We start from the raw sequence: 144,179 nt of genomic DNA, 5'->3' as shown, positions 1-144,179 counted from the left end.
GCAGCAGTTAAATTAGTCTGTCAGCTGGAGTGTGTCCAAACCATTGAAGTCATACATGTGTCATGCTAAATCTTTCCATGTAGGAGCTACAGGAATTTAAAAGCCATGGAACCCCAGGAAAAGCTAGGCATGATTTTTTTTTTCCTTTCATTATCTTATAATGGAAATAGCGACCTCACTGCAAGGTACTTCTTTGGGATTAATGACCCAGTGTGGTTAATGGGTATGTGCCATCAAGCTTTCCAGTAGGTTATTAATCCCTAGGGAATATCCTGCATGTTTGTCATTGTTTCTTAAAGATATTAGTTAACAGTGTTTTTCACACTTGGCAAACCAAAATATTTGACAAAACAGAATGGTCTTTAATGAAAATATTTTAAGACTTTAGATCTCATGGCGTAGTTCAGTATTTCTGTCATTTTTACAATTTTAAATCCTTAAGTATAAAGGAGAAGTTCCATTTATGTAATACTGACTGCCCACAATTCATTATACAGACATCTTGTTAGACCCTTCTTAGGTTAATTTTCTCATTGATGAAAATAAATTTACATAGAACTGTGAATTTAAAGTGGATCTTCTGAAAGGATAGCTAGCAGTAATAAATATTCAGTGTATGTGCTTGATTTAGATGAATAGAGAAATAATTCTATTATATCAAAGGATGTATTTTACTTTGCACGTATGGTTTTGGTAGCCTTGCCCTGTATCAATGTGAGCTGCAAATAACTCTTTAAGTTATTTCCTCTGTGTATGGCAGATTCACCAGGCACCTTGTTACTACCATAACTAATCAGGGTATAAACCAAAATACCATTGTCACAAAAATTTCAGATTTGTTTCTTCTATTTGTCAATATAGCAACTGTAGCATAAATGAAGTGAATTCAGATGTAGTTTACTTTGCTTGAAATTGAAATGAGAATAAAGTAGGGAAATATTTTGAAATCAACAGAACACCAAGGGGAAAAGATGATGTGATCAGTAATGCATGAAGGCAAGTGATCACAAGTGTTGAATTCAATTACATTTTAGCACTTGCACAAAAAAAAAAAAAAAAAAAAAAGAACCTATCAGATTTTCCTATCAGATCGTTTGTTTGTTTGTTTTTAATAGGGAATACTTTCAACTTAAATCATGGGTTATCAGCATAGCCAATATAGCAGAATCACAATAAAACCTTCCTTCAGCAGTGAGAATGAATTCTAGACAGTGTTTTAGCTTCAGTACTGCAGGCTTGAGTCTTATTTTTCTTTTAATTATTTGTAGCACAGCTGTCAAATAAAATATTAACTAGAAAATTTGTTCTGTCAGAAAGGGATATCTGAGTGCAAATGAAAAAGTTTGATATTACTGTATAGAGAGAACAACTCATGTTAAAGGAAACAAGAAAGTTTGAGGAACTCTTATGAAATTAGTAAATTTTTTTTTTAGCAATATAAAATACCAAAATCTTATTTATTGTTTTGATGAAATTCATTGAATCTTAGGCTGTGAAGTAACAAAATAAAAATTACCAGGCAGAAATAACCCTGTAAAATGTTGTTTTCTAGAACAGAACCTATAAAATTAGAAATAATTGAGAAGGAGATATATAACTGTATATAACTCAGTGATGTTTATAGCATAAACTTGCTTTCTAGAAGTATAAATTACTCCAGGTAATGTCAATAAAACTGAAAAATATATCATGAAAAATATATCACATAGTTATTTGATCCCTGAGTTACCCACCCTTGCACTACAAGGTGGATATGCACAGTAAGAGTGCAGCCAGGGGTTTGCCCTGTCCACTCAGAAATGGCTCATGTGGTAGCACTTCATCTCACAATTTCCCTTTGAAGGTTAGAGATGGCTTATAAGTTTTTCAGTGTTTGATTTTGAATCTGATGTACAGGTTTCCTTTAAATTGCAAAATTGCATCTTGTTATTTTAATTTTTTCTTCATGTACTAAAGGAAAAGCTAGGCATGATTTTTTTTTTCCACTTGCACAAATTTTTTTGGTGTTTTTTTTTTTTTTTTTTTTTTTTGTGTTTTTTTTTTGTGGTTTTTTTTTTTAGAAATTCAAATACACATCTTGGTATTTTCTGGTTTTCTTCTTTAATGAAATTACCTTTCTGATCTTATTATAAATTGGGCTGCAAACTATTTCTGTTCTTTCCTCAGAATCACTCCCTTAAGTCTTTTGTTCCCATTAATTGTTATTTAGTGGCTGGATACAAATACAGTGCTTTTGTACTGGTTAAGAAGAGACTGTGAAGTGTTCCCTGTTACCCATATTAAGGGACCAATAATTTTTAATTCATGCAACAAAATATTTTATAAAAATGTTCTTAAGTCCCAACACTGATCTGTGTTACTTATTATTTTTTAAATGCTTTTCAGAACATTTAATTTAATATTATTTGTTTATATTCAGAAATGCAGTAGTCTGTATTTGCTGTTTCTTTTTTTGGCCTGTCATGTCAGTTGTTCCAAAGCCATGATTTTTTCCCTTCTGTTCCTCCTTGTTCTTTAGTCAGCCCAAAGAACAAATAGTCATTTGGGCTGAGAAAGCCAGGGTCACACATTGGAGGATCATGCTTCACAAAAGTGTGTTTGGGTGCAGGATTTGTCCTGGCCCCAGCTACCTGAAGGGACTGAGTACATGCATGAGAAAAGTGTGTGTGTGTTCTTTATCCTGCCTCTTCAAAATCTGTAATTGCTGGGCTTCAGCAAATCCAGTTAGACTTTTAAATAAAGTATAATATTGAGGGACTGAAAGTATTTTTTGTATGGATTGTATGGACTACTGCACTTTTAATTAAGTTCCCGCCAAATAAAAAAAAATAAAATAAAATAGTACTCCCCACTACAGTTCTATTTTGAATTTTTTTTTATTTTTTGGATAAAGAAAATAGTTCTGAAATACTTTCTTTGTCTTAGAATAAGAGGGTAGTTTTTAAAGAATCAATTTGCTGTGTTCCAGGTAAAATGATGCAAGTAGTGTTTGGCCACTGGGATGTTGTGACCTGTCTGGCTCGTTCAGAGTCGTACATTGGAGGGAATTGTTACATCCTCTCAGGATCCCGGGACGCAACCTTGCTGCTCTGGTACTGGAATGGCAAAACCAGCATCATCGGTGATAACCCAAGAGGTAAGAAAAAACCAAAACCACCTGGTTTATAAGGAGGTTGTCTCAAAATGCCTTGAGCAAACGCTTTAGAGAGCAGAATTTTAGGTAGGGTGCTATGTGTCCAATCCTCACAATCACATACAAGGCATCTTCTCTGACCCTGTTTAAATATTAGTAAAAACTGCTCTGAAGAGGGCAAAATAAACATCTGGAAAGCGAGAAGTAGTATTAGATCTGTCATATATTGCAGTTATAGCTGGCACACAGTTTTATATAATCAAAACAATACCTGACATCTTCCAAATTAATCAGTTTGGTAAAGCTGTGTGTTCCATATTCAGTCTGTTACTCATCTGGAGTTATTTGAATTTGAAACACAGAGGTGAATTGACTGAAAATTGCATGATGTGAGTGACTTTGAAGAAGCACAACTAATTAATATCAGAACGAATATCTGGATTTAACTTGCAAATTATTTGATGTTGATTGTGAAAGCTATTCAAAAGTTGAAGAAAATGCACTTCATTTCACACAGTTGCAGAATCTTGAGGCAGAGGATGTGTGAGAACTATCCCTATTATCTTTCCAAGCAGCCCTGTTCAAGAGATGGGAGTTTGTCTGAGAAGTGGCTAGCAGAGTTTCATGAGCATCTTTAAATAAATATGGCTTTGCTTGAGGGAAAAAAAAATCTCTGTGAATACTTTATACATATTTTGCAGTCTATCAATTTAAAGAAAATGCAAACTCTGTGTTATTTTTGCAGACCTTAAACATTGGAAAGTCCAAAGAGTTTGTAGATTCCTAAGTGTGCCTTGAGAAGTTGTGCTTGTCCCACACTTGCCAGGCTTGCCTGCTGTGTGAACGAGACCTTGAGGCTATAGGCTCCTTGATTACCCTAACAAATCATTTGCTGAGGTTCTGTACCTAGTATTTGACTCAAATATGTACATTTTGTTGCACTCCATTGACTGTCTTCTCTAATGCAGATTTCTAAGGTATTTATTAGAATTTTGCAGTTTTCAGAGGCAATGCCAGGCAATTCTAGCTGCTCTTTAAAATCACACAGTAGCTACCTGGTGAATCTCTGTGCTTGTAGTTCTACTAGACTTGGACTTCTAGGGAATTGCAATGGCTCCTGAGTTTACCAACTGCCTTTATGTAAGGTGTTTTGGTGATACAGCATGCCTGGAAACCTCTGTTATCAATCGGAATCTCGTGGCACTATACATAGTCCTAGACATGGGTATAGACAGTTCCTGCTTCAAAGAGATGGTAATCTGGGGTGTTTAATTTTTCCCAGAAATAGCTGTTTGTAGGCTTCTCTGTTCAGTCAAAAATTTTTTTGAAAAGACAAATGAAAGGAGCTGTTTCTGCTTAGTTCTGTTTTTGTCAGAAATGGAAAGCACCAGCAGATTTTTTTGGGTTCTGAGCACTGTTACTGCAGCTGTAACTTCCATCCATTTGCAGGATGTTGATATTTTACTGGTCTAATGTCTTTCCATATTTGAAGGTAATGATTCTTTTATTTCAAAATATAGTTTATTCACACTTTTAATGAGCACTATTCACTGGAATTTTACATACTCTCAAAGTTGATATTTCTTCTCTGTTTTTTCTCTATTTAATTATCTCTAATGTCCATCTTAAGATGACTTCACAGTAATGTGCATTTAATGGTACTTTACCAAATCATGGTACCAGAGTAATTTCAAGAAAAAGTGATTTAAACCAGGGAGTGTTTCTTTCCTCCTCTCATAGTACCTATTGCCTCAGATGTACATCAGCCAGCAGGCTGGTATGATCCATCTACTCTAAATAATATCCCCTTAGGCACCCATTATTCCACCAGTTGCATTTTATTTAGATTTACTTGTCTGATTTCTTTACTTTCAGAGAACTGAGCTCTGGATCTCTGGCTCTGTATATGCATGTTTTAGAATGATACTTAAGTTGAAAAGCCAGGGAGGCTGTGGCACACATGATAAATAAGTGGCTTGGTATTCTTTATCAAGAACAATTCTTGAGCTAACTTGACTGTATTGAAAAAAATTTCTGGTTTTGGTTTAACAGAAGAAAAATGTTACTGAAATACTAATTATTTACATAATTTAGCTTTTAACTTTGAGGCTGACTTTTTAAAGAAATTATAGCTATTGGAGTCTCGCTATCTTATCTGGTTTCTCCCCAATACCCCTCAAATACACTGATCAATGTAAACCAAATCTGACAAATGGAGGTCTCAGAGATATGAAATTTCTATACATGTGACACGTCTTCTGGAAACTATTTTATTCTTCACAAAACAGCTTGATTACATTTAGGTTAAATCAGTTTTTTCCTTCTCAAATTAAAACCTGAAATGCAAAAAAAAAATTCATTATGCTCTTTGATCAAATGTAGAGTTTTCCTCTTTCTAAATTAATTGGTTTTGAAAACGTAAACGCATGGCACTACTTCACTTTGGAGCACGGGCCTTTTTCTGATGCAAAAATGTTTCTGGGGACAATTTCTGACCAAGCCTTGTAATAATTCAGAGCAGAGCTGAGGACCTGAAGTAGTTTCATCCTTTAGAATAGCCTTGAGCCGTTTTGCTTTCACATTAATTAGCATAATGTACTGTGGAGGTGTAAAGTCACTTTGCATAGTGCAAGGGGGTTTTCCTTTCCTCTCCTTGGCTTGTGTCTGGCTTGGGGGAGGTAGGAGGGAGAGGATATGGCTCTCCCCTCGGTACTCCTTGGAGCCCATGTGTGATCTGTGGCACACAAAGTTGGCTTCTGCATATTTAGAGGCTCCAATGCACCACTTGAGGATGTGACATTATGCACCAGGACTTGTGTGGTAGAATGTGTGTAGATTCCTGGGAGAGGGCTGTGGGAAGATGCTGTGTTTTGTCCTTGCCCAGCCTAAGGAGGTGGAGGTGGAGGGGAGGCAAGAAGTGGGGGGTGGGAGAAGGGATTGTGTGATGGCTGGAGAAAAGAGATGAGAGAATTCATTTACATACAAATGGTGAGCATCACTTTCAGATCCCACTTTCTCTTTGAAGCTCAAGTGGCAACTCCTGATGTTTGAACATTTCCTAGGTTGGGGGATCAAATTTTCCTTTGTAATCACAGAACCATAGGAAACAGGGTGGGCAGGAGCTTTGGTCACCTGATCTATTCTCTTTTCCAAATGAGGGCTTAACGATGCCAAAACCAATCTCCACTGATGTTTCTCCAACCTTTCCTTAAAAACTACAGCAAATGCATTTTTGGGCCTTCGAAGCTCCATCCTTAGCAGTCTTTTCCTAGTATTCAGCCTAGTATCCAGTTCTTTTTGCAGCATTTGCATTCTATCATCTTTTATCTATTTTTCCTTTGTGTAGGGAACAGATTATTTCCGTCTTGCAGCTACTTCCAGCTATTTGGATTGCCATGACCTGCAATTCTTTGCCTCCAACTTAAATAGCTCAATTCTTTGTTTTTTGCCACAAGTCATGTTTTTCCAGACCTCTAATTTTTTTGTGTGTTCCTCTCCTCAGTTGACTGTCTTCCTCAAAGTAGACCCAGGAATGCAGCTGAAGTCTTTCCAGTAATAAGTAGAAAACAACCTGTTTTACAGACCAGTATTTTCACATCCCCAGGGAATATCTCTTTCTTTCAAAGCACCATGACACTGTCAATTCTTTTACGGGCATGAGCTAGTATGAATTTCAGTGTTTTCTGAAGAATCTATTCACTTGTATCTCCTTCTCTGTGTAGTTTAGCTGTGCAATCTCATCTTTAAACTTTCTGAAGTGTATTCTTTTTTAGACTGTTTCTCCAATTTGTCAAACTTACTTTGAATTCTCATCCTGTCCTCCAGCAGCCTTGCAGCAACTCATATCTGCAAATATACTTTGCAGTCTTATTCTATTAAATTGGTCATTAAAGGAAATGTTAGCTAGTACACAGTTCAGGAATGCCCATCAATACATTTACCGTTTTGACAATGAATAGCTCTCAGAATATAGCTTTCCAATATATAATAGTATCTTCTGAATGTGTGCTTCCCTGTTTTCTTTAAGAAATTGCTCATATGCAACAGCACTGGAGTTCTTACTAAAGTAAAAATATGTGGTCTCTCAGAACACGTCCTGTTACTTTGCCATTGCAAGAAAAAAATAGCTTTGACATGATTTTTTCAGAACAAATCCAAGTCAGCTGTTACTCATCTCCTTGTTTTCTTGTAGGAAATTGTCTGTGTATATATAAAAATGTAAATGTCCTGCCAGTATTTTTCTGTTTGTCGGGGTTAAGCATACTACTCTCTAATTTTTCTTTTTCCTGCTTCTTAAACAACACAAAACGTTTTTTAGTCTTGCAGACCCCCACGCAACATCCGTGAAACAATTGTTGTAGCTCTGGGATTATTCGTTGTCACAGTATCCTCAGCTCACTATTATCAGGTCAATTGAGTACTAAACATTTACCTCTTTCAGGTATTCTCTAGTTGAGACTACAGTTTTCACTGCTGGTTTTACTTGTGTACGCTGTCTAACTGCAACTGACCGTTTCTTGAAGTACTTTGTGCAGCATCATCTACTGGTATTGCTTGCTCTTAATAACAAAACAGCTTATTGAGGAAACTTGGCATATTTTCGTGGTTTTAGAAGGTTATTTCTGATGTCCTTGTTAGTTACATCTCATCTATGTGTGGCTCTCCGGGATTTGTCTCTTTGCTCGTACCTTGTTGCTTACACTGTTTCAGAAATACCTCATTTATTTTGATCTTTCTGCCTGACTTTCCTGTGTCAAAGTCACTGGAGAGCTCTGAGTTGTGGCAGCTGGGATGTTGTCTGTCTTATCCCTGTACTGCATTCACTAGTATTTTATTTCCTTTGTTTTCTGGAGGCTTAACTGCCCATGAGATCTTATAGAAGGATATTCTGTATCTATTGAAACCTGTTTTCACAAAATACTTCAGGAATTATCTTGTCCTTGATCTCTCCCTTATAAAGTGTATTGAACATTCTCATATCTTTGCCACTTCCATGCAAATTCCTTTCAGCAAGGTGTTTCTTTATTTGTTTTGCTGTATTGGTTATATTAATATATAGGAGGTCATCTCTAGCTGTTATATATTAAAAATTGTCACCAAATCTCTTTCTATACACACACTTGTGGTATTCCTTTACCAACACATGATTTTGTAGTTGGAATATCCTATTTTCTCCAGTTTTCTTAAATAATCCCTCACCTACATGGACCAGGTAGAGGACAGTCATGAATGTTAGTGGGTGTAAATCTGAAAGTGTTCAAGGTTTTGGGTTTTTCACTGTAGCTATTTTGTTTGCGTGTACTTTCTTGAAGGGGAGGTTTATGGTGGTAAATTTGTCTTAGTATTGTTTATGCTTCTGAAATGGTTTGTGATTAAAAAATGGTAGGCATTTCTGTAGTCCAGTTGAAGATAAAGTGTTTTTCTGCTATTCTTGGTTTATTAATGGAATATGAAAATATGGTTCTGTTGCTTTCAAATATCTACAAATGTGTCCACAATTAGGTTTTAATTTTCATATTTTGAAAAAACTAAAATATTTTTAATTAGAAATTTTATTTGTTAAGGAAATTAAGGCTTGACTGATAAAAATCTTCAGTGCTATGAAATGTACAGTCCATGTGTAACTGTATCACTACTGCTAATACTAATGGACTCTTTTCTGAGTTATTGCATTGATCTTCCACACATATGTGAATAAAACAAATTATATTACCTCTTTTATGTTAGCCCGTAAAACTAGAAAATGTTACTCTCTGTATCACATTTGCATCACGAGGACTATGGGGTGCTTTCATTGCATAGCTTTATATTTTTTAGAGGGTACTATATTTTAGAGGGTGGGAAATAAATGGGTTTTGTGGTGTAGCTGTGTAGGACTCATGTGAATGTAAGCGCTTGATTTCATATTTAAAAATACAATTACTGTATTTAACTAAGATTTAATTGGGAAGAATCACTGAACAGTTTTGCTATTGAAAATGTGTAGAATGTCTCTCTCAGATGCAAATTTTTAAAATGCATAATCTTTTCAATTTATAAAATTCAATATCTCCCAAAGGATTCAAAATCAATCACATTTCTTGCTGAAAAACAGACTTGTTCCTATCCAAGCTACTTTTAAAAGAAACTGTGTTTTTTATTAGTTTTTATTTAGCTGGAATTCCTAAATAAATATTTGAATACCTGCAAGACTTTTATCAATTTACATTATTTTTATTATTAAATATATGTATATGTATGATGTGTGTATTATAAAATAATTATAAATCATTATTAACATTAAAGCTATGATCTTGAGACTAGAGAAATCATTATTTTTAATTGTATTGGTAATTATAGTAAAAGAAAAAACATCTGTATTTCACCAACTGCTGCAGACATTTTTCAGTTGGAAATTTAAAACTTTTTGTGAGTGCTTCATCATTAAGTGGACAATGCAAGCAATTTAAACTTTGAAATGATACCTGAGGAGCATCTTTGTGTTGGTTGATTGAAGAATAATGTTGTGGGTTATAATTTCTTTGTACTCAGACACACTAATTCGGTAAAGTTGCATTCTGTGAGGATTTGCGTAGATGCTTCTCTCTGCACACAGTTATCAGTCACACTGATTTCAAGCAGGTCATGTGTCTGCTGTTAACTCAGTAGCCAAAAAACTGATTTTTGCCTTCTTCCCTCATCCTCATCTTGAATTAACCTATGTCTTGGTTGCCAGGTCTGCATGACCTGGACTTCTATTTTCAAAATTCGTTTCAAAACCAATAGTAGTAGAGAAGATGAGGGTCCACATTTCCAAAGAATTTTTATAGTATAAATATTTATTTAGAATTCTAATCATTATTTTTAAAAAATTGAAAGTAATTTCCTTAACAGCAGCTTCTCTTTAAAAACTGAATTGGGAAGTAGTTGTAAAAAGCTTACGTGCTAGTGTTCCCTTTTTCATTTATCGTGCTAAGTGGCAGGAGTATCAAAATGTCCATAAATCACTAATCAGGCTAGTTAGTAATGGAAATTCTCCTATTACTGTTACTTTCTGTCTACCAGAATGGCTAAAAATTTTCAGAGCCTCAATATACTAAAATATGTTTGAAATTGCTGCAGCTATAAATGCGATAGTTTACTGAAGTCAGCCTGGTAGGAAAAGAGTGTTGCTCCAGCACTGAGTTTTAGGACAGTCTGCACATGCTCCTTTAGGTACTCAATAGCACTTTTATTTTTTTACCCCTGCACACATTTTATACATTATTGTGTGAGCCCTTCTTAAAAAAATAGCCAGTAAATAATTCAGTATTAGTGTAACATTGTTTTACTACGGATGTAACAAATATTCTTTGTTTCTCGAAAATGGCAGGGGAGGACAATGTTCCATGTAAAGCTAGAGTCCTTCAGCACCATCTGCTGGCATCCAGTTGAAGCTGATCTCAGGAATGGCTCCTAAGCACTATATAGTAAAAAATTAAAACTACGTATTCACATTTTGGAGGAAAAAAATTCATTTGTAGTATAATTTTTATCTTTTTTGTTGAAATTATGGGAGAAAATACAATGTGAATTTAAATTCAACATATGAACCAAAACAGAAATAGCTCAGGAGTGTTTTGTTAAGTAGGACCGTAAAAAGAAATTGATTACTTTTTTCTTTTTATTTTAAAGGGCTTTAACAAGCGCAGTGTTACATTTTTTTATGTGTGTTACAAATACAATTCAGTATAGAGTATATCATAGAGAAGATACACAAAGCTTGGAAAAAGTATCCGTAACATGTTTTTGAAAGGTGTAGCAACCAATAAATATTCTTTACCTAACATTTATTGCATTAGTCAATGTTAGCCTTGAAAGCCTCATGAAAGCTTAGTGGACAGAACCCCTGATGCTGTAAATGGTCCCACAGTTCCCTGTAGCTTCACAGGTAACAAGGACTTAGGCAATCTGCATGAATCTAGAACAGAGCCTTAAATTCTGCAGCCACAAAAGGTCACTGTCCTTTCTTCTTTCACCTGTAACACATTGATACCTCAAAGAGTTTGAGGCCTCATTGAACGTCATTGTATGGAGGCCTCCAGGTACTCTGTAAATCACGTAGAAATGATGGTTCTACCTTCCACACAATTAAACTGGAAAAAAGATGAAGAACAGGTGGATGAATTCTGGTATATCTGGAAATCTGCAATGATGGCATGCAGGACAGATAATTTTGTATTTATATAATGCCACGAGTTGTGTCACAGATACCTATGGGGACAAGTTCTTCATTGAAAAGAGCTTGCAACAGCATTCACAGATAGTTTGGAAAGCAGCTAAGCAGCCATAGTGGCTTGGTAGCGATAAGCATGTAAGTCTGTGTGCCATAAATATTTGTTTTGGCTAAAAGTATGTCCTACTTAAGTGTAGCATTTCTATCGTCCTTGTTTTCAGCTAGCTAAAAGACTGTGTTTCAGGACTTGTCAATCAGTAATTCAAAGAAGCATTGTAGAGCAAGTTTTGAGGCAACCAAGGATGTATGTATGTTGAGACTGGAAACACAGAAGGAGTTTGGATGCTGCTCTTTTGGCAGTACCCAGCTTCAGGTGTTACTAAAATGGGATGCATGGAATTTCCAGCAGGATAAAGATATTTAGTACTGTTTGATGCAACACAGACCTTTGAATTCCAGGAAAAACAATGCTCTATTTATGACTTGTAACTAATAGCTGATGTGGTAAAAGGGAATTACATTCAGATGGTAAATGAATACAACCTTAATGTGCACCATATACAGAGTTGTGGGATGATGTGCTAATGCATCACATTTATTTACCTTGGTTGGTTGCTGAGAAAAAACACCATTCAGTTTCAAGTCTATACCATGTAAGACAGAACAGAGTAGTGCAGAAGATATAATAATTTATAGTCTAGAATAAGATCACAGCATAAATGTTATAAAAATTATTTGATCAATACATAAATTCTGACTTTGGTGAGTAATTATTTTTAAGTGTTTCTGGATCAAAATTCTAGTAGTAGCACTAGCACCGTGGAAGTATTGGAGTTATTCCCTGTCTCATTGCAAAAGTATCTGGTTTAAAGAGTTGTAAAAAGACCTCTAACTTATGTATTCTCTGAACTTGGTGTATGCCACCAGCACTCCCAGTTACATTGGTAAGTAAAGGTGGTAAGCATCTCTGTAGTACAATATACTACTGGTGGTAGTATTAGTTTGAAATGACCTTTATAAAAGTAATGAAATAGCTCAAGCACAGACTTTAGAATAAATTACATTGATGTATTTTAATAAGTGGAAATATAAAGATCATAAAAATGTGCCAAACTAAGTGGAATTATCATGAAACCTCTCATCTCAGATTATATTTTGCCCAGGTTATGAAATACTGTATAGATTTAAACTAGATGTAGTTATCTTAGTTTATCTTACAACAATTTCTCAGTAGCTGCTATTTCTGACTGAAATAATTGCTTGTTTATTATTTTTTTCCTTTTCTGTTTAGGTTTCTTGTCTTTTTTTCTTGAACTCTCTAGGTAATGGTACTATAAACCAAAAGAGAGAAGTATGAAGAAAATCGATTATTTTTTTAGTATAAACAGAAAAAACCCCTTCATAAACGTGTTTTAGAACATTATCAGACAAAAATGACAGTATTCTAAAACTTCAAAGCTGCCATTTAAGTAACAGTTTATGAAGTCAGGATGGTGCAAATATTAAAATATCAGTATTCTCTGACCCCGAATATTCACCTGCAGATACTTTCCAGGGGCTTCAAAAATGCCTGGGTTCAGTGGGAGGAGTCCTGCTGAATGACTTCCAGGACTTGCAGCAGATGAATCCCCACTTACAGAGAACCTGTTTCAGAAAGTTTTGTGTTGAACATGTAGGTGTAGGAATTAAGAGGCTAGGGATTATTGACTTTTGAACTCTGAATAACAGTTTATGAAGGCCTATTAGATCTTCTTCCTTATTCTGTTTGTTTTAAAAACATAGTTTTTATGACACAGCATGTATGAAAAATCTCTCATTAATACTGACTGAATGCTGGTCACTTGTTGCACTGAGTGACACTGAGCTAAGTATAGTAAACCCTCCTGGATTATATTTACTGAAAGGAATCCTACAAGATAAATCTAATGTACTTTTTCCTTACTGAACAAACTATAGCATATCCTGTGCTTTGCATATTTAGACTTTGCTTCAGGATAGAATGATACATTGTTCAAAGATGTTCCTTTTTCAAAAAATACAGGGTTGAAGTGTTTTTTTACAAAACCAAAACTTGCATCTTGGCATAAGGTTGTACTTTTTGTGGTAAAATAAGTCTGAACAGATGGGAAGTAGTTTGAAGGAATTAAGAGGAAATGCGGATGGAGTGTCACGTGAAGAACCAGACAACAATGAAGTTCCTATATAATATGAAAATATTATATTGTTATATAAATATTCTTATTTACAAAGAAAAAAATATTCAAACTGAAACTTTAGGAATACTTCAACGATTTTGTGTGGTATCACTTGAGTAAGATCTCTCATCCATCAGGTAATTTTCCATGCCAGTGAAATGGGGTTCTAATCATTTGGCCGATTATGTGATCTATAAATAATATTAATGCACAGACTTCATATAATATTTGACAGTTATCACTTTCATGCAATTAAAGTCTGAAACCTGCCATATAATCAGCATAGGACCTTAGCACTAAATTAGTTTTCTTGATTTACCTACATTTTGCTTAGAGCGTTTTTGTCTAGATGTCCTATATTCTGTACACACATCTATACTTCCCATGTTTATTTCAAAACTTTTATTGTTTTCCTTATTTTTTAATCATAAAAAGCAACTTCCAAATTGGGAAAATTTAAAAATTAATTTTAGAATGCCTTTCTTACATGTATAGTTTGGTTTGGTTGATGTATCATTCTAAGGCGGCACTCAATCACTTTTGCAAAAAATAGGTAAAAAGACAGATTAACTGATGCTTCATTTGATTTGGATTTTGTATTGACATAAAATTGCATAATTAGTTTGCCATTTAAAAGTGCCCCACAGCCTCTGCAATCAGAGAATAATTTAGAAATGGCTGTTTAGATCTCTGTGACATAATAATTAACTGTCTTCTCAGTATAAAACATAAAAAGGAGCACAGTCAAATATTTATATTTTAATGTGTTGCATAATATTATCTCACCCATAAATAGTAGGAAAGGTATCTCATATTTAATTGTGAAGTAAGTTTTTTAGCTAATCTCTCATTTGGTTTCTTTTAGGAAGATATTTTTCTTCAAATGAGTTCCTGTGTTTGGCTCAGCTTTTACAGCTTAGTGCTGAAAATAAAGAAAGCGAATGGAATTTGCTGATGGATTTAAAATGTCATGATCCTGCTTTGTATTGTAACATCACCAAAGCTGAAAAAAATAGCAGAGAGAGACCCAGTAATACAAACCAATTTCTTGTTCTCTCCAGTAAGCCTTTTCTTCTTCTGGATGTCATTAAAATGGAAGAAAGTTTTGACTTTTCTGTAATCCCACTGTTCCTTTTTAAACATAGTCTCCAAAAGCCTAACATTTTTTCACTGATATATCACCACAGGCTGACATGATATCGCATGCTCTTCTTTTATCTTCTGAAGCCTGAATTTTATGATTTAAAATGTACTTTAGTCACTTAAGTAAGAGTGATATTTTATGTTATTTTCTATGGGAAAACAGCTTTGCAGAAATTATTTATTGGAATGTAGGTGAGTTCTTTTGAAATAATTTGAATGGTTGCTGCAAAGGTAAAATATTCTGTCCATTCCTAGATAGTAACTTTATGTGTGCCTCCTGTGACTTAAATAAATCATTGATGGCATTTGTAGCAATGTGAATGTGGCATTAAGAATGTCACAGAATTCAGCTCCAAGCAACGATCCAGTGGTGGGATAGTCTTAGGATATCACTATATCCTGCACTGAAAAAAGCACATCTGTAAAACTATTGTGTCCTGGTTATAAGTGCTGGGATTTGAACTATCTTTAATTTCATTTGACTTGGTCATCTTCCTTAAGGATCTCCATAAAGATTCTCTGTGTGTTCTTTTCAGCCCTTACTTAGGGTTTGCATCAGTGGTCGTAAACCTGCTTAGCGGACAAAGGCTCTCTTCCCTTTGAAGTCACTTCCCTAGCTTTTGAAAGGGGTCTGTGAGTCTGTTCTAAAACAATTTAGAAAAGTTTGAAGTGGTGCCCCTTAAACCAGCAACAAAATAAAATTTTCTCTTTGCATTATTGAAAACCATGACAATCTTTTGAATCAATAACAGTTTAAAAGCTTTTAAAGAAATCTGTTCTGCTCTATGACCAGCTTTTAAGTTGACCCCATTATTTGGGAAATCAGGCTTGGAAACCCCTAAATACTTGACATTCTTATCAAAGGAGTCAGCCTGACTTTTCACATGGCTCTTCTTTTACAGTATCTATTCAAATCCTACGTTCTTTAAAGATACTACTTAGTTTTCTTCCCTTTTTTGTTCATTCGGGTTGGGTGGTTTGGTTTTTTTTTTGGGGTTTTTTTTTTTTTTTGGTGGGGGTTTTTTTGTTTGTTTGTTTTGCTTTAGTGTTTTTTTATTTCAAATATAACTTAGGAAACAGTTGATACAATCTATGAAACACTGATCCTTCCCCTTGTACATTTATACTCTGTTACGTTTGAAGTCAAGTCCAAATTATGAATAGACTGTAAGTGTTACTTGGGCAATTTTGTTTTCTGTGAACTCTGATAAATATATATGCTAAGTTTCTACTTCTTGATTTAAGAGTCTTATCTCCTACATTTAACGGATGTAGTTGCTGACAACCTTATGCAGATAAAGCCCATAATAATGTAGTTGCTGTAAGCAATAAGTTTACTCTCATGATTTTGTGTATCTGCAAGTCCTAATAATTCATTCAGGCATTGCTTCTCATAAGTGCTTCTAACTCCAACATCTTACATTCATTACCTCCTGTAATTTTCTGATTTCAAAAGTTTCATTAATGTGGAGTGTATAATTAGATTAATTCCTTGCTGACCTATGCGAGTATGTGTTAATTCGATTTCTGAAAGCAGAAGAAAGCAATAAAACCAGAGTTCTAAAATTTTGCTAATATAGGCAGCTTATTTAAAAGAAAACAAACTAACAAGACCTTTAAAATGCACAAAGCTGCCGCATTTTAGGGCTTGGTAGTGACAGGGAGAAAGAATTAGGTCAGTGACATTAAATTGTTACTGGATAGTATGACTGTTACAGTTGCTGTTACATTTTTCCCCTAAAACTGCAGGTCTGTGGCTTGGCTATATAGAGCTTATTTATGAATCGTCTGAGGTGCCCAGCCCATGTTTAGTGGGGCAAGGTTCAATAGAGCAGCTTGCTCTGAAAGTTTGTGAGCAAAATTCACGGGATCAGCCACCTGAGAAGTATCTAGAGGTCATTAAATCCACCCTTATGCTTCTAATTTGTTGGGAGTTTTTTTCCTTTGCTCCTGAGCTGTCTGCCATACTTCCTGGGCTTGAGTCTGTTTTTTCAAACATTATATGGAACAAAAGTGACAGATTCTAATGACTGTTTCTTAAGAGATTAGAACGATTCAGCAAGTTGCTCTAAAGCATGTTCACCTTTAAAGTGCTGGCAGCGTACATGCCTGGGTGTGTACATGTATGAACACACATATATAGTGTCTGTGGCTATATCTAAGAAGAAATAGATTTATTTACTTCTCAAGATTTTGTATTGTTGGTACAAATTGTGGTACTAACTGCAGAATAAATCAAATTTTGGAAGGTCAAAATTTTTAATTTGAGACTTTGTCAGAGATTATGACCTTTACTTAAAAGCCACTGGAATGTGGCAGCTGCACAGATGTTTTGGGAGGTGGTATAAATGGTTTGAGTAAAAATATTTATGCAAGCCCACATCTTACACCTCTTTTGCAGAGAAGTCTCTCATGGAGGGTCTGAGAATCTATCCCTTTAAATACAGCTCCATGATCACTAATAATGCTCAGTACCAGTACTGCTGGTGCTGCTCTACATGGACAGATTAATGACATTATGCTGGGTTTATCTTTTTAAATTTACAACCCCAAATGTAATTTGATTGATGCTAACTTAGTAACTAATGGAGTCAGTTGGTCCCACTATTACTCTGTGTCTTTGTAAAGCCATCTCTTTTTCAAGTGAAAAAAGAGCTCGATTTTACCACTGCTTTACTGCTTTTTTGGTGTCTCACATATCATCATTCATTGTGAAGTAAAATTATTCCCTGCTGCTTAAAAACTCATCTAAACCTTTTGAAAACTACATAATAGCATTGCCCAAGAAATATCCTTTGGAGTTTAAATGCTTTGTAGAATGCTATGAATGAGCTAACACTCTTGAAGAGGGCAGTGAATAACCTATGAGCAAAGATATAAAACTATTTAAAGAGTTTTATAGCATTTGCTTACCCTTTCTCAGCCTTGACCTGGAGATTAATATTTTTTCCTTTAAATGTGCCAGTTGTACAATTCTACTTTTTTACTGTATCTATGTATGTTTGATTATAAAGAGAAATACAATTCTTTTTTTTACTGTATCTATATATGTTTGAGTATAAAGAGAAGTTGAAAAAAAAAAAAACCAGTTCCTGTGGCAGGGAAATGTCTAGTAGGAACATTAATGTTGGGTTTGAGTGGGACTTCTTTGCAATTCCATCAGAAACTCATACTGACTGTGGTCGAACTCCACATCTTGCAGAGAACTAGACTTCAAGCTGAGATTTCAGCACTGTTAATAAGTTAAAATAAAATCAGTCACTGGAAATTTTCCTTCATCTTTGGGCACTTTAGGTGTCTTCTCTTGATATCTACTCTAGTGATACTTGCATTTACTAATGCCTGTTGTAGGAAAGGGTAGTAATTGACTTAAATCTCTCCATCCACTAAATATAAATTAGAGGGGTAGAGAGAGGGAGGGGAAGCCAACTTTGGTTGGTTTTACTGCACACCTGACTTTCAGTAAATATGCAGGCAGGGTGCTGCTGCTGTACTACACAGGTAGGAGTACAACACTTCTGTATGCAAACAGGAGCATTGAAGTGATTTGTAAGCAATGTGTACTCAAAGAGCAAGGAAACAGAAGGTGCTTCAGTGATGGAAAGCGGTGATTTTGGGAATAGATTGTAACCAAGATTGCTTTTTTTGTTTTTTCACTGAAGGTGATTTTGCAACTCCTCGAGCTGTTCTGACAGGACATGACTATGAGATCACCTGTGCTGCCATTTGTGCTGAGCTCGGCCTGGTAATAAGTGGTTCAAAAGGTAAGGTAGCTCTTGTAGTTTATTTCTGTTTGTGAAGCTATAATCCTAATGCCAAGAGGAATATAGTCTCAGGTAGTAAAATTTATAAACTTTATGGTGGTTTTATTACTAACCTTTTTTTTAGTTGCTGTGGAATTAGAAACCTCTATTTCAATATGTTGAAATTGAGGATTATTCAGACATTTATAAGAAGAGGCAACCACATCAGTTTCCCTCCTGATTGCTATTTCTGTTTGTTTATCCGGTGTGTAATTGCATATAACATAGTTGGATACAGCCTTTGAGGGCCAGGATGGTGAAGAGTGGCTGTAATGGATAACTTCTCAAAAAGGGGAAGCAAAAATTAGTTTTGAGAGAAAGACAAAGTACCAGACTGTTTGTTTGATGAAGGGTGTGTATAAACTACTGGTAATTCTGTTCAGGCTCTTTCAGCTTGGCTGCAGAGCCTCTCATATGCTTCGTTTGTATTCTCAAAGACCTGCTTTTAGCAGCCAAATTATGAAGAGTGATGTTGATTCTGTAGATATTCTATATAATTTTCTTATTTGCTTAATTGTCCACAATTATTTTTAAACTGTAAATTTCTTGGAATTAGTATCTTTCTACTTTAGTGTTTCTAAAATAGCTACTCAGAGACACTTCTTAGAATTGGATGTACTCATGGTATGTACCTGTGTGCATTTCTGCATTATGCACGTGAACTTGCGTGGCTTATGTGCAAAGCAGGTATTTGTCAAAACATGTTAAAAAAGCAAATATTTAGTGGGCTGTGTATGGCTTCCAATCTTAATATGAAAACATACACTTGTAGAATACCTACATATGTAAATTCATTATTCTTGCTCTGTGTGTCTGTGTTTTGATAATCTCATTTCAAGTTTCAGTATGTTTAATTATTCACAATTAAATAATCTTAAAATTAACTCTCAAAGTAAAATTAACTACTACCTGCTTTAAAAGAAAATCCACAGAAGGCAATCTAGGAATTTATACCTTAATGCAAAGCTTTCAAGGGATAAACTGTTTATCTTAGTGTCTGGCACCCTTGAAGTCATACGCAATTCACCTAAACATGGTAACAATCATTATAAAGTAATAAAATAGTGATTATTTAAGTAGAAGTCATGACTCACTATTTGAAAAATTATGTCTATAATTGAGCATATAAATCAATAACCTGAGATCCTATTCTGTCTCACTAGAAGGACCATGTCTCATACATTCTATGAATGGAGATCTACTGAGGACGTTAGAAGGTCCCGAAAGATTACAAGGTCCCGAAAGTTGCCTGAGACCAAAACTTATTCAAGCTTCCAGAGAAGGCCATTGTGTCATATATTATGAAAATGGCCTCTTCTGTGTGTTCAGTGTGAATGGGAGACTGCAGGCCACTATGGAAACAGATGACAAGATAAGGGTGAGTGTCCTCAAGTGTGTGCTAACTGCATGGAGAAAAGCTGTCAATGCTGGGGTTGTGTGGAGACTCTTTCTATAGCCAGACCATGAATATGTGGTACCAGACCATAGCATAGCAGCATTCTGAAAACATTTAAGGGGACCATGTACTCTTAATAACATTAGAAAGTGTTTATTATAGTTTTAACTGTAAAATAACTCTGTTCATAAAGTAAGGAATACTGTGTTTAGGAATACTGTCATTTCCTTGAGCTGGAGAACACAAATATTACTAACTGCTGACCAGGAGAGGCTGTGCTGCATCTTTACTTTTCAGTCTGAAGGCAGGAGGTCAGTGGTCATGCTATTTTGGATGCTTTCTTTTGGCATCTCTGACTGCATTCCTGCATCCTGGTTCAGCTAGCATGTGTTGTGCTGAACTCCAGGAAGTTTATAGGGATATATCTATACTTCAACTCTTTTAGCCTTTTGGCATTTGTGAAGCAGGCAGCAGAGTTCCACATCTTTAGCTGCAAGAGAGCTGGAGCAAGTCCATAACTATGCAGTAGGCATTTTAAGCCTATGGCTTTATAAAAATTATTTTATAATGCAAAATTAAGGTCTCTTGACAGTTCCTGTGTAATAGTATCTATGAAACAGAGCAGAAGCTGCCAGCTGTACTGAAGTACCACACCTCCAAGCTGATTTTTGTAATCTGATGGAAGATCCCAGGAACTCAGCTGCTGGGATTTCCAATGTTCTCTTGAGTTGAAAACTCTCAAAAGTTTTTTCCTTTATTTGGATTACACATGTCAGGAAGAAAATCCCTCTCTGCCATCATGTTTGTTTTACAGAATTATTGGCATTCTTTCAGCTGTTGTGAAAAGTTGTGAGGACTTCTTTCCATGCTAAAGATAGAAGAATGTGTCAATGTATTTTAAAGAATTTTGATATTCCTTATTTGCACTTTATAGCTTGTGTGGAACTGCTTCATTAGCACTGAAGTTTCTGGTACAGTTCAGTATATTCCACTTAAAACCTTCTAAAACTCCTATTGTGTACTATGCTCTGCTAATCCAGTATCCCTATGTCATCCATTCAGAATTTCAGCTATGCTTGTGGTGGAATATGCAGAAATAACTTTCTGTGTAGGTCTCTTTTCCATAGTGAGAGTGCAGTGGATTAGGGGGCATATAACTTTTGTTTTTTGTGGCAGCCACAGGTGCAGGTTTGAGGCTGTGGAAGTGAAGTAAGAATGTATATATTTCTGTCCCCAGACATTTTTTCCAAATTAATGTAGATTTTTGCATCAATTCCCTGAAATTGTACCTTCAGCCGTCCTTGTACAAATACTTCTGAGATTTTCAGCCTACCCTTCATCCCAGAGTTCTTTCTGTAAAGCAAGACCATATCACAGTGTTTTCTCTTTTTACATTAATAATGTTGATAATCTGTCACTTTCAGTTGTGATTATGTTGTCAGCTAGGCCAGCAAATCTGTAAAATATCTAGAAATCCCTTGCTGGCTAAAACAATTTCTGTAGTGTTTCAGTCAGTACCCACAGCTTTAGGAATGTTGCTGAAGGCAATTGGAGTTCTGCTCTCTGTGGGCCAGAATTATGTTTGTAGAGGGGTTTGGGGTTTATTTTGTTTTGTTTTGTTTTCTTTCTGTCCCAGTGGTCCGAGCTGAGCTTTACACTTAAACAACCTACAGCGTCTCTGCCAGTGCTTCTGCACTACATCATCGCTGAAGGAGAGTGGCAACTGCATGATTAAAGTGGGGCATTTAAAATGAATAGCACCTACCCATGGGCTGTGCTGACAAACTCTCCTCATTGGCTTTTGCTTGGGGAGGATAGAAAAGGGAAGGAAAAAGGTCATAAGTGTGGAATTTGTAATAGAACAGCTTCGGTTTTCCTGTGTCATTATGGGCCAGTATTTCAGGATGTTATTGGTAAAACTAGCAGTTTTCAATATGACGCTGGGATCAGCATTCTCATTTTCTTGTATTCTTGTGCTAGAAAACTGCCATAAAAAAATTCAGAACCTCTGGGGAAATTCTGGGTCTAATCAATGCCTTCCACCTGTTTTTGTTTTAAATACTGTATTGGTCAGTGAAGCTTAGGCATATCGCAGTACATCTACCGTGTAGTGTTTAGATATCTTAATGAATACCTTTAACTCTAAATAGTCTGCTTGTTCTGGGAGGTAAAGTTATTTTATCCTAAACAAAGACTGTATGCTGTTTCACCCAGAGGAACCAATTTATTTTCCTTTCCTGAGTCTGTTTTGAAATGTGGAAGTACCCACAAGACTCCTGCTGCTGTAAGCCAGGGCTGTCACAGTGTCAGCTCTGCCTTTTTACAAAGCACTGCCTTTCAAAAACCTGAAACGTTAAAAGGGATTTGTGCAAACTTTTGAGACTTTCCAGGGAAATACAAGTCAAAAATGCAGCTTTTAGAATATTGCTGAAATTGTGCACTTTGGGGATTATTTGAGAGTCTGAAGCTCATGTTGTGAGAAAGATTAGTTGCAGGGTTGTTTCAGTTTCATACCTAGCAGAATTGCAGATAAACTACGCTGGGGAAAAGCAGAACAGTAAAATTGATTCATGTCACCCTCTATACCAGCTGGAGTACTTGGGAGTAAAAGTATCCTTTCGTTTGTTAAATCTTGCAGGGCGTATCATGAAACAGAAATGGTGACAGGGTCACCTTTTTCTTCCATTCATTCCTTTATCCCTTCATTCATTCCTTCATCCCTTCATATATTTTTAGGCAAGTGGCTGAGAAATTTATTTATAAACAATAAAAATTAAATAAATCAACATCTTGTCTTCATGACAAGCAAATGACTTAGTAAAATTGCATAGGTATTAGTAAGGGTTCAAAGCCTGTACTTTATTTAATCAAAAGATCACAAAATCTACTGCATGTTGCAGGTAGTGGAAGAGTTAAAGATTAATGGCTTTAATTTGCCTTTTAATATAGCATTTCTTCAGTAAAAGCCTCAAGTATAAAATTCAAGTGAACCATGACCATAAGGTTAATGGATTTTCATCAGCTGAATTTTATAAGTATAGCAAATAATTATTTGTCACGGTCTTCACTGCAATTTGGAAATACCCTTAGGAGGCTGCTATTGTTATAAAGAAGAAAACTACCCCATATTGATTTTTGCTTCTAATGAATAATCTCTTTAATACTTTTGTGGTTAGTTAGATCTTGTGGTCATCCACTCGGTGCATGCTAGTTCTAGATCATTTTCAGTCTTACCAGTTTGTTTTCTGCCCCTTTCTCACTCTACTCTTCTAAGACAGTCTCTAAATTACAGTTTTCAAGATCCTTGTGCCTGTGCTTTCAAGGTGTGCTTAGCACATTTCTGATAGCAACAATCACAGAAGCAATTCATAGTTGGAACATTTATTTTTTGGGAGGAGAGGAAGAAGCTTCAATTCAGAATACTCAATTCTAATCTTCATTAGTATTCCATTTTCCATACTTTGCTGTGGTTGGAAAAACCCTACAAGTTTTGCTTTATTATGTCTAAATTTACATGTATGGCTTGTCATCTTAGTTTAAAACATGGCTGGAATAGGTTTATCTTTTTTTTTTTGCTCAGTGTTACATTTTGTTTAGAGTATATGTTTGTGTTTCAATTACACTCCTTTTAAAGTTATTGTATGAAATAAAATTCCAGCAATGTGATCCATTCTGACTCCTTGGGAGTTGTTGCAGTAAACACTCAAAATTTATAACATAATATAGAAGCTCTATCTTAATCTAAGTGTCGCACATCGTATAATTCTTACAGGATGTATTTGGCATCACAGTAATAGAGTGCAGCAATACAAAAAATACAGATATGCACTATGTCTGACTTCAGTTAGTGCTGCTCACAAAGCAGTATCTTACACACACTGTATATTTTGGTTTCTAGGCTTGTCAGTAGTCTGTATAAACACTTCAGTGTTGCATGTACGTAACGTTTTTGTGTTTTAGTTTCTCTGATTTTTCTGTGGTGCGTGTGCTGTAAATTCTCTATGTTAAGAAAAGCCCCAAACTTGTTTTCCCTGAGGTATGTAAAAAGTTTTGCATATTTACAAACCTGTATAAACAGAGACTGCAAGTGCCAAAATAATTACAGATTTCAGTAGAGAGATGTTTGCAAAATCCTGTCTTCAGTTCTTTCTACTGTTTCCTGAATCTAAATTTCTGAGCTGGAGTTTTGCTTGTAGACTATCATCTTGAGGCAATGTCCTTGCTTTGACAATGTTTTAGTCAAAAAGAATCAATTTATTTGAGAGTGTGTTTATGGAATTTAAAAGCCACTGCTCTGAACGTCCTCCATTCTTACACCTTTCTATTGAGAAGGTGGGCCAGCTGAAATTTATCACAAATTAATCCTGATGTGAAGGGTGTGTATTGCATTGAAAGACTGCCCAAATTTAGCTGATTCACAAACCTTAGGTTAAATACATTTGTAGATAATGCTTAGTATCTGTATTCTGTACTGAATATCTGTAGGCCATGGATGCAGTTTTTCCCTGCAACCAGTCATCCCTCACAAAGAAGTGCACAAAAGTTCCATGGCAAGAAATGTGATGGTTGTGACCCTGGGCAAGGAAAGGGAAGACCTGATAAGGAAGCAGAGGAGAAAGAGCAGAACAGAGGACAGGCTGTTTCTGTGCTGAGTATTCTTGACAAATCTAAAAGCAGAGAGCAGAGAAGGAAAAACAGAGGCAAGCTGGGGAGCAAAAGTCAGAAAGAGAGTGGAGAAGAGGCAACTGAAAGCAGGAAGAAAGCACAGGAAAAGGCTTGGGCTTACTTGGAATTATTAATTATGGTCCAATATGTAGTTTCAAGGGTCTTGATATTGCTGGTGGCTCATGCTGATGTCATTCCACATGACAGAATCCATTCAACTTTCTGGTTTTGTTTCTTTGGAAAATTCTGCAGACCTTTAAGTGTTCCTGGAGAGATGGAGGGTGAGGCTATAAAATCAGGGCCTGGTATCTTCTACTGCTTACATTTCTGCACAACAACAGGGCAGGAGCCTCCTTTCAGATGAAGTTTTTAGCCTCCTCAGGGTTTATGTAGTTGTAATTACTGAGACCCATATTGAAAAAATGCTGACATTTTTTCAGTCATGGAGTCTTCCAAGGATTGGTGTTGGGCATCAGCTTCATTCAATGCTTTTTGAGGTGGGGAATGCTGAAAGTTTACAGAGTGATGAAGGCAATGCCTGAGATGAATGGAGAGCTCTTATGCAGTAATACTCAACAAGACTGTGGTGTATTCAATGAAACTGATAGGATCACCTCAAAACATGGAATAAACCTGTGGTAAACTTCTGCCAATTTCTTGCCCCCCTCAGAAGGCATCAGCATGCTCAAAAAAAATTAAGAAAATTCATAGGCCGCATTTCTATAAATAGATACTAAAGGGAACAGGAACGTTCTGATCTTCCTAATCCAGTGATTTTGGGTGCTGTAGTGCACAGGGGGAGAGAGCTGTGTGCTGACCAGGCTGGCAGCATCTCCTGCTGCCATTGTTGGAGATAGACCTCTGGGCTGGATGGATCATGGTCTCTCTCATGCCATAAATTAGCACTTGCTCTAATAAAAATTCAAGTTCAGTTCCCTTAAGACCCATTTTGGCTTATTTACACTCGGAAAATCTTTCATTTAAGAATGATTTCTCCTGAATCCTTTCCATTTAGTATCTGGTAATATCATCTGGTATAGTCTTCAGGTAAAGAAGGAAAATTTATTCTTCTGGGTATTCAGTATGTATCTCGATTTTTTTCCCAAAAGCACACAAGAAATATTAAAATAGATTGAAGATTCCTGTTTGAAGAAGTCTTGACTCTGAAAACCAATAATATCCCATCTTTCTTCATGATCTGGTTCCCAAATAAATATTTCAAATACAGATTTGCCATCAGTCCCCATGATGCATACAAAACAGGGTGTATGCTATTGAAGTTTTCACAGGCAGTTTCAGGATGGATGATAAAAGGAAACATAGTCCCTGGTAAGAGAGGTGGATCATTATTTTATTAATCAAGTGCAGGAATCTAAAAGTGCTGGTCTAAATTAATTTTAGTGATTCGTATAACAATTCAGTTCTTGTCAACATTCAGCTTCTGCTAGGCTGGTATTAAAGACCCTTGGGGGAATGTCAGGTGCTATATTTTAATGCCAGTGCTGCTGCATCTTGTAAATCTAGCTAATTAGAAGAGTAAATTTCTTTAGCTGACCTCATATTGGATCTTTGGAACATGGAATAAATCACAGGTGAGGTGAGACTTAACTATCACGTCTAATGTGTTGAAGATTTGTGCATAAGAGCATTAATTCTCTTGCTGGGTAAAATAACATAACAATAATGTTGCTTCCCAAAAGCTTGTGTTGATATCAGAGTCTCCCTGGACATCCAGCTATCAATGTGAAACCTTTTATTGCTAGGAAAAGTGGGGAAGTAAGAGTCACACGCACGTTTATCTGACAAATCTCCCTGTGCTTTGCCCCAGGCCATTCAGCTGAGTCGGGATGGACAATATCTGCTCACAGGTGGAGACAACGGCGTTGTCATGGTCTGGCAGGTGTGGGACCTCAAACGGCTCTTTGCTTACCCAGGGTGCGATGCTGGAATCCGATCCATGGCCCTGTCCTATGACCAAAGGTGAGACAAGTCTGGTCTGGACAAGAGGATTGGGGAATACATATTTACAGTTAAAGTGCATTTTTGTTGTTCTGATTGTGATTTTCTGTGGATCACAGATCCTGGTGATTATCTTGAGAATTCTGTGCTAGCAAAAGTTTTTTTTGTAACCTGTTATATTTAGGGCAGATAATCTTTTTCAGGATTTCAGCTCTTTGGGGAATCTGCCAAGATCTAAGAAATCTTTCTTTGGCAGATTTTCAAGATAGGCTGAATTCTTGGTTTGCTCCAATGTACAGTGTGGGTCACATGGAGGGGGAAGGTTACATGTGTGCTTTCATCTCTCTTCTTTCACTTACAAGACAAATCACATTCCTAATTCCAGACTTTTGTGTTAAAAATAGAACAGTTGGAATAGGTGCACAAGAAGATTCCCTCCACACATCCATGTATTTGCCAAAGCAAGTGTCATTCTCAGTTCTAGAAAAGATATTTTATCCACATACAGCATAACCCTTTTGGAACAATCCTCTTGCTGAAGGTTACCAGTTAAAATTTTTATTGCAGTTTCACATTGCACTTTCCAATGCAGCTGTACTTGACAATACTTCAGTGCTTTTATCACAAAAATATTGTTTGTTTATAAGATGGATGTTTCCCATTTCATCTGTACACCTTTAGCTTTCAGGCTAGGATTTTATTTGCTGTAGTTTATTTACTAAATGGTGTTTCTGTGTACTTTTCAAACAGATTTGTCTCCTAAATCCCTTATGGATGTCCACATATGTGGTAAAGCATGTTGCTGAGGCTCTTAGCCTTCCACTTACTGAAATCCATACTGAATGTTTTTAAAATTTTTATGTGTTTCTAAAACTTACACAAAATGAACTTGAAAAAATCCAAACCAGTAAAACCTGTGAACTTCAATGAAACACTGAACAGCTTCTTGATAAGCGTAATTAGAGAATATTAGCATTTTGGATGAAGAGGTTTTCCATTAAAAAAAAGCCCTTGCTGTTAAATGTATTTCAAAAACTGTTGAATTTTAGACCTTGGAAATTTGGCATTTAGAGAATATTTAATTAATGACATATTAATGAACTGAAATTTAATATGGACACAGAGAAATTTATCCATGGCCTCAAGTTAAGAACCTATGCACTATGGATTGGAAGAAGAAGAAGAGATTTACTCAGAGTATTTACGGAGTAATTACTGATTAATTACAGGTAATTACTCAGAGTTATTTAAAGACATTTTAATGTAACAGAAAAACAGTCAAAATTGTGCTGTTGACATGAAATAGGTGATCCTATCAAAATGCAATGTTTTGATGATCTCATACTTAATCTTCTTTTTGAAGAAAAGATTTGCAGTCTTTTACTCTGAATTTTTTAATTCTAAGGCTTTATTCCCCCAAATGCCAGGACTTTATACATCCTTATAGTTCTGATTTTTGTAATGCTTTAATGAGACTGTAGAGAAAATGATCCAGAGACTGATTGTGTACTGTGTCAGGGTCATGGCTTTTCAAACACATCTAAATGAACTCCATTAGCAGGCCAAGGGTAAGGAATTCAGAAAGAAAGAGTGTCTCAGTGGGAAAGCCCAGGGATTGCTTTCAGGAGCTTCCAAAACAATCAAAGCCTTCAGTTTTAGTATTTCCAACTGAAGCCTTGTGCCCACACCCAATTCCTTCATGTAGATGTGCTTAACTGGGGGAGTAGAAACTGAAATGAAACTTCCCTTTGCTGCTACACCAGGGCTTCATACCCCCTCCAATACACCCCCAAAATCAGCCAAGGAGTAATCCTGAGGAATCCCAAGTGGCCTTGCAGGACAGGAATGCTGGTGAGCAGTTGTGTTGCCCGGCTCCCGGGTGTAGCTGTAGGCTGACCCCACAAACTGTTGCACGGTGCTTTGTGTGTTTTCTGACCAGTCAATCTGCTTCCCTCAGGTGCATAATGACTGGAATGGCGTCCGGGAGCATTGTGGTTTTTTACAATGATTTCAATCGCTGGCACCACGAGTACCAAACCAGGTACTGACCTTCCCAGAGGCCTGGACAAGCACTGACAGGAGCAGCTGTGGCCAGGAGGGAGCTGCACACAGCACTGCCTCCCTCGGGGTCGAGCCACCACACGGCTCCTTATAGATACTTCTATTACATCTGAATGTAACTGAAATTTGCTGGAAGAAGCAACCTATTTTTTCAAGTTAATTGCTATTTTTGTAGACCTCGCTTGACTTTTTTGGGGGAAGGGCAAAGAAGCAGAAAACCAGCTGCTGGGTTCTGTAGTTAAAAGAAATCTATATTTTTAGTCACAATGAGAAGTCTATTTTGATCCCTGTATGTAAACGAAACCTAAAGTAAACATGGTTAAAACTCACATTCTAGCTATGTTATGAAGAAACAAATGTTCCATCTGAAGCTTTATCTATAACCTTGAGGAAAATATGATTTTAACATAACAGAAATTAATTATGGTATTGGGGGAATTTCAATCTGTGCTATTTGTACCACACTTTGTCTCATACTTTTCCAAATGATTGTACTACATCAGCACTGAAGTTTCTGGAAATCAAGGGGTAATATTTAAATTATGATTAATGTAATTTTAAACTTTGCAAATCATTTCCATCAATGTTACTCTTCAAGCATGTTTCTAGGCTTAGACAATTAGTTCTTTTTTAGTTGTATGTTTAGTGCAGTTATGAGAGAAATTGGGAACAGAGTTTGTGTTACATCAAGTGTGAATCCTTTTTAGTTTCTACCTGGCATCTCCTTCAAAGCACACCAAAATGTGGATTGTTCCTCCAAATCAGAAAGGCCCGTTTTGAAGGCTTCAAACCAGAAGCCCGCAGAGGTAGGTGTTTCTTAGCAGGGGCAAGTTCCAAAGCACATTTCTGCTGGTTGACTGTGAAAGCAGGGAGGCAGCAGGGGTTTGCTGGTGCACAGTCCCTATACAGCAGCAGAAGCACAAGATTTGCAGGCCACTTTTTCTTTCTTTTTCGTCAGAATGTGCCCCTGCAATACTGTAGCACATCATATTCCTTTTCTGCCTATAGCGACAATGTCTTTTGTATTTTGCTACCACCAAATCCAGTCAGATCCTGCCTAGTCATTTTAAATTACCTCTTTCTTTTAGGAAATGAAAAATAATTTATACTAAGGAACAATAAGTTATTTTGGTGTTGCACAAATCTACTTTTCTACAAGATTGCTGTGCAGAACTCTGTGAAAATATTTGTGAAAAGAACTGTTACTGTTTTGTAAGTCTGTATTGCATAAAAATCTCCTTTGTATGTTGTGATCTCTGAGTTGAAATTTACATTCCATATCTGTATTGATACATACATTTCTCTAGCTGCCTACTAGAGCAGTTCCTGGTTTTTCTAAGCATTTAACTATTCTATCTTTCAGTAAAGATTTGGAATGAGAAAATTCAGTTTGAGTGAATAAATTAAATAAAATTACATTTGTAATTGACACCTTCAGTGGAGTACTGGGTTCTTGTGATTCAGGATATGTTCCTAACAGAGGAAAGGGATGCTGTAGCTGATGTATTTAATGTACTTTTGGTGTGTATGAAGAGGTGTTTTCTGTGCTTTCTGCATTTTCATACAGAGGTGGTTGTGGTATATCAGTAGTTACATTTTCATGTTTTGTGTAGCACAAGGATGATGGGATTAAGCAAAGGCTGTAGTGGGTTGTGTCTGTGGGAAGTGCCTGGTGTACTGAGCTCTGTGTACTGAACATTTGTTACGCAAAACTTGTATCTCGTATTTCCTGAAGTTCAACCACATTCACAGCCTTGTATCAGCAGAGTTTGAGGGGAAATTGGAATGATCTTGATCTTAAATTTGAGTTTGTCTCAAACCAGGGGTGGTTTTTCCTAGACTGGGTGGAGGGAAAACAAACAAGAAAAAAGTATATTTTGCTAAATGGAAATCCTGAAAGTCTTCTCTTTATGAGGAAACACTTCATTATTGATAGAAATAATAGCTTCTGATCTTGGAGCCAAAATATTTCACAGGGAGTTGATTTGGTAGGTTGCTTGTTTTTGAAAGGGCTCTATTGGATCAGGAAATGCTTTCCCAAACTGGGAGCACAGCTGTACCTGTGTGTGCTGTCCTGAGTTGCATCTAACCCTCCTTGGGAAGCAGCAGCTGCTGCATTGTGGTGTTTTGCCTCTGGAGTGCTGCAGCCTTTCTGAGGGAAAGGACATCTTCACCTTCTCCTCCATGAGCAGGCCTGTGAAGACACCTCTGTTCTGGACTTCTCTGGTGAGTAGGACATCCCCTCCTTCCACAGGTGAACCCAAATACATTGGACACCACCCTGGGGCCCAGGTGTGCAGTTGGGACCTCAGCTTTGGGTGAAGTAGTTCCCACCTCATGTTGTTAGTGAGGAGATGGAAAACAGGTTAAATTTCCAGCTGCTTGGGCAGTTGTTCCTCTCTTCAGGGCAGCACCTCTGTCACATGGATCACCTGAAAGATATCAACAGGTGCCAGGGATTAACCTGCAGCTGGGCCTCATTTGGCTGGTATTGGCAGAATATTCCTCAAGAGAGAGACAGACCTCTCTCCTCCAGTGCATTTTTGCAGAGGGAGCATTTATGAAGAACATTTTTTATGTGAAAGTCTGGCCTTTCTTTTACATTGGTGAGTTCAAACAGAGCTGCTGCCATCTGTGGTTATGGGAAGTGCTCTGCAGCAGTGCTGCTTGGTTGGGTTGTGTAGTACTTGGCAAATGTATCTTGAAATCCCTTGTATTTTCTGTCAGCAAATTGCTGATAGAAATGCTACAGGATCTGGCAAGAGGAGATGGGGTGGTCAGAGTGGGGGTTTCTCTGAAGGCAGTTTGTTTTATGGTGCTACTGCAGGCAGAGGTAAACGAATGCTCAGACTGCAGAATATTTCTGCAGCTCTTGGCTCTGTTGTGCTGTCTGTCTCTACACCTGAAGGCAAGCTGTGTATGTATCTGTTACTGTTTTTTGCCCTGACATCCTCTTGGTAGTCCTTCACTTCTCTGCAGCACTTTGTTCCTGGTAAACATCCCAAACAGCTGATCTGATACCAAGGTAATGGGAAGTGAATTTTTTTGCAGCTTTAGTCAGGACATGAATGTTGTTAGTTGTATTGAATAAGAATGGCCTAGGTAAGGTGACTAGATTGTAGTTTTTTCACTTTGTCCTAAATTTCATATTCATAGAGATTTCAGTGTGCTTGTGGTATGGCATACTTCCTTTTTCTTTCTCCCAGAAGTAATTCAAGGAGAATAACAGATCACTATATTGTTTTTGAGACACTGGGTTTATCTTCATCAAATAGAACCAGAGATGGGCCATTCTGAGAGTGCTGCTCTAGACCAGTAAGACCTCTCTCATACAGGGTTAGGATGTTTGTGTAACACTTGAAATGTGTCACTTGCATGGATTTACCATATGATACATCATTACATGAAATCAAAAATAGTGTACTTTTATGCAGAACCAACCTAAGATCTTCAGTAAGCTAATGCAGTTAATGATGCATCACAATTCAAAGCTGCTCTTCAAAAGCTCTGGACAAAAAAAAAAAGTAAGAAATTATTTTAGATTTTGCTTATATGTACTGAAATTCAACTATGTTTAACCTAAAGTTCCTTCTTCAAATACAGCCATTGTCATGAGGTAAAAAAAGATTAAAACATACGAAGTTTGAAAGAATAAATTCTTACTTGTGCATGTAAATAGTGTACATTCAGTTGAGACTTATTATCAAGAAGCATATTGTTAGAAAAGAAATGTAAAAAATTTCAGAACTATTTAGATATTGTAGGAAATACAATACTTTTTTTTTTTTTTGTGAATTCATTGAGATAATAGTGGAAAGTGTAGTCTTGAAACCAAAGAGATGTGTGCATTTAGTAAAATCTGAAATTGCGCACAACTTTGCCCCTGGATTGTGGTGTGTGCTTTGGAAATGATGTTGCATTGTGTGGGAACAGAAAAAAGGGTTCCTAAAATGTGGTACTTGCTGTTTGCTAAATGGACAACAGTTGAGAAATGGTAACTGATTATTTTATTTTTTTTCTTCAAGTTATTCTAGTATTTTTCTTGCTGCTGTGTGAGCTCTGAGCTGCAGAATGTTGTAGGCACAGCTCAGTCTGGTTGTTGGTGACTTTGGTGCTATCAGTAATATCAATGTCCAGTAACAGAAATTACTTTGTACCTGGCTCTCCCATTTTGCTTTTTGCCTTGCTTATCCTGTGTGCAAGGGGTGCTTTTTTCAAGCCTCTGTAGCTGCAAAAACAAAAATCTGACCATTTGAAACAAAACATGTAGTGTAATTCAAGCAGTGTTTAAACATTCAGCATTTAAATGCTCTAGACTGCAGTATTTCCTATTAATTGGCAATTATCTCACCTATTATTTTGGGGAGGAGGGAACAGTTTTTGGTACTTTGAAACCTGCACCTTGCACAATTAACTCTCTTGGCTTCCTCTTTCCAAAGGAAACAAAGGCACTTAAAATTCAAATTCTCTTTGAAATAAAAAAAATGAAATCAAGAACAGAAGCAACAGCTTCCTAGTGGATAGGAAGCTACCACTCCCTGCCCTTGTATTTTTTTTTTTGTAATGCTAATTTAGTTTAAAAAGAAAACAAAATTCTTGCTAGAGTGAATTCCCTGACAGAAAAGCTCAACCTAATACCTATTTCTGTGCTTTAGACATTGCAGCTGGCTGCAAGTAGGAGGGTTTGATTTGCTTGTCTTTTTTGTCATCTTAAAACCATCAGTTTTACTTAGTGAGCATTTTGCATTGGTTGCTAGTTTCGTGCATTTCTGGTGCTTTCCAATTGCTGTTTGGATGTAGCTTGAAAGAAAGAATGAGTAAACGCAAAATATAGCTTCCCAATTAAAAACTGATAAAACTGAAGATGATTGATTGATTGATTGATAAATACATACATTTATGTAAAAGTGAAGAAATCAGTATCAGTTAATTAGCTATATCAAGCTATAATAATTAGACCAGTGACTAGTGGGAGGAAGAAAGATTTGAAAACCAGGGTTAAATGGGGATTTACTGACCTGTGTAAATATTCTTCACAATTAGCCACTAAGAATGAGTGACTTGATTAAACTAATGCCACAAAACAGCATCTTCATTAATGTATTTTGAGAATTATTTTAAATAATTTTTTTGTTCCAGAGGGGGTAATTGTATGGGTAAATATTGATGGGAATCAATCAGTGGACGTAGTGTTGGGCTGATTTATGGCAGGAGAGGATTCAGTCCTGGGACTTTAAATCTAAAACCGCAGGAATGGCTCATTGGGCATTTGTGAACAACTACTCACTGTCAAAGGACCTATAAAGATTAGGATATTTAAAAAGATTCTTTTTAATAATTATTTTTTTAATGTAGGCATGGTAGCAGTAGAGCTGTCACTATGGAGTGTTTGTAACAGTTCTTTTTAAAAAATGCGTAACTTGTTGTAAATTTCTATTATAGTTTCTTTCCCTTTATAACAGGGAAAAAAATTGTGAACCAGAACTATTTTTGCCTTCTTCCAGCAGCAACTCGTGGTTCTACAAGAGAAGGACTAAATGAAAATGCAGCAGGTACAAAACCAAATGTGATATTTAAGGACCTTCATTCAGTGTTTTGTGTTAACCAATGCATCTTTATTTTATTTTTATGTTAAAGTGTGATATTTCCTGCACCTATGCACAGACTGAACTTATGTGGAAGTATTTTAAGGCATGGAGTAGTTCTATAATTTTGCTAAGGTTACACAAAGAGTTGGGGGCTTTCCTGGCTATCCTGTTTTTATCTGATTGTTGGCCATATGATTATTATTTTCCAGCTGTCATCACTGTTTTTAAATAGGCATTTTGGAACCTGCCTCTGCTCTGTGAATCAAAATACTTGTCTACCACTGTTTAGATGTTGATGAGTCATGAACTTAGGGATGTGAATTCAGGGTATTTCTTCTTCCATGAAACAAGGTAGTGGTTTAGAACTGGCAGCTGTTGACCAGGCAAGTGATGATCCCTTATGTTATAGATACGTAATTATTTGTGCAACACAACTTGTTGGAAATCCTTACCAATCCGTGGCAGTTTTTTTCTTCATAGTTGAATCCATCCTCTTAGGAAAAACAGAACCCAGCATTCATTATTTGCTTGTTGCTCCCGCTCTGCTGATCTCTCTGTTCTGCTCTTTTGGAGGCTCTCTGACTTTGCTGAGGGGGCTGGTTAGCCTGCTCCACCTGAAATTCCACATCCTTTCTTTGGCGGAGTCTGAGACTTGTTGCAGAAATTGCCAACCACACAGGCAGCCAACTACAGACTCTTACCAGAATCTGAATCAGAAGTTTCTCTTCTGATTAAGGTTGGAGTGATAGCTTCACCTTTTTGCACTGTACCAAAAACCAAATTATTTTACAGAAAGGCTATGTCCATACTCTTCAAATATATTGAACTTACTCCAGGGAACCCACAACTAAGTTAATTAGCAAGGATTGGCTGTAGCCCAACCTTTTTATCATAGTTTAAGACATGCCTTGTTTTCCTAACTTTAATACCATTTTCTTGCCAAGATGTTGCACATCTTTCAGTTGCCATGGCCTTAAGTTATCACTTGGCGCTTTCTGATCGTTAAATGCTCTTCAAAAGGTAAAGCAACCATGTTTAATCATGGCTTTCACAGGAAGCAGTGAACTTTAAAACAATGAACTTTATGGGAATCCCTCAAATTAATTCTGTTAAATTGTTTTAGAAGGCATCTAATTGTTCAGTCTCTCCAGGGGGAATAAGACAAGTGTCACTGACAAAATAAATGAGCTCTCAAAGAAAGGAATGACTTTTTGTGTTCTGGTTTTTTTTTTTTAATGAAGAAAGTTTATTGCAGGTCTTTCTTTTACAATTCTAGTAGAAAGTATAGCTAAGAGAAAAAATGAACTATGACCAATTCATAAGAACGAGCAAAGGAAAAGGATTAAGCTGAATACATATTCTATTGAACTAAGCATTGTGGTAAAGAGAAAACCTTGTCTGTTTTGTGACTGCAGATTAAGGAGAGCTGCTTCCCAATCCTGTGATTTGGTTTCCAGTGCCTGCACCAGGTGAATAGGGGGATAGCACTGACAAACCTCTGATGGCTATTGATGGCAGCTCCTCTATAAGCTTGTCCTAGAATGAGGAGCTGCTCAGCTCATCATAATTTGGATAACATGCAGCAGGCTTTCTCTTCACAGGCCCAAAGTAATTTTATTTTATTTTTTTATCTAACAGGTAGTCTGACCCTGGAGAAAGGTGTGGATGGGACACTTGTGGTTAGGATAGAAAATGGCTAAAGCAAAAAGGCTTCCTTCACTCCAGTCTTCGTAACAAATAAACATCCATTGCTCATGTTTACATCCCAAGTTACTTTATTTAAATTAATATTATCTAAACACTACCCTGCCTGCAAGTCGGATAATAAACGATGGAAAACAGCCATCCTTCCCTCTCCATCTCCAAATGTTTGTCTCATGATATTTTACAGTTAGTCCACTAAAAAATTCTTCGTGAAAATTTGCCTCTTCAAGTTTAGTAGAAACTTGGCTAAAAATAGAGGCATTGGAATAGAAGGCAAATAGAAGTTTTCTTCCCTTGTCTGCCTCTCCCACTTTTCTGAAAATTCCCATCAGAAGAACAGAACAGGGCCTGCTGGTGGACATGAGGCCAGGTAACTGTTCCACCTCACTGCTCATATAAAAATATGGTTAGCTACACCATAAGTTAATCTATTTAGAGCCCAAGACTGTGTGAAATGGAGTTAATTACTGACACAGAGAACTTAAAAAGTCACCTAACATTGCCGGAGTCTTTCCCCTACTGCTGTTCCCAAGATGTTCACCCCCTGTGAGAGAGAGGATCAGACCTGGCTGGGGCTTGCCATGAGAGGTGCACACAAACTGAAAACAGTCATGGGAAATGAAGAAAACTGGCCAGAGTGTGGAGCTTCAGGTGGATTTGTTTTCCCCAGTCCTAAGCACCAGGCTGATCCCCAGCAAGCCCAGGAGAAGGCAGCGTGGGGGACCGGAGTGGCTCAGGAGCAGCAGGGAGGAGGGGCTCAGACCCAGCCACACGAGGATCAGCAGCTGCAGCACCAATTGCAGAAATTTTCTCCATTCCAGCTCTACCAGAGTCCTGACAGCGCTTGCTGCAGAAAATCTGACTCTCTTTATCTAGAGCTGTGTTCTACAAACAAACAAAACAAACCCAAGGCAAAATGTGAAACAACACTTAAATACAGCCCTGTCTTAAGGGTTAAAACAATCTACAAGACATAAAGTGCATGCAATACAGCCAGGATAAAAAAGGAGAAATAACATTAGAAATCTTTTATATAATGAATTGTATAATTTTTGTGATGCTGACTTTAGGAAATGTAAGGAAAGCTTCTCTTCCAAATGTATGCTTGCCATGATGTTGCAGGTTTAAAATTTTTGTCTTGCAAGTCTGATGTGGAAAAAAAGATGGTATGAGTGATTGTGATAGAGAAGGAACTTGTCATAGTAACTATTAGCAAAATTTATGTACCTGTGTTTTTGCAGACACAAGGAATCAGTTCATGCTTACTGAGAACTCAGTGCTACAATTCCTGTAACAACCCACAAGGTACAGAAGGGGAGCCCCTAGGGAAGGTGACCAGTGGAAACCTAAACATTTTTTTTCTTTTTTCAAGAATAGGGCCTGCTTTTCTGCTTAGTGGTCAGAGTAGGAAAACTACCTCTCATGGATGCAAAAAGCCATAATTTCTGAATTCTGTACTTAAAAATGAGCTTACAGGAGAAGGGAGCAACAGGTTGGAATGAAAACTGAAAATTCTGTAGTGAATAGGTCAATTATCTGGAGTATGTGGTACATCTGCCGAAGACAACAACTTCCATGCTCTCAAGGGTATGTGCTAATTGTAAAGGTCAGGTGCTCTGCCTTTTCCTCAAAAATTTATTCTTTTGATTGGACTTGCTTTACTAATATGAAGATTTATATGTTTTTAGTTGGGTTTGACTAATACACTACTCACTGAGGTATTTAATACTGAAATAATTTTCTGACACAAGTCAAATTTAGCATGGTTCATTTTTTCCCAGATGTGTTTATTGTATCAAAGTCATTAAGGACAGCAGATACAAGGTATTTACCCTCCTTTTTTTGTTAGTGTTTTGTTGGTTTTTTTTTAACTCAATTTACATCACTAGCCTCCCTGCATAGAGAGGTACAAGGAGAAAATTCCATAGTCCACAACTGAGTTTCTGCTAGTGACAATCAACACTGTAAAGGGAGCATGCAAGGAAAGGAGCAGCTGAATTGGGTCTGAGCTTTTGAGATTAGTGATCTAAGATTAAAGGAGTTTTGTCATTATCAAGACACCATTGCATTGCCTTTTTTCTTGCTGGAAAAAGTTGTAAATAGGGGTTTCTGCTATTTCAGTGGCAGGTAAAGTTATTGAAAAGGGAAAGGACATGCTTTCAGTTCATGCTGACAGTGATTTTCTCCTGTTCTGTCCTCATAGCAGCAATACAGTTCCATGTAATGCAGTTTAGGGTTTTCTTTTTTAATTTTACTGTTGCTAAGCAAGAATTTTTTTTATTTATATAGGACTGATTATCACTTGTCTGGCTCTAAAAGAAGTGTCAGTTCTGAACAGAAACAATATTTAGTTCAGTGGTTTAGTTCTGTGCTTCTGTCTTCAAAGGGTTCTCATTTTTTCCTAGATGTTTTTAGATACAGTGAGATATAGACATGCACAAGATGACTGCCAGGAGAATAAACCAAGACATGTCTGAGGAAGTAAAAAATTGTTGTATTGGTGTTTGCTTAGCCTATTTCAGATATTCCTCACTCAAGACAGAACTATTTTTTCCTAAGTGTTTAAAAGGTATTCCTTTGCTGGTTTGGTGTGGCTATACAGCTTTTTCCACTTCAGACTGGCTTAATTATTTCTCCTTTCTTGTCACAAATGGAGACTATGTACTTTTTCTGCAGCAGAACAAAGCATCGCCGTTAGTACGTACCATTGCCTTGGACCTACTCAGAGGAAAGCAATGCAGGCATTGGGAAAGGAGGAAAAAAAGGAAGAAAGCAAGGGACAGAAACTAGACTTACTTTAAGCAGAACTAACACAATTGCAACAAATTTAGATTTACAAAACATTTCTTAATTGACCAAAAAAAAAATCAGTCATGAATTAAGAGCAACATGCTTTTGGGGGCAGCAGGAGCCTCCTGTGCAAGGACACTGAACTGGGGATGTGCAGTTTTACTTATCTGCCACAGGATGGTATTATCTGCATGGGCCAGGTGACAGTGTTGGAATGAGGTGATGCTAAAGGGGCTCCAGTGAATGTGCAGGTGGACTGAGTGAGCAATGCACTGCAATACATGAGAGTTACAAAGTGTGCTTGTCTGAAGCTGAATGTTGGTAAGCAATGAGTGCTGGAGCAAGTGAAGAACTTCTGAACACAAAGGTAACTAAATTTCAATGCTCAAGGTAAACCAGGGCAAGAATAACAAATTGGGGGCTTAACCCTCATTAGATCACAGTGTTTTGAACAAGATTTTACTTTTCAGCATTAACTGGGAGCTGCATTCAGCAATTAATAATTATGCATTTACACCCTTCCATTCCTGTTAGAAGGAAATAAAGCAGGAAAAGGTAAAATGAGGTGAACTTTCCTGGCTGAAGGAGTGTCAGTAGCTAACAGAAAAAATTCACACCAGTAGGAAGCCAAAGCTATGCTGTGTCAGAGATCTGAGACAGGCTTAAGTGGCATGCAAGTTGGAGAGGGGCTGAGAGTTAGAATTAAAATTGCTCTTATTACATATAGTGCATTTTATACCAGTTTTCAGCTTCAGGCTTATCCATAAGTCTCAACAGTATAAAGAATGAAGCTCTGAAGTCCCTCTCAAACTGTCAAGTCAAACTGTCAAATGAAATGTAGACAAGAGCATGAACCTGAAATCCATTTCCTGCCTTACTTTTATGTCATCACTTTTCCTACATTTAAATCATTCGCCTTTTTAACTCACATAAATGTATTTGCAAAGACAGGGATGTAGGCAGAAACATTTTATTTAAATTTACTGGTTCTCAGATGATTAAAGCAATTCTTCTTGTTAACATAAATGGTCTGGTCTTTGAAAGTAATTAATACTAATGGGAGGGTAAGGCTGGAAGTCCCTGTTACATTGCCATGGATGGTTTTAATTTCTTTGAGTTACTGAAGATACATTTTTTGTGCAGTGTCCATCTTTGCATCAGACAGGGACAGGCCCCGGTAAGATCAGGAAGAAAGGAAGTTTCTGGAAGGGAGCCTGGTTTCCTGGCACAGATAGTTGAACAACACTGTGCTCAAGATGAAGCAATACTTGGTCAGGCACAGAGGTAGACCCTAGTTAACTAGGTGGGCAGCATGATAAAAAAACTCTCAGTTTTTAGAATGAAGATTTCAAATTGTTAATAAACTTCATTTTAACATACACCTTCTTAGTGTTCACATGTTTCTGTTTGAAAGCTCATTTTTATCTCTTGGGCAGCACACTGTGATAGACTTGGTTGGTCTCAAGCAATGATGAGACAATCCACATTATTCATCAATAAAGACTAGAATTAAGAGACTCTTCTAGTTTTGGGTTTGCTATTCTTGCACCACACGTGCTCATAGAGCACTGTCAGGAAAATATGCAGAGTATACTATCAATGTATAAAAATGTTCATTTCTCTTACCATGATGACAGAAACCCCAGCAGATGTGTTATTTTGCTTGGGTATGGTGTTATTAAAGTGCTGCTTCAGTTTACCTGTTACTTCAGCTTGCATATTATTCTCCTGGGAAGCATCATCCTGCATAAGAAAAAACAGAATATTCAAGTTAGGAAAAAAACAAAAAATTTTTTATCATCGTGTACTTTCTGCTTTTTAATGAATAGTAAGTATTCAGACAGGCAGTCCAAAAGTGAACACACTCTGCTACATGAGAGACAATTCCAGAGGAAAGAACCTGAGCAATCACTCAGTTTTATGAAAGAACTTCTGTTTCTTAAAATTACATGTGACACTTCCAGTGCCTTGATTTGTCCTAAGTTGCAGGTTGGATTCAAGCAAGTTAAAAATAACATGCTTGAAATAATCTTAAAAATGAAAAGCATATTTTTCTCTTGGATTTCTTTCAAATCACCACTTTAAATGGCCCATCATGTCCTAAGTCTGGAGGTGTTATCAAGTATTATAAATATGCTTGAGAGGAGCTGTTATCCATTGATACACTTGGTAATAGTTCTATTCTCTTGTGTCAGGGAACTCCACAGATCATATTCAGTCCCTCTTTTAGAACATGTCTGAAAATAAGCCTTGACTGTCACCATGTAAACCTAGTACTTATTAATAATTAATTGATTTCAAATCAATAAGCAATGCACTTTGGTGTTCCCCTTTGCTGCTGCCTGAGAAGATGAAGGACCTGGCAGGCATCAGTTTAGTGTCTGTGGTAAATTAGGTGTTATAGTTGCTAATTGTACTGCTGCTTCTGAAACTACAGGTTAATGGTTAGATGTACAGATTTAATGTCAAATTAGAGACAGGTGAAATGTGATTTACTCACTGACACCCAGGGATGGCTTAGGATCTGTGCTGCTGTGTAGCGGGCTTCAGCATTCACATGTAGCATCAGGCTGATTAACTCCTTCACAGAAAAAGAAAAAAAGAGGAGTTTGAAGGGAGTGGGAGAGGATATTAAAACTGAAAATAATGTTGCACCAAGTTCTTCTCAGTGCCATCTTTTTGATATCTAGATGGAAAAAAAACAACTCCAGCAGATACCAGAAGCAGTGATACCAGTGTGACTTAAGTGGAACTTAAATTTGCCCTTTAGGATTAAGAGTCTGTTTGAGATCAAGCTTCTTCACTGTACTCATGTTTCACTGAGTCTATTGAAAAAAAAAATGAAAAAAGAAATGTTAAAAAAATCAGCTCTAATATTCCACTTTGTTCTCTATATATTCATGCACATGACCAGAACAAAAACAAACATGGGAGAGATGAGATCCTCTTTGGGCAGGGCACATGCACTCAGTAACATTACATTAAAAGAAAAGACAAATGAGAGACAGGAATCTGCACCTGAAAGTCAAGAAACTGATGAAATTATTTGAAAATGTTCTCTTCTGTGTGGCTGCAGAAGAATAAAAAACATTGAACCAAGTCCCTCCCTCAGAAAACCTTTTATAGCCTCCAAATTATCAGTCTTCATATTCTTATCAAGATTATTTAAAGATTATTTCAAGGGCACTGTCCATTGCTTTGGTTTTGGAAAATGGTTTCTTCAAGCAGATGATAACAACACACCTAACTGAAAGCTTTCCCAACCAGCCAAGTTCTTTAGTCTGTGGGAGTTTGAAGTGAGACATCACCTTGAATACCAAGATTGAGGAACTTGTTTATTCAGTATGCATGTCTGGAAATGTGTGAGATGACTGGGACTTAGGAAATGTTGGTAAATGGATAAACACCCATTGGGAAATGCAGAAAAAAATGCAGAAAAAAATTCAGCTTCTCATTGGCCAGATAAAAAACCACCTCCACTTGTTAGTGAGTCCTCAGATATTATTCAGAGCACTTTAGTGAGTTAACCTGAGAAGTGAGGCTTACAACTTGAATCTTTGTCCTAGAGACACAATTAATTTAACCAAAACTGCAATGATCACAGAAGAACTGCTGGCAGTGGCAATTAGCCATGGCTGCACCTCTTGAAAAGTTCTAACAAATGCCTCAAGTAAAAATAGGAAGAAACGCCTACTGCAAGCAATCCACAGAGCAATAATTTTTCTTTTTTAAAGAGTGACAAGAGGAAAAAATTCAGGGACACATTTATGTGACAGCTGAAGCACTGAACCTGCTGTAAAGTGCATCATGAAGTGAACTGGGCACCGTGTGACATTCCCCGAATGCAGCTGGCATTTTGCTACCCTTGCTGAGGCAGAGCAGCAAGGGTGGCAGCCTGAAACACCTGAGTTTTCATCAGGGACTGTTCAGCTGAACCAACTGAAAAGGCACAGCAGCTGGGGCACTGGGCTGCTCTGCATCTTCCAGGCCTTCACAACTGAGCACAGGCTGCACAGGGGCTTGGCAGAAATGTTGTTTCAGGTGGGAAAAAATATCAGTACCTTTGCTGAATCGGTGATGTTATCCCAGTAGGGAGAGGGAAATTCCAGCTTCCCCACAAGTATCTGATCAAAGAGGTCTTCCTGAAGGTTGTTTTCACTGTAAAACAGCAGTAAGAAAAAAAAAATTATGAGAGAAAAAGCCAATTTGTCATGGGAATTTTAACTTGATTTGGGGATGGAACAGAAATTATGTTAATAACTACTAGAAGTGCATAATTTACAAGTTTATACAGTGATAGCTTTTCTGAGCCAATACATTGAGGTAACTTTTCCACTGGAAGAGGGGCTGCATAGTTAACACACATTTATTAATCTCACTTATGACCTGGTTCTACTAACATGATATGGACATTCTCTGTGTCCTCCTTCAAAACTCTAATCAAAGAATACAGTTTCTTGAACAATGTATCTTTCAAAACACATTTTCAGCTTTAAATGTGATATAACAACATGAAAAACCCAAATACCTGAACTAATATTTTCCTCATCAAAAATAATTGTATAATTTGCAAGATATTTTTGTTCAGTGAGGTATTTTAGTTAAAACCTATTTTATTAAGTATTTTGCTGTAAAAATGAAAAAACCCAGGCCCTGCATTAGTAATTTATTTGTTAAGAGCACAATTCCTTATTAAAATGTTGAAATTCCTTCTCATTCTCTGGGGAAAAAAAAAAAACAAACAAACAAAAAAAAACACCTAAAAATAAACCAAAAAGCCCCACACCAACAAAAGAAGCGCCCATTTGATTACAGTAGAACTCAGAAATAGTGTGGCTCTGAGTACCAAAAATGGTTTTTGCAGGCCCCACGCCTCGTTTGGCACTTCCCAAAAGGACGAACAAGGTTAAAAATTCGGGATAAGCACATTTTCCCCCTCTCCCGGTTGACCGCTGCCAGGTCCCGGCGCCAACGGCAGAGGGCAGCGCGTGTCCGTGGATGGCGGAGCTCGATCCGCGTGGGGACAAAAGGAAAAACGGCTCTGCCATCACACCCCCCACGCAGCACTAAAACACCCGCCCCCGTAGGAAAATATGTTTTAAAAACGGATCCCAAACCCTAAAATGAGGGACAAGTGAAAACCACTCAAAGAAATGAACGAATCCATGAGGAAAACCCATCAATCTGATCCACCTTTTTTCCTCTCCCAAGGACGCCTCCTTCAGGGAGAAGGGTCAGACTTGCTCTGAAAGGACTTGATTGCTTTTGCTGGTTTTGCCTTTGACACTCACCTGCGAAAAGGTGGAAATCCACATAACAGGATGTAAGTGATCACACCTGCAGCCCAAATATCCACCTTTAAGCCATACCTGAGAAAACAAGTCTGTTTTACTTTGTGCTGAATTACAACAACAACAAAAAAGGAGTCATTCCAATCAAAAATAAATGATGCTGGCAGGATTATATGAGAGTCTGTGCTGAGTTACTTGCTGCTGATGAGGTGATGTATTTTGTACCTCAGCATATTTTTCTTCACACCTTTACAATCTTTAAGAAACCATGATTCTATGACTTTTTTTCCTCTACCTCAAGGCTCTCCAGGATCTTCTGAATATACTGAAATCCAAGTCAGTATCCAGGTTTTCCCCAATCCAGAGCCACTAATGGTTAAAGACAAGGATGTGCCTTCTCAGACCCCACAGTGAAGTAACTCTCTCAAAGGTTATCATGTGTTGCTAAGCAACAAGACACACCAATTCTTCAGCCTCTCCAGTGAGTAACACGGGCAAGAAGAGCTGCACTTTTCTTTTAAAGCACAGAAATTAAAACACCAGAGGTCAAAAAGAGGCCTTTTTCCTATTCAGTAGATTCAGTTTGTCAAAACCTCAAGCATGCAGACGAGGTGCCCTCTGACACCGGAGCTGACTGCAGCTGTGAAATGTTTCTCAATGCAACAAATGCCCTGAACAGGGAGTGAAACAACACAAACAAAACCTCCATCCATCAGGAAATTCAGTGGTCACAGCTATGGCAAGAGTCTCCGAGGTCTCAAAGGAGAGAGGACTTGTGAAAATCTGCCATTGGTGAAAATTTACCATTTTACAAAATTTTTTTTCTGTATTTATGCAATGACCTGTTAAGTACAGAATAATGGGGTTGTTCAATTGTTATCAAACAGGATGTATCACCCAAAAGGGTCACTTGAATCAATATAATCTCATTAGAACTGTCCTGAGAACAGATTTAGACTAGGTGACCTGTGCAGCCTCTTCCAGTATAAATTATTCCATTTCTAATGCAAGCACTGTGTTTTGCCTGTCTGTTCTTCTCCTAGCAGCTGCCCTGCGTAGTGAGGAGCTCTGGATGCTGAGGTGAGGCAGGGAGCACAAACCAATGGATTCCACTGCACCAGAGCTGGTCCTTGGAAGGTGGGAGAGGAGGCAAAGGCAAATTTTGGGAGCAGGCAGAGCAAGGATACTGGCCTCTTGGAGGAACTGGGAGTGGTGCCCTTTTGGGGTTTGGTTACAAAGTAATGGAGGGCCAGCCTGTTGGAGCATTTAGATCTTACAACCTGTCAAAAAAGAGTGGTTACCAGGCCTGTGTTGTAGGCAGTCATGCTCACCCTGTCTCTGCAATGATTTCTGGAGCCACATAGGTGGGTGTCCCACAGACAGTGTACAAAGGGCCTTCGACCACCGTCGCCAGTCCAAAGTCTCCAAGCTTCAAAGACTTGGTTCCATCTGAATATTCACACACCTAGAATCAGAGAGATTAACACAGAATGAGGAGCAGAACATCTGCCTTTTTATATCCTCTAATTACTTTGGGAAATCTCATCACCACACCAAGAAGATGGGAAAAAGAGGTAATTTCCACAGCCCTGTAAGGTAAGAAGAGAAAAAATGATATTCCCATTGATTGCAGGTGAAGCAAATGTTCAATGGAGCTGTCTGCCAGCTATGTAGGTCAGAGCACGACACAGCCTCGAACAGCTAGAGGTGGAAAAGAAAACTTAGTCCTTGAATGTTGAGAAGTTTTAAATATATTCAGTAAAATATAATCCTCTATTTTCATTTGACTGGGACCTAGAGTTTAAACTGGCACTGGCAGCTACAATCAGATTTGTTTAACATCTTGTTATCTTAGCATAAATCTAGTCAGCATATTGGGCAATTTCATCAGCAAATGTCTTCCCTGTGCTCTGGGCAAATTCAGTTTAGGTTCCTGTGCAGACCCAACTGCACCTTACCAAAAGGCCCATAAACAATCTAGCACTGAGTCATTTTATTGATGAAAGAAGCTGAATTTTGATAGAAAGAAAAGTGCTATACAACAGTGATGGCAGGAATAAATCAAACCAGACCAACACAAAGGAAGCATCCCCCTAATAAATTCATCTCAGTTTCATTCTTAAAGTAAAATGTTCATATTAACATGATTTCAAAGGCATCTAGTTTCTAGAACAGAGCACCCCATAATCTCCAGAATGGCTGAATTTATTTGCCTTCCTCAAACAACTGAGCACTGCAATACCTTTCTTCATTCCTCTGTGTAATTCATATCAGTAATGGAAACACTTGTTCTTTATAGAACACCTTCATACCAGCTATTACTCTTAGGGTTTGCATTTTTTAAATGCATGACTAGCAAAGGGAATGTAATTCCCATCCAGACAGGCTGGATGACCCTGTGCAAAAAAACTAACTATGTGCAATTACAGGTAGCAGTTGATGGGAATTATTTGCATTTACATTCAATACCAGGATGCTATCTCAACATTCTGCTGCTGTCAATCACAGTGAGCAAGATTTGCATCTGTTGAGTAATCTCTTTAGGCTTTCTAGGCAGAAAGAGCATTTGTGCCTATTTATAACTGATTCAGTCTCTAATGAGAGCTTAACATTTCTTTGGACTGTCTGTGTTTGGAAATACACTAATAGTACATGAGACTTGCACCTTCATTTTCTCTCTCAAGTGCCATGTTGCTGTGACTACCTTTTCCAGGAGAAGCCTCCCCCCATGATTCTTTTTGCTAAACAATCTAATTTATTTGAGGGTTTATTTAAATTGCTAAACACTGTCAGTGGAATTACTGGGGAAAGAATTGACTATTAATTAGGAATATTTTCAGCTTGTAGCCTTGTCCTTGTTATAGTTCAAAATCCAATCTGGGATAAGCTGTGACTCCTACTCTCAGTTCGAACTCATTAAACAGGACTGACAAACACCACAAAAGACTTTTAAGAAATGTCTCAAGCAAGGGGAGATTATGGCCCTGTTTGTGTAGTGCGTGCCACTTAATATGCAATATGTAATAAACAAGTGCAACCTCTGTGGATGGATAACTGAGACAGCACACACTGATCCCATTCTGTGCACAGAATGGGAATGATGCCCTCTGTGGATTGGAGAATAAGTAGTTCCCAAAGCAGACTTCATGGTAATTCTTGTCAACACAGGTATTTTATGTCTCTGCTGAACACAAAAGTAGCCAGTTGCCTAGGAAAAGAATAAATGCATGTAAAGGGTTAATTCCCAGCCATAATTCTGGTAAACCATCAGGAAGATGATCCTACAATGACAGTGAAAGGAAAAAACCACTGGCTTCAGATGGTAACCATAGGATTGTTGAAGAAATGGCTCTCAGCCCACCTTTCTCCCACTTGCAAACTGATAAATAATTCATCAGCATAGCTTTAAAATTCATTGTTTTGTGAGACAATACTCCTGCTTATTCAAAAGGCAGCCAATCAAATTGTAAATAAAGATAGGTCTAAGGACAGGTTTGAGCACAGCTCTCCTGCAATACAGTGATTGCTACCTCATGGCAAAAGATTTACTTCATACATACTTATTCTAAATTAATATGCCTGCTGTTCTCTGCTGAGCTCCTTGACATTTCTACACAAGCATTTGCATTAATGAGAACAAAGTAAGAGAAAATACTGGAAAATAAGTGGGACGTACCAGAAGATTTTCTGGTTTGATGTCTCTGTGCACAATGTTGAGACCATGCAGGTATTTGAGAGCACTGGCTAAATTGTAGACCATGGCACTCCCATCTCTCTCTGTGTATTTTGTAGATGAAGTGATGGCATCAAAGAGGTCTCCTCCCTATGTAATGGAAAGGAAAAAGATCATTGCTTAAAAAATAATTAAGACGGTATTTGGTTAAAAAACCCCAAACCCTAAACATGTAAAGTCTTCCTTCTCAAAACACATGCTCAAATTCCTGTTTAACAGAAAAAAAAAAAAAAGTTTTGCAGAAAGATGTTCTTGTCACCAAGATACTAGACTGGGACTTTGGTCATCTACACTAAATTCTTAACTGTAATCCAGGCATCTGGTGTCTGAGCTTGGGTAAATCACAGATTTTTTTTCTATTGACCTTCCTACCTTTCATCTCTCATTTATATTACCTACAGGTACAGGCACACAGCATCCCTTTTCTTCATCTTATCAGTAGAATACCTTCAACATGTTGAAAAACAGCCCTGATTTTGAGTAAAACCTAAAATAAATTAGCCCAATAATAATAATAAAAAAACCCTAAAAAATATTCAGCAAATTCAAATTTCTGCAGATATTGCAAGAAATACCAAATAAATATAGCTGAAGAGGAAAAAAAAAAAGATAAATACATTCCAACAAAAATGAATCCACTGATCGAGATATATCAAAGTGCAGAACCTCCAGGTGATTTCTGAATGTGCCAAGTTCTGTTTATGGATGCCCTATTCCTCTGGGAATACACAGCAATGTGTGAGTGAGTTACTGATGGGGAATTTTCAGTCATTACAACAAATTTCATGTGGGTGTCTCCATGATGGTTTCCCTGGATACATCTGAAGAGTGATTTGTCTGAGCTGTGGGTGGCATTCCAAGCACTTCAATGCACACCAAAGAGAAGCAGCAATTCAGGAAATACAGGCCAAGATGGTGGTGAATTAAAACATAAAAAAATACTGTCTTGAAACCCCAAAAAGCCTATAGGGTATAAAAATAACTTCTGGAAAGGAGGAAAGATGAGTGGGCTTCAGAAATTATGTATTCAACAACTACACACTTCCTTTAGAGGTTTCCCAGTCTGGCAACCATTCTAGAAGGGACTCCTGAATGCCATAGTGCCTCAGTCAGAAATAGAAAGTGTTCCTCAAAAAATGAGCAGTGCTCCTACTGCATACTGCTTTTGCTGTATGTTATTTGCATCTGACATGCCAATCAAGCTGATGTGTAGTGCTGCTCTGCATGTACAGAACTCAGACAAGAGAATGCATGACTAGAACCTGATGCTACTTGTGTGTTTGTCTCACAAGGTGACAGCAAAAAGAATATTTGTGTTTTCTCTGTACACGTATGAAAGCAGCATCTGTTCTCTCGTGAACTGTTTGATATAAGCAAAATGGGTGAGATATTCTGAGTTTTGGTTTTCCAGAATGAAAATTGCATGAGTTTAATCTATTTGTCTTATCTATTAAGATAAATTCATTACAGAGAGTTCATTTCTTTAAATCAATTTATTACGTAATGAGAATAGTAAAATCTGTTAGTAAATCCATATCACTATCACCCCTGCATATTGTAGGCATGATATAAAACCCACTATCCAGTTCTCTCTAGACTGAGCACATTTCAAAATTACCTCAAATGTGTGTTAATAGTCAAATTACAACTGAAGAGAGAGAAATCCCATTCATATAATTGTGTAACAGGTGTATTTTTATAATTTAAAAATGCAGGCTGCCACTGAAACTTTATTTGCTTAAATCTCCCAAGATCTTAGAGTTCTTAGGTACTGCTCAGATTTCACACTAACACATTCAAAGAAGACAAATAAAGGCCCCCTGAGCCTTACCTTGACCAGCTCCATCACCAGGTAGAGCTCTGTGGGGGTGTCCATCTCCTCTATGAGCATGATGATGTTTGGGTGCTTCACTCGGCGCAGAATAGACACTTCATTTTCAATCAGGTGTTCCTGTTCAGAAGAGGATAGGAGTTTATCTGAAACATGAATTTGTCAATTCACTTTTCCTTTGATCAGCCAATCACTCGATCAGTGAGCACCCTTTGTGTTGATTAATTTATATTATCAGACAGTCACTTTCAGTTGCTGGACCTTAACTTGTATTTCATCACTGACCACATTTAATTTAAAAATATTTCACACAGATAACAAATGGGGCGTCTCCTAAAAAGACCCCAGAACATGACAGCAATTCAGGAAGTGCCGGTTATGTTCTTATGTGCGTATTATAAGGTGAAATTAAGTTCAGAACCTTTCTGCCCCCCAGCTGGATCATTGGAACCTGTCACCCCTCATCAACAGTTAACAAGTTTCTTGATCCTCTCCAGCCTTCACCTCTCATTTGCTGGAGGTTACTCAAGGACAGTTTACCTAGGATTTGCATCCAAGGACTTAATTTTTTTAAAAAAGTCATGGAGTATATTCAAGAAAAAAAATATTCTAAGTGCTTTGGTTATGGATTTTGGTTCATTTTATATGTCTGCTCAGATTTGCAATGTGCAGAACTTGTAGTAGCTCAGTTAAATTGTTGTGACTCCAACAGCTTAACAGCACACAGACTGAGTTCAATTTCCCCTTCCCTGTGCTTCTGAGGAAGTAATGGTTTTTGAGAACAAATTAGTTTCAAATGCCTTGTTTTCTAGAATATTTTAACACTGGAGAGCAAAAAAAAAGTACGTGTCCCTTCTGTGTGAAGAATGATTTTAGTTTTCCTTTATAAATGTTGGAATATGGATATTGTATTTAGGTTCTCTGGAAAAGAAGAGAATGCTTGCAGAAAAAGAAACAATGCTTGCATCAGACAGGAGTATCCTTCCACCCTGGCAGGGAACAAATAATGTCACTGGACTGGGAACTTAGCCATGTTGAATGCACTGATAAGGAGCATGCACTTCATGCATTTGTGAGCAGAGCATCAGGAGGAGACGTGATCCACTGTGCTTAGGCAGTGCCTGGATATCTTACACCACTGCACCTTCTTTTTCTGGGGTTATTTACAGATGCATTGTGCTTTTGGCAAAGTTTTCTGTGGCTGCATAGCTCAGAAACCACATGCCTGGGTGCATCTTGTTTGGTGGGAGAGCAGTACGGCACACAGGGGTTAGACACCACACCTTTGAAATTCACATTGAAAGAGCAGCAATTGTCACTCAGAACAAACATATGCCTGCTCCAAGCAAAGTGCTCTGGAGAGAAAACAAAACAGACAAACAGGAAGCAATTCTATTAAACACAATGCTGAATCTCATCACCAGACAGACGTGAACAGCCACAGCATATTAAGCCTCAGGGATGGAAGCCTGGAAACTCAAAACTAAGAATCCAAGCAAAAACAAAAATGTTATTACAGCTTTCTCAACCTAAAGAACAGGGAACATATTAAATTTATTACACCCATTAATTACAACTAAGGCACAATGGCTTTATCTGTGCTTTCTTGGCTGAACTATTCAGGCATAATTAATACTTAAAATAAACAATATTTTTTTAAAAGGCTCCAGAATGTTGTTGAGTTACTGTTTAAAAATCTGTCCTCAAAAAATGCCGACTAATATGTAGCTAGTTATTTTCAACCACCCCACTGTTTACTATGTTTTGCCATGCAAAAAAATAATAATTCCAAAACCTGTTATGGCGTTCTCCTGGATAGTGCAATATATGTTTCAGTCTACATTAATATGATTAATTTACAAAGACATTATTGTGTAATGAACATTTAAGCCACTTGTGGAAAACAGTCAATTGGATTCAAATTTCTGAACATCCAAGATCAAGGAACAGTCAGCAACACTTAAATCATCCAAATTTGGGTTGGATGGGTATTTTTAAGGCAGGGCTGTGGAACTGAGTGAGGCAGGAATAAGCTGTAGCAAAATTTCATTATTTCCTTTGTTGGAATTCTTCCAGGATGATTCTGCCAATGCCCTAAGAGGTACAAACATCTTCCAACAGTCTCTAGCTATACAGATATAGGTCCTTTGGGCAACGATGCATCCACAGGGTTGAGTTCTCTTTTTATAGATGTTTTAAAGCAAGGAGAATGATAAATACAAAATTCCTATAAACTCTACTGTGTAAAATAGGTTATCTATCTCCAGACCATTCCAATTTATGATACCTAAGCAGCTGACTCAGACAAGTAATAAAAACCATCTAAAGTTGCAAGCTGTACACATCATCCAAAAATTTTGTTTGCAGTGGAATGCAGTGGGTCACGCTTTCCTCAGTTAAAGAAATTGCAACATATTAATCTCAGAAAGGCAATCCTAGCACTTTTTCTTGTGGCTGCACATTTTTAGGATTCCTTTCTAAATTTTCTAAATAAACCTGGAGAATATGAGGTAAAATGAAACCCTTATCTCCTAGCATCGAAAACATGGTTTAAAATCTGCACAGATAAAATGTTTCTGTTTAAGGACCTCTCCTAATAGGAAGTCATCACAGCATCACACAGCTCCTTACCACACAAAGAGGGAAGGCAGTTTTTCTTCCTTTGTAAAAATACCTATACTCAAGAAGTATGAAGGGAAAGAAGAGGTCTGACACTCTAAGGTATTTGCTCGCATTATATGAGATACTGTCCTCCTGAAGAGAAAATTTTGGATTTTTCTGTTTAAAGTTTGAATTAAAAGAAAGTTTTCAGAACAGAAGACATCTTTGTTAAAACAGGAAGGTGACACTACATAAACAGAAAGAAAAGGTTGCAAAATTTTTTTTCAAATCCATGTTCTGCTTATAAAAGGAGCATGTTGAGCCATACAGAGAGAAAAAGAAAAGGCAGAGTGGGATGGGAATAGCATAAATAAACATATAGCTGCAAATTTCCTCTCTCATATTTAACACATCAAAATAGTCCAATAAATTGGGGTGCATATTAGCATTCTTTTTATCATCCCAATAATATAGGCAACAATTAGTTTGTTTTTTGTCTATTATGTAGTAGACTGACACTCACTGCTTTTATTATTTGGTTCTTGGATACATTATCATCTTGTTAAAGGGATACTCTGAATATAGTCAGAAAACCCAAACACACCCACCATTTATGACTAATGAGCAGCTGCTAGTGCTGCTCTGTACACATGCAATGGTTGTACACTACCTTCCCACAGCACTTGGCCTTGTCTATGATCTTCAGGGCAAACTCCTTTCCTGTGGATCTGAGCAAGAAAAACACGAGAGCAAATTAGAAAGACTGTTGCATTTTCTGTAAATACACCACCATAACAACATGCTGGGGCACATGGAGGGTGCTGACAGAAAATTCACAGAGCAGACCTGGGCTTGGTTTTTGTTCCTCAGCAGCATTTGTGCCTGCTGTTTCCCTGACTACCACAACCCAGCCCCCTTGGTGTATGAATCCCAGCATCCAGCTGCAATTTCTTCTTTGTGACCTGGCACAACTCTGTCACTCCTTTAATGCAACATGCAAAATTTGCCTTCCACTTAGCTTTGTTCAACTGGTTGGCTTTGAAGATAAAATCATACATGTATATGTGTGAAGATTGATACCCTAATAAAAAAATTCAATAGGATTCAACAGAGCCAAAATGCCATAGTCCATTACAGATAGTCTAAAATCCTGTAGAATTTATTGGGCACTGATTTTGAGCTTTTGTACTACAAATTTATTTTTTTTTAAGTATTTTGTGGAATTCTGCAGCAGTCATCTAAAGTCCCATGACATTTAACAGGGTGGGTCATATACAAAGTAAAAAAGGATTACTGTTTTCAGCAAATACTCTCACAGAAAGGAGCTCTTGTTTGTCTTTCATCCCTTTAAGCAATAAAAACCTCCATTTCTCCAGATGGGGGGGAAAATGAATGGAAAAAAGAAAGTAACAAATTAATTTTTTTTTTAAAAAGATGAAATTATTAATTATATTATTGATGAACTAAAAATCATATGAAATTGCTGTAAGACCAAGTTGCTGCTATTTTGTACTGTGCCAGTGCCTACGGACTCCAGTGTGTATCAGAACCACTAGAAAACAGGAGGTATATACAAAAGCAAAAGGCATATTTTCAAACTTGCAGGACGATTTTCACTGCATTTGGCATTAGATACAACTGGTCAAAACCAGCACCTTACAGAAAAAGGATCTGAATTAACACCTAACATTCCATTTGTGCATTATTGAAAGCTGCGGGCGAGAATCCCTGCCCTGGAAGTGCAGCTGTAGCTGCGAGGTTGTCATAGTTACTACCTGATCTGCTCTTTAGATAGAAGCCCTTATCTAAATGGGATCGGTGAAATGCCACCCTCTGATGTTACAGACCCGGTGGAAGATCTGCTAGGAGTACAGCAGTGTGTGGAAATCACAACCACAATTTGTACTTTACACCGTCTTATCAGAAAGCCTAGGATCAGCAACATCCACTTTGGGGAGCCTCCTGCACCCGTGCTGTGAGCAGGGGGAATTTACCTTCACAAAGTCAAATCATCCAACAACTTCAAATCCCTCTTGCAAATATCCTCTACTGCAGCACCCACAAAATAAAGGTGGCTACAACCAACACAATTTGTGTGCTAACATCCTTGCACATCATTCCATTTGTGCATTATTGAAAGCTGCGGGCGAGAATCCCTGCCCTGGAAGTGCAGCTGTAGCTGCGAGGTTGTCATAGTTACTACCTGATCTGCTCTTTAGATAGAAGCCCTTATCTAAATGGGATCGGTGAAATGCCACCCTCTGATGTTACAGACCCGGTGGAAGATCTGCTAGGAGTACAGCAGTGTGTGGAAATCACAACCACAATTTGTACTTTACACCGTGGGATCAGAAAGCCTAGGATCAGCAACATCCACTTTGGGGAGCCTCCTGCACCCGTGCTGTGAGCAGGGGGAATTTACCTTCACAAAGTCAAATCATCCAACAACTTCAAATCCCTCTTGCAAATATCCTCTACTGCAGCACCCACAAAATAAAGGTGGCTACAACCAACACAATTTGTGTGCTAACATCCTTGCACATCCTACACCAGCATGGTCTGACAGGTTTTGGGGATTCTTCTCCAGCTGTCAGCGGCCATCTGTTGACTCATGTCTTTATGTACAGACACACAGGCACAAAAGACACCACCTTATTCTTTTCTTGTTCTTTTTGTAGAACATGCCAGCTGGTAGCTGTGTAATAGGATCCTGACTCCACAGCTAAGGCTTCTTAGCACAACACTATCAGAAATTATGTATAATTAGTAGAAATTAAAAGAGAAGCATTTACAGTTGGCATTTCCTCTTTCATCATTATTATTAGCAATTGTTTTTTTATATTTATTTTACATAAAATTAATTTAATAATGTTGCATTAAAGATTTGATCACATACAAAACTAGATATTGAAGTGGAATTGTGCCCTTTTAAAATTTTTACAATTGGAAGGTTGTTTTTCTAGTTCACTTTCCTCATTCTAAAAAGCACAGATGACGTTCAGTGACTTAGCAGCCCTTGTCCCATTTCCAGTGGGATTAAAGTGATTTCCAAATTGCACAGCTTATATTTCTGATAATAAATATGTTATCTTGTGCTTTTAGCCTGCTATACTTCATGAAAACCTCTGGGTGAAGACAAAGGAAGTGGTGTAGAGGATGTCTGGGATCACCTGGTTGGGATGTAAGCACTGATGAGTTACTCTGTGGGTAATGATGAGAGATTACTGCATCAATAGCTCTTGCTCCTGTGGGAGATTTCAATATTCCCTAACATTAAGTGGCAAAGAAGCAGCTTGGCTGAGCAGGGAACTCCTTGTGGTGCTCAAGAGGATCTTTGGAAGCAAGGTGGGGCTTTGCAGCAAGATTTCAGAGCTGTGGTTGGTACATGCAGGGAGAGGAGAGGAAAGGCCAAAGGCCCATTAGGGCTGAAACTGGCCAGTGTTGAGTCACTTAAGGCTTTCTTAAGTGTGTCAATAGCAAAGACAGCTGGAAAGAAAACACTGGAACTTGCTGAAGACTGTCACCTGACTAACACTAAGATAAAGCAAAGGCATGGAATGCTTTTTTTGTTTGCCTCAGTCTTTAGTGCCACTGATAGAAGTTGGTCTGCCCAGACTCCTGAGCCCACAGGGGTGGGAGAAGTGACTTTCCATTTGCTGACGCTGAATTTCCAAGGGCATGATGGAAGACCCAGGGAACTACAGACCTGTTAGTCTGACCTCAGTTCTGGAATGAGGTGTTTCCATTCCAAATTCTTTTTCCTTCAATTTAACTAAAACCAGCAGATGAGGATCAAATAATAGAATGTTTCTCTTACATTTATGTTTTTCACAGTAATTTGCTGAGTTTTCCCAGTATTTGCGTACAAATTGGAGATTCCTCATAATATTTAAGAAACTGAGATAACTCTCAGGTTGATGAAAATAGCAGAAGGTGGTTCTAAAAAAAATACACTGAGAAAGTGACAGTCAGATCATCTGTTATGTTTGCACTGGCAGCAAAGTGTGGCACAAAGCTTGCAGAGGAAGAGCAGCAGCACTGCACAGGTCTGTACAGGTATCCTGCCTACCTCACAGGGAATCAGGCACAAGGATATTTCAGGCATATTGGAGGGTTCATTTGAAGTGTCTGGCTCCTCCACACCACCAAACACAAGCAGCAAGCCCAAGGGAGCCACCAGCACAGGCTGATAGCCAACAACTGCATGTCTTTAAGAGTACTCTACCCACAGAATGTTGGAAGCTGTGACAAATCACGTCGGCAGCAGGCAGTGGGGACACCACAGCAGCAGAATTGCTGAGGCAGAAGGAGGGCGGGGGGGGTCTCTCAAACTCTGTTTAGATGCCACACAGAATTTCGTGCCATCCACAACCATCTGTAGTGTGAGAGACTTCTTGAAGAGCTGTGGGATTTCCTGAGGAGGCACCATGAGAAGAAGGTGATGGCTCCTTTATTTTGTGGGATAAAAAGCCATGGCTCTCTGCTGCTCTTGTATCCCTTTGCTAGAAGAAAACACAGGAAACTCTGCTTGTTTTGCTATGCCTATTTCTCCTGAAGTGTGTGCATATTTTTTGCAACTGCTCTTCACTTTCATCTCATTACATTTGTGTAGGAAATTGTGTTAATGCTCAGGGCTTTATCCAGTGCAAAAAGCAGCAGGACTGAACAGTTTGCTTGCTCACCGTTCCACACACTCCTTTACGACAGCGAAATTGCCATCGCCAATCACCTTCCCCACTTTATACTTCTCAAGAATGGTAGATGACCCTGAGAACTTGTTTCCATTCAAGCCTGTAAAAAAATAGAGAAGTCAATAATGCAAGCTGAAGAGAAGTGTCAGCAGGATACAATGTATCCCCAATGGGTTCCACAGACAAAAAACAGTCACAAATACAAAACAAAACTTAAAAGCAAGTTGTTTTCTCTGCTGCAATTCCCTTGGTTTTATCTCAAGTGTAAAGAAGAACAAGATGAACCCAAAGATATTTGACCTTTGAACACATAAATAAGCCTCTTGCTATGTTCTTGTATAGGCATATTCTAAAAGTAAAGAATGCAGTTAGAAGTTCTTAATCTAAAATTTTCTGACCTCAAATTACTTTTTTGACTTCTTTTTTTTGCAAACTCAAAGCAAAAATGCAAATAATATTCAGCTACAATGTATATAAAAGACCCAAAAAGTTTTCTTTCTTTCTTCAGGAATCTGCTGAATTCCTTCAAGTTTTTATAGGTACTCCTAGAACATCCAAAATGCAAGTAATTTTGATAGATGCTTATTTTAGTATTTTTAAAATAAAATACATTACCCCAACATGAAATTTAAAAATATTTCAAAATAATTGACTTTGCTGTAAAGAGATGAGGAATGAAAGGTTTCATTTAGCTAAGGTCAGTTGATTGGCCAGTGGTTCCACCTGAAGCACAATGAACTCTTTTGAGGAGGGTTCCTCTTTCAATCCAGCCACAAAACACATTTCTAGTGATAATGCAGGTCATGTTCAAAAGCAGCCAAATTCCTGACAGCAACTCTTGAAGAGCAAGGTCCAGTAATACGCTACCAATGGACAAAAAAACTATCAAAATTTATCTCCTTACTTTACTGCCTTGATGCGTGAATTGGGCTAAAATTTTTACAAGGTGAACCAACAAGATAACAAACATCTCTAAACAGAAAATGATTTGGAGTCTTCAGAAACCACCAGATAGTGCTAACACAAGTATCATCCACAGCAAAATTCTGGCAAAGATTGCCAGCAGTTCCTGGTGCACTACCTTCGGGACTCTGGCAACGGAGTGATTCAGGTATACCATTCACGTTGGAAGAAGATCCACCATGTGGGGAGATCTGTGGAAGTACAAAAGAACTTCTAATTTCTGATGGTAATCACAAGAAAGAGCCATACAAAAAAGCAGCAAAGTTGAAAAAAACCCCACTAAAAACACTTATACAAATTCAGTTTACTTTTCTACTCCTGTCTTATTTTCATTCTTGTTTTCTCAAAGTTCATCATCATTGTCACTTGTAACAATTCAAGATTCAGCCACAATATTTCTATTTAGAAAAGCAGTTGAACAGATTTCAGTAACAGCAAAGGAAAGTCCTTTTAGCTACACCTGCAATTTTGGCCTAGGTGGTCAGGTACATCTATGATAGTCAGATTTATTCAGACATCTATTGTGCTATATTTTAGGCTATTATAGATGTGAAGATTTTTGTGAAGATTTTGACACCTACAAACATTTCAATATAGAGGTCAGATTTGTATCCAGACATAGATCCAGTTTTAGTAACTGTGACACTGTAAATAAACAAATATCTAAATAATTTTCAAGCACAACAGCTGAAGAAAACTGATTTTCCTGCACTAACAACTTAATTGATACTGGATTTGAATCTTCATTATTCTGCTTTAAGTCATCCTGTCATGCTGCCCAGGGATGTAAACGACACTAAGTTTTTATTTTGGAAAGGGGTGGAGGCATAGGAATGAATGCCTTAAATAGTCAAATATACTGGACGTGTTCTGTGCACCACTTTTATAAGCTCTCCTATTACAGTTATGTATAGGGATGCTGCATGAATTTAAAATAAAGTTTAGATCATTCCCCCTCCTCTATGTAACATTTCTTGCTGTTCTGTGAAGTTCCAGATCTTGTTTTCTTCATGGGCCATTCTGGTGGCTTTCAGCACTCACCACAGGAAGGATTAAAATGCTTCTCTGCCTTAAGCTCAGTGTCTGTTGAAATGGCTTTTCGAGACACCGAGAATGCAAATGCAGCATTTTGCCTTTTAGCTGACATTGTCTGGTTACACTGCTGAATATTTTAAATCATTAACACTATTGTCAGGGAAAGAACTGAACTGACAGATAGGGATATTGTCTAAAGGCTCATGAAATGCTAATGAATGCTTAAGTTTCTAGTGGCAGCTGAGCTGCCAAATCAGCTAAAGGTACAGTAACTAGGAGCTGTACAACTTCATTTTGCAGAGCCCCTGAAACAACAAAGTTTACCAGTGTTTGGCATAGAAGTAGCACCAAACAGCAAGCAGGCAGCTATTACTCTGCTCCTTGTTAATAACTTAAACCCAGGCTGTGTTAAGGCTGCTGTCTTTCTGAGTTATCTGTCTATTTAACAGGGATTAGGAACAAGGACATTTGGGTTAAATGACATTTGTACAAAATCACGAGTCAGTCTCTTAGCCAGTCAGACACATTTTCTTCAAGCATGAAGCAGAGATAGCAGAACAGACCATGGCCAAATATCAGTCATCAGCCTAAAATATTAATCTATTTTGGGTTTTCAGTGAGTGACAATACATGGGAACATCTAGCCCACATTTCCAACTTCCTTAAGTCTTGTAATCAGGGCAGAGCATGACTGGGCACATTCCTTCTTACCACAAGAAGGAAGCAAACATTAACAGGGGAAAAAAGCTTAAATGAATACAAAAATAAAATAAAATTAATGCTGCCATTGTGACTGAGGTGTTAGATAAGAATCTGAAACGGCAGGTTTAACCCTAACTCTGCCATAGCTCCACAGCTGGTGGGATTTTATTTTTTAAGGATCCACAAATACAAACCCTTATTCTCTTGCAGTGGAATGGTACCTTGGTTGGCAAACCTCTGCACTCAGGATTAAGAGTGCCTGTGACTCGAATGTTTGTGGAAACATTTGGGAATTATTTTCATATTGAAAGAAATACCTAACTCCTTGGCAGCTACATGGGATGGTGGTGAATCTAACTGTGGAGTATCAGTATTTCAGTGGAACTGGGGATTAACTTTGCAGAAGTATTCTCTGAAATCTGGGGACACTTTGGTTATGTCATTGTAATTCATCCTGAATGGCTGTAGTAAGAAGGGACTAAAAGACATTCTGAACATAATGCTATTTATATAATCAGTGTTTCATAGAGATATTGTGAGTATTTACTATTATAATGCTTAATAATAACATAATGTGTAAGACAGAAACTCAGTAATTTTTTTTGATCCTTACACATGAATTGTAAATTCACCAAATGCATCACTTAAAGAACCCCTATGAACTGCTGTGGCCCCTGTGTCACTAGGCTGGATAATCACACGTAAATGATCTTTACATATAACTACACACAAAGAACACATGTACAACACTGAAGAGATCAAAAACCTTGATGAAGATAGGCACTAATCCTTCAAATCACTTAAGCACATGTTTAACTCTAAGTACATTAACATCCTCATTGAAGTAAAAGGGACTACTCAATTGCTGAAAGTTAAGCAAGTACTTAAGTTATTTGTTGGATCAGGTTCTAATGCCCTTTCACTTTGGTCATGTGGTCCATCAATTGCAAAAGTAACACCCAAACAAATTCAAACACAAAGTTATTTAGCATAATTCTGAGTCTACGAAAGGTTTCAACTGTAAAGCCTCTTTATTTGGATGGTTTTTTTTCTTTTTAAAAAGATTGCAAGACTTTGTGGTCCTTAATTTCAAGAGGGGACAATAAAGCAATCCAAGTAAGCATAAGGAATTTATGATACCACTTTCCAAAGTTACACCAATTTCCAAATTTAATTTAGTCTTTGGATTTTTTTTTTATGGTACAATGTGTGCAGAATAACAGATGTACTGGTAGAGCTAAGAGTCAAATCACCCATAACAGCTTTGCATGGAAATATACACTTAGAACCAAAGCAAAATGTTAAACCTCTCCACTGCCTCCAGAACAGCAAAAGGACTTCTCTTGGTCAGCTGTCCTGTGACACCAAATGCACCATTACCACTATTATTAACCCATGCACCAGATTTTATCTCCATCGGAATTCAACAGGAAAATAAGCAACTCAGCACATTTGATCAAAAGAGAACACTGCACAGAGTAGTCATTTACTTCATGCCCATACTTCTTAACTTTTACATCTAAATCTTCACCTTGAAACAAAGCCTCTGCTAAGTGAAATGCTGTGTTGCAGAGTAATTCTGGGCTGTTAAAAATAAACAGCCTGAAAAAGACTACATAGGGTATTGGGAGCATAGTATCCACATTTGTCACTTACTGGAATGAAGGCTTTTATTTGGGTTTGTGGGGAAATTCCATCATGTTTACTATTATTAAGACATAGCTTTAATTCCTGACTTCAATATAACCTCAGAGTCCACTATTTAAAACCCTTCTGCAAGCCTGGGATGCTGGACTTACTGTATATAGTGAACAATTAATAGCACAAGGGCACTCTGCTTGGAAGAGCTAGAAAGGACAGAGAGACAGCCCTTCCCTTTAAAGATAAACTGTTCACAAGGAGTTTTTCCTGTGAGGAATTTTCTGTGCCTGAACACACCGCTCCTAACAAAAGAGTTGTGAAGCAGAGGGAATCCTTGGGGACTGAAGAGGCTGCACTTTAAAGGAACAGTGGCATTCAGAGAATATGATATAAGATTCAGTGTCTGAGACTGAGAAGAAATTGCTGCTGCAGTCAGTATTTTTGGAAGCTGGCTGCCTTGATGACTAGCACTATCGCTTATGCTCTACATTGATTGTCAAACTACAAAAAGCTTAGCAAGGTTGTAATCTATAGTAAAATATTTTACTTTGCTCTGGCTTTTCAAATGAAATAGTTTTTAAAGTGCAGTTCAAGTGCAGCTGCTCCTTACAGGAAACAGAAACATCAACTCTGATTTTTTTCCCTTTTTTATGCTGCCTCAAGCTTGTACAAAACCATTATTCAGTCCTGCTGTTTCTCCCTCTACAAAAACAAATATGTACGATTTGTGCACAATAAATCACTCAAAATATTGAACTCCCAAAGACAGAAAACTCTAAAATGCATCTTATTCTCTCACTGACATAGTATTTATATCTAAATTTTCATTCAGCTGTAGTAATGGCACCTTCTTTATACAAGTGCAGGAAGCCAGACTGCTTATCTGTGCAGCAATACAGTCTTAGCAACAAGGAAATATTAAACAATAGGGAAAAGCAATAATCTCCAAGTAATAAAATTGTTCCCTGCTTCCCCCTTTTCTCTCATCAGAGTAAACAAAAAAAAAATATCCCAATTTCACAAAAGGGTGTATAAATTTCTTAAAAGAATATGGTTTTGCATAAAACTATGCCTCTGTGTTACTGGTTTTATGCTTCCCCAAAACACTCCTGACTACTACAACAAAACTGAGAAACAAGTGTGACTGAACAGCACACTTGATCCCTTTGGAACTCCCCTGATAACTTTCCCTATCTTTTGTCTCAGGAGCCCAGCTGGGACACTACTGCTAAACAGATGCATCCTAAAGGACAAAACAAGAGGTACTCACTACCTCAGTAACACATCAGAGCTGAGGTGCTTAATTTGGTTTTGCTGTTCTCCTTGGTCGTATGGGGGTGAATAATTTGACAAAAACCCATTAGTACCCAGCACCAATTAAATTCCAAATTGAAAACGTACAGCAGCCTACTTGAGTGAGAATGGGAAAGGGGACATGTCCAGTTTGGCGAGAAGTGCTTGCTGCTATCAGAATTATCTCTGACTTTATGCAACTTTAATCAGTTAAAAGCAGACAGGGCAGCAGTGGAAAAAACCAAGGCAAATGATCTCGTTTCTAAACTTGTAATTTCATTAAAGAAAGACCAAAGAGCATGTGTTAAATATAGTGCAGACCAGCTGAGAGCCTCAAGCCCAGTGATTCTGGTGTCCTCTACTGTAAGCTCCATAGAGGTGCTGTCCAGACAGACACAGTTCTAATTTTCCATGTCAGAACTATTATTGCTCTTGAAAATTATTGAACCAAACAGCTACTGATATAATTTTAAATTAATTTAAAATTGAACAATTAAACAAATAAATTAAACAAATAAATTAAAATAATCAAAATCCTTTGTCAGAATTATCACAAGCAGTCTGGCAAAAACCAGTGCCAATACTCCTTTCAAAACAAGACTTGATAACAATTAGCATGTCAAAACCCAAATCTGAGCACTATGCAAATCACGTCCTCTAGCCAGTCTCTTAACAGAGAAAACAGTTTTCCACAGAATTATGCAGCCTCTTCACAAGTGCTGTGCTCACCAATAGGAGCTATTACTTGATCAGAATAATCAGTGCAAACCATCCAGTCTGCTTCCAGAAAGGCTGCAATTTATGATTCCATAAGAAAATTCCCCTTGAAAGGACAGCTGCACAAATGCAGCAATGAGATGCTCCCCTGTAATCCAGAATGTTCCTTTTATTTCACTGAGCCAAAGGCACAGAGCAGCCTCCAAGATCTGCAAATGCAGCCAGTTCTGAAGTGGGAGAGGAAGAGAAATCACTTGGTGCAACACAGAAAAATCTGTCAGACATCAGGCTGCTCCCAAAGGAAGAACTCAAACCCTTTCTGGCAGGAGACTGGATTGAGGGGTGAAATTGGTGCCAGGGAGTAATAAGTCTGCTTTAGATGAAACTTGGGCAATGCTACAGGCTATAAGACAATACTACATTTCTGTAGCTGAAGGGATACAAATTGCTTGGAGGATTTCTGCAGTCCACAAAAAAATGGAAAATTTAGAGGAAAAAGTGGCATATTCAAGCCAGCATCACACACTGCCTTTCCTAAGCTGAGTGTTTAACCCAGACAAAACACAAAAATCTTACTTCAGATCTATTCTCCACATTAGCAAAAATCATACTTGCAAGGCTACTCTCCAAAATTATAGCTTTTTATTTTTCCTTCAGTACCAGCGTCACACAGTCACACAGTAAAGAAATTTAGGGAGCTTAATGGTTCTTGCACTTACCTTGAGTCCACGAAAGCTGCCTGGGCTTGTTGGTGAAGAACTGGAGGACTTTGTAGATTTTGGGGTGGATAACTGACTGCTTGGGGTTCCATTAACTGGCCAAAGCAATGAAAATAAAAAAAATGAAAGAAAAGATGAATAAAAATCAAAAGTTATTACTGAAGTCGGCAAACATAGACCAAAACAGAGTCCTCAGTATTTAGGAATATCATATATATTTGCATGTCACAAAACTGCACCCTGAAAGTTCATGTGGCTGGATATGGGATCAAGGAGACAGGAAACATTGCATTGTCATTCCAGAGATTAAAAAGGCCCATTCTGTCCTTTGCCAGGGCAAGGGGTTTGGGCACAGAAACAAAGAAAAAAAAAAACAGCCACAGCCTTTAAAAATTGCATAATAAATTGTGGTATCACACAATAACATTTATAGAAAGAAAATGTTTCTGAGGATATTTGACCCTCCTCCTCTTCAGTTTGGATCAAGGCCTCACTTTCTAGGTAGAATATTTCACAGAACAGGAGTTCTAATAAGAAGAATTAACTGTTTGCATAACAGAAAACTTCAGCAGTAGTTCAGAAAATGTTGATTTAGGGGGAAAAAACCTCAACAAGAGAAAAGCTAGTAAGTTGTTTTTGAGCTTCCAACAAGTACAAGTGTCTTTGAAAATACAATACCCTCTTGTCTTAAAGAGTTCATTCATTTTCAGTCCAGATTTTTAGACAGGCCTCATACAACATTTGTTATCTCTCTGGTGTATTGAATATAACTTAGGTCAGTCCTTGTATTTTTCCGAAAAGGTCAAACTGACAAATTTCATTATGCAGGGACAATAGTACACTGCCCATCAGACACAAATAGGATGCAATGTTATATGATGAGACATCATTTCTTTTCAGCTGATCCTCATTTTTCATGGGAGAGAAAAATACTAGGCAGAAATTTAAGAGCTAATAATGCTTCATAGCACAGTGATGAATTATACCTCCAGAAAGAAAAGACAACATGGTAAACAGAAACTGAGCTTCAATCAAATAACCTCACAATTCCTTCACATATTCAGGTCTGTCACGGGTTATGCATAATTTCTTAAATTACTGGATTTATTTTACAAGTGTCCACTGACCCAGCACACTAACATTATCTGAGTATGGGAGATGGCTTTCAAGGACTATTTTTACAGCCTGGGCAGCCCATCTGCCACTAGGCCAGGCTGACTGCACTGCAACTTCCACAAATCCCTGGTTTTCACAAAAATCTCCTCTGGTGTTTGATGTTAAGATATAACTAATTGGTGTTTAGTTATTCTATAAGTCTATCTTGAAGTCTGATAACTTGGATTTATATTCCCAGTTGTGTTACAGGATCAAGACCTTAGTATCTTCTTTTAAAAGTATTCAGTGTATTTAGGATATTTTCATCTTGATTTTAACTGAAAATACCTGTAAGAAAAACAGGTGATTTTTTTTTGTTTGTTTGTTTGGGGTTTTTTTGTTGTTTTTTTGGGGGTTTTTTTTGAGAAGCTGAAAACATCTAAGAGTACACTACCCTGTTGAAGTTGTAGACTCCAACAATTTGTTCTGGATAACCAATGCATCCTTGCTCTAGAAAGAATTTGCAAGTATGACAATGGCAAGGGCTAGGGACTGCTATCTTACTGTTTTCTGCTTCTTGCATGACCAAAAATGAGATACTTCAGTAGAAATATCTCAGAGTTTGCTTCCAAATGACAAACTAGTACTACAGGAGGAAGATTTTTTTTGTTTGTTCTAAGATTCTTTTATACAGCTCACAGAAATGTCACTACTTCCTGGACATGACCACTGTAAGCCATCCTTGTCTAAGTCACCACCATCCTCTTTAAGCATTGGCAGAACCACTAAGTTGTTCCAGTGAAACTGGGTGGTTAACATAACGTGCTTCCCTCCCAAAACTGTCCAAGGAAGAAGAGCCCAGATTGCACTGACAGTGCCGCAGCTCTTTGCTAATATCTCAGCTATTCCTGGTGAAGAAGGGCAGTGTTCTGAGCCAGGGGCATGACTAGATGACACCCAGAGGTGCCTTCCAACTTTTGTGCCTATATAGAACACACGGTTCGTTCTGCTGAGGATCCTGCTGGAAAGAGCTGTCTGCAGATTCCTCTTTGCCGGTGCCTTCGGAGAGCCACTGCACGTCAGCTGCTGAGCAACTGCAACAACAGGGAAAGCTGGAACTGGCCCTGCCCAGGTGTAAAGATTTTGCATCTACAGGGAGTTAGCCAGCTGCTTGTGCTGGCTCTGGCTGGGGTGCAATTAATTTTCTTCACAGCAGCTAGCACAGGGCTACATTTTGGATTTGTGCTGGGAAGTGCTGCTAATGCAGGGATGTTCCTGTGATTGCTGAGCATAAGCAGCATCGAGGCCTTTTCTGCTCTTCACGAGCTGAGAGGGGACACAGGTAGAAGAGCTGGCCCCAGTTATCCAAGGAATATTGCAGACCATACAGCACCATGCTCAGCAGTAAAATGAGAGGGAATGCTGGCAGACACTGCTCCAGGACAAGATGGCATCAGTCAGCTGCTCATTCACATCACTTGTTGTTCTTGGGTTTTATTTCTCTCTCTTTGTTTTTCATTGCAGTATCATTGTTGCTATTACTATTGTTACTTCAGTTACTAAACAACTCATATCTCAACCCATGAGTTTTCTAAATTTCACCCTTCCAATTCAGTTCCTTTATTCTGCGGCAGCACAGAAGTCAGGAAGTGCCTGTGTGGTGCTTAGTTGCTGGCCAAGGTTGAACCATGACACTGCTATTTCAGACAGCAGCATTTTTTTCTCTTCCCTCACTCAATAAACAGCAATCTGTATTGGCACAAATCTGCTGCTATGGATTTGCTGGTTATTCCCTATGTATGCCAAACTTACCTTTTTAATCTATTTTCTAAGCATAAATTATTTTGAGGTTTCTTTCCACATGCACACCAGTGAATACACAGAAAAAAAACCCAAAACTTTTCTGTAATTCTGAAGTAGTGCATGTTAGGCTACATGTCTGGCACACTGGAATGTTTAAAACTTAAAAATCTATTAATAACCTCTTAATTGTTTACTTCTAGTATGAGCCAAAGACTCAATTTATTTGCTAATCAATTGGTATGTTACTTGTTTCACAAATGCTTTGACTTTGAACTGAAAGTACGATTCCTCAGTTATTGTAGAATTTAGGCTGAAGTAATACAAGAAAAATAAGAAATTGCACATAAGATTGAAACACATGAGATGGTTTTGCAGTGCTTTTTTCAGTAATTCTCACACCTGTCTTTTTGCTGGCTGAAATGTTCCATTTTAATATGCTTTAGCATAAACATAAAAATGCCTTGCTCCTTAGAATGCTCTCTACTTGTAGTCTAATTATACCTTTAAAAATTTAACCATTAGTGGATGTCCAACAACTGAAAAGCATTATTTCACTGACATGATCCACCTCAACAATAAACAAAAAAAAAGATCCAACACCCATTATGTCTCTGTTTCATCCAATGCAAAATGTGTTTCAAACTTGAACACATTCACAAATACAGCACCAAAAATACAGGTAAATGGAGAGGGAGGAGACACACTAGGGATATACAGCCATAATTCTAATGGCTCACCTGGGGATTTTGCTGAAGAATGAGCACTGGAGTGGCCACCCCTCTTTACTGTACTCATATATTTGACACAAAGGAAAAAGACATTAAGGAAAGAAGTTATTAAACAGCTCTGAACATGCATGGAAGGAAGAAAGGAAAATAAAAAATATTTTAAAAAGGCAAGTAAATAGAAGGATAAATACCACATACTTTACATACATTTTTCAAATTAACCAAACCAAAGAGGGTCTAAGCAGAAATAAGTATGGGAATGACAGCACTGATATCTAAAAACTTTGCATAAAATTAACTGCTGATAGATATCCTACATCCTATCACTGGAGGTAAAAGAATTGCATGAAATGTAGATCAGTTGCAAAACCTGCCCTTCATGATACATTTTTCTGCAATCCTCCTTTGAAGCTTTCCAGTTAAACATTCAACCTTTATAAACAGATTATTAATATTCCACTTGAAAAAACCCAACGATAAAATGACTTTAACAAGCACCAAATAAGCAAAACAAATATGGGGATGAGAATATGGAACATGTTACAGTTTTGAATACACACAGAAGCTTACATTTATAGTTACGTTCAAAAAAGAGCATCATGTATTTACATATTCAATAGTTTGATTTCAGGGGAAAAGTAAGCATTTAGAATTTAAATGCAGTGGTTAAAATTTTTTTAAAAAACAAGTTTCTCCCTTTATTATGTTCATAAATATGGTGTTCAAAAATATGGTGTTCAGCCAAACTGGTGGCAAAATCACAGTGTGAACACCTCTCTTTGAAATTATGAGAGGCACAGGAAGAAAAATTCTCTGTTAATGGGCAATCACAGTAACAGTACATCTCCTAAAATTACTTGAACCAGCAAAGGGCTGTATTTCTGATAGCATTTGGCTTATATAGGAGAAACCTTTCTAATTTAAAATTTAAGAGTATACTCTGGTGCAATGAACATGAATTTAATCACATATATAACACATATAACCACCCTGCAGTTAATAGTTTTCTGGAAAATCAAGTGCCATGCTGAAAACATACCCCAAGAGCACAATTAGCACAAATTACTCCAGTGTTCATAAACTGAAACCACATGTGCCTGTAATTAAAAAGTAGAAACGATGTTTCTTCCTAGGATTAAAAAAAAAACAAAAACAAAAAAACCATTGCAAATGAAAAAAGGGGTTTTGCCCCTCTGGAAACATTTGTATCACAGAGCCAACAGGTTTTTTCACCCCATTAGAAAAAAATGAATTTTTGTGTATTTGATGTGTTCAGCTCTTTCCTAGCAGTAGTACCTGAGGCAGGGGATTTGCTCCGACGCGAAGGTCCTGGACTTTTGGATGCAGCGTGCCTCATGGCAGAGGAGCGCGAGTAAGACTTCATGACACGACATTCTACAAAGCAAGCAAACTCTGTCAGGGGTTTTGACAACAGTTCAATGCACAGGCTCCCTCCACACACCACCGTGGCTGTTTGTCATCCTGAAAATGACCAGCACTTCCTAAATATCTTTGCCCAGCTGAGTCAAACAGATTTGTAAGAGCATCTCACAACTCTAACCTCGTCACCATAAAAACCCGTTTGAGCTATGCAATACTGTATGTGACATTCTGCAGACAATATTTCTTCACGTCTTGAGGCTGGATTATTATTACAATCCAAGTTTGTACATATGCTGATGCCAAGGCTCTTTGTATAATGGCACTTCCATACTGGGCAACTGCACAGCCAGCATTATTTCCCTTCTTTTTCAAGAAACTGATGCTGTGACCAATTTTTGAACAGGTGAAAAATGCCTATTGTTTTCAGAAACAGCAGACTACTGTCATTTACCATCAGCTACATAACATTAAATAACAACCTCAGTGGGAAAGGAATCAGTGAGCACACATGCATTGCCATTTTGGTAACGTTTTAATTCCCACAGTTAGCATCGTTAGCAAACCACTCCAAATGGAATCATAAATTTCTCTCCTTATTTTGTCCCTGATGCCAATGTCATCATTAAGATGCCATGTCACCACAAAAAAATTAAGTTGAGCTGCATGCCCTGCAAGTCATTTATATAACCTGCTTTTATCCATAAAGACCCCTAGAGCTATTAGAGGAAGCAGGGACCACCAAAGCTGAAGAGATAAAGGAAAGAAAGAGAAAAAGGCAAGGAAATGAGCTCAACTAGTCTGTGCCTTGGGTAATGGGAAAAGCACATTTACAGCCTTAAAATCTGCTAGGGAAATTAGGATTAGGCCCAGCCTGGGATTTGCATTGTGAGTCAATACAACCATGCTCTTCCATTCCTTCATAAGAATAAAGTAATTTTTTAGCTGTTAACTATGTTAAAAAACCACCCTTTTGGTCACCCCCACACTAACTGACTCAACATAATCAAGCAGCTCTGGAAAGCAGCACCCTAGCAAGAACAGCAGAATAGGAGGCAGTTGAATCCTCCATCCATCCAAATGTACAGGCCAGTGGGTAGATATACATCTGTACTTCCTGCTGCAACTAAGCATTTCAGTAATGAAATAATGATGTGTGTAATAATTACAGGAACAGAAGGTGCTGTTGTTTTTATAAAAAAAAAAATTTAAAATCCTTTATTCACAACCTGAAGCTCCTCTGGAATAGTCTGATTATTCTTGCCAGGGCAAGTTTTCTTTACAAGAAATTAATTTTTTTCATGAAAGAAGATTAGGGTGTTCCTACAGCTCGAACAATAAAGACAGAAAAAAACACGTCTAGTAGGACCTGTAGTGATAGAACAAGAGGAGTGGTTTTAAAGTAAAAAAACCTGTAGATTCAGGCTAAATATAAGGAAGCCATTTTTTATTGAGCAAGAGGTGAAACACTAAAATAGGGTCCCTAGAGAGGTGAGAAATGTCTCACCCCAGGAAACATTCAGTGGAGCTCTCAGCAACCTGAACTTTGTTTTTGAAGGTGTCCCTGGTCTTGCCAGGGGTTGGACTAGATAGGCCCTTTAAAAAGGTCCTTTCCAGCTCAACCCATTCTACAGTTCCATGAACATGGAGAAAAAAGCCCCAACATTTTTATGATTTGATATTTAAAGACAAATCCAAAACTTCCAAAGGTAGAGGACTGCCTTTTCCTTGAACTTACATTACAAAGTTTTTCTTTATGGAAAAACAACTTTCATAAAGAAGTTCAATTTGTGATCTGCCCAAGGCAGAAAGGAGGGCACAAAGTCCCAGTTTGCCTCACCTCCTCCCCTACTCAACGTCCCCTATAACATCAAAATATATACAAGGCCAACACTGGGTCTGTAGTAGACAAGTGTGAATTCACTCCACTATGGGAATTGTCTGGCAGGGTAATTCAAGACTGGAAATGACCATGGCTACATATGAGATTTTTCAAACATCTCATGAAGAAAGCAGTATGGAAATTATCTTACAGTCATAGATGACACAAGTGAACATCATTAACAGATTTTAGATTCATTAGATCCATGACAGAACATTTTATAATTCAATGCTGCTTTCCACGTAACTTTAGGGACAGTGTCTATTCTGCAGGAATTTGGATCATGTTTGTTGGTGCATTTTAACAGGCTTACAGAATCCAGACGATGCTTTGAAAAAGCTTTTTTATCCATTGGAAAACATCCTCCCATGTATGTTTTCCTGAATCACGCTTTTCTTGAGGGTTGAACAGGGGAATGGGATGGAGAAGTTCCTGTTTCAGTGGGGTCAGGATGTGCAGTCTTACCACTGTGATCCAACACGAAGTCATCCTGAGCATACCGGTACTTCTCTGGCCCACACGCGATGAAGACATCGTCGTCTCCAAAGAAGTCCTGCAAGCACGTTACCTGCACAGCAAAATAAACACATGCAGAGCTTTCAAAACTAAATCTTCAGTTAGACAGCAACAGTTAATAAGTTTGTCTTTACCTTCTCACAGTGATACCATAATGTTCATTTCTAATGACACAAGCACTCCAGCTCCACAGTAAGTCAGATCTCTCTCTTCTTTAAGCAGTGCGGGAAACATCAGGGCCAAGAATGTAAAATTGACTGGCTCCTACCTCCAAAAACTCTTACATTTAGCACATGTATTTTTGCTTACAGTTACATAGGCACGCTGATGCCTTTTTCCTATAGCTACACACACATTGCTTTGACAGGAACGTCTGAAAACACTATCAAATATCAAAGCTTCATGTATTAAGAATACATTAATTGCTTGTGGGAAGATCTGTTGAATTAAAGTGATTGCATCTGCAAATTGGTTTTCTTATGTTCTGAGGCATTTAATTTCCATGCTTTAACATCCTGCTAAAAAAATCATGAAGTAATTCTCCCTTTTATTAAAAGGTATTTCATATTCAAGAAAATAAAGAAATAGAGTCCCTTCCATGCTCTTTGCAGTTGTCTGTTCTTAATTATATGAGTAATGGTTCTACTTGGATAATGATATTATCCAAGTAATGTATGTCAAGAAGGATCAGGAGATCAGAAACAAAAGATAGTTTAGACATTCTCTAAAAACACTAAACCAAATGCCTTGAAAAAATCTCCATCCTCAAAAGTCAATAAGAATCACCTTATCAAGGAACAAATGTCTGCTTTAAAAACAGTTAAAATGAAAAAGAAATTCCACCCATTCTAACTCCCTTGCAAGGGAAACAAGTGTTTGCAGGAAGCAAGATTTAACCCTGTAAATGGGTTAAAATTTTAATGTATAGTTGCTTCCCTTTTTTTTTAACATTGCATGCCCACATTAAATTTAGTAGTAGAAGTTAAAATCACTTGGTAAAGCCAAGATATCAGAGAAGTAATTAAAAAATCTGCTTTTAGAGAAACCAGCTTTTTTCTTTCCCAGATACCTGTCAAGACCATTTGCATATTTCACGCACTGTGACAACAGTGAACATCAGCAGAAGTACAGGAAAGGGTCTCTGGTGCCTGCAATATTCCAGAGCCACTCGGAATGCCAGTGAGCCTGAGTTCTCCGCAGCAACACCGGGCCAGGGCATTCCCCACCAGCAGCAGGGTTGTCATGGCAGCCCCCCCAGGAGAGCAGCCAGATCCTCAGCACAGCGCTGCTCACAGCATCCAGCATTTGTGTCACTGTGTCACTGTGCAGCCAAAGGGCCACAGCCAGCACCAAAATCCTTTCATTGGCGCCTTACTGATGCAGTGACAGTTTGCTCTCATTGATGAGAGAGATTTTCAGCTCTGCCTGAAACTGCTGCTTTTAGTTAGCCAAAGAGGCACCAAGCACTAGATTCAAAAGGCTGCACAAACGTAAGAGAAGTTTTGCTAACTTGGGATTTATTCCTCTCTGCTTAATAACCCAGAGGACACATCATCATTTCCACAGATTTCCGGCACCCAACAACCAAGCCAACAGGAAAAGCTGTGAGAAAGCTCCAGAACACAACACACACACCCAGAACACAGCAGCACTGGCAGGACATGGGCAGAGATGTTCTGTGAGGTGCAAACTCACACTCCAAGTCCCTAAAGATGGAGCCATTTCCACAAGCTCTGCCTGCCCACCACTGCTCCTGATGCCCTTGCAAGGCTGTTTTGAGCAGGTTGGAGTTAAATGCTGTGGTTTAGCAGTGCCTAAAATTAATCTTTTTGTTCTGACTGAAAGCCTCGCCTCACCTCACCTCACCCCTTAACCCATCCAGTCTAACATCTGAAGTGAGAGTAAGGGAAGAAGGAATGACAGGTTTTATGTCAGAGTCTGGAAAATACACAGGGGTATAACTGCAAGCAGCAGCATCCCTTTGTTGTCTGCAGAGCAATTCTACAGAGTAAGGCTTAGATCTGTGCACAAAAGATGACAGGAGCTCCCTTAGAAATGCTCTGGAAAATCTGCTGAAAATGGCTACTAGGAATGGGAATGAATAATGAATTTTAAGAAACGTGTAATTCCCACATATCCTTCCTCACATGTTCATGCACTTAAGAGCTTCCCCAGGAAGTAATCCTGAGTGCTAGTGACCAGATAAGCTGCTGAAGGTGGAGACACAGCACCTCTATCTTGGAGTTCAGGCTGAGGCCAGCTTCTGCCTGCTCCCACACAGTGTGCCTGACCCACGTCAGTCACACACCAAGACAGATTACTGTAAAAAGTATTCACCTTACTGTAAATGGTGTTAAATACAATTGTAACTGAAAGCCAGACAAACACAGCTATGAGAAAGTTTTACTCAGATCCTCGCTATATTCCAGCAGAGAATACTCAAAGTCCTCCTTGTCCCCACAAATAATTCAGACTGGCTACATCTAAAATACATAAAAATGAGAAAAGTATTGAACAAGTGTATGCAACAAAGAATAAGGACCTGCTAGAATTTACCAATCCCAAATCACCCCACATTATGAGGTGAGGAAAGCATTTTCAAAATTAAATTCATGGAAATGCATTTTTCTAAAAGCACAACTAATAGTTATTTTTCTAGGCTTTTATTGCAATAAAGTCAAGAGAAGATTTCTCCAGATGTAAACTGATGTTAAAATGAAGTCTATCTCCTACAGAATTAAAATAAATGTATACACACCAATTAATGATAAAAGCTTTTTGCTCAGTGTTCAAAAAGTTATTAAGTTGAAATTATTAACTTATTTGCATGTGATTTTGAATGCTGCAAGTCCACTGTGGGCTAACTCGCAAATCACATAATTCCACTCCAAAGAATATCTGAACTTAGGTCATAGGAGAGGAATTTTCATTACTTTAGTCAGGATGCAATCAGTTTAGAAATTTATAAACCAAAAAATCTTGAAAACTTTTTTTCTTTAAGTTTCATTTGCAGTGGAATCTGCGCATATGAATAAGATGTCAGGTATTCCAGAAAGTTAGGGACCAAGATTTAGTTTATCAAACTAGTGTACAATAATGCTGCTTCTCTTTCCACTATCCAGCCATAGTCTTACCCACTCTTTGTTTTGTCACTCTTAGTGCTAAAAGCACTTTTCTGTTGACTTTGCATGTTTCAATTAACATGTTTAAAATGTGTTCAAACCTATTTATTTCTAAATGCAACACCCTTTCCCAGACAAACATTGCCTGTGACGTGGTAACTCCACTGCCAGCCGCTTCTTTAAAACAAGAAATGACTCACTGGTGCTCCTCTGACAACTCAAGGCTGCTCAGGCTGTCTTGCTGCATTGCTTTTCTTCAAAATACATCTCTACACACAGCAGAGTGGAGAATGTGTGAGTGAGACTGGATTGGTTTTGTAGTCAGTCCTTTTCTCAGAACCCTTTCACTGGCCTTCTCTCCACAGCTTTCTGAGACCATGTGCAAACCACTCAGGGCATCCCTGCTTCTTGATGGGATGGGTCTCAAAAAAGACCTCAACTGAAGGAATGAAATCTTGAGACACTGGATGAAGTTTTTGACAAACACAAAGACCTCTCTTAGAGACGCATATCTGACTAAATATGCACTATGTTACAGGAGTGTCAGGACTAACAACAGCTTGTAAGACAATTACTGGTCAAAGCACTACAAAATCTACAGCTAAAAGCCAAAAAATATCGTTTAAATGCAGAAAAAACCTCCACAAACATGGGGCATTGAAAAGGAAGGGAGAAAAACAAATTTCTTTGAAAAGTCAGATTCTTAATCCACTGCTGTATACTACTGCACTGCTTTAATGTCACATACACCCATCGTATTTACCTTCCAAAATAGGCTTATGTTTCTGACAAATATTTAAAACTAAAGATGTTAGCTCTTTTCAAAGAAATACTTCAGTCAGATCAAGCCACTGGATTAGAATATACAAATTGTCATCCATATGGAAATCCCTTTCCCCTTACCAGCACACAGCCTTGAAATGTGATTTACATCAATCCCTACTTCCACCACATCTAACAAACAGAAGATACATTCCCCTCCAGAAAAACCATGAATAATGATCAACTGTTTATAAATAGAATTCATCATGTATTTATTGACTGCCCTTTATGTTGAAGATACAATGGGCAAAAATTGAAATAAATAGATGAACGCTGATCCAGAAAATATTTTTCCTCCAATCTCCAGAAGAAAAATACTTGAAAAAAAAAAAAAAAAAGTGAGAGAGAGAGACCGGAGCCAAGAAGGTTTTATAAACACTTGAAAAATTCCTGGAAATTCAAATTCCCTGAAATCTGTAGTACTGAACAAGAGTCCTGTGATCATATATCAACAGCCCCCAGGCACGAGCTTGGTGGGTAAACTGTCTCTATTCCAGCTCTACAAATGTGCTTCATTCTAAACATAGAAGGAAGAGCAATAAAGACAAATAGTTTGGCTTAATGTAGTATGTCTCATTCCATTTAAGTAATCAGCTACAGGACTGCACAGTTTAAGCCTGAAGAGCCACACCCTCTGTCTGGGGAAAGCTTCTCCAGATGACAAATTCTCAGCAGCAGCTGAAAATGGATCTAAAACATCAAAACTGGAAAAGATATGAGAGATTATTTGTATTTGTTTTAACAGTGGAAGAAATACTTGTATCTACTGACTTCAAGAAAACAGGATATGGTGTAAGCACAGAACATATAAAAAGAAAGAACAGGCACAAAGAAAATTAGGAAAACTAGCATGCACAGCAACAGCTGGATTTGTGAATGCATTTTCAGCTCAGCAGCTGAGACAGGCATTTGAGGCTGAAATTCTTCAAGGACTACAGTGGTTTTTTTCCCCCATGTGTTGCTGAAAAAAAATGTGAATAATTTTTTAAACGTCAGCATGACAAATCTAGATGCAACCTCACTGCTAGTGCCTTAAGTGTGAGGGGGTCTCCACATTTGTTGTAGGAAATGCTGTTCCTCTGACTGGGACAGACTATAACTGTGCTGCTCTGGCAGTTCTGCCCTTTGCCCCAACTTTTTTTTTTTTTTTTTTTGTGAGTAAGCAAAAGTAAAATATTTGTCTATTTTACCAGTCAGGTCATATTTGGAATCACCATTTTTGTTTCCTATTTTGAAATACTTTTAGCACTGCCACTTCCTCTTCACTGCCATTCAGACTTATTAAAATTCTTGCAGTGTTTTCTGAAGCTGCCAGCCTTACTTTTCCAGGGTTTATGGTGCAAAATGCAAGGAAAGCACTCCTGCACAAACAGGTCAGTTGTCTGTCTACCATTACAGCTCCATCACCAACAGCAGCAGGCTTAACTTGCAAAAGGAAGTCTCCTCTGGGCAGCCTCAGGAACTCAAAAAGGAAGGTGAAAAGGCATTCCCACCCTTCCCTACTGAGTACCATGATTTTCACACTGGAGTTTTTAGCTTGGAAATTCCCCTTGGTTCTGTTCTTTCTCAGAATAACTTGACCAAGGGAAAGGGGGCTGTGTTTGACCAATATTCTCAATTACTTACTAAACCATCAATGACCTTCATGACTAACCAAGAGGCACCCAAGAAGTTCAGTACTAAATTATGGCAGCTATTTGCCTGGTTGTCCTCAGTTATATTTTGTGACATGTCTTCAGTGAGGAAATAGCCAGATGGGTAGCTAGAATTTCTCCAGGATGGAGAAATACTGAGAAAAGTCAAACTAATGACATGCCCTTTAAAAAATACTGCAATTGCCAGTATTCTTTTTTTAATTAACAACCTATTCACTTCACAGAAATGACAAAGTGTCAAAGGCAAGTATGCTAAGCAATTTGGGAGCAGGCAAAAAAAGAGAAACTGTTCAAGGGCCAGAAGTCCACAGTGTACACAAGAACAGCAACAAAACCCACTGCTACATCATTTCTGTAGTAAACCTGGAAAATCAGGTCAAACTGGTAAGATTCCTGCTGGTGTAATGAAGAAGCACTTGACACTTGCAAAATCTTCTGTTCCTCACCAGCTTATGTGTGTCCCCTGTGACAGTTCTACTACAGAATCCCTCTGGGAATTCCCAATGTGCACAAAACTACACAACACTAAGAGAAGGGTAAGCAAGCTGCTATCCTCTGACTTAAGGCTTGACAGAGCTCAAACGCTACAGAGACTGGGCAAATCTGCCCAAAACAGCTTTAGGGTAGGCTGGGGAGCCCTGAAGTCTGAGGACATAAAACTGTGAGCTTGGTAAGGCTCGAGACACCCACACCTTTCCCACTGGCTATAGCTATGAGGACTATGCAAGGCACCACAATAACTTCCCCAACAGTCAACTTCCATGAGGTCATCAGCAGACAAGAAGGGACAAAAATCCCTCCTTTGTTCTCTGGAAATAATTGGAATTAGGTCAAATGCCTCTTAATTTCAGAGGCTCAAATGCACAACTATTTTGTCTGCAAAGGAAACATGAAATACAGTAACAGATCACATCATGCTGAAAGAATAAAAAAGTATTAACTCTGTTGCAAAATTTAAAATTAACTAATTGATCTTCTGATATGTGACTGTGCATCTTGACCAGCAAAATTACCTCAGATATTGAAGAGCATGTTGAAGGTCCTTTTTCTCTACAGTTAATTTAAGCAATTCACTTGGTTTTTTGGTTTCCTCTTACTCTAAAAGTCCCCTTTAAACCCATGCCATAGAGGTTAATTTTAAACTTCACAGCAGTCCCACTGCAGTCAATGAAATTATTCACATTCACTAAGCTATGCACAACCACAGCTTGGGAAAGGTCTGAGGGCTTCCTCAGCTCTGCTGGACACTGCAATAAACTATGAAATGAATCTGATTTCTAGGTCAGAGCTTCCACAAGACATTGTTCAATTTACCACTTGAGGTTTGGCATTTTACATCCTTTTGTTTTGTCCTTCAAGTTTAATAAATTCAGCAAGCTGTGAGAGAAAAACTAAGTTTTCTGTTTCTAATAATTTGTAAATGTTGAATTTGTCTGCCTTGGATAAAGGGAGCTCATTAACCTATTTAGGAAAACAGAAAAAAAGGAAAAGAAATTGAAACAAAGACCATAATGAGACCAATTCTTCTAGGTCAGCTTCTTAAATGACTATTTAATCAGTGGCTGTGTCACGTAATTACAGTCACCATTAGAAAATGAACCTCTTTCCACTGATATTCTACGACAAGGAAGAGCAGTGAAAAAAGGAGAAGACAAGCCCTTCCATCCCACAGGGAATCTAAGGAGTAAGAAAGGAAACAAATGTTAAATCTTTGCCTGCTGCCTGGTAAACAGAAAAAGTCTGGCAGAAAGCCCAGGAAACGCCTATTACAGTATGACAATGCAGAAATACTGAATAAACAGACTAGTCAGGTCACCACAACTCACACAGCCCCACAGCTGTTGGGAACAGATGACAGAACAGAGCACATCTCACATTTTAGTTTTTAATCTCAATTTCAAAAAGATTTTTGCATATATTTTTCTAACATCTCAAAATTTTAATTCTGGAAATGAACACGTGGAAATAGAAGATTGCATTTGGGTGTGATTCAAACACATCATCCTCACTGCAATGGAAATGACAGGAAGAAAAATAAGCTGTAGGAATATGCATAAGTTAAAGTGAGTTCCTACATGTATCTATTTCTTAAGGACAGTGCAGTAGGACTTTCTGGCAAGGTCTGCTCACCAGTTTTTCCAAAGGGCAAAACTGATCTGTCTGCAAAATGGCATTTCAAATATCGCACTGATTATATGCAGCTATCTAGATATCAGAAAATAACAGTTGAAAAGGACTAAAATTCTGGAAATCTTGAATAATTTTGAATCACTCTGTACAAGTCATCTGTCTCTATAACACAAAACACCCCTGAACAACCCTTATCTCAGCCATATCCACTACTTCAACAAGAGTCAATAATTTCAGTATATTAAGCAGTGAAATTTTATGCCATGCTTCTCAATTTCATGAGTTACACAAAGAAACAACAGCCTTACTGAACATGAAGTAAGTGAAATTGGAAACAGAAAATTAGCAAGTGCAGCTTGTGATTGTGAACATAATCCAGTTTGTCTGAAGAGAAAAACAAACGAGGATTTCTAGTTATAAGACAAGGATATCTTTGCCCATAGCTGCATTAATCACACCAGTCCACCAGTCAGCATAACAGATTCTCTCCTTAAGTGGCATAACTGGGAGCCAAAAATAGCACCTGACTTCACACAGCTAACCTTCCATCTCACCACCAAGCAGCTAGGCTAAAAATAAAAGCTACTTGTATTATGAAAGAACATTAAAAGGGCACATATAAGGACAGATATCTGGTTCACGCAATTTAATAAAATCTTAATGATTTAATGACACCCTACTCCACAATACAAACACAGTTAAAATTTAAGTTTTACCCTTTTTTTTCCCCATAAAATCACCTATCCTGCACTATTATAGAAATCATGCCTTTGGCTAATCACCCTACTTGAAAAACATGGCATCCACATACTGTGGAAAACTTAAAAACTCCCAAAATTTTATGGGCAAATATTCTATGTACTTTCAGGTTTTTTGGTTCTTTAGATCAGAAGAGTTTCTGTAGTATTAATCAATAACCTATTGCAATCCTAAGTATCCAGTGTTTTCAGACAATTTCCTGCAGACATTTCAAAAGCTGCAGCTCTTTAGATGAGAACTATTCTTCCACAGGCAAATAACAAATTCAAACTCAGTTTGTGGCCGGCGCAGAAAGAATAAAAGAAAAGGCATAAATCTGGAAATGTCCCTTGATGACAGGTACAAATAATTTTTCATGAATCTTTAAGCTTTAAATTAGAGATTTATAGTTTTACACTGGAACAGGTTGTCCAGCAAGGCAAGGGTGTCCTATCCCTGGAGAAAATTCAAGCTCAAGTTGGATGTGGCTTTGAGCAACCTGATCTAGTTGAAGATATCCCTGCTTAACGCAGAGGGGTTGGATTAGATGACCTTTAAAGGGCCATTCAATTGATAATTCTGTGATCCTATGTTTTTCCTATGGCTTGAATTGTTCATGCAGCAGCTGCTAAATTCAGCTTTCTAATCAAATTCTATTAAAAATCAAATTAAGTAATTCTAAGGCATAAAATATTACTTGAAATGCACGATTCACTGAAATTTAATATTGTTATGTAGAGTTATAAAAAAATCTATTGTTCTCTGAGTTCCTGTGTCAAGGGTTTAATCTTGCAGTCATTCAAAGCTGTTTTTCACAGCACTGTAATAGGAGGGGAAAAACCTTTTGGTAACCTATAAATTCAGGTCTCTCTCTCAGTCCTGTTCCCTTCATAGATACTACTTCACATAACAACAAGCCTTGATAAAATCCATAGAGCTCCTCACAGATTGAAGGATAATTTTCACAAGTATTTGAAATTTTGGTCCTTTAACATTATTTTAGCCCTTAAGACACTTCATTTACTTAGTGTTCTATTTGTTTCAGCATAGTAACAACTGTACTTCTAACTAAATTTACAGTTCTATTTTTGTAATATTACCTTGCAATGCTAACAGCTTGCTAAACAGCACACACAGCTTTTAATGACACTTAATTCTTGAAGTATCCTTCTCAGTTAACTGAAAACACTGGAAAAAAATTCAGCTTATGGATGGTCTCTCTATGCACCATTTCAAACAATGACATTTCACAGGTGAAAGGACTGAAATTCTGTGTAAAAATACATCCATATAAAGTGTGGAGGTATTTTGTGCTCAGCAAATTAACTTCCGTGCTTACTCCACTTTGCCTGTCATGAATTATTGAGGCCTGCTGTACTTGCAACTTGTACACAAAAACTGGAACAGCTATGCTGGGCTAGGGGATTCAAGAAAAATGAGGATGTAACTGATTAATAAAAGGATGAGAGGCTCAAAACTGTGAAAAAAAATTAATGTACCACAGGAAATAGAAACTACTTTTTATCTGGCTTTCAAAGATCTGGTTGAATCTCATTAGCTCCCAACTCAACCATTCAGACTTCTAAGTCTGCTGCTGCTGCTTCTGAATTGCTTTAATAAGCTGATAAACACATGTAAAACACATTTGAAGACATGGAAACATGTTTGATTTTACATTCAGACAGCAAATGTATTACAAATACACTGACAAAAGATACTGACAAAAGAACAGATGCATCAATACTGTCAGACCAGAAGAAAAGGCGTCTCCATGAGTTTCTTCTTAAAACAAAACCCAACAAAATACTGCACACATTTCTTCTTGATATCTGGAAATCTCAATTCTTCCTTTTAACAAACTTCCACAATTTCAGGAAGAAAAACAAAATGGATGCCCCCCCAGAAACACAGAACTAAACCCCTGCCCAATTCCCCAGATCATTTAAGAGCACAGATAAGAGGCGCTAAACCCCATTTATCAATCAGTTGACTTCTGTGGCATCTGCTGAGGCTCATTTTGAAATCACACCACAATACTTTCGTTGATATACTGCTATTAGCAGATTGGAACTCAACTTTGGTGAGTTAGGCAGAGGATTTAGGTGACTCAGTATTTTTCTTTTCTGATTTAAATGCTGACTCAGTGTGGGTTTTTCTTTAGTTGAAGGGTGAGTAGACCAGAAGGTAAAGATGCTTAGAGGGCCATAATTCAGCAATAGGCTGCTACATATTAAAAGCCTCTAAAGTAGTCAGGATGACTGTTTCTGCTGAGCCAGAATATGAGAAATGCTGCTGAACACTGGAATCATCTGGGTAGCATCACCATGTTTTATGGACCTCTGCATCAATCACATCAGAGGTGCTTTTGAAATGCATGAAGAAGTTCATTTCTTTTTGAAATTATTAGCTCAGAAATCATGAATTCTATCTGGAAATAAATTTTCAGAGACCAGGAACAAGACTTCATAGATTGTTACTGAAGATCCATTTCAAAACCTTTATTATTTTTTCTTTTTTTAAATAAGAAACTTTAAAAATATATTCCAGGCTTCCTCCTTCAAGACATTGAACTATGAAGCATAGATTGGAGCAAACACAAACATAAAACCAATACATCAGTAACAGTGAAGGCTCTGCTCAGAAAGCAATGCTGGCATCCTTAAAGAATTTTTCACTTTCTTCCACTTGTATCTGGCAGTACTTGAATCCATGCATTCTTCCAACTCCTAGTGCTCATCGAAGAGCAAATATTCCTTGTATTTACACAGAATTATACATTTATTCCTTGTAATACAAACCTCTTTTGACTCATAATGGGAGGCCCAATGAAAAGTATGAGTTTGTACAATACTGAGATTCTGGCTGACCAAACCTTTTCAGTGGTTTGGCAAAAGCTATTTTTTTCCAAAATTCTATTCAAGATAACTACTGCTAAACTGACAGTCTCCCAAGTTTCTGCTTTTCCAATAATAAAGCGAGAGTTCACTAAATGTATTTTCTGTTTGAGGGCTGCTTTGTCAATTAACCCTTTTTCCTCTATCTAAAAAGGATTTTAGAAGCATGAATACATTACTGAAAGGCATTTAAATACAGTAATAAATGTGAAATGGGGTGCTTTTGTTAATTTCAGGGGATTTTTTCTTGTTAAATCACCAGTTCATGAAGCATTTCATCATGTTTTGTCTGCAGGATGCTAAACACCCCATGCACCAGACCTCATTATTTTCACTGCATTGATTATATTTTTTTCACAGACAGAAAACCAGCAAATGCAGCAGTAGGATCATATCGTGTGCAAAGCTAGCTAGCCTAAAAATCAGTGATCACCTATTTCTGGCTAAATAAAAAAAAAAACACAAGGAAAACCCTATCTGCTTCAAGCTAAAAACTAAGACCAGGCTATGGAAGTGGAAGCAAAAATTATTCATGTGATTGATGAGAAAAAAGTTATATTGCCATATCAGCAAGAGTAGTTATGAAATAGTTTTGTGCCACTGCTTCACTATTGTATGGTTTAACTAGTTATCTTTAAAATCTTTATGTATCTATCAAATCTGTTTTCAATTTTGATGAAAGAGGATTTTTAGACACATTACTTAAACTGCAAATATAGATAAAAATGCAAACTATATTTCAGTTCATAACAAAACTGGGAACAGATGAAGGCTGCAATATTGCACAGCGAGTGACAGGAGATCATCTCCAATGATACAGAGGGTGCTCCTTGTGTGTGTGTACTAAGCTGGTCTGTGGCACTTAAGAACAGCAAATGCAGCCTCAGCAAGTGAACTGCATTGTTATTTTGCACAGAATTAGAAGCTACTGTAGCTTCAATGTTCTCTGGTAGCTTTAATTCTGTTTCCATCACAGCTCTCAACAAATGGAATTAATCAAGGTTGAGTTCAGTGTGCCCAAATCCAAGCTGCAGCACCGATGCTTTTGCTGCATACTGCAATTTAAAGAGAATGGTATCAGCATGTTCAATGGATCAAAATGCACCTATGATTGCAGCTGATGGAAATACCCATGCACGTAACTTGAGAATGTTTGGATTATAGGGTTCTTTCATTACTATTATCAGGAATTAATTTGCAAAACACCAAAAAAACTTCCAAAGTCCTTCCTCATTTTCCTAAAAAGCAGTGTCCTCACCAAGACTAAGCACACATAAGATCATGACATAAAACGCCTAAAGGGGTATTTAAATAGTTTTAAATTTTATTCCGCAATAAGAACACTCCATGCAGGAGGGAGGTCTGCAGCACAGCCCCTTCCACAGCCTGCACCTGGGTTTTCAATGGCAGAGAAAGGCACATTGTGCACCAGAGTCTGCTTGCAACAGCACAATAAAAGGAATATGGGCAGCCTCTTGATAGCTCAAGAACACAAATCCATGCAGCCAGCAGCAGCACCAGCTTCTGTTCAGTAGCACATCAGCAGCAGGTACTGAATCTGCTCACAACTTTGAAAAAAAAAAAAGAAAAAAAAAAGTATTTGCTTTGAAGCAAACACTGCACAGGTTGTCCTTGTCACACACTTCTGACCACAAATACAACAACAGGGCACCGTGGCACCAAACTAAACTCCTGTTTTCTGCAGTCAGGTCAAGATTTCATTGGTTTCAGCTGCATAAAGTACACAATGTCTGGACAAGCATCATAATTTAAGCACAGACAGGGATTTGTCTCTCTTTATTTTCCTTCCTGCTAACTTCCATTACACATATGGCTTAATACAAAGTTAGTTGTCTGATCCTGAAGAAGCTGATTAAAAGAAAAAAAGAAACCAAAACATTTTACTAAGATTTTGTAGGTACTGTGTGTCAGAAACACCTGAACTCTTGTCACTCTATTTCTCTTTAGACCACAAGAATCATATTCTCCAAAAGCAGAAAATGCTTCCTTAGACGTGATTTCTGACATTCTCTTCAAATGCTGGAATATCACCAGCCTTGAGATAATATAGACCATAAAAGGCTAAAACAGGTTGTTAAGGGTGTCAGAATATCACTCTTGAACCAGTTATACTAAAAGATTCCCTTTGCACTGCCTGCTCTTAGGAGTTCTTCTCCTAACAAATCAGGAGAATTTCTGTCCACACTGGAATCTTAGTTAGAATTTAACCATTCTTACACTTGTTTACAGCAGTATTAGCCTTAATCCATTTAGTCACTATTGCTAAAGCTGGAGTAATAGTTGTGGTGACTAGTCCTTCATTATTGAGGTTATTGATGTCCTTATTTCTACTCTCAAGGTCTAAGGCTTTTGCAGATATTCCCCAGTGCTTAAAGAGCTTCCTAAGCAGCTTCTGGGGACATATGTTGTTTTTACTAGCTCTGGGTAGAGTTTCAGTGTATGTGCCAAGCAGACCTCCTTGGGGCCCTGTCAGTGATCAACTGATTCACTGTTCAAAATTAGAACCCAAGCCCAGCTACTTTTGGCAGATTCGCTCTGTGGGAGAGTCTTGATTTTTGGTCTGTGTTCAGCACATCCAACCACAGTTATCTGATTTATTTTACTGTGACATTTTCTCCAGTGATTTATTAAAAAGGACTGGCATTACAGAGCACTCTGTGCAGTGCCTTGAGGTGTGCTGGCAGACACCTGCCTGACTTGCAAAGCCTTCCCCAAACAACGACCTGACTTAGTAGCTGCCTCAAAAAAAACTGATTAGAGAAATAATTTCTATTGCTACAAATCATCTATTTGATATTAACAATAGTCTTTTTCAATCCAGTTGCAAGTGGAAAGTCTGAGGCATAATAAGCAATATGGCTCATTTATTCCCAAAATATGGGCATAATGCTAAAAGGTTTTCTAGAAAGCATATACTGAAACAATGGAATATTTTTCCTCCTTTTCCTGAGCCTCCCTAAAAAAATACTTCTAGTGGAGATACGGACCCCCAAGAAGGGAATTTTAAATTATCAGCAACTACCTTTCCATTCCTAATTAGTTTTTGGAAACCATCTGTTTTCTGTGAACACCATGTTGAAACTGCTGCTTAGAACACCATATGGAAAAGTTAACTGCAGCTCCAGGAATCTATGGCTCATCCTGCTTCTAAGTATTCCATAGATGTTCCCCTGACGGGCTTTTCTTTTGTGGAAAGAAGGCTGTAACAGTATTTTTTGTTACAAAACTCTTTGTTTACCAGTCAAAAAAAACACCCAAAAAACCCAACTTCTGTAATTTTTACACAAATGTTTACATTCAATAGATGACAGCCAGATAATGGTGCTTTAAAAAGAGGAAGGACTATTAATAAACACAGAGGAACTCAAGCATCATGGAAGGACTGAATGCAGCTTTCTGCAGAGCTGCATTAAAGTCTAAAACTAATTTTTATAATTCCTTTATTGCATCTAAGATCTAGATCAAACAAAGCACAACAGCTCAGAGCTGTAAGTGAGCAACAGATTCTCCGGACTCATGCTGAGTTTTCTCAACTCAGTATTTATCTGTATGGATATTCCTGAGAGCGTCTGGAGAGTGCTGTAAAAGATACAGCATGAAGTGCCTGTAGTACAAAAATAAAGTTCATTCAAAGTTCTTAGTCCTCCTGGGAAGATTCTCTTCTCTGATTTGGTTGACTTATTTGTAATACTTAGGATAACTCTAAAACCAGCAGGCTTAAAAAATGAAAACCACTTCCAAAACAACCCACAACAGAAGTGCAATCTCCCCCTACACACAGTTACTCATCATATGCTTCATGTTTAATTAAGTGCTGTCAACTCAAATTTAAGTTTACACACAGCCCCCAGGAATGTTCAAGTATTGCCCTGTGCCTCAGCAAGTTACTACTGTGATAAGTCTGTGCAGGGAAGCAAAAAGCAGTAAGACTCAACAAGAATAGAAAAGCAGAAAAATTTAAGAGTATTAACAATTATGAAAATAGCACTATTTCAAACATGCATGTTTCATCTCCCTCCAAGCTCACATTAAAGATGGCAGGAGACAAGATTAAAACATTTTTTAAATGAGATGGTATTCTATGCTTTTTAACAAGTATAGAAGTTTAAAAATAAATAATATTAATTTTTATATGCCTCATAGACTATATGCAAATGTATCTACCCTCAGTCTTTAACTGTGCCACCCTTTCGGTCATGCACTTTAGAAGTTATTGCCATCCTCTGCCAACTCAGATTTCCCAGTAAATAGTGACTTGTTTTCTCAAAATTAGCAAATTTTATTGATATTTTAAGAATAAAATATTATAAAATAAGGTTTTACTTCAGTTAAGTAGACTGAAGTAAAGGCCCTATTTATTGTGTCATTGTAAACTCCTTATATCCAAATGAGTGCAAAAATCCTCTATGGGGATTTATTGTCTGCCACATGAAGTGGCAGATGCTGCATCAGCTTTTTCTAAAACTGTCTGGTGACATTCTTTTAAAGAAACACTGCAAAAGTGCATTTCATTTACTCCTTGATGGTCCCTCCAATCTCCACCATTCCAGGGAAGCACAATTGCTCATCCCTTACTACCATCAAGCTTGGGACAAATTGACCTGAAGGCAAAAACTTTTTTTTTTTTTTTTAAATTTTTAATTCACTGAACTGAGTTCAATTAGAAAAAAATATTCATTTGACAGAATTACCTTTTTGTGGAGTGAGATTATAATTACCTAATGTGACTGGTCAGAAGCATCAATATTTCATCAACTGAAACCCAAGAAATATTTTTCAGCAAGTTGCAAGACTACTTACTCTTTCAATACAATATTTTAAATAACTTTTACTACAGACACAGCTGAAAGTTCCCAGGTGCTTTCCAACAGATTTGCCATTAAAATATTTTTAAATTACTCTATACTTTGCTGCAACAACAAAGGAAATCCCAAACAACATATTAATACCACTAGCTTACAAAATATAATTTTTACTACAATTCATTCCACATTGGAGGAAGGATTGCAAGAGAGAGAGGGGAAAACATAAGTGAAAATTCCCAGTGAATTTATCAAAAGCTCTGAATAAAGTCAAGCCACACTTATTATCCTATAGAGAACATGCAGTTATGGGTACACTGATGCAATTTTAGAATTTGTTAAATGTTACACTTACCTTTCAGTATAAACTGTATATTATCAGCAGGAAAACCAAAAAGAATCTACACGGAAAGGAAAGGAAAGGAAAGGAAAGGAAAGGAAAGGAAAGGAAAGGAAAGGAAAGGAAAGGAAAGGAGCTGTGGACACTCAATCCTTTTAGTTGAAAAGATGGCAAAGAGTGTTGAAGCACGTGAAAGGAAAGGAAAGGAAAGGAAAGGAAAGGAAAGGAAAGGAAAGGAAAGGAAAGGAAAGGAAAGGAAAGGAAAGGAAAGGAAAGGAAAGGAAAGGAAAGGAAAGGAAAGGAAAGGAAAGGAAAGGAAAGGAAAGGAAAGGAAAGGAAAGGAAAGGAAAGGAAAGGAAAGGAAAGGAAAGGAAAGGAAAGGAAAGGAAAGGAAAGGAAAGGAAAGGAAAGGAAAGGAAAGGAAAGGAAAGGAAAGGAAAGGAAAGGAAAGGAAAGGAAAGGAAAGGAAAGGAAAGGAAAGGAAAGGAAAGGAAAGGAAAGGAAAGGAAAGGAGCTGTGGACACTCAATCCTTTTAGTTGAAAAGATGGCAAAGAGTGTTGAAGCACGTAAGTTTATCCCTCAACTCATATGCACAACTAACACCTTGCCCAGAGGTACATCCATTTAAACACCTTGCCTAGCACACAGCAGTAGCAGATAGCAGGGGAAAAAGAGGGAAAGGGGGTATAAAAAAGCCTGTCATATTCAGACTGAAATCACCTGGGGGATTTCCAAGGCTATCTTAATACTGCAATAATGACATAATAATGCTGCAATAGTGGAAGCAAAGCAAGCAAGACAAATGCAAATCAAATCCCATCAGAGAGGTGATGGAAAAGGGTCACTAAATTAGAGGAAAGCAGATATCAAGTTTCTGCAAAAAAGGTGATGCACAGTAAGTAATTTGCAACCAGCAATTTTATTACCACTGTTTTGCAAAGGAAGAGCTTGTCAACTGCTCCATGTATATCCATGCACTAGTGAAAACATGCAGGTATTTTTTGAAAATTAGTTTGTCAGAACCCTAATTCTGACCTGAGAATTTAATTTTTAAAATAACTGTAAATGTTCATAAGTTCACAAATCTAAAGAATAACCTAATACATCAAATTCCAAGAGCTGTCAGCCAGATTTAACCAAAGAATACAGTCTAACAGAATATTAGAAGTGAACAATTGGTTTCAAATATACTTTTTATTAAAAAAATCTGTTGTCTTGAGGATACAAATTCTGAAAACAATTTTATGTATTATACAAAATACAAACCAAGCATACATACATAGGTATGTATACAGATGGATGCATGGTAAAGAACGCTACTTTTCTCACTGAAACCTGGTGATACACTATTAGAATAAGAGTTCCTTTGCTAATATTCCATTTCACAGAGAGCCTGCACTCTCTATCATAGCAAATGATAATTTAAAAAAATAACTCTATAGAATAAGACAAAGTTTTAAGTTGTTCCCTGTCATCTAGGGAGAGTTTACACAAACATTCTACACAAAATTACAAAGTTATACAAAATATCTAATCCATAGCTAAAAATAACATTTTTTGAGTGTGCTAGTCAGACTGAAAATGACTCATGGTATGAAGGAACATGAATCATCTAAAACATTTTGAGACTAATTATATATGAATATATAAAGCACTGAGAAATAAATGAGTTCAAAAACAGCCTCTAACTTCAGACTCGTCCCTAACAGTCAATTTACTAAATAAATATTAATATTCGTTCCTCACATCACACCTGAAAATATTTTTTTAGTTCACTCCCTAGTTTTGAACTTCATTTAATCCTTTTTTCTATCATGAAATGAGAAAGTGTTGTAATTCTATCAGTCTGCTAACATGGATTCACAGTGGGGTCTGCATGGGAAATGTCAGTTTTTCTCTCAATCCTTCCCCAACATTTACAGCAGCAAATAATTTTTGTTCAGAGCAATGATAATTTTCACAATACATTGCAAGAATCTGTATAAATTTTCATTGGCTTTGAAGAGAAGGAAGAAACAAAGGCACTACAATTTTGGAAAAATTTTGGAAAAAGGGTAAGATTCCACATAAAATATAGCTCCATTTTCAACTATCAGCCAAACAAACCAGAAGATAGGAGTATTTTGCCTCTGATGCACATGTGAGTCCAAGAGAACTTCACCAATAAACTCAGCCACAGATGAAGAAGAAAACAAATCCCAAAAGCACATGAAAATATTTGGAAGTACTCTCAGATACAAGCTGAAAACTTGAGAAGGGTGAAAGACTCAGGATTCATATTCAGAAGGAATACCCAGAGACCTTTCTCACAGCTTTTCCATAGTCCAGAAGAACATTCCTCAGTGTGCATGGTGCATTTGTGTCCAACCACTGGAGAACAGCCACAGCAGGTATAAATCTAATTTATCTTTGTTCACCTGTTGACTTTTTATAACTTATCTTGTGTAACCAGAAGAGTATGTACAAACTATTTTCTACATGACAGCAGCATTCGCCATAGGATGGTACCAAGAACTATTCCATTTCCTCTCCTCAGGGAGGCTCTTGGTAAAGAAACAATGCCCTCCACTGCCAGCCACCAAATGAAGACCCTGCTGACAGAGCTAATGCAGTGAAAGCTGATTTTATTGCTTGGTTAAAAGTCCTTATTCAAGCAATATGCACAAACTGAAGTTTTCAATTTCAGATAGCTGTTTAGAAACTTCTGGGCTTGCATCCACCTTCCAAGAGATAAAGAAAGGAGGTTTAAATGTTGTGATCTGGCCTTACAAACTCCATGTGACTAATCATATTTTAATAGCTTTAAAACTTGATGTGCTTTTTGCTTAAACATCAATCAGGCTGAGTTTTCAGGCATGCCCTTCCCCCACATTTAATAACTTTTGCTGGGTGTTTATATCCAAAAGCTCCATGTAAATCTTACTTCTTACAAAGGACTGTGACAGAGGCTTCAGAAAGCCTCAGATAAAAATAATATAAGGTGCTAAACTACCAATCATTTTTAGAGGTACATAGTCTCTCACTACTTCTGATAATTTCCAGTTAATGCATTTTTGATTTGTACTGAAACAAAATATCTGCCAAGTCCTTTTCATGTCCATTACAGTAGGTGTGGTGTCATTCATACTTTGTTATGCAGACCTTAAATGAAGATGAAAAAATGAAGTTCCCGAATAGAAGCTCAAGGAATAGAAACTTTCATCTCCTACTAATTATTGTCAAAATACGTGAGCAAGCCATGAGAATTACTTTGGAAATTGCAGACAAATTTCTGTCCGTAAGAAGCAATATCAAACATTTTCATTTCCCCACTAACTTTAGTACTGTTCTAAAATTTGAATATTCAGTGACATACAGATAGGAAGAAAAAGAAGTTATTTCAATAAGTATCACAAATACATTTTTTTTTAAAGTCACATGTTTGAGAAGTAGAAGATCGGAAAAAATAATATGTAAAGTGTTCTGTAAGAAATCAAAATGTATTCACGTGCCAAACCCAAGAAAATCTGTAAAATAATTACTAGTTCCAAGAGTATTCAAAGGCCTCTCAGTCCCTAAAAACTTCTCAGAAAACACCTTTGCACTTGTACTGAAACTTCTCTCCTGGGCTTCTTGATGATTTGTGACAGAAGACAATGACGAGGTTTTCACACATCCGATTACCTACGTCAGTCCAAAAGCAGAAGCAAATCCCTGCCAGGTAAAGGAAGATTAGTGCTTGAACTAGAACTGTGCTCTTAAGGAGGTGACAGACTTCAAGAGCTGCAGGTAACAGCTCTTGATACTAAAACTCCATAAAATTGTGTTGTTTGCGTATGAAAGTGAAGGAGGAAAAAATACAGAGCTTTGCAAAGGAGATTTCATAATTTGTTCATTGTTCCCTTAGATTTTACAAGCGTAGAATATCCATTTTACTGCAGTTTTCCTTTAAGCAAAAATATAAAGTAATAGATTCTAAATTTTACAAGTATATATTGAACAAATATTAAAAACATGCTCTAATGCAACAGATTAGTGTGAAAGAATTATGGAACAAACCTTGCATGGGTATCTGCAGACAGATTTCCCTGCTTAACCTCCCCCCCCCCCCCCCCCCCCGTGTCCAAGGAAGTGCAAGGAATACTTTTCCCTTCAAGGCAAAAAATATCAGACACAAAGGGAACCGGCCAGAATAGTTGTTTGCAGGGATGGGGGCATTTTTTCAGTCAGATGTTCAGGACACCAGCGTGTTCTCTTTGCAAATTAAACTAAAACACTTTCCAACTTCCAAGACTTCTCCAGACATCTGCCTGTACAGCCACATGGGCATATTCTAAGTGTCTGCATTATTGGGTCCCTTGCAAAACACAGGAAGAATGCTTATCTCATGGTTGATCTTCTCTTCATAATTTTATTGTGGTTAAAACAACCAGACCCTTGATATCTTTAAAAGAGAAACAGCAGATTTCTACATGCAAGGAAATGGCACCTTCAGAAACCACTTACAAAGATGATTCTGGGCCTCCTGGTACTCTTTGTGGCAATACTGCTTAACCTTTGTTTGTTTTTTTGTTTGTTTTTTTTTGTTTGGTTTTTTTTTTTTTGGTTTTTTTTGGTTTTTTTTTTTTGTTTTAGCTAACTGGCCTATTTTCCATTAATTTAAAAGTCCCTAAGTACAAGGCAAGTTGAAAGAAAGAGATAAGATGGGGAAAGCCAAGAAAAGCCAAATCTACTAGCCAAAAATCCAACTTCCCATTTAGCTTACAAGTTGTATTTTATCCTTTCTTGCTTTCTTCTGAAATGCTTTGGTTTCTTCAAGAAGACTTTCATAAATACAGAGATATCCTGCACCACGTATGAGTAAATAAAGTACCAAATAAATAGAAACAAAATAAATATTTAAGAACATGGCATAGATTGTATATTTGCACAACAGAAAAAAAAAAAGATTGTTGGCTCAGTGAACAAGTGCTACAAGAACACTGACTTTTACTGCCTACACTGTAAACACTGAGTTATCACTCCCTCCTATGCAAAGCTTTCAATCTGCAAGCCATAAACAGGGTCACTGTTCCTTTTAAGTGCTGGGAAGCTCTTTGCTTTTAGTAGCTGGCTTGTGTTGCTATTACTTTAATATTGCTTTTCCATCTGAGTCTTCAGGTTTCTCTGTTTAAAGGTTCACTGCAAATTAATCAGTGAGCAATATTTTAAACATTAAAGACAAATATTCCTTTCCTCTCTCCAACAAACTGTTTCATGTTTCCTGCCATTTATTTAGTATGGAACAGAACATAATTTTTCTTAGCAACTGGTACAAATATAAAAGTTTGTATTTTAGGATTTCAGTCATGCTTCAGTAAACTTAAGAGACACTAGGTGATTTACAACAACCAAGAAGCAGCTACAGATCCATCAACCTGACAACCTGAAGACCAAATCCTAAAACTAGAAATTCTGCTACACACTCCATTATGAACAGGAACGGAGAAAATTCAGCCTCAAAACCCTTTCATACACTAGCTTTACACTGTAAGATGCAGCAAGAGTCTTAAAGAAAATTTGCATGTTAAAATGTTATAATGTAAGAACTGTTTGCTGAACGAACAGAGTAATTTGATTACAGGAAAAAGAATTCCAAGATCACAAAGTAATGAGGAACCTGTGACACAAATCCTAATCTGGCATATGACAGCTGCAGAATAAATTCAAAAGATTTTTACCAGACTAATTATCTGTTAATGGGCAGGCTCAGCGGGACATAACAAATTCCCAAGGTTTAGTTTCCAAGTCATGTGACCCAATCTTTAGCATGGCAGATGGCAGACAATGACTGCATACCGCTCTTTTATTCCAAGAGCTCCACATACCATTTCTGTAACCCATCACTAAAATTATTGTAATCATACATCAACAAAGATACAACGCTACCGCTGGTGACACCACTACTTCTGCAGTGATTGTTTCCCACACTGTGCAGCATGTCACTTTTATTAAGTGCTGTCAGCTCTTGGTGTGTGCAGACAAAAATTGAAATCCCAGTAGGATTTATCTTCTCTATAGATCCACAAAGACTTCAGCAAGTCGGATGTCACTTTTAGCAGGACACACATGCTTGCTGTTTGCTAAAATATCAGCAAATTTTTCAGTTGCCACGCTGTAATTTAAAAGTGCTGACTTCACACCAGGTTCTGATTTTATGTTCACTTTTAGAAATAATCTATTATTTTAACATCACACTTCACCAAGCTGCAAGTCTGATGGCAATGGGTATTACTGATCACATCTCTAACCTGCATCTCACTGAAAAAGATTAAATTCACACCCAGTGGACACCAGCCATCACATTCCCAGTAATGTTACACCAGAGCCCCAGAACTGTGCATCCCTGTGGGAAGGAAAGAGATATGTTCTCTATTCTATCTGTACTGTATTCTGGGTTATTGATCTCCAGAAAGCAAGAATAGGACACAGGGGCTCCCCCACTGTGACAAATTCTAAAGACCTTTGTTCCACAGAGCCATGTTTTCCAGTGCTAGACTGTGGCTGTTTCACATGGCATGACCTTTATTTTTTGCATATGCAACAAAGCTGAAGAGCTTCCTCAGCATTATTGTTCACTTCAAGTTTAACACACTCTTTTGAGATGACTCCCTAGACATTCAAGGCTCTTTCTTTTTTTAATCCTTTTTCTGCAGCACCTTCAGCATCACAATTTTGCTGCTTTGAAACAAAATCCTTACAATTTTCCTTTATTTTTTCCTTAAAATTATAATTGCACTGGTAATGTGATCCTCTGGCAACTGTGATAAAATTATAAATACTCTCCAGGCTAGACCATAAACCCCACATTATCTACCTGTGTACTTTGCACCACTGCATGTAATGAAAATGCTTTGGAAAGTGTTTCATGATGAATATGTACAGAAAAGACTTCTGTATTTTCATATTTAGAGTATTTTTCAGATTGCTGCAACTCTGACAGGGCAGGGTTAATTTCAGGTTGGTTTCAGACAAACACTTCCTTCCACAAATAACTAGAGATGGGAATATTTCTATGCCCATGAGCAGTGGCCAAAATTATCTGCTCTGCTCAAGTGTGCTGCTTCCTCCTTCCTTGTAGCAATAAACAGCCCTGGCCCCCAGCTCTGAGCACACCAACTGGAAGTCTGACCAAAAATACCGTGTAGTGGTGTCCGTGGATGAATTAATTTCCTGCCATACAGACTTCCTGAAGATTACAGCCACTTTAATTCTTTTGTTTTCAGTAAGACTTGCAATGTTTGTATCCCACACTGACTAGACAGAGGCATCTGTCCAGAGCTGCTCTCTGAAACAATTCCAGCCTCCCGCACAAGTCTAACTTCCCTTAAATCCCATTTCCCATCAAACATTAGAAGAGGTTTGCTAGCATTAGGTAAAATTTACTTTAACTGTAACCTCTGCTGTTTGAATTCTGTGGGATGCAGGTTTGTACACATGCACACTTCAATATTAACAGACATTCTAAATTTTATCTCCAGCTTAACAGCTCCTTTGAAGTGGTAGGAGTGAAAACACTCAAACCAAATCAGTTTTCAGAAATCTTAGAGACTGCTGGGCTCCAGTTATCTGTTGAAAATAGTAATTAAAAAATCACCTCTTTTTCTTATTTTCTTATTTTTACAGTGACTATCTACCATCAAGTTCCACAGGATCTGATCTTGTCTGTAAGCCTATTACATCTTTTTCTATACATAGGGAAGACACAGAAGTAATTTTCTTTTGCTGCTAGGTTTTTTTTTTTGTTCATCCCCCCAAAAAACTTGTTGATTATCTTTCTCTAATCTCAGATCTCCCATTTCCTTTAATCTTTCCTCATAGAACATGTTTCCTTACATCTTTTTTACTCCTTTCTGGATTTCCATAATAAAGCTGTCTCTAGCTGGCATCATTGCATTGAATAGGACAGAGCAAAGTGGGCACCCGACACACACATCAGAAACAAGATGATTGACCGTAACTTCCACAGGGATGTTGGCTTTCCCCTCCTGTTCACAACCAGTGACACCATGAATTCATCTTCACATCTTCAGCTGTGATCCTTTGCCACTTCAGCCAGAACACTTGTCATTTTCTATCTGCATTGTTAATAACCAGTGAGTGTAAGATTACTCAACCTGCTTTGTTCTAAGCTCTTTCTGCAGTTTGTCAAGATTCTAATCTTCTTTTGTCCAGCTTTCCTGTAGCTCATCTGTATTTATTAATCATATCCTCCATTCCATCTTCCAGATCATTTCCAGATACTTGTATGGACACACATTCATTGACCCCTACTTAATATGAAATTCCGGTTTGGCAGTGAGTCATCAACCACCGGGAACAGCAATATTCCAACTGTGCATTCCGCAAGTAGTGCATTTTTTCTGGACCATGCTTCCCTAGCTGACTGATGAGAAAAGACAGCAGGAAAAAAAAACTTATTTTAGATACAAAGAAGTAGCCACTATTGTTTTCTTCCCCTTGTCTCTCTTCCCAGTCAAGTCATTGATTCATAACTACGTACTGTTAATAAAACCCCCAACAAACAACAAAAAAGCCCCCAAACCTTCCCAAAATCCCACCTCATACTCTCAATTGCAGCATCATGTGGTCAGAGCTCAACCCAAACCAGCAGATTCCCTGAAAAGACAGGTGCTGTCAGTGTCCTTCTGGTCTGTAACACACATAAAAGTGACCGTACCAAATGTGACTTTTTACCAAACTACAATTTTTCGACTTCCAGGTGGTACAGGTATTCCACTGCTACATATTTACTCAAAGTGATGCATAGTACTGCTCCATCAGTTTTTTGCCCTGTCAGAGAGTTAAGTTTATTTAACTCAACCTTAGGGACCAGCATCTCATCTAATGAATATCAGCTATAAGATCAGTAGACTCATGCAGGACTCCTCTATACTGTTTCAGGGTTTCCCTATGCCCTGGAAAGTAATCTTTAGCTCTTCCATGCTGGTTTTGTCTCAAGTTGATCCAGTGAATGAGAAGGATGACTCTTGACAGCTAGTATGAGTTTTCTGCCGCTGTACTGTGTGTATATTTTCTGATTTAACTTCACAGGTCACTCAGTTCCTATTCTTTTGGAAGATCTCTCTTTCAGAAGTTCCATTCTTTTTCTTTAAAGACAACCTAAATATACTTTCTGCGTTCATTTCCACAAAACGTTTTACTATTTCTCACACATTAATAATTTGCAGACTCATGTCAGCTACAAAAACTTCAAACAAACAAACTCCCAAACAGCAATATAAATGCCTCTTTCCAGCTGATACCTCACTCTTACATTGCAGTGCTATCCCACTCCTGCATCAAGAGGTCTCTGTTGGTCCTGTTCCCATTCTCTCATACTGTCTGCACACACCCTTACTGAACTTTGGTAATTGTAAAAACTGTATGTCCCCCTCTGTCCCACAATGTATGTAACTACCACTTGTGCAAGTTCCCACAAAATTGGCAGATTCATGTGCTTTTTCATGTAGATATGAACCATGAATTCTGAAAAGCCTTTCTATCCAACATATCTCCTCTTTGCATAGTTCAATCCACAATGTCAAATCCACAGTGTCAAATCCCCAATCACTCTGCTGCAGCTTGGCAAATTGTAAATCCCTTTCTATAAGTTGACTCTACCACTTGTGACCCTCAGCCTTTAGGATGAATTCAGGGACTATCGTTACTATTCAAAATCTTGAAGTTAGCTGAGGAAAGACTCCTTGCCCACAAATTTCTTCTGTGGGATCTGCAATGCAGAGAATCACTCTCTGCAGCTGCCACTGACATTCCACAGCAACAATATATAAGCCTTATAAAGAGTTGTGACTATGTGAGGGCTTAAGGATTTCTTCCCCTCGTATTTGCAGATTAATGCAACATTTCAGCTTAAAATGGTATTTTAAATTTTAGCAGAACTAGAACTGGAAAAAGAAAAAGCTGGAGATTTCTTTTCATGCAAAATTGCTTGTAGCAAAAATTCAAACCTGTGCCATTTCCAATACATTTGTACAGTGTCTGTATTAGGTTAGAGTCTGAGATGCAAGATAAAAACTTGATTTACTTTGGTAGCTTTCAACTAGAAAGCATGCCTGTTGACATTGATGCCTGTTGATATTGAAGCAAGTTTCTATTACAGTGGTTTCTTAGCCTGCAATGAGACATCAGTGATGTAACAGCACAATTAAATAACAAAACCACAAAAAGTACATGTCTAGAGCCTGGCTAAGGAACATCCTCCTTTGGTAGGAGAGAATTGAACTAAAGGGAAATATTTGCCAAAAAGTACCTCACTGTAATAAAATTATTTTTTAAAAAAATCATCTCTTACAAGTAGGACTTCGCCAACAAAACAGAAAAACTAAGAAAAATAAAATTCATATGTTCTAAAACTTCTCTCAGTACTAAACAGTAAGATCTCTACTGAGATTAAGATTGTAGCAAAAATACTGTATTAATAGAAATTTTTGAGATCTGAATGACAAAAGCCTACCAAGAATATTGGGAAAATCTGCTACACTAATAAACAAAATCTCTCCTGCTCATCCCTTATTTTGGTTTCTGCCCTCTGATGGGTATGTTAACAGCAAAGCAAATACAAAATTCAGTTTTCAAAAGCTACCTTCTCTACTAAGAGTTTTCAACTCTGTCACTAGAGAATAAAAAAAATCACTGAGAGGAGAGCACAATGAGTGATAAATCCATCCACATGTAGTAACTGTTTTCTTCAGTTACCAATTGACTTTTAATGATCACTTCATAAAAAAACTTCATTAACAGAAAATTGGAGAACTTTTGGTTCCAGAGATAGCCCCCAGTATACCCATGAAAATAGACCTCCTAGATAAGGCTAATTTTTGGTGCATTCTCACTGTTTTGACAACAGAGTATAGAAAAGGTGTCTCATCCACGTTTTCAATCCTGTTATGGACATTAATCCATGAAACTGCAACACACTGCAGGCTTAAAAAGTGTGAAGATTTAGTTTTCTTTTGTGTGTCAAATAACACAAGTTTCAGAGTTGTGCATGTTTTTTTGTGAGCTTCTCACAGAGAATCTCTCCCTACAACTTACCACACAGTCACCGCCCCACAATTCGCAATGACTGAAGCTCAAAGCTTGTTTAGCAAGAAAGAAACCCTCCATTCTCTTCAGAGATAACAAAGGGTTAACTTCCCAACTGGAGAAGTTTCAGTCTGACAGTCCTTGCTTCACAGTAGGATAGTGACAGATTCCAGGAAAATGCAGCCAAGTACGGAAAACACTTTGGTCAAGCAAATATATTAGGCAAACCCCAGTGTCAGAGGCACAAAGACTGGAACAGCAGAAGCCTGCACTGCAAAGTTAAAGCCTAGTTACTTTTACAGAAATATTTTTCTCACTTAAACATCTTCTCAACAATCTTGGGAGGTTAAAAAAAAGTTGGTTGCTTGATAGCTTAAAAGTTAGAATTAAGCCCAACATCAAAATAGTTCAATAATAGATCTGTACTTCAGGCTACAAAGCACTAACATGTTAAGTTGCAGCATTCATTTTGAAACTGAAGATAAAAGGAAACCTTGCAAACATTACAAAATCTTACAATTCAAAACCAGATACTTGTCTATTTTCTCACAGAACAACCAAGGAAAATATCCAACTCAGGTGTTATTCTCTGTTTTACTATTATCATCAAGATTTTGCAACAGCCAAGATTAATGAAGTCAGAAGAGCAAATAAAAACTCTTTTGAAAACATCCTCTCTCTTCTACTGGTCAGAAAGATCACTGGTTTTATCACCACTTCTTCCTACACATTAAATGGTTCTACTGGAATAAAAAAATCACACCACAAGTTAGCAGAACAATGCATTCCCTAAGCAAAGGATACAAATTTTATACATGCATGTTTTGATCATCTGAATTTCACAACCGTTTTCATATTAAACAGAAAATACAACCTAAGCCTATTCACTCAGGGGGAAAAGAAAAAAAAAGAAGTATTTCCACAGAGATAAAAATATGAAGGAGCAAGGAAAAAAAATTAGAACCATGAGAAACACAAGGGCTACATTTATAGGAACATAGCCATTTACAAAACGCCTTTTTTTTAATGGTTGCCTTTCAAGCTGTGCCAACACCACAACGAACATAAAAGATCTGCCTCCCTAGCAGATTTAGAAGAATAAGCAATTACTACATTAGAGAAAATAGGCTCAGAAATTTCCACCAATTGGTAGTTGGCAGCAAAGCAACTCTTTATATGCCAAACCCCAAAACGCCCTTCGGCGCCAACCTCTACATATACCGGCCGTGAACAAACAAATTTAAAAACATCCCTACTGCCTCAAACTGGGCTCAGCCCTTCACTTTGGGGAAAGAGAAAGAAACAAAAAATAAAACAAGAACCCTCGATCCTCCTAGGTAAGCAGTAGAAGGCTTTTATTTTTTTGTCAGGGTGTTTGGAGTCATAGGTCTTCTCTTTGGGGCACTCCATCTCACAAGCTCTTAAACCACAGTTACACTGTGGTTGTGCAACAAAGGCTCCTTCCCAAAGTCTTTGGAAAAGCACAAGGCCTGTCTTCCCAATGGAAGGGAGGTCTCCACATTTACACGCTGTTGCTGCTGGAACAGTTTACACAGAGAGGCAGCTGCATGCAGCAGAGCTCCATAAACTGTTCACAGTCAGAATTAGGGATTTCTCAATCCCGCCTGAGAACACTCCTACAGCTGCAGTCCAAGTTCACTGACTGCCTTTACCACAGAGGGGGAGGAGGAGGTCCTGCAGAAAAAAAAATAATCCTATTCTGGAACATTACCAATAGTTGGTCATCCTCACCATGGACTGAAGACAGTCATCATCCACCATGGGTGATGCCAACATGCAAGCAATGTATGTGATATTTAATGCTAACTACTTTTATTGATCCCTGATGCACTACTGCATTTTCCATACCAATGCAGATCAGTGGGTTTCTGCTGTTTTAGCAGTGCAAGAAGAGGTGAAGGTGAACTGACAATACTAGCTTTTGCAGTTTCCCTTAATGACTCCCTGCTTGCTTGAGAATACCAAAATCTTGAGACAGTGTCAGAACACTTCACGGGCAGAAGAGACTCATTACTGCATAATAAATATCCTCAAAGCTATTTTATTATGAATTAAATTAAACATGACAAACATTGTTTGGATGTTCCTAGGAAGGATTCTCTGTTAAGATGCAGCATTATCAAATCTCATTTAAAATCAAACCTATTAGAAGAACTAAAGAGCACATCATTGTGCTGCCACCAAACACTGACAAGCAAGAGTTTCAGTGATGCCTTTGCCTTGCTACATTTCCATCAAAACACAGAGGTTGTTCTTTTCACATATTTGCTTACAAGAAGTGTATCGAAGCACACAGAACATAACCAGAGACAGAGCTCATACTGAGGCAAACTATGTGCACTTGTTCTGCAATGCATTTGCTAGAAGCTTGCACCACAAAAAAATGGTTTTTTGGCATTAAACATCATAGAAATATTGAAAATAAAAATGCCCACATCTCTGAACACAACTGAAACTTTTACAATTACTTCATGCAGATGTATAGACATGCAGGTGTATAACAGTACAAGAGTCTGGGTACCTGACACCAGTGTGCCTGTGTCACTCTATTACTGAAGTCACAATTCTGTCAGAGTTCCACAGCAGTGTCAAATAAAAGTATCAGGTATCAAAGTCCTGTACTATGAAGGGCTGAGTCATTAATGTGACTGATCAACACCAAGTGTGTTCCTGACACTTTAAACATCCTGTGAGCCATTCCTTTTATTTCTCTGCAAGAATACACACCTACCACATCATTAACCCTAGCTTTCTTTTTGCAGACATAAAACTAAAGCCAAAAAAAAGCAAGTTGCAAAGATGTGACCACCCTCCCAGAATGATTCATTTCAGATACAATTCTTGAACTCAGCTTATGTCAGTTACCACCTCTGGAAACAGCAATCTGTGGAAGTGCAATGGAAGGAGACATTGATATTTTTCTTATACCACTCAGCCACTATGTGGTAGTCTGAAAACACATAGATATCTTAACAAGTTCAAATGTTTCAAATTGTATTACTCAATAAACAGTCACATTTCTGAGCAATACAAAAAGGCTGGCATAAAAATAATTTGTTTTACTTGAATGTAAAGATCCACTTATATTACACTATATACAATTCTAATTTTGTTGTGTGTATTAATATTTTAATAAAGCTTTTAAAAGTTGATTGTTTTTAACTGTCATTATTCAGAAGCAGATGAAAGCACACACAATAATGAGAACTGAACTAATGAAAACTGAGCATCTCAGATTATTAGATGGCCACAGCAGTTTATTCTCCTACCTGCTTCCCATCCAGTGTACAAAGTCTCTTGACTACACCCGAGTCTAACTTAATGGCTTCAGTGATGTCATTCAAGACCTGTTCGAAGGAGTGAGCAGTCTTCTTGTTCAGCAGAATCCTCACAGCTTTCCGTGGCTTTACCCCACTCCTAATAACAGTCACCAATTTGGGTTTAATGAAATCTTTGCTCTCCTTCACTTCACTCCTCGTGGATGTCAAGGACGTCAAGGACCGACTGGACCCAGTCCGTATATTCACGCACCAGTTCGGGTTGACATTCTTGGTGTAATCAACTTTGCGGTATGGTTCATTGGATGCACACACATAGCTCTCACCTGAAAAGAAGAGGACATGTTCACAGTTTAAGGGGGTTTGCAGTGACTTTGTCAACTTAAAAACTAAAAAAAAAAAAAAAAAAAAAAAAAAAGACAAATATTTCGGGAGTGATTTTCCTGTATTTTCACAAGGAGGACTATAAATTATCAGAGCTTTCCACCCAAACAATACTCTGATAGAGTGCTTCCAACAGGTTTCAAAAGACCCCTGGTATAAAAATAGTGGGCAGTGAAGAGGTTCAAGATATTTCACACGTCTTTTGGATTGAGTAATTTTGCAAGTGATTAAATTACTTGAGCTCAACACACGACATTAAGAGCTTTCTCCTACAGCAAATATCCAGGTCCTCCCCTATATATCCCTCAACCTTGTACTTCAAGATATGTACATCCGTGTCTGTGTTTATTTTACAACAGCAAGTTTTAACAGACTAAATTTAAGCACTTCAAGACCCTTACCCTGAAAGGCACCTTAATCTACCACAGTTACCTCCTTTCTACCAAGGACACATATTTGAAATGCACCCACTTTGATATTTTTTAGACCAATGAACACCTCCTAAGGCCACAAATGAGTATTTGATAGTATGGGAGGATAACAATACATCTACACTTCCCCATTTTTAATTTCTTTCCTAACTCAAAGCTGGTTTGCAGTTTTTTTGGTGGATTTTTTTATTTTTTGCTTTGTTTTTGTGGGGGATTTTTGTGTTTTGTTTGTTTGGGGTTCTTTGCTTTGTTTTATTGGGTTTTGTTGGTTTGTTTGTTTTTGTTCCTTTCTTTGTTTTGTTTTTAAGGAAAAAAAAAGAGGAGGACTACTTTCAGCTTATGACAACACTTTTGACACCTGACAGCAATATGCAATATGTAAACCATGACAAGGACATCTTTAACTCTGGGTTATTTGTGTAACTCACATCCTTGAGGTGTCACAAAATGACACCCTAAGACATTCTTGAAAGGGCAGAGTATTGCCAGAACGATGAATGGTAAAGCATCCAAAATTCACAAAATACACCACTGCTCCAGACAGAAGAGCTACCTATATCTTAAAAAGCTTAACCTGTTGTAAAATTAAAGCTACACAGTCAAAGTCACTGGTGGAAGAAACCAAACTCACTTCTAACATGCACAGCAAGAGGAGCAAACATGCATCTAGGGGACAGAATTGTAAGAGTTACAAAATGTACGCCTGTACATTTAGATACATACTAGAAAACTTTTAAACGACACTTTTGCATTCTGAACTCCAGTTTGGAGAGCTGATTTATCTTAGAAGTTGCAGAGCTTATTCTAAAACCAAGATACTAAACAACTTTCAAAGCCCTGAAGAATTACCATGAGCTGAAAGATTTTCTTGTTACTTTTCCAATACTAATTATACTGCTTTGTAATTTAGCTTGTATTTAGACCTTCTTGAAAGTCAACTTGCTGCATTTGAAAGAACACAGACTATAATTAAGCCAAGTTAACAATGATTTTGTTTGGGAAATTCTGGCAGCCAGTTCTGCCTCCACAAACATCACTGGGACTGTATTCCACTCAGGTACTAGGAAACTGGGGTGAAGTCCTGTGGATGCCACTGCCTTGCCTGTACTCTTCTCCTTCACTCATCCCCATCGCTCTTCCCCATATTCACAGATCAAGTGGTGCGAAAAACAAACTGATGCAGACAAAACTAGACTCCTCCTCCTTCCCTGAAAAAAACTAGTTAAGAGAAAGGTGTTCTCAGCACACAAACTCCTTGACAAACAGCTGCATGCTGCACACTAGCACCAAGTCACAGGTAGAAGAAAAAGAATCCCAAACTCCACACATCTTTGTAAGGACTGTGGTGTCTAAAAGCTTATGCTGCCCCACAACAATGCACTAAATTGTAAGATATCTCCAAGCAATCTGGTTTTATCAAACCTGAGCAAGTTATTGGATGAGATGACTTCAGAAAGTCCCTTTCAAACTAAGAGATCCTATGATTTTAAAGATACGCAGAGTTCTCTTCCAACAGCTATTTTGGCCATCTATCCTGTTGTTGCAAAACAGCATGAGATATTCAAGTTTTGTGGCAGCAAGCTCAGCTACAATAGAAAGCAAAGGCTTCCCCATGCGCATCCTCTAACACTAGATTGAAAGGACTATGCTTGGTGTCTGGACAATTGCCAGTAAGTCTGCCTACAAACTCAGTGCTGCCTAAGGAGAGGCACCTCAAGAAGCTGGTAGTAGTCCCACTCAGTGGGACAGAAGAGGCAAAATCAGAAGGGTAAAATAAAACTCATGGATTGAGATAGAGATAGTTTAATAGGGAAATCAAAAGCCACACGGGCAAGCAAAGATAAACAAGGAATTCATTCACCACTTCTCAAGGACAGGCAGGTGTTCAGCCTCCCCCAGGAAAGCCAGGCTCCATCATGGTAATGACGGAAGGGAATCCACGTGCTTTAACTCTGAACTTTCCTCCTCTTCTTCTTTCTTTGCCCAGACTTATAAACTGAGGATGATGTCATACGGTCTGGAATATCATTTGGGCCAGTTGGGGGCAGCTGTCCCAGCAGTGTCACCTCCCAGTTTCATTCTCCCTCAGCCCACTCTCTGGTGGGATGGTGTGAGAAGCCAAAAGGCCTTGGCTCTGTGCGAGCCCTGCTCAGCAGAAACAAAAACATGGCCCTGTTATCAACACTGTTTCAAAAACAAATACAAAACATAGCCCACACCAGCTACCATGAACAAAATTAACTCTATCCCAGCCAAAACCAACACAAGCTCTTGGGACAGTCTGTCCAGCTGTGCACAAAAGAGCTTTAAATAAATTCCACAAAGTACCTCAAAATTCACCATCATTGAGAATGTTCAAAATTATCCTTTCCAACTCAAAACAAATGTACTTCCTAGACCATAAAAAAAAAATCCAACCCAACAAATGAACAAAAACCAAGATAATTCAAAATGAAATCTCAGGGCTGAAATTTAAATTAACAAAGTTTAAAAAAAATAAAAATTAAAGCTACTCAGAAACAGTCTCAAACTTGAAGTGAATTAATTGCTTTATATAAAATAAAGGTAGAGGAAAAAAGGTCTCTTTGCTCAAGGATTTATCACAGCAAAGTTTCAACAGGCATGCTGGCTTTGTCTTTTACAGACTCATAATCATAAATAGAGCATCTTCTTTGTCCTGCCATGGAACGTGATCTATTATCTGTCACAGCTGTACTACAGCACTCTATATATAGGACAGCAGAAATTGTACTTCTATAAAATTTTCAGTCAATATTAATCCAAAAGGATCTATATTTCTTTAAAACAGCAGTGTAAAACTTTCTTTCTCCTACTGCTTGCCTTGCTTAGTGCATTAACAATTTCTAGATTATATCATAGTGGTGTGATGCAGATTTCTTCTTGTAACTTTTTTTCCTTTAAGCAGAGGCCACAGTAACAGAAGTCAGGAAGTGCTTTCAAGTTAAAACAATGTAATAACTTAAAAGAAAAAATTTCAAATTATTTGTTTCAGTTGCATTTAGCAAAGACTGAAGTTGAAGCACAAACTATTTTACCTTAAAAAAGATAAAATCTGCCAAAATGAATTGAAAATTTCCTATAGTTGGCAGATACAGAGAAGTCTTATTACTTGAGAATATAGTATAATACAGATTGTTTAGTAAATGCTTTAAAGTCCATGCCTGCTTTCATATACCAGACATATAAAGTGAAGAAACACAAGTTTTGCATGGAAAACAGATTTTACTACTACACCTGCAAGGCAGGCACATATGGCAAGACTAGAGCAAGGGCTGTAAGTGAGAAAACACATTCACTGTGTGATTTTCTTGTTTCATGACTTAAAGGATAAAGTTTTCAGATTAGTACTTAAATCTCTAATTATTTAACCACAGCCAGGACTTCACCCAGAGTTTCTAAGTTCTATTTAAAAACTTGCAAAATACAAAAAAACCCAAGAAACAGTATCATTAAGAAGCCAATTGCTTCCCTCTGGATTAAGAATGGTTTTCTAGGAACGAGCTAAACATTTATTTGTTTGACAGGGGTATACAATTCACTACTTTCCAGATGAAAATAAGTAAGGAAAAAAATGGTAGGGGTAACTTAAATCACACCTATAAAGTTAACTTCAGGAAACTTTCTTACAGAATGGTGTATTTAAAAAGCATGCCTGAGAAAACACCATCCCTTGATAAGCAAGCATCAATAAAGGTCTGCTATTGTTTAAATTATTGTGGTCATCCTCCAAAGTAGAAAATGCCCTTATGTATATCAGTTTGGAACTTTGTCATTTCTAGAAGTATTATCTCTTTTTTTACATTAATTTTTTTGTAGGAAAGAACCCAAAAAAAATTATATATATATACACACACCATATATATATATATATATATATGTAATATTTGTTCACAGCTTTCATGTATGAGCTGATTTTAAATCTGTTTGGGATTAATTCATGTATAAATACACACTTCTGATAATCTCCACTATCTTTTGGAAAACTAATATATGTAAAATATAACAAACAATACTTGATCTTTGAGGGAGTCTAGAAGGGTTGAACCAATCAAATTGTTTTCAAACATTGTTGAAACTAACAGACACCTTTATAGTTGAAAATCACAAACATAAATAAATTTGACTATTTCACTGACTGTCTTGACTGAGATTTTCCATGAGAATAACCTAAATGCATATCATCCCAAATAAAAAGGAAATATTTTATGAGACTTCAGCAGCATTTTGATCAGGCTGTAGCTTTTTTCTTTTTGCATTTTTACATCTACCAGCCCAAGAAAGTTGACACATCTCCAAAACCAGGCATAAACAATAATTCAAATATTTACACTGCTGACTTCAATATGGTCAATTTTATGGTTTGAAGGCCCAGCATCCATTTATATTCTTGAAAGACTAAAGCTAATGCATACTAGCTTCAACTAGCACAGAGTCATAGCAATTACATTATGGAAAGTAAATACCATGTCTCCAGCTCCAAGATTGGCATTAGCATGAATCAGCTCCCCAAGTTTCAGACCAGAGCACGAGTTTAGTCTCTAATATTACACTGAGATTTGCAGGTAAAGAAGCAAAATAAAGAGTAATGAAGCAGGAAGATCTATTTAGCAATGCTTCCTTTTTTTCCTTTAGATGCAGAAAAAAATGCAACACTTCCAGACATAGGTGACATCTGGGACTCTTGAGTCCAGTCAAACTATTCCACAGCAGAAAGCTCAACCAGGCTGCAGAGCAGTTTTGGCAGAAGTCTGAAACCTCCTTATAAGTTCACAGCATAATTTCAACAGAGTGTATGTACAGTCCATCCCATGACTCATGACAGTACCCAGAGCGAGCCAAAAGTGCCAGCTCTTCTATGAAGAAATACTGCTACCATCAAAAACTCCTCAATTTGGGCATATGCTTGCTTAAAAAGAGAAACATCTGCTGATATTTTGGGTCACAATATAATCAGTAAATGGCGTAAGTCTACTTCTGATTTTCCAAGTCTTATTAACAGTAGAAAATCAGCTAGAAGACATGGAACATTGCCTATTGACAAGGAACATTACCTGCCTCTCAATAATTTAGCTGCACTGAATTAATAACCAGATGCACTATCCATGAAACAAGCTGCTGTGTAAGTGGTTTAAGAACAATGTAAAAGGATTCCAGCTGCAGACAGCCAACAGCCTAAACACAACCCTTGCCATTCCCTCAGAACAGGAAAATACAGATGATAAACACAGAAAATGGAAAAAGAGAAAACAAAACTACATCGGTCAATCTGACTGACAAATAGCCATAGGTCATCAGCTGCCTAAATACTGGTTTGCTTTCTTAGAAACACATCCACCAAGTTTTTTATTTGCCATCTATTTCTTCAACACCAATCCTCAGGAAATGTGCCTAGCTCACCTTTCAAGAAAAAAATGCATGGCTTAAGGAGAATAGCGTGTACACCTAGTACACGAGGCTGTGGATGTGTCTATCATGGGTCTGTCTAGACTTCAGTAAAGTGTTTGACACCATCTGCCACAGCGTCCTCCTAGAAAAACTGACTGCTTGCAGCTTGGGTGTGTGGACTCTTCAATGGGTGAAAATCTGTCTGGATGGCTGGGCCCAGAGTGCTGTGATGAATGGAGACAAATCCATTTGTCAGTTGGTCACTAGTGGTGTTCCCCAGGGCTCCACCTTGGGCCGGTCCTGTTTAATGTCTTTATGGATGATCTGGACACGGGGATCAAGTGCTCCCTCAGTAATTGTGCAGAAGACACTGACCTGATGTGCTCAAGGGATGGAAGGCTCTGCTGGAGACCTGGACAGATTCCATCAGTGGGCTGAGGACATGGCTGCAGGAGGCTCAAGCAGGTGAAGTGTCAGGTTCTGCACCTGAGCCGTGCAATGATACAGGCTGGGTGAGGAATAGCTTGGGACAGAAAGGGACACCTGGGATGCTGGTTGACAGCAGCTGAATCTGAGCCAGGGTGCCCATGTGGCCAAGAGAGCTGATGGCACCCTGGCCTGGATCAGCCAGCAGGACAGAGAAGTGGTTGTTCCCCTGTACTGGGCGCTGGTGAGGCCACACCTCGAGTGCTGTGTCAAGGTCTATGCCTCTCACTTTAAAAAGGACATTGAGGAGCTGCAGTGTGTCCAGAAAAGGGAAACAAGGCTCATGAAGGGTCTGTAAAACATGTCTTACGGGGAATGGCTGAGGGAGCTGGATTTGTTGAGTCAGGAGAAGAGTAGGCTCAGGCCTCATGGCTGTCTACAACTCCCTGAAAGAAGGTTGGATGGCGGTGGGATCAGTCTCTTCTGCCATGCCTACAGTAAGAGGAGTAGAAGAAATGGCCTTAAGCTGAGACAGGAGAAATTCAGATGAGATATTAGAAAAAAATCTTTTCACTGTTAGGGTGATCAGGCATTGGAATAGTTTCCTCAGGCAGGTGGGGCAGTCACCATCCTGCAGATGTTTAAGAGGCATTTGGATCTGGTGACATGGTGAAATGGTTTAGTGGCAGTGCTCCGTGGATGGTTGGACTGGATGATCTCAAAAGTCTCTTTCAACCCTGATTATTTTATATCTCTGCATGAACTATTCTAAATTCAGCCATGCAATATTAGGTACTAATATTACTACTAATTAGGTACCAAGAGGGCATCCTGCCCTTTTGAATCACAATTGTGATATGTGCAGTTTTGAGGGAACACAGCTGCCTGACCATTTGGGGTTCTTCACAGAATAAATTTTGTGAACCAAACCTCACTGCTAAGCATTTAACAAATAGCCTAGAATATTCAGACTTTTTGTCCTTAAAAAATAGAAACTATTAAAGAAATACTTACAGATATGTTTCCTGCAACTACAGATACTTTTCCTGGCATTAGGTTAGAAACCAAATGTGGATACGTTACATGTTGTAAGCAATAAAAGGAATTAATTAAGTGCGCAACACTCAAAAATCCTCAGCATGGATATTTGAAACAAACTTATCTGAATAAAGTTTTCTGGCTTGTTTTTTTGCATGGTTAATAAGCATGATCTCCTGAAAGTGACATAAAGGATCACTTTTTAAATGGCACTCTGCATAACAGAGAATGATACAGCTGACAAGTAAAAACATCCCTAGGGAAAGAAAACAGTTTCCATATATTTTAGGCATGTGTGCCCTTGTCAACCCCACAGGACAGGGCAGGAACCTGCATAGATTTCACCTATCCACCTTATGTTCCTCAGCTCCTTTGGGTGCAACTCTTTAGCTTCAAAGCTTCCAAAAGCTGCTTATTTAGTACAGCAAGGTAGTTATTAAGGCTACTGACCTTCTTTCTAACTTTAGGAAACACAGCAGAGTACCCTTTCCGTGTTCTGTAACACAAAGCCAAGCACATTTCCGGAACATTTACAGCATATATGACTGATCTAAAAATAAAATAACCCCTTTTATGAAGGATTGGGTTATTTCAATTTCTCTTTCCTTCCTTACTTTGAGCAACTTCCCTCCTCATAAGTTTTGTACAATTCACTTCCATATCATCTTTAATAACCCTGTATAAGTCACAATCTTTACTCATCTACAGCACTCAGAATTCCCCATGCACTTTTTAAAACCTGGGAGAACAACCAGGATTTTAGCAGATGACTAACTGCTACTAGCTCTCTTTTGATTTGATTTAGACATTAAGAGGTGTAGATTACAGCTTCCTACAGGCTTTCAGAGAATCACAGAACAGCTGAGATTGGAAGAGACCTCTGGAAGTTCAACCCTTTGCTCAGGCAGGGTAAAAGCTCTCAGAAGACAGTCAACGACATGGTATCAAACACATCTGACACCATGTGCCTTCTCCGCAGGAACTAAATAACCCTTTTCAGGTAAACTAGGATTTCCCCATCCCTGAAACTAGGAGATAAATTGTGATGGAACTATTTTATTTTACTTGGATGGAAGTCAACTAAGAATTGCTTCCACATTTCACATTCACACCCCATCACTCCAGAACTGTGTCACAACAGTGATTTGAACATGTATTTGGAAGAATATGCTTTCAGTGTTTTTTAATCCTTCTTTCATCCTCCTTTTTTACCCTTCTTTGTTCAACTTACTACATTTACCTCTTGTTTTTTGAAGCACTACAGCTTCTGGCTCTAGCACAGGAGGGTAATAATACCTTTTGAAATGAGCAAAAATACAAACTGACTACTTAGTGTTGCCATCTGCTTGCCCTGACGAAAGAAAATATATTCTTGACATAATACAACAGCGCACATCAACCAAAGTCACAGGTACTTTAGGCAGGATTAAAATGTAATATGCAGTAACAACTATGGTCTAAGGCAGAAAAAACTTGGATTGTTCAACACCTTATTTCAAAACACGTTCTCTCACTTTGTGTTAGTGAGGCAGAGCTCATTTCTGTAAATCAGATATTGCTCTGTGCTATGTGTCCTGGCCATGCACAAGGACTGCCCTGCCTCAAACCTTCCCACCTCCTGCCCAAAGACTTCCCTACAGATGCCTGTTGATTGTGTGCACAACCATGCAGACAAAACTCCTGACATTTTATAAAGGACTGTATTAATTAAGCATTGTTGTTGAACGAACAAAGACTCTCAGCCATTTTTCTAGGGTACTAGAAGGATTCCCATTAGATGCAAAACAAACAGAACTTCTCTTTCCAGGAATAAAGTCTACACTTGCTTTCATCTCCCAAAATCCAACAAAAACTCCCGGCTTTGCAGCAGACCTGTACAGTCGGGATTCTCTATGTCTTTCATTAACAAGGCAATGAAAACAAAGAGAGAGAGCACAACCAATATCCACATAAAACACATAGCTCAGGACTAAAGAGCTGCGCAGTTCTATTACCATGGTGTCATGCTTTAGGCAGCCTATATTTTCAAGGGAAACTGAAGGAAATAGACAAACACTTAAACAGCTAACTCTGGTAGAAAATAAAAATTAATCTACTTTTTAATATTTGATATTGAAGGGCAAGTATAAAATTACACACGGAATGTTGTATTCTAAAGTAAAAAGCAGTGTTATGTCTGAGAGTAAAGCTGGAAGAAAGAAAACTATAAGAAAGTCATAATAGTCCCAGCCCCCACCTCCTCTCTGGATCTGCCTGCTCAAACAGAACAGGAGCCAACAACGAAATTCCTCCCATTCTAAGAAAACAGTAAAAACTGTCAAACTCATAATGTTTCCTAATCTACAGGGGCTGAGAATATAAATTATATTTGCCTTAGGCTGGTCCAACAGAGCATGCTTTTTTGATTGTCATATCCAGTTAAGAAAAGCAATATGCTTCATAAAATGGAGCTTCTATTTTTGACTAATAAACAGGATCTGGTGCAATTTTTAACTGGCTCAACCCATAACAGCAATATTTCATATCCTCAGTATGTCCATGCACTAGCTCTTTTTCTCTTAAAATGACAAGCAGTAAAACAGACTGCTAAATACAGCCAAACTCAAAAAAACCCCATTTATCAGTGACTCAACTTAGCTTGTTATGATACAGAATTTGATGTTGCCAGCTTTTATATCCCAGATAGATAAATAGCAAATAAGCCCTAAAGAGCTTGCCCTGTACTGGGACACATCACTGTCCAAGAGCTACAGACACAGGCTGGAGCTGAGGGAGGTTTATTGCAGATCTTGCTGGCTTGGTAAGGTTTGCTGAGCACTCACCTTCTGCTCACTGCAGAGATCTGCCACTACTGAACCTGAACTGCTGTGACTCCATGTCCCAGTTCAGGAGCACTGGGAAGGTGCCAAGAGACCAGTGAGCTTGGTATTGCATCACGCAGCCATGGCCCGTCTGGTGCTCAGCCTGCGGCTGGCACACACTACAGCACTTGAATTTTCCTTTCTGAAAATATTAAAAAGACATACAGCAAAATACCATTCAAAACTATTTCTAGTGCTTCTGCAGTTCAAGCTTTAGGTCAACACCAATGTTGGAACATTTACTCGAGAGCAGAAATTCAAGCTTGCTGTGCTGTAACCATGAGAAATAAAGAAAATAAAGAAAATCAAGAAAGAATGCAAAATCAAAGAACGCAAATCAAATCTCTTCCAGCACCTCAAGAACAAAACAGCTGGCAAAAAACTCAAATAATTTCAAGGAATTATGGATTCACTACTTGTTTGTTGTCCTTTCCTTCCTCTATATACTTCTCTTTCTCTGTGTGATTAGTCTTACATTGGAGAAGTTTTTAGCATGCTAACTGGAGAACATACTAATCCAATTATGGTGCTATAGGATTTTCTTAATATTCCTGAGAGTTATATTGGGTAGATGACTAAGTACTTGGGATTCCTTTTTTCCCCTTTTATTTATTTGAGAAAGCACGGAAGTGGCATTTTGACTGTGACATTTATTTTGCTTTATTCTTCCAGTAAAGAGCCACAACAAAGGTTACGATTTCAATGAGTATTTGAAGAGACAAATACTAAGTTTTGCTTTCAATTATTAATTTATAGTTGTAAGAGTATATATGGCTGTCCAGCAAGTAATTCTGTCTTTGTTTTAAGTCATAAAAGTCTAATATCATTCGTGCTGCAACATTTCAGAAGTCACCCCATGTTATTGCTAGTTTCATCTCCTTTCCCTTCTGTGACCACTTCAGCATATCATATTTTTAAGGTATCTTTAAATTACCCACCAAATCATGAAAGTTTTTCTTACTTACTTCACCGCAGGGTCAGCATTTCACTCTACAACCACTTCATACTTATTCAGTTGTCGATGTAAAACAGCCTTATAGTAGATCATGTAAGTTCTCAGCGCTATGGTACTATCAGAAAGTGCCCTTCCATGCACATCTTTTCTGAGGGAGACCCATTTGGCACAGCAAATTCTGCAGCCCACCCCTTTCTCTTCCATGTTGTGAAGCAGCTGGTCCCTAACTCCCAATGTGCTTATTGGTGGATTAGATAAAGGTCTTCAGGTTTCCTTTCTCATCCAATTCTCCAGGTGTGATTCAGCACTGCTTTGAAAAGGAAAGCTTCCAAACCAAAGCTCAAAGGATAGGAAGCTGAAAGCCTAGGACGCAAGAGGCATTGGAAGGCCTATAAAAAATTCCAGTTCTTCATTAATGCAAACCAGCTACACCTGGCACACAGAGTCACAGGGTGGAAGACTGTGGTAGCTGATCTATTAAATACCTGAGAACAACCATCGAGTGCAAATTCATTACGAACCTCTCCGCGTGCACAACATAACCTGTGTATTTGGGAAGCAGGCAATGCTGAGCTCAAACTGTATTTTAAGACATCACGTGAAAAGACTGGGGAATTCTGCCCCTCATTCCGATAATTATCACTCCCCACAAACATGGGGCATATCTGTCATTCACAAAACAATATTTCTGGTCCCATTTTGAGACAGTCAAGTGCTGCTCTGTTCAGATTTGCAAGGTCTACATAACTTCAGCAGCTAAGTCCCATTACGAAAAGCTACTTAGGAACAACTCTGAAATACATCTGATTCCATAACACGCTTTTGAAAGTCAGGCAAGGTAGGTAATTCCCTCTATTAATATGGACTCTGATCACATTTGAAACCAGGGCATTACGCCTGGTAGTTTTAATAAACGGTAGGATATAGATACCCTTTTTTCACAGCACTGGGGCTTCTTCTCTGAAGACTGAAGCCACTAAGAGTCAACAATAACACTTAGAGAACGAAATTACAAATTCCTATTACAACAGGATTTACAATAATTCCTATTACAAATGGAAGGCAACCAAGAACTTTACAGTTCTTCCAGATGAAAAGGGCACCTACTGCTTAACTACCATTGGAGTGAAGACCAGCGCATGCAGATGGCAGCGCTCAAGGTGATGGGAGAAGTGGATGGTCCACACGGGGAAAACGAGGTCCTACCGCCTCTCACAATAGCGGCCAACTCCGGCTACTTGCCCTCACGGGTTCTGTGGCCGCCAGTTTTCACAAAGCGACCTCTCCGCTTTGATCCGGGTACGGACTGGCAAGCTCGCCCCAGGCTGTGCCCACAGCCCATCACCAGCTCCCATAGCCAGATCCGGCCGGACTTTGGCACCCTCCTCACCTTCCACCAGCTCGTCGAGGCTGGTGAGTTTCTTGCTGCCATCGATAGTGTAGATGGTGCGGACCCCCTGGGGCAGGTTCACGTTGTCCGACAGGGACCGGGTGAGCTCCACCAGGAGGGCGTCGAAGGAGCGGAAGCGGTCGGGGGAGATGGCGTACACCAAGCCCTTGAAGTACCTGTCCCCGTTGCGGTAGAAGCGGGCTTTGCGCGCCTTCTTCTCGGAGCTGAGCGCCTGCAAGGTGCGGGTGCGATAGAGGCTGCAGTGCGCGCTGTGCGCCGGGCTGGGCACCAGCCCATTGCCCCGCGGCCCCGCGCCGCCGCCGGACCCGGAGCCTCCGCGCCGCGGCCCGGAGCGCTGCTGCCGCTTGTCCCGCTCCTCGAAGTGCTCCAGCTCGATGCTCCGGCTGCTCGCCATGGGGAGCCGTCCGCCCGCGCTCCCAGCTCCGCTACGGGCTGCTACGCCTGGCCGCCTCGCTCGCAAGGGCTCGGGCCGCCTAAAAGAGCATCGCGCCCGGCCGCTGTCGCCGGGAGGGCTGCGGCTGAGCGCGGCGCCCGACCTGCCCCGCCACCGCAGCCGCGGCCCTGCCGGAGCCGCCGCTACCCGCTGCTGCACAAAAGCATCCCTCACGGCCGAGCGCGGCGCCCCCCGGCTACGGGCGATGCCAGGGGCCGAGCGAGAGGCTCGCAGGAGCCCCGCGGCCGCGCCCCCGCGCCGTGCCCATGCGGGCTCACACAATGCGCGGGTCCCCTGCTCAGCCCCTGCCCTGCTGGCTCTGCCGGGCAGCGGCGCTGGGGCCGGAGCGCCTAATCCAGCAGCTCCGGCTCTGCTCCCGCAGCGGGGGCAGCAGCAGCACCGCCGCTCGGCGCGGGGAGCGGCGCAGCCTCGGCTCCCCGGCGGGGGAAGCAGCCGCAGCGGATCCGGCGGGAGCGGCGCTGGCGGCCCCACCGTGGAGCGCAGCGGAGCCGGAGCGGGCGGGGCTCCTGCCGGGCCGGGCGGGCGCGGGGGCGGCGCCTGCTCGGATCGCGTCCGGTGCGGGGGTGGCCGTGGGCAGGGTGGGAGCGGCGGCTGGCGGGGAGAGGAGAGGGAAAGGGGTTCGTCTAGGAAGGGAGAATTTGGAGGCGCAGTTTTCCCATTGGGTATTGCTGCCCTTCTGGTGGTCGTCCAAGGGCCACCCGCCCCTCAGGCGCACCAGCGGAGCTGCCCGCCAGCTCTCTCCCGGCTTTACGTGGCTCAGTCACGGCGTTAAAATGCTAAAAAAAGCTCCTTCTGTACGGCCCTCAGCCCAAAATACGTTCGTTAAAATGCTAAAAATGCTCCTTCTGTGCGGCCCTCAGCCCAAAATACGTCCCGCGGGACAGAAAACTGCGCATCCCTGTCATTTGTTGGCAGAACTGCTTTAAAGGGCACGTAGTGATGGGACATGGGGTGGATTCAAAGTGAGAGTAGGCGTTGGACAGGCAGATTGGATATTGGGACAAAATTCTTCCCTATGAGGATGGTGAGGCACAGGTTGCCCGGAGAAGCTGTGCCTGCCCCATCCCTGGAAGTGTTCCAGGCCTGACAGAACGGGGCTTTGAGCAAGCTGGTGCAGTGAAAGGCATCCTTTCCCATGGCAGAGGGGTTGGAGCTAGATCATCTTTGAGGTCCCTTCCAACCCAAACCATTCTGTGATTCTGTGATTTTCCTTTTGCGTTTGTCACCACCTCTGCCTACAGAGTCCAATAAACCCATTCTCACAGCCTAAACCTCCTAAATGTGCTCCAGCCCATGTTCCATGGTTTTCCCAGGCACCTTCTCAGTGTTCTTGAGGTTGCTGAAGTCAAATTCACTTTTCATAGACATGCCAACAAATGCGCTGAAATGGATGCAATTTCAACTTTTTTTCCAAGTTATTCTCAACCATTACAGAATGTTGTTGTGGTATTCACATACTCTTTGAACAGAGAGAGACATAATTCTCTCTCCCAGCATTTTTCTTGGAGAAGGCAGTGAAAACAGCAGCTTTTTCCACTTTATTTATTTATTTTTTTTTTTAAGAAAGCTATATTATATTGTACTACGTACTATACTAAACTCTACTACTCTAAAGAAAAACCCATGACCCTTTCCAGACCATCATGACACAGCTTTGACCCAAGTGGTCAATCAGTCCAAACAACCATCAGCAGAGTCTAATTAACAAATCCCTTTTGGTAAACAATCTCCATAATACATTCCACATGTGCCAAACAACAGGAGCAGCAAGTTCTCTTCTCTCTCTGAGCTTTCTCACTGCCTTCTCCAGGAAAAATCCTGGGAGAGACAATTATGTCTCTCTCTGTTCAAAGAGTATGTGAACACCACAGAACATATTTTCTTTTCTTGGCACAATGAGAATCTAAACAAAATGTAAAAGCTTTTATAACTACATACATGTTTTCATTTTTTTTTTACATCTCTTGCATTGGGAAGTTGCAGTGGTGTTATGTCATTACAGGTGTGCTCTTCTGTCCAATAGTCTTTGCCACACTGTTGAAGGATTTATTATTTTTCTTTTTTTATGTTTTGAAATACCAATAAAATTGATCACTTTCTCAGCATTATTACTGGGTTTCTTACAAAGCAGATTAGACATCTAGCTACAATACTTTAAAGATGATACACAGAAAACATTAGTGAAACTCACTCTTTATTGAAGTGTCAACTTCTGTGATGCCTGAAAACCTCCACAAGCAAAAAGAAGAGATAAACCATGGAGCTGGATTATCTCCTCTGGTGGTAAAATCGACAAAAGGAACTGAATGAGAGGCAATTTTCTTACAGTCGGGGCATGAATACACTTGCTAAGATTAGACATGCAGGTCTTGCCTAGGAACAGTATGGATCAACTTTTCAGACTGGCTTTGATATGTAGTTTCTAGTCCTGATTACAGGCAAAGTTACAAGGACAAAATTCAAAGTCACGTGTGTAACTTTGCTCCAAAGTGGATGGGTCTCAGCTGCAAAGTTATAATTTTTTCCAAATGGTACCACGCTGCATGGGCATGTCTGGCCTTTGCAGTACAAGTCACATTTTTTAGTTCAAACCTCCAGTGGATGGTTATTTGGACTAACCTTTTTCCATTTGCTCAGAAGCAGGTCACAAAAGCCCAGGGAAGTTTAATCCCCCCCTTGTACTCACCTTTTGTCTCTCTAGCTGCTAACTATTGCCGCAGCACAGTGCTCAACTGTGTGCAGAGGCCTCATGCAGACTAATATGCAAATGCATATATAGATATATATGAATTTAATGTATTGGCTGTGTCTGTGTCTGAATATAGGCTGGAGAATCCAGTGCCAGGGTTAGCATTTGCCAGTCTCAAGTTGTTTTGCTGGGTGGTAGGATATGTCATGTGTGAGACTTGCTCTGTGTTCTGAAATCTCTAGCTAGAGATGGGATGGAGGGAAAGGAATTTTATGCAACCTCCTGTAAAGTAAAGCCAAAAGGGAATTCTCCAGCTTTCACTAGAAAAATTCTCTCTCTTTCTCAAAGGGAATTCCTGCTACAGAGAATTTTGAAGTCAGTAGAGCAACTGTGTTTTATAGAGTATATAAACATGAAATTGACTTCTGCTCTGTAAAACTAAACTGTTTCTATATTAAGAGGTTATTTATAGAGAGGTTGGGATTAGATCTGCATGTGCCAAGGAAAGTTCCGGTGACACCTCAAGCATAGTCCTACAACTTGTGCTCTTTTTTTATTTCTTTTGTTCTCCTCAGATGTTATGTGTGTTTTTAATAAGCTCTGTAAACACCTTTTGAGAATGGTTCACAGTGCTTCCACTGGTGTGTATGCTTTGCCTTTGCCTTGCCACCTTGTTTCCCCTACAGAGTTATCTGTAGCCAAACAGATGTTTTAAAAGACTTTCCAATATGAGGAATATAACCCCAAAATAACCCCATATGCATCCAAAGGACACTTGTTGCTAAGATTTAAAAAAATAATGTGATTAATGTGCAGTCCTGTATGGAACTGACCTATGAATTCTCATTGTCTTCTTCCAAAACAAGGTTGACATATTAGCAGTTCACCTTACAGCAAGCAAGGTTACATGTATAAATGATACCTTGCTTATTAACCTGAATCTCCAGACACTGTTAAAATGTGATTATCATTCATTCTTGTGATATTTTTATTCTGTAAATATACATTTCCTGTTTGAATAGAAAAGAGCTTGCTGTTTTCATGTGCAGCTAACTAATCAGTTCTCTCACCTGACTTTGCTTTGGTTTTTTCCTTTCACTTTTATTGTGGTAGACATAATGAATTCTTGGTTGAAACCTCTTTTTGCATCTGTAAGAGCTCCTATGTGGTTTTGTTGCTTGGTTGGTTGTTTTAAAACAAGCAAGACCTCTGAGAAATTTCTAAAAGGAAAGAAAAGTTTACCATCACATGCAATGTCTTTTTTCCTTCTCTTACCTGAACTCCTTACCTTCCTGGTTGTAATCAATGACATTCGAGTTATTCAGAACATTTAAGAGGATTGATAGGTGAGATTCATTTCACAATTAGAGTTTACAGTGGGTGGTTTTAGACGACAAGTGTGTATCTTGCCTTTACATTTAGCCCATTGATTTCACCTTGAAAATAATGCATAATGTTGCTAAAGAAGAAAAAATAACACCATAAACTTGGGGTCTGTTGATTGAAGATTTTATTTACAGAAAATATTTTTTGAGTGATTCAATAAGGAAATGTTTACTTGCAGCACCAAGGATACCAAATTTGAATATTTTAGCAATTAGATGATTATTTGCAATGATTTGTTCTCAATCCAAGAATGTTAAATTGCTTTTAAAATATTCATAGAATAAAATCTCTCAGGCATCCCTGTGAGATTCTGTGCCCTACTTCATAGATGCATAAAATGGGAAACCAAAAGTTTAAGCAACTTGACCAAGTACCAGAGAAATATATCAATGTAGGTGGAATAAGGGACATCTTCAGTCCTTAGTGAGCCAGCTGTGCCCAGGTGGCCAAGAAGGGCACTGGTAGCCTGGCCTGGATCAGCAATAAATAATGTGGCTGGCAGGACCAGGACAGGGATTGTTCCCCTCTACTGGGCACTGGTGAAGCCACACCCCAAATCCTGTGTCCAGTTCTGGGCCCCTCACGACAGGAAAGATGTTGAGGTGCTGGACCGTGTCCAGAGAAGGGAAATGGAAGCTGGGAAAGGTCTGGAGCACAAGTCCTGTGAGCGGCAGCTGAGGGAGCTGGGGGTGTTTAGCCTGGAGAAAAGGAGGCTCAGGGGAGACCTCTCTATCCCCCTGGAAGGGAGTTATAGCGAGTGAGGGTCAGTCCCTCCTCCCAAGTAACCAGGGACAGGACAAAAGGAAATGGTCTCAAGTTGCACCAGGAAAGATTTAGACTGGATATTAGGAAAAAAAGTTATTCACTGAATAATTGCTGTCCAGGGGAATGGTGGAATCATCATCCCTGGAGGTACTTAAAAGGTGTGTAAATGTGGCACTTGGGGACATAGTTTAATGATGGACTTGGCAGTGCTGGGTTAGCATTGGACAGGATGATCTTAAGGGTCATTTCCAATCTAAACAATTCTATGATTTCATAATCTCATTGTGAAGCTGTTCTTACATTAACACTTCTTGATGAATGGGAATGTGAGTCTGAGTATTGTTGAATATTGAAATATTTCTATACAACTTAATGTATCGTAGGGAGATGTCTGAGTCCAGGGTCTGTGATAAGTCTGTGTGTGCATTTATCAGGCCTCAGAATTATTCACCAGTTTTTACTGATTAGGTAAAAATGTGATATAGAAGTTCAGTTACTTTTAAAATGACTTTGTACACTTCCCAAACTATACCTTTGTCTTTAAATTTGTCTTTAAGAACATTTCTGTTCATCTATTTAAGATTTTTGAAAGCAGTGAAAAACCATATGAATAAAAGCCATATAAAACCAATGTTGAACCTGAAACACAAAAATGTAGAGAAGAAAAGATCCTACATTTCATTTTATTTCAATTTGGTGTACAAAGAAGATTTAAATGTATCAGAAACCTTCCTAGCAAGGTGCTGGGAAAGGACCCATAAAGCCTTCTCATGGTTGGGACTTCATATCAGCCAATAGCTGCTCAGGTGAGTATTTTTGCCTTCATATCCAGTATTTTTTTTCTTCCAGACTAGCATTTTTCTGCAGAACATCTCTAGCACTTTGCTAATATTCAACAGAGACATTCTGTCCCATTCTTCCTGATGTAGAAATGCATGGGGGAATGGGATGCCACCTGCACACATAGCGGCATGAATGAAGAAAATATTCTCAAAATAGATAAATACATCATGCAAACCTAGTTTTCATGCTGTAGTAAACATCATGGAAGAGCTAGGATACCCTCCCAACAGATTCCCTCTGAAGTCCACTGAGATCTCAGCCCTTTTGCACTCCATAAAATTCAGCTCCTGGTTATAACTGGTTGTTCAGTGACAGGAGGTAATGATCCTCACCCACTAAAGTTAGATCAGAGATGTCCACATTAAATAAATTGAGTATGTTTTTTTATGACATAAATAAATGCCTAACTCCATGTGCCCATACTGGTGGATTACATAAAGGTGTCCAGGTTCCTTTGTCATTAAATTCTCCAGGTGTGATTCAGCATTTCTTTGAAAAGGAAGGTTTCCAAATCAAAGCTCAAAGGATACACAGCTGAAAGCCTAAAAAGGAGGAGGCATTAGAACACCTACAAATTGTATGTCTTTGCTAATGAATCTACATTGATATTTGTGAACTTCTTTTTTTCCCAACAGTTCAAGGCTGTCATATTGACTCTATGATGCATTTAGGCTTTGCATATGGCAAATTTTATCTATCCAATACCTCTGTAACTGGATAAAAATAGCTTAAAATTTAGATAATTTGAAGAGAAGAAAGGCATGATTTAAAGACAAAGAAGTCTTTTACTCATCTATTTTCTTCTAGCACATTTAGAAAGAAGTCATTAGGGTTTTAAAAACATCTCTATTATCTTTTTTTGCTGCTAACCCTATCATCATTTTTGTATAAGCATTAATAATTTTAATTCTGTTTGTTTCTGTTTCATTACAATGCATCAAAATTCTATACTTTCAATAGAAATGGCTGTCTGAATAGTTGCTATAACTCTGGTTGGACAATCCATGATCCAGGATTAAATGGATCATTTAATTTGTTGTTTTACTTAAAAGTATGATTATTCATATGGTATTAAAAATAGGAGAAATGTAGGATCTTGAAAAAAACCCTTAAGAATTATGTTATTTCAGATGTTAAATAATTTATAAGGACAAGATTCCAATAAATCTTTCAAAGATCACTGCCAACAGTTATTTTAGTGAATTGCCAATATAATTAAAAATGAAAAATTAATGTGTTTTCTGAGACAGCTACTTCAGCAAAGATGTCTAAGGTAAACTGATGCTCCGAACCTGATGGCAACTAGAGATGAAAACAACAGTGAAACAACCTGTTCTGAAACAAGTGAACTACTAAAGGAAATCCTAAAAAATATAATTTTATAATATGGTGGTTACTGAAGCAAAGCATAGAATTCTCTCATCTACACTCCTATTCCTTGATGGCTTTTTTTCTCACCCACCTGGGGCTGCTGCCCTTATTTGAATCTGATATATGCAAATTGGAATCTGGCAATGTTCTTGGTAGAATAATAACCCTCACCTCTAAAAATGTCATAGAGCAGGAAGTTAATATTACATATTTAGGTTGCTTTGAGAACAAACCCATTGTACAGTGTAGCTATATACCAAGAGCATCAGCAGGCAATAGACCAACTGCAGAGAATGATATGAATAATAATTTTCCCCCTTTCTTTCTTCCATATCACAGTTGGCTTCACTGGCTTCAGGGACCTTTTCATCCAAGGAATGATTTTTTGTAAAACAGGAGGAGAATGTACAAACGACTTCTATTGATAACATGATCAAGATGCAAGAAAAGGTGAGGTACCACATTGCATCCGAGCAGTTTGTGCAGCTGTCAGCAAAAGGACAGATTTTCAAACCCACAAACCTCTTTCACACCCAAAAAGCAGCAATATATTAGCACCATTTAAAACCAATGTTGCTCTAAGAAAAATTACTTGAGCAATTCATTATGTTAATCAAAGTTAAGATCAGAGTAGCATATTTGCAAGAGAAAAGCAGCTGATTTAGAAGCCTTGTGATGATGCAGAAAGTAAAATGGGTGATTGTAGCTTGGGAGGTAGAGGCAGAACTAGGAGCTGCCTTGAAGAAGAACACTGTGTGTAAAAGAGACCTCCTGACTTTACATTGGATCTGTGAATTCCAATACCTGGAAGAAATAGGAATTTTATTCCTTAGGTTTACTTTCTGGCTGGACCCTGCAACTCCCTTGAGGATTTTGAAAATCATAATTAATGCAGTATAGAATGGTGATGCTTTACAGAAATACCTTGAAGATTGGAGAAGTGGAATGACTAGTAGAAGTAAAGATGTAAAGTCATATATATATATATATATATATATATATATATATATATGTATAAGTATATGTATAAGGATTAGTTTCTACTCCAAGTTGGAGTAGAAATTCACCACTGGGAAACAGAAGAAAAGAAGGGGAGGAATGAACAGTTGATCAGAAGTTTTGGCTAAGCTGCAAGAAGAGCAAATGCAGCCTTTCACTTTCTTCTTATCTGAAGATGATCAGGTGTGATATTTAAATAAAAAAATAGTGCATGGAGACTTTCAGCATAAGCCATTTCTGCATGTAACTTTTATTCTTTTAAAGAACAATCAAACTTTATTTATTTAAAAGTAAGTGAGCTTTTATTTCTGGTCTGTTGATATGTTTAGGGTGAGCATGACATTGTCTGTGGATGCATATCTTGCTTTCAAAGCCTCTGTATGGGCCTTATCCTTGTTGCTGCTTGGCTGTGAAAGTCCTCAGCCATAGGATATCACCAGTGATAAACTTTATAAAGTGTCAGAGCCTCAACTTGTTTTGTACTGTACAAATACAGTGATGGTGATGATCAGGATGGATTGCAGAAATTGCTGATGAGAATTTTATAAGATTAATTAAAGATCTGTCACCTAGCAGCTACTGAGAGAGACTGAGTTGCATCCCCTTACAGTGTTTTCACTCTCTGTGCTAATATGTGCTCTGTACACATCACTAGAGACTGATTTCAGCTTAGTGCTCTAATAACTTGTTTTAGAGAATTCTCTCATCTAAAGAAAGGTGTTGTTCCAATGGTGAGATATCAAGCCCAATCTTGGCCTTCCAGGCCTATGTGACTTTTTTCGTAATTACGGTGTTATTATTTGCATGTGTGTTATCAGATTTACTGGAGAATGGCATGCTGCTGCTTTGTTTCTAATTACCAGCAAAGGTTTTAGTTAACTTTAGCAGAATTATTCTGTCTGTTCATCAGCACAGTACAAAATGATGTTGAGTCATAAGTTCAGCTCCTGTACAGAAAGAGAAAGCAGCCACTGGGCTTTCTTGTGATGAGAGTGTTCCTTTAGTTTTTAAAAGGAAGTCAGATGCAGTGTTGTGAAAATCCTTAATCTTCTCCTGTTCTTTCTCTATCGGTCATACTTTAGTTGGCATGTTTTTGTACTCTTTGTATCTCTGACAAGAAATCTATACATTTGACTTCTTGTGCCAGAAAAGCCATTTGCATTAGGAGCAGAATGATGTCTCTCAACTACTACAGCCAGCATGGTCAAAGTCGTGTGGGAACTTTGCCAGATTGAACTTTTGGCCTTAATAAAATAATGGAATGTTGCTTTGGGGCTTAATTTTTGGCAGTAACATTGTGAATATCACATTTGTTTTCTTCAGATGACTTAGGCTGGGAATATTGCTGCCTTATGACTTCTTATTTCACTGTTTCCTTTAAGACTGCTGATCCTGACAAGTCTGGAAAGAGGAAAATAATCTCATTTGTCAATAAGTAAGGAAACCATGAGAGGTAAGCAGAGAAATCTTGGGGAGCTTCTCCAATCCTTGTACTGTGTATGGGCTTGAAAGTGAACAATTTGCTGCAAAAGCAGTCATGCTTCTTCCAGACAGAGTAGTAGTGTGTGTTCTTTGTAAAGAGCTGGAAATAATATAGAATTAAAGCGTTTGCATAGAGATTGTCAAGTGCAGCCAACTCGTATTCTTGAGAACCTTAAACAAAATAATTTCAAGGTCAGTTGTGACTCAATTAGGAATAATTCTTATTTAGACTTCTAGCTGAGAGGCAGAGGAGATGAGGGGAGCACAGATGAAGGGGCACAGAAGCTGACTGCTGACAAAAGAACAACTATGGCTGCAGGCACAAAGTCACCTTGGGCTGTTCAAGAGTCCCCAATATCTTTGCTGAGCCTGAATTTGGAACAAAATGAATAATTTTGAAACTTTTTTTCCCTTGAAGGGAAGTCAGATGCTAGAGTTTAATTGGAAATTAAGCTTTCTCAAAGAACTTAAAGTATTTTCATTATGAACTTCCTCAAACCTCAGAGATGGGATATTTTAAATGCAATATAACCCTTTGGTTCTCTGGAAGTAAGGAGAAGCAAACCATTCCCAGAATACTCAGTTGTAGCTCTTGTTTCTTTCCATAACCATAATGGATTAAGTGCCATAAGTACACTGAAAGGACTTAGTGCTAAACCCAGAGAGGTTACAATCTCAAGAATTTGTCTGGAAGCAGTGTGCCTGCAAATGGTAATTCATCAACTGATAAACCTGACCCATGCGTTTGCAGAACAGGAACATAAATACTGCTGACAAACTCAAGAGTTGCAGTAAAGTGTCCTTGTAAGGTTTTTCTCCTTACCATTAAATGTTTGGGGTTTTATTTTTTTTCCCAGAATTAGAAAGTTCCTTAGTCACTCCTCTATTGTTCTCCTACCATATACAGAAAAAAACCTGAATGACTGAAGCACAGGGAAAATGAAAACCATTCACAGCTACTCAGTTACAAACACAGAGGTGTTCTATGTCTTTTTCCCTCAGTGATGTAAGTCACTAGATCTAGGCTATTGTGTATAGGAGCCAGGGGTGAATTTTAAAAATGTCTTTCCAGGAACTTCTTCACTTTTCTAGTAGAGATTTCCAAGGAAATGTGATAGCTCTTACCAGTCTTCATAAAAAAATGAAAGTTTTATCTCCATATATTTTTATATCTACACACACACACATGTAGTGTCAGTGTGTGTTCTGCTTTGTAGAACAGCAACTGTAACACCTGGAAATGAGTAGTTAGCCAGAGCAGATAACAGGGAATTAGGCTATTAACCTGCTTAACAAGGACATATGCCAAAGTAGTTTAAATTGTGCTAGTTTGCAGTTCTGTTCTTATATAAGAGGCATTAAAATGTAGCAGGTTGTGCAGGGGTAAAAAGGAGTATAGGACTATAGTTCATTCAAAGCCCAAATGCAAGTGCAGTAACTGTCCTATTTCAGTGTTTCACCCATTAATAGACAGACTTGTGGTCCAATATGAGCTGGGTTTACACCAGCTGGGATGGTATATACTTGATTGATGTGCAAAGCTACATTTTTCAGCAGATATTCCATCTGTTCTCTTGTCTGATCCTCTACTGGCAAATTAGTCATAAGAGTCTGCTGTTATCATACTATGGAAATATTTCTAGTTTGATTTTTTAAAATTTTAATTCTATTTTAATTGGGCAATTGTGTCTCCCACTGACACTTTTGTTTTGAATGGCAAGAAAACAACTTTGCTCTGAGCATGGTGGAACTTTTGTCACCCTGCTGCTCATTTACTCTAGAGCAGGTAACTCTCAGAGTCTTAGTGACCTCTGAAATTGTAGCTCAATATTCTTTGGCCTGGGAACATCTATTACATGTTGTGGAAATGTTGTGGATTAAACAAGGAGAATAGAGAGAGGATTAATATTTTGTTTGTGAAATACTTATTACATGAAAACCTTAACAGATAAAAGATCATAATATTTTTTTTTCCCTTACTTGGTTTGATATTTTTTTTTTAACCCTTCTCCCCTCTGGAAGATTTTTAAGTATGGGGAGAAAAGGTGGCACAGACTTTGCAACATCTCTTTCTGCAGATGATCCCTGGGTTGAATGCTGCTCAGGCAGTTGCTGGATGGTGGTGGTTTTGTCAGGATCTGAGGAAAAAATCATCTGAGAGCCGTGCTTGTAGTCAGGGTAAGACTGGTTGTACCGGTATCGGGTTTGGTCAGATTATTCTGCCATCTTGTGGATAATTCGAGGATGTGGAGGATTTTTTTTCTTGTTTATTTTAGAAATACAATTTTTATATCTCTGTAGGTTAATATTTGCAGGAAGAAAATTTTGGTGTTGTTATAAGAGAGGATTAAAGGTGAAAATAACACAATTTCCAAATACATCACATTCTTTTAGCTAATTGTGTATTTGTATCCTGTTATGCAGCTTAGTGATTTCTCCCCTTTTCATCTCTTTTCTTAAGTTAAGGAATGCATTTGCTACCTATGACTTTTAACAGTCATAAAAAGGCAAATTTAAATAACATTTTCAGAAGAACAGTTCTTTGTTTATTAGGGGAAAAAAATCAACAAACACCCCCCCAAGGAAAATAGAACAAACAAACAAACCATCTCCCGCTTTTTTGTCTTAAATATTCCTTTTGGAGCACATTTCTTGGCTGCTGTATCTTTGTATCTCTGATGCTGGTGAACACTGTGAAACCTATTGCTGTCCTGCTCTTCTTCAGTCCTCTGGTGTGTTGAGCTGTTTCACAGCAAATTATTGGACATTTCTCTACTGAGAGCTAGGAAGGGCTGCAAGAAGAGCTTATGCATAACCACAGAATTTTGTAGTTCACAAATTGGGTCTAGCTTGCTGTATCTCAGTCTATGTGCTGTTATCTACTGAAAATAAATAGGTGATTTGTGTTGTGTACATTTCTGATGGTAAAAAAAAAAAAAAAAGAAGGCAAGGGGAAAGTCTGCTTGATGTTGTGGACATCAACACAGCATGTTAAACTTGATGAATCAAGACCCATCTCTTTGTGTAATTCAGAAAAATAGCATTTGGAAGGCATTGGGTGAATTTCCTGTTGCCTTATTGGTATTGCACAAGTGTGCAGGCTCTAGCTGAGAGTAATGGATTGTAAGAAGTGATATCCAAACATATAATAAAATCATAGAGCAGTTTGGATTGGAAGGGGCCTTTAAATGTCATCCTGTCACCCAGTCCAACCCCCTCTGCAATAAGTAGGGACATCTTCAACTAGATTGAATGTGTGTGTGTATAATTTCTAGCACCCAAAGAGTTTACCTTTAAAGCAGGCCAGGAAGAAGAAAGGAAGAAGAAAGGACATTTTGTCTTAATTTTAAAACGGAATTAGTACAGCAATATTGCGGTGAGACTGCTAGACCCTGAACTTCTATTTCCTTTTCCCCAGACCCCTTGCATTTTACGCTTTTATGTGTTGTAAATTATTTAAAATGGCAGCAGACCAACAGGAAAATAATACAAGTTAAGTGTAAAAAAAGCAGCTCTAAAGTCCAGTTTAAAGGAAAAAATCCTAAATCTTTCTCTGAAGCTAGCAAGCAAGCAGACTCACCCTTACAGGCTATTGCTCCTTAGGATGCTTTTTCTCTGAGGGAAAACAGAGGGAAAATAAGTGTTAAAAAAGCGCTGCACAAAGGATGTTCATAGTTTCTTTTGAGGGAGGCCCTAGAGGCTGTGACACAAGATAGCTGCTTCTCCTAAGGAGCCAGAGCTATTTGCTTCAGAAATATCCCCGTGTGCTTTGTTCCTCTTCTCAAAGGAAACAGAGCTTTTGTTTGGTTCTTATTAGAAAATAGAGAGGTTCTTATAGGTTATGTCAGTTTTATCTCTGCTGCAAAAAGCTGACCCTTTCCCAGGTGTCTTTGTCTCTGAAAAAAGTTAATTTTCCTGTCAGCTCTTCAGCTCCCTCTGTTCCCTACCTGAGGTACTATCCATGGTATTGTGCTTGCTGGTGAATTAATCAACTACGGGAGACTCTGAACTGTGTCACTGGAGTAGTTTTATAGGTTTTCTTTTCTTAATTTTTATGGGGGAAAAGCTTTTTGTAGAAGGGAAGACTGTAAGTGATGGTACCTGTTTAATGAAGTGAACCCAAGTTCAAAAGGTTGTACATTAAAAGACCTGTAATTGATTTTTAACTGTAAATTGGGAAATACTTCACAGATCCCAGACTACTTATTAATCTCATCAAAAGTGGGTTTTGTGGTTTGCTGTTGTGGTTAAATAGTTTGTTGGACTTCTAGGAGAAAACAAAACTGGAAGAAACGAGCAGTAGTGAAAGAGAGGGTTAAAAATAAATGAAGAACTAAAAGAACTAAAGAAATCACTTTCAATTTTAATGCAAAAATGGCAATTTACATTAAATTTTCTAAAAATTAATTTGGAAGAAAGTGAAAATAACTGGAATAAATTTTAAGAGCTTGTAGTGGCAAGGTTTTAAGAATCTCTTACAAACATTGCAGAGAAAGCAGGAACAGGACAAGAATGTTGAAGCTTGAACATGGTCAGCAAAACCCCAGGCATCAAACAAATCAGAAGGCGCGTTGTCCTTGCTAAAAGGCAAATGAGATAATTATGAAAACATAGCTACATCAACAAAAACCAGAGGATTTGCAAAGTAACTGCTCAGAGTAATTGTAAAACAAAAAAAAAGTCAGAATTTTGCAGAGCTGGAGTAAAACCCACTTACTCAGAGCAATGTGATATCAAGAAAGATACTGGTACCAGCCACCTGGTGTACTGATTTGAAAAAATATTAGTTGAATTAAAAGTAGCTTTATTTTTGAATTTATTTAATGCTTCTGGCCATCTAAGAAGACATTAAGCTCTTTTTTCAGCTCTTTTGGTTCAGATCCCTACTACAAGGTCATCTCCCTCCCTGCCTTAAAATATATCCATTCTATCCTGTTTCTCAGCTAATATTTTCTATGCTTTCAAATAGTTTTCCCAGAGTAGAGAAACCAAACCGTTTTGACAGAATGCTGACAGACCTCCAAACAAAACTGCAGCATGATACAGATCTCACCCTTTCAGTGCTAGTGGAGAAACTTTGAGTTCTTTAATGAATTTTAAAACTAGATTTGTGATCTTTATTGCTGCACATACCTTGTTCTTTACAAATAAGAGACCCTTATTTACATTTGGGTGCTTAATACTAACTGAGAACAGCTGGGTGTTCTGAGCTGCAGAGAAAGAGGCTGGGCTATGTGCTAGCTCTTAATTAAAACTTGTAATGATACTCAATTGTCATTCTACAGATACTGTGATGTCTGAATGCCAAGAAGTGGATTTTGCTATTTAAAACTCTGTGTCCTGCTAGGTTCCTGATTAAGCACAGGCTCTGTGCAGAGCCTACCAATATGTTGTATCTGAGGTTTGAAGTCTGCATAGTGATTTGTATGTTCAGGCTGCAAAGTTGAAAGATGCAAAGGGAGCAAGAATCATAGAGCAGCCACTACATTGGAAGAGATGTCTGGAGGTCATTTTGTCTAACCTCCTGTTCAAAGCAGGACCAGCTTCAAAGTTAGATCCAACTTTGTCAAGATCATGCAGCAGAGAATTATACAGACAGAATTAGTGTTCCGATATTTCTTTGATGTAAAGCTGTTAAACAAGCCACCAGAATCTGTTTCACATACTCCATCTGTGAAACAGAGATAATTCTTGCATAAATACCCACAAAGTATTTTGATCTGTCTGGGTAAAATAAGAGCTTGAGACAGGAGCAGCTCCCTTCAGTACTAGGGTAAAATGATTTTTTTTCTCCTTTTCTTGAAGATGTGGAGGAAGTATAAAAGAAATGTTGCATTTCCTGTCAGTATCAATGAGGATTACAAGTACTAGGAATATCCTTTCCATTGAGTAAATAGGTCAGATTCATATTTTCTTGCTATTTAGAGTTTGAATTGCCCATTTTGCTGTTCAGCCACATAGGGGAGATGCTGTATTTGTGAATGCAAAAGTTCTGAAAGCTTCTATTTTTGTCCAGTTCATGCAACTATTCACATCAGGGAGGATAGAAATACAATCCTATAACATTATTTATATGAACTGAAACAAAAGGTCATGTTCTAACTGTGCTGGCTTTAGTCTTCCCCCTGAACACTGATGAATAAATAAGGAGGCTTGAACTGCACATGTTAGTGACAATGGTTGAGCTAAATCCAAACAAGAATCCCCATGCTGAAAGCACAATTGCATGTACTCACTGGGCAAAAAGTTACAGTTCTCTGGCTTTTTCACTGGTAACATTGGGTTTAAGTCTTCTACATGTAGCAAATTAATTGTCAAAACCCTCTCTGAAAGCCTTCTTGTTTTCCTAGCCTTCAGTCCTGTTGCAAAGGTGAAGAAATCTGCAGGATGTAATTTGACTAAGATCATGTCAGTCAATGACAAGAAGAGGGAAGTATTGTTATATCCTCTGCCTTCTAACTTTTATTTCAGCCTTGTAGTGGAGATTGGTAGAGCAAGGCCAGGGCAGGCAGATCAACAGGCACAGAATATGGCAGCTAAGTATGAAATACAGGGATCCTGGCAGACGGATGGGATTTTGAATAACAGAGTTAGGGCAAGGGATGACAGGAGGATTGATGAAGAAACATCTTTAATATCTGCTATTCACCTCTTTAGTTTCCTCAGCAACACTTTAGCCATGATTTGGCCATGAAAAACTTGAGTTCTGAAATGTAGTTTAAATTTTCTTTTAGGATTTTTCAGTTTTTTCCTCCTCCCTCTGAGCTCTTTGTCTTCTGCCTTTTTATTTTGTTCTTTCTGGTATTTGAAATATTTCCTAATTTGTTTTCTTCTGGCTGTTTTAATTGCTGTGCTGTTTCACTTCCCTGCCAAGTCATTAATGGCAAGAATATGTCACAATTGTCAGGAATAAGTCAGGTTTGTTCTTCCTATAACTAGGAAAATATTTAAGTGTAGATGTAATGCTTGCATTTACTAATAAACTTCCTCACCTCTATAAACACAAGCTTTTAAAATATTCTTTATTTGCTTTCATTTATTGACTTTTAAAAGGTGAAACACCTCCTGCAGAAGAAATAGTTCTGTTCCATTATTTGACCCATAATTGGAGCTGAAATTACTGACAATAATCACAAGAAATTTTTTGTATTTGATAAAATGGTACCAGATTTGCCTTTCTTTTCTCCCATAGTTTCATATCTCTTAAGGCATACATGTCTTGAAAAAGAACTACCTCTCTCTGAAGTCCAGAAGTTTTTAGGTACATATGATCATGTTTGAAAGCCCTCTCTTACCTTCAGTCAGAGCAATGCATTACATACCTCTACCATTTGATGAGTTGCCAGTTCTGTGCTCTACTTGCATCACAGAAGGCACTTTTTAATAAAGCAGTGCAATACCTCAAACATTTGATGTGCCTCATTAATTTCTGCAGCCTCCTCATTTATTAGAAGTCCTTCGTTGTCTCCAGTTTTATTCTTTTCATGATTTGTTATAACCCATCCAATTTTCTCTTAACTGATTTGACTGCTCTAATTCATTCTGCATTTTGGCTGCCCTTCTCTTTGCTGCAATAACACACCCAGTGTATTTCTATTCTCTTGTCTGCATTATGCAGTTTGCTTTTAGTTTTAGATTCACTATTATTCCTTGGTAACTTCCTATTCCTTGTATTCTTTTACAGTTGTTTTTTTTTGTTTTTTTTTTGTTTTTTTTTTTTTTTTTTTTTGGTTTTTTTTTTTTTTTTTTTTTTTTGTTTTTTTGGTTTTTTTTTTTGTTTTTTGTTTTTTGTTTTTTGGGGTTTTTTTTGTTGTTGTTGTTGTTGTTGTTCAGCTGATTACATCCCTCCTTCAAAAGGAGTTTTCACTCCTTTTGAAAGATTCCATTTCATTTTTATTGAACTTGAATGAGAAATTACAGAAATTACTATTTTAGACAGGTAAATGGGAGTCTGAATATTTAGCAGTCTGAGTATGGATTATTCTAGTCAATCTAAATAGGGGTTATTACAGACTCTGGTCTGTGTTAAAACTCCAATGAAACAGAAAGATAGCACCAATTGACTGTCTAGCTGTGATGTTGCTGGTCTATTAGTCATGGCTCTGTATTCTTTTTTCCTTGAAAATCCTTTCCACTGTATTTGCCATTTCTTATGACAGCTTGATGCTTCTTTTTATACCAGGTGTTAAATAAGTGAGTTCTACATCACCTCATACTGAGTAGCTTTAATATTTTATGCTGCTGGAATATGGAGGGTGTTACCAGAGCAGATGGACAGCTACTCTCCTGCAAGTGCTCCTCCCAAGTGAAAACAAAAGGTCAAGAATCTACTGCTGTCCTTCCATGTGCTTTGTAATTTAGGAAAGCTGTTTAAACTCCACCTGGAGTTTAATAAAAGCTCTTCAGACCAAGACCTCCTGCCTATGGGGAAAATTAATTTTCTTTTGGATGAACTGTCAATACTGTGCTAACCACTGGAGCTAGGAACAACTTGTCCCTAGTTAATCATAACAAAATGAGCAGGACTCATGGGCTGACTTCTACTGAATTTACAGAGGAGTTGTTTATCACCAGGTGCCCACTGCTCAGCCTCTGCTAGTTTGTAGTAGATTTCATCCATAGTGCTGTGATCAAGGAAACAGAGATTATGTATTTCTTTTTCTATAGGCAAAGTGCAATGACTGTCTGAAAGATCTTGGTTTGTTTATGCTGTTCAATTTAGTTTTTAAACGGAGTAGATCAGACATTAACATTGTATCAGCCAGTGCTAAGGTAAGACAAGTCAGGACTGGGTAACGGTAGGGTAAGTGTGATAAATATTATATATTAAAATTTTAAATTTGTCATCAGTGCTAAGATTATATGAAACATGGTGGAAGGAGCTAAATCATTGCAAAACTGCAAAGTGAGGGACTCTCCCAAAGACATGAACCGACAGCTCAGGAAATCCTCTCCTAGAAAGCTGTAGTGCTTGGGAGAGTGGATAGCAGAATGGGCACCTCTAATGCAGTATTTTGTGGAAATACAGAAAACACTGAGATAATTCTAGGTTCTCCTACATAGCATTGATGTTTTCACTTGGATGCATTGTGAATCATTCTGCAAGATTTGTTTTGACATCTGTCTTCCTTTTTGCTTCCTGAGAAGATTGTGTTCAATGAAAAAGGAAAAAACTCTTGGATGTAGAGTTTAGGAAACTGACAACAAATGGCAACATGAAAGGTGTGATAATTTTTTTTCCCCCCCAAGTAAGTAACGCTTGTGAGTTTGAGGAATGAAATAAATTCTATACAAATTAGCAGAAGATTAAAAAAAAAAATTTCTCTTTTGACTCTAGACAAATAAATATGTTTCAAACCAAGCTTCCTTTTGGTCCATTTCACAAAACTCCCAATTAAATGGGACAGTGTCAGAAACAATTTACTATTTTAAAGGAAGGTAGTTTAGCATCTCTGCCCTGTGAAAAGTCGGTTTACTCTTTCTTTATTGGGTCTTGAATTTTGAAGGCATGGTTAGTTAGGAAAGTACCTGTCAAATGCTAAATCCCTAAGTTAGGCACCAAAGTGTGATTAGTCTGGATTGTGTAGTGCCCTGTGGTTACTTACCTTCATTATAATATGTGAATCACAAAAAATACTGAATATTGAATATTTGTGCTATTAAAAAGCCAATTGATTTAAATGAAGGTGAAATCAATGACACAACACAATTAATTCTATTTCCTATACCATTTATAGGAACAGATATTACATGGACTAAGATACATTTTTCTATAATTCTTTATACAGTTATTCATTAAAATCCCTACAGGAAATTTTTTTCAAACTGCAATATTATATAAATAGACTGGGTTAATACAAATGCTATTTGAATTTCTGTGAACAAGGCTGTAATTTAAAGTACGTTCATGCAGTTTTTATATTCTCAGTCAAACTAGTTTAATTTAATCCAGTTCCTAACTTATGTATTATGTAAATCAATGTTCTTCCACAGGTATTTTTTGCTCTATGAGTGGAAGATATTACCTTAGATGTGCTTCTCAAATCTACTTTAACTGCCCATTTAACCAAAATTTAATCCAATTCAACTAGTCAAGTTAGCTGTGGTTGAGGTTCCAATGAACATCGGAAAGGTTGATGTTTTTGTTTGTAATGCACCTGCTGTGCACAGGGTAAAAATTTTGTTCAGCTGGCCCTCTTGGTATAGGAGAAGGGCTCCTTCATGTAAGAGTTACAAGGGTGAAGCAAACAAAATTAAAAGTCCCTAAAAAGAAATTGTTGCTGATGTAGATTCTAGTCATTCCGTAGGGGATTGAAGCAAAGGTTATTTTGACGAACTGAAAAAGTTGGTATCAGAGTGAAATACAGGTAAGAGTGAGTGAATTCTTGTTTAGGTAGTGTTGAACCACCACTTGTGTAATATAAACTATCACTGAGAAATGCCTCTGTATCAGAGACAGTGGCAGATGCATTACCAGATTTTAGAAGGACTTTGCATAGATGTGGAAAATTGCTGACTGGTGAGTCTGATGTCTCCAGGGGGAGAAGAAAGCCATAGATAAACAACATGTACTCAGGAAGAGCTACTGTAGCTTCTGCAGGGAACAGCCATGCCTCATGATTCTGCTGTAGCTCCCTGAAGGAATCACTGTTGTATGTTTGACAAAGGTGATCTAATTGAGGTTGACTTTAGAAGGTCTTCCAAATCCATCCAAAATACTTAGAGAAGCCAAACTGCCATAGGATAAAAGGAAAGGTCTTCACATATATTAGTAACAGTTGAAAAGACAGGAAACAGAAGGTAGGAACAAATGTTCAGTTTTCTCAGTGTAGGATTTTCACCTGGCAAATTCCACTGAGATCTGCATGAAGACCCATGTTATTCAATGTAATTAGTCTAGGAAACAGAGTAGAGAGTGAGGTGGCAACATCTGCTGATGGCGTTAAGCTGTGCAGAGCAGTAAAAGAGAAAAATTTCTGCAGTGAAGAAAGGTCTTGTGACATGGAGTGATAAAATGGCAGATTAAATTCACTGTAGAGAAAGGTACAGCAACAGAGATGAAGAAAATGATTCTTAGCTTTATATATGTGATGAAGAGTTTGGAATTTTTTGAATTGGCTGTTACCAGGCAGGAAAGAGAGTGCAGTTATGAGTATTTTAATGACAATGTAATGTAAGTGCAGTGCTCTGTGATGATTACAAAAAAAAACCAAAAAAACAAAAAAACAAAAAAAACAAAAAAAAACCCCAAAAAAACAGAGAGGCATTGGGAATGATAAATATGGAGAACAAAACAAATATGATACTTTTTCTGATCTCAGAAGCTGATAGCAGAAAGAGGAACAAGGAAGACTGAAGTCACCAGATGACTTCCACATGAGACATGACCACAGAACTAATGACTCTAAAATCTCTGGGAGTCTGCTGATGGGGATTGAAATAGGATCTATTAAATGATGAGCAACAGTGACAGGAGAGATAGGCTCCAAGTGATCATTGTCTTTTCTGGACTGTGGAAGAAAAGCACCAAAATGAACTCTCAGGATGTTCAAACCAAAGAAGCAGAATCCAGTGTGTTCACATAGTGTACATCTGAACTGTGGAGTTTGCTGCCGAAAGATATCGAGCATGACAAAAGGTTTGTGCAGGTTCAAAATCATGAAAGATTTAGTCTAAGTTTTTTAAAAAGAATTATTAGACTTCTAGCTGAGGAAGTTAGCTCCCCAAGTCACAGACCATTGGAAGCTGGGGGAGTGCTGGGATACATCACAGCATGTTCGTTCTGCTCTTGTGCTCTCTTCCCTAAGCCTCGATTAGGCAACCATTTCGGGAGAGACTAAATGGGCTATTTTTATGTTCTGAGATATTGAAGACTGCAGAGTAATTTTTGTAAGCTGTTAATTTGTGTTTGTACAGTATATAACTAACTAGAACCTAAGCAAGCCCTTCTGTGTAAACTAGCATTTGGTGACATTAAGAGAGAGAAACACACAGATGCTATATTGTGGGACATGGACAAACAAGAACATGACACAATAACGTACAGAAGACGTGAGAGAATGGTGAGGCTGGGACTTGAATTCATCACTGTTCAACAAGGCCTTGATCTCAGTTAAATTATCTCACTTCTATCATCAGGGAATTGCTTGAGCTAAAATTAAGTTCAAAGGTGTTACTGCCAGAGAGAAAGGGAAATTTTTTGTCTCCTGCCCTCTGGTAAAGCTATGTAATTGTGTTGCCAGTACATTTTTCTATTGCAGGTGACAGCATCTTTAAGCATTATGGTTTTCTGAATGGGACACACGGGACCTGATAGTAATCAGATCTGGGGAGCAGAAAATTAGTAAGAGACCTGCTCCTCTATTACAGCTCATAGAACAACAGAGCAGAAACTACACCTATTCCCTGCAAATACCTAGATTGTCTAGAGGATGTGCAGGCTTGGGTGTTTCTCTGTGATACAAACCTGTAAACGGTTCTTCTAGATGTGGAAACAATTTCTAACGATTTCTTCTACAGAGAAGATAACAGTTTGACCTTTTTGGAGAAGATTGTTTTGCTGTGGAATTAATATGGTATTAGCCATAATATTGACAACATTGCACTATAGTGCTTTTAATGTCCTGGGTGTGAAAATTGCCTTGGATAGCAGGGGTCTTTTAAACTATACACACAGGACAAAGCTGGCTGAAGTTGCCCTAGGTGATAATGGAAGCAGCTGCTTTCAGTGAAGTATTTTGTTCTGTCAGTTTTCCTGTTCTGGGTAGGTAGTGTGATAGACAACTCACCCTATTAAAAGTGCCTTTTTTTCCCCCACCTTGTTTATACCCAGGCAATCATAAAGGTAACTTTGATTAACTGTCTTTTCTTTCCCTGCATGAATGTTTGTTTCCCCTGGGAAATATTCACTCCTTCCCTTAGGTGTCACTGTTTATCGTTGCTAGGCTTGCACAGGCTCCACAGGCATTCAGAGTTTGGCTGAATGGTGGTTTTGCTCCATCCCTCAGGAGTCTTGGCAAGTGTAATGTGTGTAGCCTGCTCTGCCAGTCTGTGCTGCCTCACATACTTGTCTCCCTCCTACATCAGAGAATAGCAGTGACAGCCTGTGTGTAAGGCTGTTACCAGAGATCTATATTAGTGCAATGTTATAAAAGATACCTTGCCAGTAATTTCTCATGCGGGATATGTCTTAAAATGGGCTTGATGGCTGTATGTACTTATTTTCTTTAAAAAAGGATGATATTGCTAGTAAGCATGAAATTTCTCAGAAATCGAAGCTGTGAGTCCTTTCATTTTTAAAAAAAATGTTTTAGTTTTGCTTCAGAAAGATGTCAGTTCTGGCAAATTTTTCCCTTTCTGGGTCAACTATTTTTTCATATCATCATTTTATTAAAAAAATTAAATCAGTGTTTATGTATATAAGTGATGGGAAAAAATATTGCTGTCAACACTTGCCATTTACCCAAGAATTAATTCTTATCTCAAACCATCTATCTGATGGCTTGGGTCATTATACTGACTTCTAACCAAGCACTTTAATTTCTTCCTGCTTCATGCAACTGTAGCATACAACTTCAAAACTTGTAAAATTGCCAGGGAGAGCTATTTCACCTGCCATCCATCTATTCCTACAATGAATATCTAACACTGTTACACCAAGGACCTTGAGATATTTAGTTATATTTACTAGATCTCACTCATTACCACTGAAATTGGGACTCCTTTGCAAATTCCTCACTCTGTGTGCAAGAAAGCAGGCAAGCTGTGCCTACCACCACCTCCTCAAGAGATTGCTTTCTTTGGTAGACAGGAGTTTTAAACAATTTTTATGCTTGCAGAAACCTCAGTTGTTTTTACAGGAAGCCTAAAAACCTAATAATTGCAAAAGTTGAACTACCATGCATAAGATGTTTAAGTATAGAATGTTTGTAACATCATATAAAAATATAACTGGAAGAAAGCGAATGAGTTGTGAAGGTCTAGCTGATTGGTTTTTATTTTTCTTAATTTGTGTTGTGAAGGTATTAAAGAAAATTTCCCTTAGGGTGGAGTCTCTTGTTTTTAATCCAAGAATGACCTAGCATTATGGGGGGAAAAAGTAGATCAGACTGGCTAGCGGATTACCCAGGGAAAACTCTGGTATTTTTAACCATGCAAATAGCTAGTCATCTGTTTTGAAATAAAGAGGATTACTTTTGCTTGATAGCTCTGTGTTGTGTTTTTGCTGTGCCCGGAGTATGAACCCTGCAGCCTCCAAATAAGGGGAAAATGGCCGTAGATCACATCATAGCTTTAGCTCCAGGAAGAAAATGCTGTGGTCATTTACAATGTTTAATCTAGGTTTGTACAGTTGTGTGCATGCTAGCTCATTGATGGCTCCACAAGCAAGAAATGCAGTAGGGATTGCTACACTCCTCATATGGGAGATTTGATTCTCAGTAAATGGAAAACAAAAAACAAAACCCACTTTTCTGTCCACAGGCAGAATTCCTTTTTATTTCATCAATAAGTAAATCAAGGAACCATCTGTATCTCCTGTGGGGTTCAAATCTCACAGCCAGTTTCTCTGTGAGCTGGCAACAATATACATACACAAGAAAAAGTGCAGAAGCAGAATGAGAAGCACCACTTCTTTTAAATTACAAAGGGAACTTTTCCCCTGCTGCTAAGCTATATGTCTCTTGTTATAACACTCCTAACAATGCTGGTTTAGGAGACTTGTTGATTTGGAAAATTAATGGTTCTGAGTTACATATGGAAAAGGGTGAATTTTTCTCCCGTTGAACAGTCTGAAAGGCTTGCAAATACAACAGAACTATCTGCAAAGACAGTGTCCCTGGGGATTTTCATAGTACTGGCCAACCTGCTTTTTGTATCACAAATATGTTTTTGACATTTAAATGTTATTTTATGAGGCTATAGTCAGCAGGAAGAATTTTTTGTTATTTCAGCTGAAAGGAAGTCAAAGCTCAATGTCATTTCTGGTATGTATATCTTAAAACTGAACACTAGAATAGTGCTCACTGAAGGTTTTTATGTCTTATACTTAACTGATACCTTTCAAGTATGATACTAATATAGTCTTGTTTTAGCAGAGCAGAGGCCATTGGATAAAACCTTTCTAACTGCAAATGGCAGCCAGGTCTATTAAAAGCAGAGCTGGTCATGAAATGTGAGTGGAACTAATAACATGACTGCTTGTCTTTCATTTTGTTTTGTTTTGTCTTGTCTTAGTGTTTGTTTTTTTTTTTACAATCAAGGACCACAGATACTTTTGCAACTTTTTCTCCTTTTCCTGTTTTTGTAATTAATTTTATCCTACATCTGAATACACATGACTTTGAAAGTGCATGTTTTTTCCAAGTACATATTACCAAGATACATGGGTAGAAAGTTTATTTTGAAACTGTTTCTAGCTGGTTTGTTGAGTATACTCAATTAGAAAAGATGTCTGGCCAATTTTTCTCTTCTGTGTTGTTTGGCTTCTGTTGAATCTTGCATTTTAAGGTGTTCTGAGAAAAGCATGAACATAAGAACATTATATACATTGGCTACAGAAATACAATGTTATAAAGAAGCAGTCTGAAGATAAGTGATGTCTCTTCTAAACATTTCCATGAATTAACTAATTATAGATATTATCATCTGCCACTAATTTTAAAATATGCTTAGAGAAATCATTCTTAAGAGAAATTGGAACAATGCACTGTCAAAGGTGAATAACAAGAACAACTCCCTGCCCTGTACACTCCCTGCCTACTTATGCTGTGTGCTGTTTGATTTGGTTATTTTTTTCAATTCTGTTTCTATGAAGTCATTATTTTTACTTTAGAGAGGCCTAGTTTATGATTATTTTTTTAAAGCTTGGGTTTTGCATTATTACAATGGCAGGAAGGGAAGGAATCATGATGTGTGTGGGAATGGAACAGCAGTTATGCCCTCACCCTTCCTTACCTGTTTGGAAATCTCTGTTTTGATGACTCTGACAAATCTATGGGCATTTATGTGATAGAAGCACTAGAGCAGACTGGTCAAGTGATACTTTCTGATATCAGATATGCACAGCAAACCAGAGTCTGGTCTTGTGGCAATGAGTTTCTTGACTTGTCCCAAGGACATGGCTTTAATATCTTAAGAAACCATTTTGTTTCAACAACAAAGTCTGTGTCTTCCTTGTGAGGATGATCCAATGGTATAACTTTGACCCACATTTTCCTCATGTCTCTAAGTTCAATTACAAGTTTTACATCAGTATTTGTAGTCTGCTCTATGTGTTTTCATGTTGTGAATTTAGTTGTTCACAATTACTTGCCTGCTTTAATTAAAATAAGATTGCAAGCTGTCTGCTTCAGTAGCCTCTTCAGTAGCCAAAAGGTATTCTCCAGAGGTAGAATTCTTCAGGGTTTCAACTATGCTTTCTTGGTTCTTTGATATGGAGTCTGTTCAATCTCATGTGACGCTGCATGCTGCCCTTAGATCCAACCATTCTGTGTTCCCATGAGGCTGTTTCTGATGGCTGACTGGACAGTCTGGCAAGAGAGGAAGGGGAAGGAGAGCTGTTGTGTTGGCAGAAGTCAGGAACTTCACTTAGGAGTCAGATTTTTGAAGATGGACTCTGCATTCAATTGCTCCATCTTCCACTGCACCAGGTACTCTGCAAGGGAGAGTTATACCCCACTGTGGGGTGCCTGCTGGTCTGCAGAAGTTGAAATAGCTTGAGAGAAACCAGGAGGAACTGGAGGAATAATTCTCCCTGGGGGTTAGAGTTTGAATACCTCAGTGAGCCATTGTTTGCTGAACTTGGCCAAATAGGGTAGATAAGAGCAGGTTGTCATTCCAGCTTCTGGCAGTTATCATTTTGGAATTTCTACTGAACAGAGTTCGGTGAATCGTCACCCAACTATGTCTGACCTCTTGCACAACAAAATGAGAATGGCCTTCTCAAAGGTTTCCTGTGAACCTAATGAGTACTGTGACTGGTATGAAAACAAAGGAGGTTAGCAAATGTGAGGTACAATTCTAAATAATTCTTTGCAGTACACCAACTTTTGTCAGTTCCGATTACTTGTTCTCTACTTGTTCTCTCAGCTTTTAGATCTTAGGATAAAGTTTGAATTTCCTGAATTCCTGCTCGCAATCTGTTTCTACTGTCTAGAGGAAAAAGAAAACTAGGAAAATTATCTCCCTATTTCAGGCCTCTCAAGCCCTGCATAGTGTGCAATTTTGTTTAGAGAGACAGAAAGGTCAGATGAAGCAGGCTTCCATTTGCTATGCTCAGCAGCTGTTATGATAATATTATTTATTCTCAGAGGCATATCTCCTTCCAAACCAGATCTTCTCATAGAGGTAATGCCATAATCTTATCAAGACTTTAAGATCTTTAATATTCTCTTTGAGATTGTCTCTCCTAACAGTTTTCAAGGGAAAGATTGTTTATTCAGTGACCCTACTGCTTTTGCTTGTCTCAGAAAAATGTTTGAAGAAATTTTGAAGTCTTTTACTACCTAATGTAGCCATACACTTCATTATCTTCTGCTTCTTCATGTAGTGTCTCAGGAAGACACATCCAGTTTCTTCCCTTGTTCTTCACGTTCAAGAAGTAGAGGAGCACAACAGCCTAGCTGCCCACAAATCACAGCAGGAAGTTATAAGCTCTAGCAGTGGTATAGTGTTTAGAAATCTCTTTGAATGGTAATGAAGAAAGAGGAGAGGGGGAGAGGAGAGGAGAGGAGAGGAGAGGAGAGGAGAGGAGAGGAACTACAAAGTGGTTCAACAGTTTCACAAGCAGTGGACAATTATGGTATATGGTTGTATTTGAGGGTTCCAGGATAAGGGAAGAGATGAGAATCTTGACTCCATGTTTCAGAAGGCTGATTTATTTTATTATGATATTATATTAAAATGCTATACTAAAATTGTACTAAAAAGAATAGAAAGAAAGGTTCCATCAGAAAGCTGGAAAGGAAAGAAAAGGAATGAATAACAAAATCTTGTGACTGCTCACAGCCTCGACACAGGTGCCTCTCATTGGTCATCAAGTAAAACCAATTTCACATGCTGGGTAAACAATTCTCCAAATCACATTCCAAAGCAGCAAAACATGGAGAAGCTGAAGCTTCCCAGCTTCTCAGGAGAAAAGATCCTGGCAAAATGATTTTTCAAAGAATGTGTCTGTGACAATGGTGCGCTTTATTCCTTCTCCTACAACACCCTGTGGAAAATGTCATTCATCTTCCAGAAATCATGCCCTTTACTGTTGAGTCAATTTTTCTTTACAAGTCTCTTCAGACCTGGCACCATGGCTAAGCAAGCTGTTCCTTGCAGTAGCTTTAACCCTTGCAATCTGGCCCACAAGTAACTTTTGCAACACATTCATGCCAAGTCCCTTAATCCTTTTCCATTCTTCTCACACAAATGCATCTGGAAATTAAAAGGCAATTCCAGTGTGGCTAATTTAGACATTAGCAATAAGGAATAACTTCCTTAACAGCAGGGAAAGTCCTAGTGACATAACTTACTCTGCCTGTCATCTGCCTTTGAAAGATTCTATTACCAGAAATCTTCTTCCCGGGTGATATTCCTGGGTCTGTCCCTCATTAAAGGAAGGAGTTGGACTCTGATCACTTCCAACATCTCTTCATTTTATGTGAGGGGTAATGACTGTTTTACTCTAAAGACTGAATGACTAATGACTATATCTAAACACTGTGACCTGATCACACTGATTGTCCTACTTGAAGGTTGGCCGCAGTATATTACACCCCTCTTCCATCCTTCATGTCTGCTTTTCTTCCCTTGGGAAGTAGGGAATGGGAAAAAGTGGTGGGGCAAGTCAGAAAGTTTGTCAATGCCTGTCTTGACATAGTGGCAGGATGCAGAGACTGCAGTGAAACCAAATGGCTGGGAAGAACTCCCACGTTGTGCAGTTATGGTATAGAAAACATTCAATATGAGAAAAAATTTAAATAAGTTGCTACTAGAAGCATGTACAAGGAATACAATAGTCTGGACCCCTTTTTTAACTGATGCAAAAACTTGAGTTTATCAGTTGAAATAGTAGAAGTCACTTGTTTAGCTAGTCCATGACTTACCATTTTAAATTTCCCAGTAACTTGAGGTTGTTTAGGGGATGCCT

The 144,179-nt window shown here is 38.1% G+C and overlaps 2 protein-coding genes across 6 annotated transcripts in view; one reads left to right on the top strand and one right to left on the bottom strand.

Moving 5' to 3' along the window:
• The window catches only part of LRBA (LPS responsive beige-like anchor protein), a 369,042-nt gene extending 339,064 nt beyond the window's left edge, over positions 1–29,978 (top strand). For 3 of the 4 annotated variants that reach the window (XM_041411918.1, XM_041411917.1, XM_041411914.1), the window contains exons 53-57: positions 2,969–3,136; positions 18,328–18,429; positions 19,632–19,846; positions 26,358–26,509; positions 28,446–29,978. In XM_041411918.1, coding sequence (XP_041267852.1) covers positions 2,969–3,136; positions 18,328–18,429; positions 19,632–19,846; positions 26,358–26,509; positions 28,446–28,536 — 728 coding nt within the window. In that variant the 3' untranslated portion in view covers positions 28,537–29,978. The remainder of the gene's footprint in view (positions 1–2,968; positions 3,137–18,327; positions 18,430–19,631; positions 19,847–26,357; positions 26,510–28,445) is intronic. The other variant, XM_041411916.1, reaches the window with a different exon arrangement.
• A 5,381-nt stretch (positions 29,979–35,359) lies between these two features.
• On the bottom strand, positions 35,360–115,958 carry DCLK2 (doublecortin like kinase 2). Of its 2 annotated transcripts, XM_041411906.1 has the most exons (18): positions 115,035–115,958; positions 102,135–102,469; positions 71,202–71,304; positions 68,771–68,869; positions 67,484–67,531; positions 63,849–63,943; positions 57,860–57,932; positions 56,770–56,878; positions 52,758–52,815; positions 49,487–49,606; positions 47,599–47,745; positions 45,254–45,387; positions 43,923–44,000; positions 42,693–42,789; positions 41,132–41,212; positions 40,258–40,374; positions 39,371–39,454; positions 35,360–36,726 (listed from the first exon to the last, which is right to left on the bottom strand). In XM_041411906.1, exons 1-17 carry the CDS (start codon positions 115,447–115,449, stop codon positions 39,437–39,439), a joined length of 2,127 nt encoding a protein of 708 aa, XP_041267840.1. In that variant the 5' UTR covers positions 115,450–115,958; the 3' UTR covers positions 35,360–36,726; positions 39,371–39,436. The 2 variants fall into 2 exon arrangements, with proteins under 2 accessions (XP_041267840.1, XP_041267841.1); XM_041411907.1 differs by lacking the exon at positions 67,484–67,531.
• Positions 115,959–144,179: the final 28,221 nt, after the last annotated feature.

This window comes from Onychostruthus taczanowskii, unplaced genomic scaffold (genome assembly GCF_017590055.1).
Source record: "Onychostruthus taczanowskii isolate IOZ18803 unplaced genomic scaffold, ASM1759005v1 scaffold38, whole genome shotgun sequence".
In the NCBI taxonomy this organism is placed as follows: Eukaryota; Metazoa; Chordata; class Aves; order Passeriformes; family Passeridae; genus Onychostruthus; species Onychostruthus taczanowskii.
Note: the sequence above shows the minus strand (reverse complement) of the source record. Positions and strands in the feature narration are given on the sequence as shown.

Bases quoted from the DNA above. Each gene is read 5' to 3' on its own strand.
- DCLK2 (XM_041411906.1), bottom strand. From the start codon at position 115,449: ATGGCGAGCAGCCGGAGCATCGAGCTGGAGCACTTCGAGGAGCGGGAC. The intron at 41,213-42,692 runs GTACTGATATTT...TTTTCTGTGAAG, and splicing joins ACATCACCGATTCAGCAAAG to GAGTTAATCAGCCTGATGCT. The intron at 40,375-41,131 runs GTGAGTAAATCA...TTTCTTATGCAG, and splicing joins TAAGCCATCCCTGGGTGTCA to GATGATGCTTCCCAGGAGAA.